Genomic DNA, 144,179 nt, shown 5'->3' with positions numbered 1-144,179 from the left:
GAAGTAACAGGTGGGAGTTTCTAGGAAAATAACTTTTTTGAAAAATTGCAGTGAAAAGGGAAATGGCTTTTTAACCACAATAAATACAGTGTCCACTTGAGAGCAGGACACAGGCAGAGAACACAAAGCCCTGGAAACCACAATAGGAAGGAAGGCAGGCATTTAGCTGCTGATTTATCCACTTTATAGAGAACAGACCAAGAGGAGCCCTTTCAGAGAACCACATGTCCTTACAGAGGAATTCTTATAAGACCCTCCTTGACATTGCAAGAAGTACTTTTTTTTTTTTTTTTTTTTGCCTCTTTTCTGTTTTCTAAGCCCCAATTTAAAAAAATAGATTAAAAAATAAATGTAGGAAAAAAAACTTGAAAGATTCATATATTGAATTATTCTATCCCTCCTCAAACCTGCTGGTGGTGCTTTTAATATCTCTTGGATATATTTTTATATAATCTAAAAAAATTCATATTAAATCTCATATTAAATCCCTTTCTTTGGGAGTAAAGTTAAAAAATACATTTTCTTGAAATATTGTAGACACTCTTGCAATATGTTCATCTTAATCTCCAGAAATTTTATTGATGGTAGGGTTTAATATGAATTTTTTATCTTCTTGAAAGATACTAGCTTGACAAATGTGAAAAATAATATCTATTTAGCTACTAAATAGGTCATATTTTAAACTTGTATGACCCCTGACTTATGATTGTCATGTTTTATTAAGGGTATGAAATCTTATTATTAACTGTTGCTCATATGCAGTCTGGAGTAGTGCTGTCCAGTAGAAATATAACACAAACCACAGATGTCATATACAATTTTCTAATAGCCACATTTTAAAAAACATAAACATGAAATTAATTTTAATAATGTAATCTATTTAAACCTAGTGTATCTAAAATATCATCCTTCTAACATGTAATCAATATAAAGAAATCATTGATGAGATAGTATATATTTTTTCATACTAAGTCTTCAAAACCTGTTGTTAATATGCAGCTCATATGTACAGGTATAGTACATCTCAACTCAGGTGAGATGAGTTACATCTCAAGCCACATTTCATGTGCTCCATAGCCACATGTGATTAGAACCTACTGTATTGAATAATTCAGCTCTGGATATTAGAAAACATTTTCTTATTTTTCCTGCCTAGTCATTTCAAGTCCAACTTACTCACTATCTGGGAGATTCTTCTTTTTGGTCTTCTTCCCTGTCAATTTCCCCCTCCCCTCTCCTCACTGTATACAGATTTTCCTTTTTACCTTTCTTCCTTCTTCCCTTGATCCTAATTTATGGTGAGCCAAGTTCAGTTAGTATGTCCCTCAGTGGAGCTGGAAAGGAGGGTTAAGACACTTTTGAAACAAACACACCCATAAAACAAACACATCTTTTGTCTTGCTAATATCCAGCCTGTCTTATACCACATCTGGGTGTGTTATTTGCTAATAGATTAAAAAAAGATCTCTCTTACCACTGCGCCCCTCTCCCAGTTTGTTTGTTCTAGGATGGGGTAGGGTGGAAAGGAAGGCGGAGAGAGGAGACAAATCCTATCTTGTCCCATTGATTGTAGGAGGAGTTTCTCAAGGGTAACACAGTATTTCTTTCCTGTGGTCTCATAAATGGTAGGAATAACATCACCCTTAAGAAACTGCCAGCAGCTGCTACTTTAGTGTGAGAAACTCAAGGAAATAGCCTTTCTTTGAGGTCTTTAATAGGACCATGTGATTTAGCTGCACTCCTTGTATGTGGCCATGTCAGCATTTAATCTAGAATGTCCAGACTAACTATGTGATTCTTTCTCATGTAGAGGATGGAAGGAACAGATGCTAATTTGTTGGGTTGATCTTACTAGGCCAGAGCTAAGGCTACCAGGAGCAAGATTTTTGGGCTTAGCAGCCAGCAGAAATAAAGAAGAAGCAACTGAGATGGAAACCCTCATCCCTGGGCCCAGTGTGTTTGATCCCACAAAGAAAATCTTAGGCCAGTATTAACACATATTTGCTCAGTGATAATACCAAAAAAGGAAAGCCCCTACAACCTGTCATGGGCACTTTGCCACGTGCCTACTTTAGGCACAAGTTCTTGCCATTATGGGACTATTTAATAGGCACGTGGCAGGGTAGAAAAGGCCCCAGAATGAGAGGCAGCAGTCTTTTCCTGGCTGTTTGACCTTGAGCATGTTTCTTCAGGCATGTAGGCCTGACACATTATGGCATGTTCAGGATCTGCCTGGATTTGGCATGCCGGTATCAGAGACTGTTGTAAGCAAGTAGCGGGAGATGAAGCTGCTGAAAAAAGGAGACCATGAAAGGCTAGGCTCTGTTCAGGATATGGAACTAATTTCAAGATTGGTGACGAAGAGAGAATTTTAAATAAGAAAATGGCACTCCTCATTGCTTTATAAATTTCTCAAGATCTTTGCCCAAACATAATCATGTTTATTCCCTTGCTTGAACTGTTCATGAATTTTTCTATTCTCACAAGATAAAGTGATAAAGTCCAAGCCCTTTGGTGAAGTTTACAAGGCTGGGTGCAAGCCGGCCCCTGCCAACCTCTCAGAAGTCATTTCCCTCCTCCTGTCCCTATACCTTCATTCTTACAGACCTGGGCCTGCCCTTCCTCTGAAGGGGCAGAGCTGTTCATGCCTCTGAATCTTAAATATAGCTACCCTTTTGTCCCTTACCTCCTCTCCTTGATAAAGGCTTACTCTATTCAAGTCCATTCAAACATTACCTCTCTGAGAAGTCTTTCTTATATCTCTATACAGAGCTTAGTGCTTCTTCCTCTGATTTATCTACCTACATTACAGCACGTGACTCATTCCAGACTGTTGGCTTATCTACTCCCACAGGCCATGAGCCCATCATTCATTCATTCTCCCATTCATATACCCCACAAATGTTCTGACCAATAAATATACTAGGCACTAGGCATACAGCAGTAAACAAAACTGTCACAAATTCTTCCCATTATGGGACTGTTTAATAGAAAAAGACAGATATTAAATAAATAAGTGACACTGTAGAATGGCTAAAGGTTTGACACCAAAGTTTCTCCAGACATCCTAGGCCCTTGCAGTTGGGAGGCGCCAGTGGACTGTGAGCAGAAGTGACATGTGGCACTTCAGTCCAGAGCATGTAAAGGCTGACCCATGACCCTCCAGCTCTCGTCCCCTGCTGCAGCCAGTGGAAGGCATGTGTCAAGCCACAAAATAGAAACATCCTAGATCCTTGGGTCACTGCTAGAAGAGAGAAGCCCAGAAAGCAACTAGTCCTGCAGTGGGCTCTGCCTGAGTTAGAAATTAATTTGAAGTGTTGACTACTGAGCTTTAAGGTTGTTTGTCACAGAATAATCTAGCCTTTGTGGACTGGTAAAGATGGTGATAGAAGCTGTGGTGAGAAATTAAGTAGGATAAGGGGATGGAGAGTTGGTGATAGGATACTGCAGGTGGAAGGGAGGTGGTCAGGGAAGGCCTTACTGAGAAGGTACAATCTGAGTAAAGACCTGAAGGAAATCCGGAAGCAGACCATGTGACTGACTGGGAGAAGAGTGCCAGGCAGAGGCGAGAGCAAATGGGAAGGCCCTGCGGCAGAACTGTGTCCAGCAGTGTTATAGGAACAGCAAGGAGCTTAGTGCAGCAAATGAGGTTAGAGAGATTGGAACACATTATACAGGGCCTTGTGGATCATTCTGAGGACTTTGAGTGAGAAGAAGAGCCCTTCGAGAGTTTTGAGAGTGATGTGATTTGACTTTTTTTTTTAACATCTTTGCTGCTGTATTGAGAATAGACTGAAGGGCTAAACAGAGACTAGCTACTACATTGATCAAACTAGAGACACCATCTGAGAAGACACAGGATGAGAAATGGTTAGGTTCTGTATGATTTCCAGGCTGTTGGGATGTAGAATACAAGAGAAGTCATTGTTGATTCCAAAGTTTTGGCCTGAATATCTGTAAGTTTGGAGTTGCCATCATCTATGATGTGGTTAGCACAAGTTTGTTGGGAAGATCAGGCTCTTGGTTAAGGGCATTGAAACTTTGCCATTCTTAATAGAAGTTCAGGTGGCAAAAAACAAATAGAGAGCTGCATATATATCTTTCACCTAGTAGGTATCTAATAAATGTTTGTTGAACAAAGGAAAGACTGTTCATAACAGAATAGTTGTGAGGTCACAAAAAGTCTATGTAAATGAAAGTGCTTTGCAGAGTCTATCATACTGTTCAAATTCAGAAAAAAATAGTTTTGATAAAGTATTATACTCTACAAGTGAGGCAGAGACTAGGAGATATTTTTTGTTTTCCTTTTAAAAGATTTAAAATATTGAGCCTAAAGACTGAGTCATTCACCCAACAAAGTTTGATGAGTTCTTAGACTGTATTAATATTATTAGTAGTAGTAGTACTGTTTATTATTTGAAATTAATGAAAAGATGATTTAGAAAAAGGCAAGTTAGTCAGAGAAGTGTTGTCTACATTTCCAAAAGGCCTAAACTTCTTGTTCACAAGTGATAGCAGAAACCAGTAGAGTGAAAAGAGTTAATGATGGCCCACCAATTTTCCTATAACTACTATACTCAAATAGTTATCTTGGCATCAGTACATTTGCAGACTTAAAAGCATATGAATTATCCCAAAGATCAGATTATACCTTAGCCAAACTGGTAATTATTGCCTTCCTTTTCTTGCCGGAAAGAAATTATTATCCTCCAAGAATAATATTGAAGGATCAACTTTCTACAACACAAAAAACATTAGAAGGAAGGTCTTCTACATAGCCATGGACAAAACTAAAATAAAAAGGAAATATTATAATGACTGAACCATAATTCTATGTAGGGTAATTTGGCCATCTGGTCTTCAGGTTCATCTTCTATGTACACAGGCATACATTTCAGACACAGGGAGGGAAAGGGAAAAATATGTATGTCTATCTAAAGGGCTCAAACAGTGAATTGGGTATGGGGAAAGTGGGGGGGAAAAAGACCATTTAAATAGCTGGTAGCATTAGAGTCAGTGTCTTGACTCTGTTATTGCTTTCCATCAGCTTTAGAACTTAATCCAGTTGCCATTTCTTTAACAGCTCAGAAAATTGTGCTGTACAAGGACATTGAGAAAGAAAGGTCTTTTCCAATGAAGTGGGTGAAGCATACCATATTAAGTTGTCCCTTTTTTTCCTCAGAGAATAATTCATTTTGCATAACAGGCTTTAGGAGCTAAATGCCAATAGAAGTCAACATGTAAATATAAGTGAACTGTTTAATTTTTATATGTTGCATGTAATTTTCTCAGCAGCATTTCTGTTTTCCACTGGTACCTATCATTTCACAAAAAACAACATGTTCACTTTTGGCACTCCTAGACAAAGGAAGCTCCTAATTATCAAAAAGTTTTTGCCTAAAAGAATAGTAAGAAAGTATACCAAAAGCAACCACCTACCAGAAAAATTTTTAACAATAAAACATCTTCTTGGTGGAATGCCATGAACCATAGCTATTATTTAGAAACGGTCCTAGTTTTACTTATTAGAATATTTCTGAGTTTCAGCTTGAATATTTAAAAATCTATAATTGAATGAACAACTCATTAAAGAGGAGTCTTTTCAGGGACTTTAAATATTTAACTACCTGGTGTACTTAAGTGAAAGTGAAGTCGCTCAGTCGTGTCTGACTGTTTGCGACCCCATGGACTGTAGCCTACCAGGCTTCTCAATCCATAGGATTTTCCAGGCAAGAGTACTGGAGTGGGGTGCCATTGCCTTCTCCAAGGATCTTCCTGACCCAGGGATTGAACCTCGGTCTACCACATTATAGGCAGATGCTTTACCCTCTGAGCCACCAGGGTTAGTGGTAATGTAAAGTGGTAAGGGAAAGAAGTACGTCAAGGCTGTATATTGTCACCCTGCTTATTTAACTTACATGCAGAGAACATCATGAGAAACACTGGACTGGAAGAAACACAAGCTGGAATCAAGATTGCCAGGAGAAATATCAATAACCTCAGATATGCAGATGACACCACCCTTATGGAAGAAAGTGAAGAGGAACTAAAAAGCCTCTTGATGAAAGTGAAAGAGGAGAGTGAAAAAGTTGGCTTAAAGCTCAACATTCAGAAAACGAAGATCATGGCATCTGGTCCCATCACTTCATGGGAAATAGATGGGAAAACAGTGGAAACAGTGTCAGACTTTATTTTGGGGGGCTCCAAAATCACTGCAGATGGTGACTGCAGCCATGAAATTAAAAGATGCTTGCTCCTTGGAAGAAAAGTTATGACCAACCCAGCTAGTATATTCAAAAGCAGAGACATTACTTTGCCGACTAAGGTCCGTCTAGTCAAGGCTATGGTTTTTCCTGTGGTCATGTATGGATGTGAGAGTTGGACTGTGAAGAAGGCTGAGCGCCAAAGAACTGATGCTTTTGAATTTTGGTGTAGGAGAAGACTTGAGAGTCCCTTGGACTGCAAGGAGATGCAACCAGTCCATTCTGAAGATCAGCCCTGGGATTTCTTTGGAGGGAATGATGCTAAAGCTAAAACTCCAGTACTTTGGCCACCTCATGCGAAGAGTTGACTCATTGGAAAAGACTCGGATGCTGGGAGGGATTGGGGGTAGGAGGAGAAGGGGACAACCGAGGATGAGATGGTTGGATGGCATCACTGACTCGAAGGACATGAGTCTGAGTGAACTCTGGGAGTTGGTGATGGACAGGGAGGCCTGGCATGCTGCAATTCATGGGGTTGCAAAGAGTCAGACACGACTGAGTGACTGAATTGAACTGAACTGAAAGTGGTACAACTGCTTGTGTAAAACAGTATGGTGGTTCCTCAAAAAATTAAAAATAGAACGATCTTATGTCTAGCGATTATATCATATGACCAGCTATCCTATGACCAAGGGCAAAGGGAAGCTGCAACAAGATGGTAGAAGGGGTGCAATCACATACCAGCCAGAAATGCTTGGAGGGCACAAACAAAACTTCGTGTACACCACGATCAAGGAAAGGGAGCAGTGACCCCCACAAGAGATGGAGCCACACCTGCCTTTGAGTGTTTGAGGGTCTCCTGTGGAGGCATGAGTCAGCAGTGGTCTGCCACGGAGACAGAGGCTCTAGCAACAGCAGTCCTGGGAGGCATGTCATGTGGCATAAGTCCTCTTAAAGGAAATCACTGTTAGCGCCACTGTAAAGCCACCAGGGAGGCGCCAGGGCTGGGGGTGGGGGGCAACTCACAAACTGGAGAACAGTTATACTAAAGAAGTTCTCTTGCTGGTGCAAAAGTTCTAAGCCACACAACAGACTTCCCAACGTGGGGATTTGGAAAAGGGACTGAGTATCCCCAGAGAATCTGACTCTGAAGGTCAGCAGGATTTGATTACAGAACTTCCAAGGACTGGAGAAACAGAAACTGTTGGAGGGCACAAACAAAATCTTGTGCATATATGACCCAGGAGAAAGGAGCAGTGACCCCACAAGAGACTGAGCCAGATTTGCCTGTGTATGCTTGGGAGTTTCTGGCAGAGATATTGTTCAACAGTAGCCTGGAATGTGGGGTCAAGGACACTGAGTGCAACAGTCCTGGGAGTCCCAGCATGCTGGAATAAGTCTTTTTGAAGGCGGTTGCCATTGCCATTGTCCCTACCATAGTCTGGCCTCAGGCCAAACTACAGGGAGGAAACACAGCTCCTCCCATCTGCAGAAAATTGGATTAAAGAGTTACTGAGCATGGCCTTGCTCACCAGCACAAGACCCCGTTTTCCCCCAGTCAGTCCTCCCCAGTCATGAAGCTTGCACAAGCCTCTTATCCTCATCCATCACAGGGAAGACAGAATGAAAACCGCAATCGCAGAAAACTAACCAAGCTGATCACATGGACCACAACCTTGCCTAACTCAATGAAACTATGAGCCATGCTGTGCAGGGTCACCCAAGATGGACAGGATATGTGGAGAGTTCTGACAAATGTCCACTGGAGAAGGGAATGGCAAACCACTCCAGCATTCTTGCCTTGAGAACCCCATGAACAGTATGAAAAGGCAAAAAGATATGACACTGAAAGATGAACCCCCAGGTCAGTAGGTGCCCAATATGCTACTGGAGAAGAGCAGAGAAATAGCTCCAGAAGGAATGAGGAGGCTGAGCCAAAGTGGAAACAGTGCCCAGTTGTGGATGTGTCTGGTGGTGAAAGTAAGTCTGATGCTATAAAGAACTGTATTGCATAGGAACCTGGAATGTTAGGTCCATGAATCAAGGTAAATTGGAAGTGATCAAACAGGAGATGGCAAGAGTAAACATTCACATTTTAGGAATCAGTGAACTTAAACAGACCAGAACAGGTGAATTTAATTCAAATGACTATTATGTCTACTACTGTGGGAATAATCCCTTAGGAGAAATGGAATAGCCCTCATAGTCAACAAAAGAGTTCAAAATGCAGTACTTGGATGCATTCTCAGAAACAACAAAATGATCTTGGTTTGTTTCAAAGGCAAACCATTCAATATCACAGTAATCCAAGTCTATGCACCAATTAATAATGCCAAAGAAGCTGAATTTGAATGGTTCTATGAAGATCTACAAGACCTCCTAGAACTAACACCAAAAAAGAGATGTTCTTTTCATCACAGGGGACTACAATGCAAAAGTAGGAAGTCAAGAGATACCTGGAGTGACAAGTAAATTTGGCCTTGGGGTACAAATTAAAGCAGGACAAAGACTAACAGAGCTTTACCCAGAGAAGGTGCTGGTCATAGCAAACACCCTCTTCCAAAACCACAAGAGACTACTCTACACATGGACATCACCAGATGGTCAATACCGAAATCGAACTGATTATATATTTTGTAGTGGGGGAGCCTGGTGGGCTGCCGTCTATGGGGTCACACAGAGTCGGACACGACTGAAGCGACTTAGCAGCAGCAGCCTAAGATAGAGAAGCTCTATACAGTCAGCAAAAACAAGACTGGGAGCTGACTGTGGCGCAAATCATGAACTCCTTATTGCAAAATTCAGACTTAAATTGAAGAACGAAGGCAATGGCAGCCCACTCCAGTACTCTTGCCTGGAAAATCCCATGGATGGAGGAGCCTGGAAGGCTGCAGTCCATGGGGGTCACTGAGGGTCGGGCAAGACTGAGAGACTTCACTTTCACTTTTTTCTTTCATGCATTGAAGAAGGAAATGGCAACCCACTCCAGTGTTCTTGCCTGGAGAATCCCAGGGACAGGGGAGCCTGGTGGGCTGCCGTCTGTGGGGTCACACAGAGTCGGACACGACTGAGGCAACTTAGCAGTAGTAGCAGCAGTGAAAACTACTAGGCCATTCAGATATGACCTAAATCAAATCCCTTATGATTATACAGTGGAAGTGATAAATAGATTCAAGGGATTAGATCTGATAAACAGAGTGCCTGAAGAATTATGGACAGAGGTTCATAACCTTGTACAGGAGGCAGTGATCGAAACCATCCCCAAGAAAAAGAAATGCAAAAAGGCAAAATGATTGTTTGAGGAGGCCTTACAAATAGCTGAGAAAAGAGAAGTGAAAGACAAAGGAGGAAAGGAAAGACATACCCATCTGAGTGCTGAGTTCCAGAGAATAGAAGGAGACATAAGAAAGTCTTTTTAAAATAACAATGCAAAGAAATAGAGGGAAACAATGGAATGGGAAGGACTAGAGATCTCTTCAAGAAAATTAGTGATAACAAGGGAATATTTCATCCAAGATAGGTGCTATAAAGGACAGAAACAGTATGGACCTAATAGAAGCAGAAGATCTTAAGGAGAGGTAGCAAGAATATGCAGAAAAGGTCTTAACGAACCACAATGGTGTGATCACTTACCTAGAGCCAGACATCCTGGAGTGTAAAGTCAAGTGGGCCTTAGGAAGCATCACTACAAACAAAGCTGAACTCCAGCTTTGTTTGATGGAATTCCAGCTGAACTATTTAAAATCTTAAAAGCAGATGCTGTGAAAGTGCTGCACTCACTATGCCGGCAAATTTGGAAAACTCAGCAGTGGCCACAGGACTGGAAAAGGTCAGTTTTCATTCTAATCCCAAAGAAGGGCAATGCCAAAGAATGTACAAACTACCATACACTTTCACTCATTTCACATGGTAGCAAAGTAATGTTCAAATACCATCAAGCTAGGCTTCAACAGTGTATGAACATAGAACTTCCAGATGTACAAGCTGGATTTAGAAAAGGCAGAGGAACCAGAGATCAAATTGCCAATATCTTGAATCATAGAAAAAGCAAGGGAATAAAAAAAACACACACACACATCTGCTTCACTGACTACACTAAAACCTTTGCCTGTGTGGATTACAACAAACTGTGGAAAATTCTGAAAGAGATGGGAATACCAGACCACCTTACCTGCCTCCTGAGAAACCTGTATGCAGGTCAAGAAGCAACAGTTAGAACCAGACATGGAGCAGCAGACTGGTTCCACATTGGGAAAGGAGTACATCAAGGCTGTATATTGTCACCCTGCTTATTTAACTTACATGTAGAGCACATCATGTGAAATACTGGGCTGGATAAGTCACAAGCTGGAATCAAGATTGCTGGGAGAAATATCAATAACCTCAGATATGCAGATGATACCATGCTTGTGGCAGAAAGCAAAGAGGAACTAAAGAGCCTCTTGATGAAGGTGAAAGAGGAAACTGAAAAAGCTGGCTTAAAATTCAACATTCCAGAAACTAAGATCATGGCCTCCAGTTCCATCACTTCATGGCAAATAGATGGGGAAACAATGAAAACAGTGACAGACTTTATTTTCCTGGGTTTCAAAATCACTGTGGAAGGTGACTGCTGCCACAAAATTAGAAGACACTTGCTTCTTAGAAGAAAAGTTATGACAAGGCTAGACAGTATATTAAAAAGCAGAGACATTACTTTGCCTACAAAGGTCCGTATAGTCAAAGCTATGGTTTTCCAGTAGCCATGTATGGATGTGAGAACTGGACAATAGAAAAGCCTGAGTGTGGAATAATCAACGTCTTCAAATTGTGGTGCTGGAGAAGACTCTTGAGAGTCCCTTGGATAGCAAGGAGATCAAGATAGTCCATCCTAAAGGAAATCAGTCCTGAATATTCATTGGAAGGACTGATGCTGAAGCTGAAGTCCCATACTTTGGCCACCTGATGTGAAGAACTGATTCACTGGAAAAGACCCTGATGCTGAGAAAGACTAAAGGCAGGAGGAGAAGGGGATGACAGAGGATAAGATGGTTGGATGGCATCACCAACTCAATGGACATGAGTTTCAGCAAACTCTGGGAGATGATAGTGAAGGACAGGGAAGCCTGGTTTGCTGCAGTCCATAAGGTCGCAAAGAGTTGAACACGACTAAAGCTGAAACTCCAGTACTTTGGCCACCTCATGCAAAGAGTTGACTCATTGGAAAAGACCCTGATGCTGGGAGGGATTGGGGCCAGGAGGAGAAGGGGACGACAGAGGATGAGATGGCTGGATGGCATCACGGACTCGATGGACATGAGTCTGAGTGAACTCCGGGAGTTGGTGATGGACAGGGAGGCCTGGCGTGCTGAGATTCATGGGGTCCCAAAGAGTCAGACATGACTGAGCGACTGAACTGAACTGAACTGAGCAACTGAACACCAGATGTCTGCCAATTCCACAAAGAAAGGATACGTAGTCTGTGCAGAGTACCTGTGACCAGAGAAGCATGGTACCCAGAGGAAATCAAAAGAATACATGAATGGCTGGGACACAGTAATCCAGGTGGGAAGTGGTACAAAACAAAAGTAACCCCAGGTTTCTCAACGTTGGCACTATTGACATTTTGGGCCTGATAATTCTTTATTGTGGGAGACTGTCTTGCGCACTGTGGAATATTTGGAAGCATCCCTGGCTTCTACCCTCTAGATGTCAGTAGCACCTCCCCCAAGTTATAATAACCAAAAAAGTCTCCAGACATGGCCAAATGTCCTCTGAGGGTAAAATCACATTTGGTTCAAAACTACTGGAAAGAGATAGGCAGGGAGCAGACCATGTAGATCTTTTTATGGAGTTTTTTTTTTTTGTACTATGAGCAATGGGAAGCCTTTAGAGGCTTTAGATGTTAAAGGGGAGAATGGATAACATAAGCTAAGCTCCATTTCTAAAAGATCCTCTGCTAGTAGTGAATAAAATGGAGGGGAGAATAAGCCCATGCCAGAAGGAAAGTGGAAAGACCATTTAACAGGCTAAACCAGTTTAGAAGCTGCTAGACTAGTTCTAGTGCCCGATAGTGACAGCTTGGACTAGGGTAGTGGGTGGTGGAGATGCAATTGGATGGATTTGAGACAGTGGAAGTAAAATCAACAGGACTTAGTGATAGATTGGACATATCGGGTGAGATAGAAAGAAACATCTGGAATGATTCGTGCTAGAGGAAGTAGATGGGTGGTGGTGCAATTTACTAAGTGGGGAAGCTGGAGGTGGCCTAGGTTCATGGGGGAGAGCACATGATTTGATCATGTTAAATTTAAGGGGCTTTTGAGATGCCCAGAAACAGATGCTAAATAGATAATTGGATATGTGGGTGTGGAATTCTAGGAGGTCTGGATTGGAGATACAAATAGGGGAGCAAATGGTCTAAAGATGGTTATCTCAGCTGTGAAAGTGTACTATCTCCAAGGGAAGGACTATTGGAAGAAAAGATGGAAGTCCTAGGAGCTTGAGTGTGGGCCACTATTTGATGACCTGATAAAGAAGAAATGGCTAAAAAATTGGTGATAGCAAGGAAAATGTGGAGTCCCAGAAAACCACCTCAGAAAGTGGGTCAATAAGCAGGGAATGCTAAACCATGTCAAATCTTCCTGAGAGATTACATAAAGATGACTATAGAAAGTCTGCTGGATGGTCATTGTTGGTCTTTGTAAAAGTGCTTCGGGTGGCTTGATGGAAACAGGACCTAGATGGGAATGGGTGAGGATTAGGAGGTGAGGAGAAGGAGACAGATGATGTTTTAGGAGGGATTGGACTGTGAGAAGGAGGGACATAAGATGGAACCTGGAGAAGGGTATGAGGGTATTTTGAAATAAGAGGGCCAGGAGCATGTATCAGTGTCAGTTGGGAAATTTCTGGTTGAGATGAATTAGATGTGCAAGGAGAAGAGATGCTTCAGAGCGGGAGGGAATGACTTTAGTGAAGGGGAGTATAATAGGCCCCTACAGTGCAGAGGGAGCAGTAGAGGGGGGGCAAGCGTGGTGAGTTTGTGTGTGAATGGAGAAGAGGAGGGGCATCGGCTGAGACTGAGGGAGGCTGGACATTGGGAGTGGGGAACAGGGTAGAGGAGTTTGAAATTATGAGAGTTATTATGAGAATAATGATTCCCAGGAAGCAATAGGCCCTTGGTCATCTAAAAATAAAATTATGATTGGACTACTCAAAACTTGTGTTAGTTTCCTAGGGTTGCCATAACAAAGTACTACAAAGTGAGTGGCTCACAACAGCTGGGAGAGAAATTTATTCTCTTATGATTCGGGAAACAGTCCAAAATCAAGGTGTCAGCAGGACCATGCTATCTCTGAAGGCCCCAGGGGAAAACCCTCATTACCTCTCTGGCTTCCGGTAGTTGTCAACAATCCTTGGTGTTCCTTGGCTTGTAGATGCATTACTCCAGTCTCTGCCTCTGTCTTCACGTGGCCTTCTCTCCTCTGTGTCTGTTTCCAAACTTCCTCTTTTTATAAGAACACCACTCATTGGATTGAGGCTCACCTTAATCTAGTATGACCCCATCTTAACTTGTGTACATCTGCAAAGACTATTTCCAAATAAGGCCACATTCACAAGTTTCAAGTGGACATGAATTTTGGGAGGACACAAAGTCATGAGATTGTGTTATTGCATTTTAGAAGTGTTTATAAGATTAAGAGAAATAGCTGATTATAGATCTCAAGGGCCTCACATACATGTGAGGCCATACCTACACATATAGTATCATAGGCAACAAACCTTGTAGTGTCTCCACTGTCGCCGTGTGATAGGTGAAGAAATGGAGTCTACAGTCTAAGTGACTTGCTTAAAGTGAGGTCCTGGCAGAGTGCATGCAAGCTCAGTCGCTTCAGTCCTGTCAGAATCTTTGTGACCCTAAATGCTGTAGCCCTCCGGGCTCCTCTGTCCATGGGATTCTCCAAACAAGAATACTGGACTGGCCATGGATGGGAATGGCTGCCCATTCAAGTATTCTTGCCTGGAGAATCCTCCCATGGACAGAGGAGCCTAGTGGGCTACATCCACGGGGTTGCTAAGAGTTGCACACGACTGAGCATGCATGTATACATGATGATGAAGGTGAATTTTCTATTCTTACTTAAAGCCCCGACCACCAAAGCCGTGCTTTTAATCTGGGTATCATGTGGTACCTTATGCCACGTGGTAAACCCTCAGAGAAGCAAGCAAATAATAAATCGTGTTTCTTGTCAAAAAAAAAGTTACTTTCAGTGAATTCACATTCTTCATTAAAATTTTTTTTAAATCATGTAGTTATTTTGTTGCCATTACTATTGGAGTCAGATGTAAAAAATATTGCCAACTATGATAATAAGGAGTTTACCATATATGTTTTTTTATTAGAATTTTATGCTTTCTAGTCTTACATTCAGGTCTTTAATCTATTTTGAGTAAATTTTTATATATAATGTAAAATAATGGTCTAATTTAATACTTTTACCTGTGGCTGTTCATTTTTCCCAATAAGGAAAAAAGAACTAAAGAGATTGTCCTTATCTCATTGTATATTAATGCCTCTTTTGTGGTAAATTAATTGGCCATATATGTGTTGGTTTATTTCTTGGCTCTATATTCTGTTTCATTTATCCAATTTTTTATGACTATGTCATAACTGTTTTGATTACTATAGCTTTCTAATATAGTTTGAAATCTGCAGGGACAGGGTGGTGGGGGGAATACTGGAGTGGATTGCCATGCCTCCTCCAGGGGATCTTCCCAACCCAGGAATCGAACCCATGTCTCTTACACCTCCTGCAATGGCAGGCGGGTTCTTTTACCACTAGAACCACCTGGGAAGCCCCAGGACCTAAACACAGGCACTCTGGCTTCAGAGACCACATTTATCCCTTGGCTCTATTGTCTGTCTTTTCCCAGATAACCCTGAATTAATTATAAAATTTAATCAACTGGTTGATCTATCCATCATAGGAACTACTCTTCCCTGGCATTCTTTGTTGTCATCTTTTTCCCTACACATAGCTAGCTCTTTGTGCGTTCCTCATGTCTACAGCTCCATGCTGATAGCCCGCTGTGTGGGAGCAGAAGCCTGCCATTTTGTCCATTTGAGCTGGCAAAATATTGCTCTCCCTGTTCGGGTAACTTCCAGGCTTGGCTTTCTTTCCCAGGTTCAGAGCATCCAATTCATGGAGTTCTCAGAAGTGGAGAACCAGGATGACTACTACAGTATGGATGCTGGTTACATCCACACCCAGGACCAGCAAGGGGTGTATGTCATGTATGATGAAGCCTTGAGTGATCTGAAGGACCTAGAGACAAAACTGCTGCTTGTGGCCAGCCATTACATTGAGAGAGAAAAAGGTCAGAAGTCAGATTTTTAAAAATCAACCAGACAAACATCAACCTATCCAAATGGACAAAAAACGCTAAGGGCTCTATTAACACCTCCCGCCTCAAAATATAAACACATATATAATAGTAACACACACCACTCTAGAAAAGGTAAAGTTTTGTTTCCAACTCAAGTCCCCCATTTGTTGGAAACTGTAGCTTGGTTATCAGTTCAGTTCAGTTCAGTCGCTCAGTCGTGTCCGACTCTTTGCGACCCCGTGAATCACAGCACGCCAGGCTTCCCTGTCCATCAACAACTCCCAGAGTTCACTCAGACTCACGTCCATCGAGTCAGTCATGCCATCCAGCCATCTCATCCTCTGTCGTCCCCTTCTCCTCGTGCCCCCAATCCCTCCCAGCATCAAAGTCTTTTCCAATGAGCCAACTCTTCACATGAGGTGGCCAAAGTACTGGAGTTTCAGCTTTAGCATCATTCCTTCCAAAGAAATCCCAGGGCCGATCTCCTTCAGAATGGACTGGTTGGATCTCCTTGCAGTCCAAGGGACTCTCAAGAGTCTTTTCCAACACCACAGTTCAAAAGCATCAATTCTTCGACGCTCAGCCTTCTTCACAGTCCAACTCTCACATCCATACACGACCACAGGAAAAACCATAGCCTTGAGTAGACGGACCTTAGTCGGCAAAGTAATGTCTCTACTTTTGAATATGCTATCTAAGTTGGTCATAACATTTCTTCCAAGGAGCAAGCGTCTTTTAACTTCATGGCTGCAATCACCATCTGCAGTGATTTTGGAGCCCCCAAACATAAAGTCTGACACTGTTGTTTAGACTCTACTTGTTGCCCAGTAGTATTTCTGCGTTACGTACTAGGTGCGGGGCCCTGAGGGAAGCAAAGTAAGCAAGTGAAATTAATGACTTTTTTCCCTAAGTGACAAAAAAAGAAATAATTGACCTTGGGGAAACTGCAGTTAGAAGCAGAGATATTTCTGAGTTCCTTACAAAAAACCACCAGATTGCAAGAAGACCTGGCTAGGAAAATGTCAGACAAGCCCCAGAGGGAGAAATCATTAGTCAGGGTAATCAAATAACCTATAATCTGTATTCTCTCTTTCTTTTGGCATCACTCAAATTTATCCAGTTTTAGAAATCGATGAGGTAAGAATATTCCTGTTGGAATAATATGATGGCATTAGTATTCCATTTGGAAAGAAATTAGAGTTTCTAGATGAATTGTAACACCTAGAGGGAAATTTACCAAGAGATTGTGCTATTTTGTAATATATGTAGACTTTAATTAAGGATAATTCATGTTCATATTTTTATAAAATGCTGCTCTAAGAATGTTTGACAGTTAACCTTTCAGATCCCAGAAAGAATTAATTTAGTATTAGTTTAAATTCTTTGTTCTCCCTTTGCCAAAGACCATCTGGGATCTGAATCATGGGATGCAGTGATGGCGTCCAACATTCCAGAGCAACTAATTTCAACTTTTAGCTTTTATCTTTACTGGTGATCCTACATACCAATGCATCATTTTTGCTGATGTTAATTTATAATAGAATGTGACTGTGTTTAGCTACTAAGAACTTACTTTGACTGAAATACTTAGTCACATGAGCATATCTCACTGAGCTAGTGAGTATATGGTCATTCATTGTGAAATGATTTCCCAACTGCTGCTGGAGAAATTCCTGACCAATGGCTTTCTGTTGTTCAGTACCCATCGTATTCTTGATAATCACTAAACCTGAAAATTCCTTACTTTTTAATATTTTATTCTGAAACAGACTACTTAAAATTTTAAGCAAAATAATGCTGACAATGAAAACTTACAGTACTATAGTGGGAAAATATTTTAGCTGAATAATGGCAATGGTTACCCTTACTGATTTAAGTTAGTAATTAGCACAACTAAGAAATACGTTAGAAATTTCCCTGAAAATTTTTGACTTGGTTGGCATCAATTGATACAGCAGTTTAAACTGGGTTTGTTGTTAAATCACCAGGAACCTGTTTTTACAGAGGAGAAATGTATGTTTTGCTTTTAAATTACAGGTTTGAGGAGATTTTAGTAAATCTTTCATGTTAACTGAATTTTGGTTTATATTTCTAAAATTAGTCTTTTAAAACGAAAAGTAAAAACAAAAACCTTTGTTGATCTAGAAGTCAGCAAGTATGAACTTAAGGCCTACCTAGTCTTGCCCATGTCTCTTTAGCCAATTCTTGGGAATCCCAGCTACCCATTTAGTGTTTTCATTCCTGGGAGGGAGCTGACAATCTGACGGGTCCATTTCTACTAGCAATACCTCTATAGTGAGGCCTGTCTCTAATCATTTTCATCCTTTTCTCTCCCAGGTCACAAACAGGGCAGCAAGTCACATATTGACCAGGACTGGGGATGGACCCATGCAGGTGTGGACAGATTTGCTGTGCTGTATGACATGTGGACTTGGGAAGCAACTCTTCTAGAAAGCAAGCGCCAGGTATTTTTGCCTAGAAAACAAAACACCTATTAAAAACATTCTTATAAAACCCAATATATTTTTTTAAACCCCATGGGTCTTTTAGGGCAACTCCCAATGAAGTGAATAAGTATTTTAAAAATCTTGGCTAGTTGTAAGTATATAATCAATTTTATGTTCTTTACTGTGGTTCTTTATTACAAAAAACAAAATGTGAAGGATATGGCTTCAGCTTAAGGGAAATTTGTTAGAGGGCTGTATAATTTAGGCCCTTTTATGACATGTATGCTTTCAGTGAGAATGTGTGTGATGATTCCATTCACGTTCATTGTGCTGTCAGGGACAGGCCTCACTTTGCTAAATGCAGACAAACCGACAGACCTTATTATGGTCTTTAGAAGGGTAGGCCACATGTGGGTGGGTGAGAGCAGTTGGGCAAGGATTTCCAGAAATGGAAATGACAGGATTTGAAGACTAGATGTTGGCATGAGAGAATGAGAGTGGAATTAAAATGACTTCCTCAAGCTCAGGGAGGAGGCTGTTGACTGAAACAGAATGAAAGAAGAGGGGCCTCTCTAGAGGGGAACATTTTTTTGAGTCTAGGACACAAGGCATGGAGGAGAGTTTGCTAAAACCCAGGTGTGAAGGTCTTCCCAGGTGGCGCTAGTGGTAAAGAATCTGCCTGCTAATGCAGGAGACCTAAGATACACGGGTTCGATCCCTGGATCAGGAAGATCCCCTGGAGGAGAGGGCATGGCAACCCACTCCAGTATTCTTGCCTAGAGAATCTCATGAACAGAGGAGCCTGGCAGGCTACAGCCCATAGGGATACAATTAAAGCAACTTAGCACGTAAGCATGAATGTTTTATAGGAGCTGTAGGTTTGAAGTTCAGGAGCAGTTATGAGCTGAGGTGTAAAGGTGGAAGTCATACCATAGTAATGTATCAAAATGAGTAGTAAAAGAGATGTCTGAAATGGGTCCCTGGGAACACTTACATTTAAGGGGAAGGTCATGGGACAAGAATCCATGAGAGGAACAAGGAGTAGCCAAAGAGACTGTAGCAAAAAGAAAAGGATAACATTAGGAAAGCCCACAGAAAGAAAACAGTCTTAATTGGGAGAGGATGATTACCTGTGTGGAGAACAGTCGAAACATAAAGAAACGTGAGTCCTAACAACCAGACGGGATTAGCCATCAGGCAGTCATCGTTAGCTTTGTAGGACTCTCTCAAAAAGCAGCAGAGGTGGAAACCAGGTTACAGGGCAGTGTGATGTGGTAAGAGGATGCGGACGGGGGAATGTTTTCTTTGAATTGTTTTTCTAGTAGAGGGTTTTACCATTTCATCTACCCTCTGGTCTGTTACTCATGGAGATGTAGATCATCCAATTTTGGAAAACAACTGGCTAGACTTCCAGGGTGCAAGCCATAGCTTTGAAAATTGTTCCTCTTTCCAAAGACAACTGGTCTCTAGAGTGTGCATCTGGACGCTTGATTTGTCAGTTAGAAGCTCACTGTGATCAACTGAGTAAATGGGAGATTTAGCCTCATAGTATAGAAACTGGAGAGGCTGCAGTAAGTGTAAGTAATACAAAATCCTCAAACGCGACATGTTTATTTATCCAGACGTGAGTTGTAGGCAGTACCCCTTTTCTTTGCTCTCCCCTCCTCTGTTTTCAGTTCTTCTAGGCCCCCGACGGAGGACTTGATAGTAGAGAAGAACAGAAAGGCAAAGAGTAATAAATAAGCAAACCAATTTCTCCTCACTTTGGCCTAGTGTTCATTCTGTGCTAAGTTACCAGGGCTGTCTACTAGTTTCTTCTATGGTATATGAAAATATTTTAACTTAAAACAATCATTGAAAATAATCTCCCTCCTTCCTACCCTGAGAATAAGTTCCCTATAGAAACTGACTTATTTTTGCAAAAACCCGGAAAATGTAGCCTTCCAAATCAATTTCTGAAATTCCAGAAATTGTCAAAAGAGCCTATTTTTAATTGATAAACCAGACTTTTATCTGGAATACAATTGATTTCCCCCAGTACTGATTCTACTGCTAAGTGTCTTCAGCTGTTTTTGATTGTTCAATATATTGGAATCACTAAAGTTAAAAATTGCTCCAACACATTAGGTTGCCTTAAATCCTTCAAGTAACCATATTATATAAACTGCTCATAAAAATAGAGCTGGTATGAGTTTAGGTGGATTAAGAGACTCAGAAGCCAGGCATCAGCTCTGCCAGTTCCTAAGTGACGTTTATACCAACTGCTAATTCTCTCCATAGCCACCAGAGGACACATTTTCAGGATAATTTGAATTAGTGTTTGGAGCACTAAGAAAAGGGAGGCGGGGGGAGCACAGAAAATTCTGTGACAAGATGTGTCTGACACTGATTTTCTCTTTTACACTTTCATTTGACCTAAAGTACTGTTTTTAAAAGTTTTTTTAAATCCAAGAAATAAAAAGAGGCTTAGGTTAAAAAAAATGTCTATAAATACAGTATGGTTTGAGATTATTCATTCTGGCTCTTTTCTATTTTCTCCAATATTTGATGCCTACCATCAGTGTGCACCGCACATTATTTTGCCTGCAAGTTGGCCCTTGACATACACAGGTGACATTTGACAGGCTAGGAAGACTTCTTAGACAAATGTCAGTCCAGAGTTCAAATGGAAATGAGCCAGTTAGCAAACAGATAATAAATAGAACCTATGAGGTGTAAAGATCACGGCCCTACCCCTGATGAAAGAATTCATAATAAAATTATGCAAAGGGCCATCTGAGAGCTTTTCAAGGTAGAGGACAAAGCTTGAAAAAAGTGTTGTCAATTTAAAAAGAGCCACCTTTTCCTTCTCAACAACTGGGGGTGCCAGGTAAAATATGACAATATTTGCGACATACTAAAAAAAGTATTGGTTGTTTATCAGCAATTCAAATTTAATTAGATGACCTGTATGTTTATTTGTTAAGCCTGGTAATTCTACCAACAACAAAGTGATGATGGCAATTTAGCACCTGCCTCTGCAACCTGGTATCACCAGATTGGAATCACTAGCAAGAACCCTCCCCACAATCTTCCCCTGCCAAATAACCAAACAGTAGGGCTCATTGTACAAAAGCAGGTCACAGCAATACAAATTCTATAAACCAGCTCCTGGGATTGCCCTGGTCCTGCCAAAAAGGTTTAAATTCATTGAGAATGATTTAGGGAAGTTACTGTTTCTTTCTTAATCTTCCCCTAGGCTATTGAGTGACAGCCTTCTTACCCCATCACTCCTTTGTTCCTGCTTTGTCTTCTGCTATTTTTTTTAAATTTTTATTTTATTTATTTATATTTTTGTCTTCTGCTATTTAATAACTGAATGCTACTCTAGAGTAGAGAGCTCTGTGGATGGATTAATGTCATTTAGATCACCCTGATGGCTTCATTTTCCCTGAGGCTCTCTTAAAGACAAGGGATCTGCACCTTTCTTCATTTCACACTCTAAGGTGTGTGAGTTTTTAACTTGTGGAGCACACTCTCTGTCCTAAGTGTAAGGTATAGTTTGGGCCAAGGCAGAAAGAGGAAAGACGACCTCAACAGAAGTAGGTTACCTTTATTCAGGCAAGGAGGGGCGACAGTCGGCCTAACGACCAGGCTGAGTGTGGAGAGAGATCAGGGAGGCTCCATATTTATAGGGTGGTTTGTGGAAGCGATAACGGAATCATTAATCAGGCGGGATGTTTTGGGTATTCTTTAGTTGAGATGGCATTTGTAGTTGGGCAGGGGGTGATGAGTCTTCTGGGCAGGTGTAGGGGGTGGAAGGTTTCTGAACAGGGGGTGATAAGTCCCAGATAGATGCAACCGGCCTGGAGCATCAGGGCAGGACCTAAAGTTCTGTTTTGTTTTCTCCGATGATGATTTCTAAATGATTCAGCAAGGGCCTTTGAAACTGTTGTTTTCTTTTCTAGGCCCAAAAGTCTCCTTCACTAAGCTTTTAGCTTCTTCTGGTGTTATCCTTTGTATACTAAGGTTGACCCAAGTTCCCATGGACAGTGTTTCCCAAAGTGCATCCTGCAAAACTGGATGCTAACTAAAGTGCAGTTCTGGGTTCCCTTACCCTACTGCTCTCCACCTGGGTGCCCTTTCCCAATAAAATCTCTTGCTTTGTCAGCACATGTGTCTCCTCAGACAATTCATTTCCGAGTGTTAGACAAGAGCCCAGTTTCGGGCCCTGGAAGGGGTCCCTCTTCCTGCAACAAATGGCGACTCTGGTGGGGACTCTTCTTCACTGAGACTGACATCCTGACCACTTGGGGTACTCAGGGGCCAGCTTGCCTGCCAATGGACCAGACCCAGCAGCCGCAACTGGGACCCTTTTGTCCCTGTCCTCCTCCTGATGTGGACAACTGGCCAGAGTGCCCTGACCAGTAAGGAACAAGAGACGTTATTGACCTCTCTCCCCTTCCCTCTCTCTTTCCTCTCCTTAACCCTTTCTATCCTTCCCTGTTTTTCCAGTCCTCCAGTCCTAGACGCAGGAATCTGGTCGAAGGGCCCTCAGCCTGAGCTGAGGATTGGAGACTGATCACCTCCTCTTGGCAGAGAACTTGAATTCTGGTTCTGGTCTGGTCTGATTTCTGGTAGGGCTGAGTTCCAGTCCTCCCTTCTCTGGACGCCCAGGGAAAAGTCCCATAACGCCTGGGTATCTGTAGGCGACAGGAGATGTCTGTAAGGCCACCCCTTTCGCCCTTCTTCTCCCGCCTCCTCCCCCTTCTTTCAACCTGGCTTCCTTTCCTCCCTTGAAATCTTTGATGTTAGTACTTGGATGAAGGAAATGGCAACCCACTCCAGTATTCTTGCCTGGAGAATCCCATGGATGGAGGAGCTTGGTGGGCCACAGTCCACAGGTTGCAAAGAGTCAGACACGACTGAGCGACTTCACTTTCACTTTAAATAAAGTGCCCCAGGCTCTCCCTCCTTGAGCCTTAGCATTGAATAGCCTTCAGACACTGGACATCTATTGCTAAGGCAATATTTGATTCCTAGGCTTCTATTGATTCTCAAGTGTTTGCCTTCTTGGGAGCCTCAGGAGTTATTATTGCAAGATGGAGACACTCCTGGTTTTTCTTGCCACTCAGGTTCCTTTACTTCCTCCTGAGCTGTTGCCACCTATATTCAAGCAGTGCTGACACCCTCTCAGTTCTTTCTGGTCTTTCATTCCTAGCTATGGACTCTACACAATGAAAGGTGCTCTTTATCTCCTTTTAGGAAATTCCTTAGTTTGTTAAGAAGTGGGCTGGCTCCCAGGCCTCAAACCATCAGGAAGATCACTACCCAAGGAAACAAAAAATGCTCTAATGCATCTCAAAGTGTGCTTGGCTATCAGGCTGGCAAAAATTGCAGACTCAACAATCCACTCCTTGCTGCCAACTAAATGAACTCACTGGGCACACCTGTATCTTTGATGCTACAGCTGCCCTAGGAGCTGAGGCCTTTCAGAAGCATGAAGCCTGCATTAGAGGAGTGGGTAAGAGAAGACTGAGGAGGGGCATGTTGAGCTGGGACTCTAGGGATGATGCTGGATCATATAGGCAGAGGAAAGGAATCCATTGCATTGTGAGGCTGGTGGGAGCAGAAGTTCAGAAGCTTTCAGCCAGAGTTGATTTTGTCCATCAGGTGACATAGACTCAGTGTTTAGAATCTAAAGGCTTTTCAGGGACGATTGGATATATGTGCTATCTGAGAGAAAACATGCATTACATGGAAATATGAAAAGAAAATACAAAATAGATACCAATAAATGCTTAAATGACATGTCCATAAAATGTGAAAACTTTGAGTACTTGGAAACATCTCATTACATGTGAAAATAATTTATAGATCAGATTTTCTCACTTCATAAAAATCCTCAAATACATACTACCCAGAAATCAGTCATCATTAATGAAATGTATTGCTCATAGCCAAACAATTTGAAAAGCAAAATTATAAATATCATTTAACATTTTTACCAAAAGAATTGATTGGGATATGAGTTTTAATATATTTGATATAGTATGGGATAGGGTCTCCAAAACTAAGTGTGTGTAAGGCCTGTGAAAGTTTTAAAACAACCCAAAAAGAGTAACTACATTGTTCAGAACTACTTGCATATCAGCTCTTAGGTATCTGTTTGGGATTCCAGTCCAGTGAACTCTGAAGAGCTTTTTCTGATTAACACCATGACTAATTAAACACAAATAAAATTTACACGCAAAACAGAAATTCCCTAAGTTCACAAACAAATGTAAAAACAAAATAAAGAGCATATCTTTCTGAGTTTCTTCAACACTTAGTGTGGGGAAGCCTTTTTCAGTTTTTAGAAAAGACTTGTGAACTTCAGTAAAACAGAAGCTTCCCGGATGCTCTTGAGAGTTTTGTACATAGGCCCTTCCGAGTGGAGTCTGATCTGGAATAAATACCTTTATATTTAGAGGGGACTTGCATCCTCCACTTGCCATTCTAACCCCTCCCCCACCATTTCTACATATGTCACACTTAAATAGGCAAGCTATTAAAGAGAAGGTGTCATAAATGGGGCTGATGATATAGAAGAGGGGTGGAGGCTACTTGCCTGCCTTTGGTAATAGAATAAAACGGGGGGAGGAGAGTGGGTCTGTGGGAAAAGGTGTTGAAGATAAAAGAATTTGATGAAGTGACACCAAATTCACTGTCTCATTGGAACTTACAATTGTTAGATGTTGTATTATTCATGATATTACTCCCCTTTTATGTGTAGAGAGCAGAGGAAGAGGGGACAGAGGTGCAATGAGTGCTTTTTCCCTCGCCCTCCCTAACTTGGTCTGTGCTGCTCTGATGCTGCGGCTGCCCACCCAGGGCCAATACCCAGAGCTGTCTCTCTCCTATTGATGGTGAGAGGCTTCCTAAAACATGGAAATGGTTGGGAGTTCACTTCTCTTCCTTTGCTGGGCCCTGTCCCCTGACTATAAACCTTATTTTCAGCTTCTGGACAGTTACTTTGAAGCCTACCAGCATGCTTTGGACCCAGAGGAGAGATTTGCCTTAGCACAAGTGATCACAGACATTATGCACAGGTGCCCGAGGTTTGACTTCAGTCATCCTTACTTCATTAAGGCCTACCGAGAGGAATGCACCTGTCTGAGGCTTCACCTGCAGCTGGTGAGGGGCATCCTCAACCAGCAGGTGAGTATGTTTGGGTTTTTTTAGCCATGAAATTAAAAGACGCTTACTCCTTGGAAGAAAAGTTATGACCAACCTAGATAGCATATTCAAAAGCAGAGACGTTACTTTGCTGACTAAGGTCCGTCTAGTCAAGGCTATGGTTTTTCCAGTAGTCACGTATGGATGTGAGAGTTGGACTGTGAAGAAGGCTGAGCGCCGAAGAATTGATGCTTTTGAACTGTGGTGTTGGAGAAGACTTGAGAGTCCCTTGCAGTCCAACCAGTCCATTCTGAAGGAGATCAGCCCTGGGATTTCTTTGGAAGGAATGATGCTAAAGCTGAAACTCCAGTACTTTGGCCACCTCATGCGAAGAGTTGACTCATTGGAAAAGATCCTGATGCTGGGAGGGATTGGGGGCAGGAGGAGAAGGGGACGACAGAGGATGAGATGGCTGGATGGCATCACTGACTCGATGAACGTGAATCTGAGTGAACTTCGGGAGTTGGTGATGGACAGGGAGGCCTGGCGTGCTGCGATTCATAGGGTCGCAAAGAGTCGGACACGACTGAGTGACTGAACTGAACTGAAGATTCCATGTGGGAAGGGGATGGAAAACACAGGTCAAAACTGAAAACTGTATTTTCCTTTCAATACCAATTCAGAATCTGGGTTTCCTAGGACAGCATATACATAATGTTTATTTGTAAGCTTATTTGCATTGTTGAATTCTAAGCATAACTACAGTCTTAAAGGGAGGTTTCCAATCCTGATTACATTTAATAATCCACAAAGAATTGACAACCTATTTTCATTCAATCACAGTTCATCTATAGTGAAAGGACTAAGCCTACCCCTTTGTAAGACATTAAATGTGTAAAATTATATATATTTTTTAATGTTGCTACTATTTCTAGAACACTACAGGAAATGGTCACAGTCTATGACTTCCAGGGAAAAGCTAATATAGTTCCTTAGGCCTGCTTATAATTTTTTCCTTGTAGTCAATTATTTTACAGAAAGAAGTTTTCTTGTGCCTCTTAAGATTGCCTAAAGCTGGTTGCCTTTGCTTTTTCTGACTGATCCTTGCCTCAGACTAAAAAACAACCATGTCCCTATGTGAGGGAATCCCTAAAACTCATGTCTGTGTGAAGATTAGTCAAATAATGAAGATACGCAAAGGGCTGATGTTCTGTTCTTCTCATGCCAAGGCTCATAACTCACATCCATGGGAAAGTTTAACTTTTCTAATTTTAACTTTTATGTGACATTTCTAGATAGAGTGTCAGCGTGAGTATGTCCAGAGGCTTTGGCAAAAAGGCCATCCAGATGCTAGCAATACATTTGGACTTCCCCTTAACATAATTTGCAAACAACTCATTTCCATCAACAATAGCTGGTAAGTTGGTGTTGTCTTTAGACATTTTACATTTAATTTCTGGATAATTTAAGGGTATGCTGTTAAGTATACTACTGTTCTACAAAACACCACTCAAATATTTGGTGATGCTGCTGCTGTTGCTGCTAAGTCACTTCAGTCGTGTCCAACTCTGTGTGACCCCATAGACGGCAGCCTACCAGGCTCCGCCGTCCCTGGGATTTTCCAGGCAAGAATGGGTTGCCATTTCCTTCTCCAATGCTTGAAAGTGAAAGTGAAGTCGCTCAGTCGTGTCCGACCCTCAGCGACCCCATGGACTGCAGCCTTCCAGGCTCCTCCATCCATGGGATTTTCCAGGCAAGAGTACTGGAGTGGGATGCCATTGCCTTCTCCGATTTGGTGATGAGAGAAGTAAATATAAAAGGCATAGAAGAGGGATTCCTTTGTGAACTCGATATTGATTCACTTTGCAAATAAGGAATAAGAGGCCAGAATTTACACTCATGCACTTTTCACTTTCATGCCTTGGAGAAGGAAATGGCAACCCACTCCAGTGTTCTTGCCTGGAGAATCCCAGGGATGGGGGAGCCTCATGGGCTGCCGTCTATGGGGTTGCACACAATCGGACACGACTGAAGTGACTTAGCAGCAGCAGCCGCCACAGCAGCAGCAGCAGCAGCCCCTGGGTGCAGAATCTTCATTCCCATGAGAAGTCCTAAAAAACCCAGTTGCTATTAGAATGCTGTCAAAGGATTTATTAGAGGTGCCATATAAGTCGACATATAAGAAACATGGATGTGCTTAAAATTTTTCAAAAAGGAATTTCTTTTTTCTAGCAAGTGTCAGCAGAAAGGTTTTTGCAGACTCATCTTGTGACCCCCACCCCACCCCTTTTGTTGTAGATGGAATTTCCTGAGATTACCTGGAGAGAGTTCATAAGGTCACCTCCTTGATATGTGGTGTGACTCACCCTCACTGCACCTTTCCAGGCTTTGAGGGTACAGAGGAACCAAGAAGCTGGTGACAAGCTCCAAGCTGGGCTGGAGCTTTAGTTCTATGTAGGTATAGAAAGGGAGAAGGCAATGGCAATCCACTCCAGTACTCTTGCCTGGCAAATCCCATGGACAGAGGAGCCTGGTAGGCTGTAGTCCATGGGGTCCCTAGGAGTCAGACACGACTGAGTGACTTCACTTTCACTTTTCACTTTCATGCATTGGAGAAGGAAATGGCAACCCACTCCAGTGTTCTTACCTGGAGAATCCCAGGGATGGAGGAGCCTGGTGGGCTGCCGTCTATGGGGTCGCACAGAGTCAGACATGACTGAAGCAACTTAGCAGGTATAGAAAAGCCCTTGACTTGACTGATACTATATCTTTTATTTCCAAAAGAATAACCCACAGACAAGTGTTTTATTGTTCCTGGCCTCATTCATTTATAAAATATAACATTTTTATGGCAAACATGAATGATTCCAATAGTTGTATACAGAACTTACGGAGAAGGCAATGGCACCCCACTCCAGTACTCTTGCCTGGAAAATCCCATGGGCGGAGGAGCCTGGTAGGCTGCAGTCCATGGGGTCGCTAAGAGTCGGATATGACTGAGCAATTTGACTTTCACTTTTTACTTTCATGCATTGGAGAAGGAAATGGCAACCCACTCCAGTGTTCTTGCCTGGAGAATCCCAGGGACCGGGGAGCCTGGTAGGCTGCGGTCTATGGGATCGCACAGAGTCAGACATGACTGAAGCAACTTAGTAGCAGCAGCATACAGAACTTAAAAACCATCTTCATTATCATTTTGGGAAGAAAAAGGGATAAAGAATCAGGTGAAAAATAGAAATAGTCCTGGAAGGTATTTGTTTAATATTTAGACACTTTGAAGTTATCTCGTTCTCAAATATTTGGCTAATGAAATGTTGACAGGTTTTCCATATACAATTTTAGATTTTTTTTTTCTATTTTGTTGAGATACAATTGACATACAGCACTGTATAAATTTGAGCTTGCCAGGTGGCACTTGCAGTAAAAAACCTACTTGCCAACGCAGGAGACATAAGAGATGCATGTTCAGTCCCTGAGTCGGGAAGATCCCCTGGAGAAAGGCATGGCAACTCAGTCCAGTATTCTTGCCTGGAGAATCCCACGGTGGGCTACAGTCCATAGGGTCACTAAGAGTCGGACACAACTGAAGCAGCTTAGCAGCTTAAGTGTACAGCATAATGATGCGACATACAATGAATGAATCTCATTCTTACTGGCTTTTAGAGTAAACTATGTCTTAAAAAAAGTTCACATTAAAGCAAAAAGCATGTTGTGTAACCTGATGGGCTCCCTAGACAGCCTCTAAGGCCCTGTTGAGCTGCCAGTTTTTTATAATGCCCTGGATTGTAAGAGTGTTTTATTGGTCTTGAGAAATATAAGATCTGGAAACAGAATAAGTTCTTCATCGTGTAAAATTTGTCATTAATTGTTTCTTTTCATTAAGCTCGGCTTTGAAAAACATTTATCTGCTGGAGTTCCACCCTTCCCTGGGCCTGGCTTCCTGTATCCCCAGCGCCCTCGAGCACCTCCTCAGGGAGGCCCGCCACACTTGCAGGCCCACATCAGCCAGTGCCCTCACCTTGCTGGAGAGACGTGTGCTGCAGCTGGCCCTGGATGTGTGGCTCACCCCAGCCAAGCCCGAGTCCTGGTACAGTGCACAGCTTCAGAAAGACGTAGGTTCTCTGAAGGGGTTAGGTGGGTCCTTGGCAAAGAGGATGTTTCCTCCCAGATGTTACTACTTAGCTTTGTTTTTGTTTGGCTCTATTCCCCTCCTGTTTGGCCAGAGATCGATCATAGTCCTAGGGCTTGCCAACATTTTTATGGGTTTTTTTGTTCATTTTGGTCAATGTTTCCAGTTTATTGGGGTGCTGCTACAGTTATCATTTAAAGGGAAATGTACACAGGTAGGGGGAAAGTATTTTCTGGTTTGTTATAGTTTAACAATATATATTTTTTAATTAAATTTTTTTCTTTCTAAGACTCTTCCTAAAATGTACTGTTTTGTCCTGAGCTAAAATCTGGTAGAGGAGAGATAGCACTGAGTAAGGGAGGAGTCAGTGATCGGGACTAAGTTCAGCCCTGCCATTAACTTGGGTTTCCCTGATAGCTCAGTTGGTAGAGAATCCACCTGCAATGCAGGAGACCTGGGTTTCTAATTTGATCTTACTCTCTGTAGGTACTTGCTATAAGATAAAGGAAATGTCCAGGCTTCAGCTGTCAAAAATATCTGTTCCACAGGTCTATCTCAGCCTCCTATCTTCTCCAGTTCAAACAAAAGTTTATTTTCTTTTAAATTAATTTTAAGTTGATAAAAAAATAGAATTCAGAGTTTTAGCAAAAGAGGAAGGGAAAACAGAAAATTACCCTAAATATAACCACTCAAATGCATTTGTAGTCATTATTTTTCTGAATTCAAGTATTCTTTATATATATATTTTACATAGTTCTTTCTAATCATATCTTCATATACTATCTCCTGTTTTTCTGAGTTGCATCATATTATATATTCTTCCCTGTTGCTAATAGTCTTTATACTTAACCTTTATGACCACAAAATTCCTTTAAGTGGTGAGTGATAATTTATCCAACCATTTCTCTATCGATAGACATTCAAGTAATTTCCAAAGTTTTATTATTATTAAAAATTCCATAAGATACATCTCTATGCTCACAGATTTTACCATATTTTGAATCAATTCCTTTGGATAGGTTCTTAGAATTGGATTTACTGAAAGAAAATTTAAGTCTTTGGATACATGTTGGCAGATCACTTTCCAGAAAAGTCATGCCAAACTATAATACCACCAATAGTGTCTCAGGGTACCAGTTCTGCAATATTCTACAGTGTTAGGTGTAAGCATATAATGTCTGTACTAATATATGCATATAATATATAAAGGTGGCATTACACTGTTAATTTTCTTTCCTTGCTATTTGTTGAGATTAAATATTCTTCCAAATGTCATGATACTAGCTGTATTTTTAATGAATTTTCTGTTCTTCCCCTTAGATTGTTGTTCTCTTGGAATCCTAATATCATTCCTATCCACTTACACAAGCGCTTCTTAAAAAAAACTTTAACCATTTGTCCATAATGTTTTCTGCAACTATTTTCCCCAATTTGTCTTTTAAATTTTTAACAGAAACATATTTTCATATAGTCAAATCTGTTTATCGTTTCCTTTGTGATTTCTTCTATCCTAAATCCAGAAAGCCAAACTTCCTCCAGATGTTTCATATTTGTCTTCCTTTATTCTAACTTCTAACGGTTTTTATTTTATTTCAAAAATATTTAACTCCTTTTAGTATTCCACCTGGAGTGTGTGTGTATGTGCGTATGAGTGAGTATGTGGTGTAAGATATGACTCAAAACAGAATTTTTCCCCACATTATTACCTGTGTAGCCTACTACCATTTATTGAGGATTATTTTCACACTGTATTATGGTACCAGGGTTTCCCTCGTGGCTCAATAGTAAAGAATGTGCCTGCCAATTCAGGAGACCCAGGTTTGATCCCTGGATCAGGAAGATCCCCTGAGAAGGAAATGGTGACCCATTTTGGTATTCTTGCCTGGGAAATCCCATGGAGAGGGGAGCCTTGGGCACTATAGTCCATGGGATTGCAAAGAGTCAGACACGATTTAATAACTAAAACAGCAGCAATTATGATACCAGATTTTTAAAATGTATTTTTAGTTCTCTTAAAAATTGTACTGAATATCTGGGCTGATGCCACACAGTTTTATTTTTTATTGATTGATGGATTATCACTCTGCATGGCTTTCAGAATCTTAGTTCCCCAACCAGGGATTGAACCCAGGCCCTCAGTAGTGAAAGTACCGAGTCCTAACCACTGGACCACCAGAGAATTTCCCATACAGTTTAAATTATTATTTTTCAAAATATGTTCAAATTGAGACCTAGAAATGATAAATGTTCAGATTAATCTTTTGTACTGGGACAGAAAATGGGGCAGGTATTGTGCTCAAAAGACAAGCAGGAAATTAATAAATCTCTTGATCACTTTGGAAGACTTCAATTGTCTAGAAATTGCATCCTTGAGTAGGCAAGGCCTTTGGTAGATAAGTCTATCTACTCTTGGGATGCCAAACCAGGAAAGACAGACTAGAGGTGGTCCCCAGACTTGGTCCTTGCTGGAAGTGGTATATTAGAGGCTAGCAAAAATGTCAGAGCAGAGGAGGTGACCAAGGCAGGAGGATGTTAAAGAACAATGTAGTGACTTCACGAATCACCCAAGGCTTGGATGACTTGAGCAGAGGAGCACTGAAGAGGCAGCTTGGTGTACTCTAGAACTGCGGCTTGAAGCTAGGAAACCTAAATTCATTCTTGGTGCTGTTGTCTGACCTTAGAAAATGTCAGTGTTGCTTCAGATCCCTAACTGATAAAATGGACATAATAGAATCTGTGATTTAAATCACGAGGATCTTGTGAAAATAAAAATGAGTTAATATACATGAAAATACTTGAAAATTTTGAAACTTCAATTAGAGTTTATAAGAAATTATCATTATTATCATTGGTCACTAAAATACTTGAAATATATCAGAGACTTCTATTTAGGTCATCTTTGTCATTTCTCTCTTTATTTTGGCTTAAAACATTTATAATAATGATAATAGCAAATGCTATGTACCAAGTACTTTTGCATATATTTAACTCAACCCTCTCAATAACCCTATGATACAGTAGTGATTTATTAGTTCCTGTTAAGGCTATGGTTTTTCCAGTAGTCATTTATGGATGTGACAGTTGGACTGTGAAGAAAGCTGAGCGCTGAAGAATTGATGTTTTTGAACTGTGGTGTTGGAGAAGATTCTTGAGAGTCCCTTGGACTGCAAGGCAGTCCAACCAGTCCATCCTAAAGGAGATCAGTCCTGAGTGTTCATTGGAAGGACTGATGCTAAAGCTGAAACTCCAATACTTTGGCCACCTCATGGGAAGAGTTGACTCATTGGAAAAGACCCTGATCCTGGGAGAGATTAGGGGCAGAAAGAAAGAGGACTACAGAGGATGAGATGGCTGGATGGCATCACTGACTTGATGGACATGAGTTTGAGTAAACTCTGGGAGTTGGTGATGGACAGGGAGGCCTGGTGTGCTGCGATTCATTGGGTTGCAAAAAGTCGGACATGACTGAGCAACTGAACTGAACTGAGGTGCTGTTATTATCCTTACTGCCACTTTACAGATGATGAAACTGAGAGATAGTTAAATTGAGTGAATTGCCCTAAATCTCACAGCTTGTAAGTGCCAGAGCTAGAACTCAAGCCTAGGAACTCTGGATCCAGAGTCTGTACTGCTGACATATTTTTCTTAATATGTTCAAATTTCTTTCTTTATTTTGTATTTTTAAAAGTATTCTGTTTTCTTTCAGCTATTTTCAGCTAAAGTGATGGGTGATCCATTTCTTGTGGGGGAGACAGGCCTGCATGCGCTCAAATCTGCAGCAGACCAAGGACAGAACCAAAGCCAAGATTCCCAAATGCTGCTCCTGGAGATGTTTTCCAAACTTTTGGAACTCTTGACCCTCCGGCATAGGCTGATAGAGATGAGTCTGGAGAGTGTACACTTGGCACGGTCAGTAGCGGGACTCACAATCCACATGGAGGGTAATAGACTGTGGATCTTCCTACGGCAAGCCTTGCCCCATCTGTGCCCCCAGAGTAACCAGAGTGAGCTTTCTAAATGACTGAAATGATGACCTCCTTTCCACCTCCCTCCCTCCCTGTTTCTCTTCTCAGGTCTCCCACATGCCTCTCTGACTACTCAGCTAGTCTGGGTTCTCCTCTAAGCACCTGGGCTTTTTCTCCTTTCAGACATTGCCTTTTAATTAGGTGCTTAATGTTGGTTTATTAGTTTTCCTGCTAATGTAAGCTCCCTAAATGTAAAAGCTCTGTCTGTGTTGTTTTCCATAGTATCCTATTGGGTATAAAGACTGACCCTCATCAAGCACCTAATGATACTGAGTGCTCAAATATAATGAAGTTGAATAGCAGAGAAGAACCAGTGGAGGGCCTTCAGAAAGGAAAGAATGAGTCAGTGATAGCATCCAGGTCTGGTGGACGTATGAAATGTTCAACAGGTAGGGGGAGAGAATGCTTGGTGAGTTCTGTTTTGGCTTTGAGCATGAGAGGATGGTAAGACATTTAAGTGAACATGTTCCCTAAATGGGAAAAATATGGAACTTGAGGATTTGTTGCAAACATATATGAGTTTTGTGTTCTGTCCCATGAGAGTCCCTGAAGACACAGAGAGTCCAATTATCCACCGTAAACCATGATCTAGGGCCTACTGTGTCAGGGTCTGTACTGGGAACTTTCCATGTATTAGTTCATTTAATTCTCAAAATATTCTTATGTTATAATAGATTAATGATGTCCTTTTGATATGATATTATGATATGATAGCTTGCAAACATTTTACCACCAAGAAAGTAGAGGCTCAGAAGAGTAATTTTCCTAAGATCACATAACCAGAAAGTAGTAGAAGCAGAAATCAAACTATGGGCCAAGATAATATTAACCACTATGCGTCTACCGCCTCATAATTTCCTTGTTCTCAGGGAGTTCACAATGTAAAAGTTACCCCTGATAAAGTTTAATATGATATTCTAGTCATATGAACAAAATACTACGGGAGCACAGGGAATGGAGTGTTTCATTCTTTCTAAGGGAATCAGAGAGAGCTCCGCAGAAGAAGGCCTAGGGATGATTGTGTACCTCCACAATTCAAGTGTTCAAGCCCTAAGCCCTGGTACCTCAGAATGTGACCTTATTTGGAGATAGAGTCTTTTACAGAGAAAATGAAGTTATTAGGGTGGGCTCTAATATAGAGAGCCCTGTAGTATATCTGGTGTCCTTCTAAGAAGAGCTGGTTTGGACACAGATGTATCCAGAAGGAAAACAGTGTGAAGCCATAAGAATGTGGTGCACATCTGTAAGACGAGGAGAGAACCTAGAACAGATCCTACACTCAGAACCCTCAGAAGGAACCAGCCCTGCAACACTTTGATCTTGGACTTCTGTCCTCCAGAACTGAGACAGATTTCTGTTGTTTAAGCACCACCACCCCCAGTTCTTGGTACTGTTCCACAGCAGCCTAGCAAACTAATGTAGGTGTCATTTGAACTCAGCCTTAAAGTACCAACTTCTCAAGATGAAGAAATGTGTTTAAATGGGGATAAGAGAAGAAAGGAAGGAAATCTAAACACAGAAGGCTGAAATGCCACAGCGACATCTGAATGGAGCCTGGCGGCAGGTCATGGGGGAATAGAGCTCATAGTTGAAGGAGGACAGAGATGGGGTCACAGATTCTTACACAAAAGGGAGATGATAATGGCCCAGAGTTGAATGACAGACTTCCCAAGGAGGACAGGGGGAAGGTGAGAAGAGGACTGGGTTTGGAACCCCAGGAAACACCAGGAATTTGAAAACGAAGAGGAGAAGCCAGAAAACAGTGGCAGCAGCAGTGGCAGGATGTGGGCAGTGGTGCTTGGCCCCCACTCCCCCACAGCCAGGGCCCTGGCATGGCATGGGTGCAGCTCTTTGAGGTCCATCAGAGCAATGAGCAACTGTGTCATCAACAGCCTGAGGGAGCGGCTGGTGGGGTCCCCTCCCAAGCAATCTGGGTAACCTGCACAGGGTCCTGAAGGGTCTCCAACAAGGCCAATGGCATGGCATGGGTGGTGGGGGAAAGAAAGTGAAGTCACTCAGTCATGCCCGATCTTTGCGACCCTGTGGACTGTAGCCCGCCAGGCTCCTCTGTCCATGGGATTCTCCAGGCAAGAATACTGGAGTGGGTTGCCATTGGGTGGTGGGGGAAGGCTGCTTCAAAAAAAAAAAGGGAAAAAAGGAGAAGCCAGTGAAGACAGAGTGGTTATGAGGCAGAAGCATGGAGATCCTGAATTCAGGAGAACAAAATGGTTCAAGGAGCAGACAGCCAGCCCCGAGGATCTCTGAGAAAAAATGGTCAACTTTATACTGAGAGCAATACTGGTGACCTCAGGAGCGCTCGGAAGAAAGAAGCCAGCTTGCAGGAAATGAGAGTTGGGGAAGTGCCCAAGCATATCTCCTCCTACCTTAACTACTATCTTTAACCATCATAGCTGAGGGCAAACTCAAAACCTTTGTGACTCATTTATTTCACATCAGACTTGGCTTACTTTTGTTTTGACTTTTGCTTTTATGCTTATTCAGATGGCTTGGTTTTCTTACCACTTGCTTTCCTTTTAGGGAAATTAACAGCAAATGTTCTTGGCTTTTTTTTTTTTCTTGTTTAGTCTCTATAAGGATTTGGCGTGTGAGATGGGTTTTGAGGAGTTCCATTTGTATCTGAGGCCTGTTCACTTTGAATCTGCATCACACAAGGACAAGGTGGTCCATCCACCTCCTGTCTTTATAACCTCTCTGCTGGAGGACAGTGATTGCATAGACAGGTGAGCCTTGAGAGAGTCAAAGTAAAAATAATGAAACAGTAGAATGGCAATGAAAAATAATTTCTATCAGCATCACAAATGCAATTGCATTCTAAACTCTCTCCCTTATAATCTATCTGCCTTGATGTCAATATTTTGTTTTCCTTTTAATAGGATGGGAAAAAATAAGATCTCAATCAAGGGGGATAATTTGATTAAAAACATCGAATAACTGAAAAATGGAAGAATCAGATTAGAGAGCTCAAATGGATGGAATCTTAGGCTCAGCAACTGCCCAGGGCAACCATGTTGCTTCCAGATAGAAAGGGATGTGAGGGTTGGTTTGATGGGGCAAGAATCATGGATCCCTGCCCAGGTCCCTGCTCTTACTTTCCCTGGGACCAGGAAAAAGTCAGTCAAGGTTTTTAGCAACTGTTTGCTCAAAACTCTAATGCAATGTGTATCTAACATGTATGGCAATATGTCAGGCTCTTTTGTTTGCCAGTGTAAGATGCCAACTCAAACCAGTGAAACCTCTTTTTCATGCCCCATAGGTTTAGCCCATTGCCTAAAAGAAAACACTCTTACTAGTAACAGACCAGAATCTACTCAGTGGGGGAAGGGAATCTTTTCCCCCCATACAAAGTCAGGGTTAAACTCATCTCCCTCTTCTTTCCTTGTCTATCTTCCCATGAGGGGTCTTAGCTTTGTCCTGGAGATTCCTGGTATGAGTCCCACCGCAAGGAAGGCAGAGCTGACTCTAAAGGAGGGAAGGTCACCTTTGCTTTGCTATTGTGTATCACTGCTCAAAGTATAGCAGTATGCTAAAGGAGAGAGCATAGGCTGGAATGAAGGGGTTAGGACCACAGAGTGAATTTCTCAACCTCAGAAATTTGAAATTTGAGGTTGGAAAACTTTCTTGGAGAGGGCTGTTCTTAATATCAGAGGTAGTTTAATAAAATCCCCAATCTCTACTTACCAGATGTGAGCAGTATGCTTTCCCTCATTTGTGATGATCAAAAATGTCTCCAGCCATTGCCACTTGTCCCCTGAAAGCAAAATCCCCCATGCTGTATCCTGTCATATAACCTAAACCAAAAAGGTGATTTATTGTAAAGATACAAAGATATCTCACAGAAGCTGAAGGCAGGAAGTGTGACTGGGCCTCAAACGAGGCTAGGTCCCCAACCTGGAGCCAAGCTGTTCTCTGGATCATCAAGGGCCTCCTGCCAGAGCTGTTATTTTACACTGCTGTGAAAATAGGCCATATTTTTGTTCAGCCAGAATCAACCCATCAACACAAACTGTCTGAATGTTCTGTGGCCTGGCCAAGTGGTGACTGGTCCTCCCAATGATGACCCAGAGATCCTTCAAGATCTGAAGCACTTTCTGAATTACCAGGGGAAGGTTTTTACATCCAAGGAACTTGTATCTTGAATTTGCATGTGTTTTATGTGTTAATTCCTTCAAGTTATCACTTTGGAGTGCCATTACAACAACATATACCAAACATGAGCATTATTGTTGTTGTTCAGTCGCTAAATCAGATCCAACTCTTTGTGACCTCATGGACTGCAGCACGCCAGGCTTCCCTGTCCTTCACTGTCTCTCAGAGCTTGTTTAAACTCATGTCCATTGAGTCAGTGATGCCATCCAACCATGAGCATAGTGACTTAACATTTTGAGAAGCACATTCATGCGTATTATCTCCATTAAGATAGGTGGTATTTCCATTTACAGATGAAGAAACCAAGATTCCTAGATATTCAATTACTTGACAAAGTCTTATAGTTATGAATGAAGGACCATGTCCCAAGGCAGAAACATGGCTGCAAAGACCATTTAGACAATTGTTGGAACCATGGGAGAGAGTGAGGAAGTGAATAAACGGGGCCAAGTCAGTGAGGGGCCTGTGCAAATGAGGTCAAGAAGGTAAGAAGAAATATGGAAGAGAGCAAAGGAATAGTGATCATGAGAAAAGAATTTCAAAAAGTCTGAGATAGATGGTTACCACAACCAAACTGCAAGAAGATTGAGGCCAGTAAGGACTGCAAAGACACTGGAGCCCTTCAGCTTTTGGATGGAAATACTAAGTCTTGTGTAAAATCTGTCCTTGCTGTTACTACTGGTATTTCAGAGCTGATCTCGTCACTCTGTCCCTCCAGAACAGGCATCTCCTGGCTAACTGTATGGCGCATCAAAATAACCTCATGTTTCTTCTTGCAGATATTCTCCTGCTACTCTGGTCTTAGCTATCTCTGAAGTGGATGATAGCCAAATTGGCAAATTTAGTTTTTATACAAAGGAAGCCATTCTTGAGGTAAATTATTTTTTTTTCTAAAAAGGAAACTAAAGTAAAATTAAGCGACTTGTTTGCATATTCCTTAAAAAGTATAATGTTTAATGCATATTAGTTTGATCCCATATACAAGAAAAGGTTCCACCTTCATAAATAATGATGATGGCTTTCCTTGTCTGACATGTAATACCTCTTGAGATAACCTCTGCTTGGTATTAAAAAGAAACCCATGTTGGGACTTCCCTGGCAATCCAGCGATATTTTCAAACCTGGTGTTATCTTTCCCTGCCACTCAGATGGACTTCTTTGCTTCTGTATGTGTATGTGCAGGTTTGTATGTGTATGTGTATGTTTTAAACATTAATCTAATGTTGGCAGTTTTACAAGAGCCTGCCTTTGAGCGTATGTTTGCTAGTTCATCAGAGCCTATGCATCCTGCATCTGACAACTGGGGAAACCTGATGGTGTCCAGATACAGAGCAATTCGGCCTAGAGCCTGGCTTCACAGGATGAAATACTGCTTAGGGAGAAACCAGCTTTAGGCTTGTCGCTGAGGAGCAAGGGTCTCGGCAAATCCAACAGCTTGATCCATATATTTACCTGTTGAGTGAGTGGTGATCCCCACCCTCAACTTAATCTCTTTCTGTATAAGAGAAATTCCTAATTACTTTTACATTTTCTTCCTTTAGCTCTTGTGCCATTCAGGAGTGGAAAATATGCAAGTGACCCTAGCATGCCAGGCTACTCAGAAGAATGCTTTAATGGTGGCTGTCCAGCAGGCATCCTTCTATCACACCCCTCGTGGGAGCTGTCCTGCTGATGTCAAGGTCAGCTGTAAGAGAAGCCTGAGGCATGCTACTGCTACTGTCAGGCTGCCCCATTCTCCCTCCATCCCCCTTCCCCTCCCTCAATTTGACACTCCTCCCTACTTGCTTTTTCCCCATCCTTCCATTTCCTTCCTTCCCTTTCTCCCTTTTTGACCATTTCCCCCTATATTTTTATTTTCTTTCCTGTCCTCTTCCCCTCCCTTTCTCCTTTCCTAATACATAGTAACACATGATCAGATTCTTACTGGGCCTCTTAATTTACAGAAGTTTGCTAATAATTTTAATTTTTCCATTGTGTGTAATGCTGTAATATTGACCAGCTAGAATCAACCAGCAGAAAATAGCCTATTCCTCCACTCCTACCCTTTGTAGACAGATGATTCCATTGTTTTCTGTTTTATCATTCCTGTATTTCTTTTTGCAAGAGTAAGCATACATTTGCCCTTCTTTTTGTCACAAAAGGTAACACAAAAGATATTCTCTTGAACTTTTTAGTTGTTATTGAGATATAATTCACATAACATAAAATTCACCCATTTAACATATAATTTGCAGGATCATATCATCATCACTACCATCTAATTCCAGAATATTTCCTCATTCTCAAAAAGAAATCCTGTATCCACTAGCAGTCAATCCCCATCCTCCACTTTCCTCATCTCCTAGCCACCAGTAATCCACTTTCTGTCTCTGTAGACTTCCCTATTCTAGACATTTCATATAAATTGAATCATACAACATAAGGCCTTTTATGTCAGAATTTTTTCACTTAGGCACAGTGTTTTCAAGTTTCATTCGTGTCGTAGCAAGTACCAGTACTTCATTTTCTTTTTGTTTTGTTTTTTTACTGATGAATAGTATTCTAGTATATGTATATACCACATTTTATGTATCCATTTATCAACTGACAGACTTTGGGTTGTTTTTACTTTTGACTATTATAAATAATACTGCCATGAACATTTAAGTATAAGTTTTTCTAAGGACATATGTATGTTTTGAGTTTGCTAACACTTATTATTATCTTTTTAATTTTGGCCACCCTAATAGGGTAAAAAGATATCTCTTTGTGGCTTTGATTTGTATTTTTCTAATTACTTATGACATGACATTGAACATATTTCCATGTGCTTTTTAGTATTTGTATATATATATTAGAGAAATGTCTATTCAAATCCTTTGCCCTTTTATAAAGTTGAATTTTTTTGTTACTGAGTTGTAAGAGTTATTTGCATATTCTGAATGTAAGTTCCTTATCAAGTATATGATAGTTTCTTTTATTATGAAGATCATCTTCTTACTTTCTTGATGATGTTCTTTGAAACAGAAGTTTTTCGTTTTGATGTGCCCAATTTACCTATTTTTATTTTTTCACTTGTTCTTTTGGTGTTATATTAATATTTAAGAAACCATTGTTTAATCCAAAGTCACAAAAATTTACTCCTCTGTTTTCTTCTAAAAGTTTTGTAGTTATAGCTCTTACTTTCAGGTCTATGATTCATTTATAGTTAATTTTTACATGTAGTATGAGATAGGGCATCCAGTCTCATTCTTTTGAGTGTAGTTATCCAGCTGTTCCAGTACCATTTGTTGAAAAGACTCATCTTTCCCCATTGAATTGTCCTGGCACCCTTAACAGAAATCAATAGACCATAAATGTAACAGTGTATTTCTGGACTCTTAATTCTATTCCACTGGTCTATATGTTTGTTTTCATGCCAGTACCACTGTGTTTTGATAACTGTAGAGTTGTGATAAGTTTTGAAATTAAGTATAAGTCTTCCAACTTTGTTCTTTTTCAAGATTGCTTTAGCTGTTTCAGGTCCTTTGCATTTTCACATGAATTTTAGGATCAGCTTGTCAATTTCTGAAAAAATAAAGCCATTTGGGACTTTGACAGGGATTGCATTGAACCTGTAAATCAGTTTGAATACTATTACCATCTTAACAATATTTAATCTTCTGATCCATGAACATGGGAAGTCTTCTCATTTATGTACTCTAATTTCTTTCAACAATATTTTATAGTTTTCAGTGTACAGGTTCTATACTTCTCTTGTTAAATTAATTACAAAATATTTTATTATTTTTATATTATTGTAAATGGAATTGTTAGTTTCATTTTCAGTGTTCATTATTAATTTATAGAAACACAATTGATCTTTTATCTTGCAACCTTGCTGAGCTTATAAATTCCTTAGGATCTTCTATGTAAAAGATTATGTCTTCTGCAAATAGAGATAAATTTAACATTCTGTTTTCATTCTAGATGGCTTTTATTACTTTTTCTTGTCCAATTTCCCTAGCTAGACCCTGCAGTACAAGGTTGAATAGAAACAGTGAGAATGGATATTATTGTCTTATTCCTTATCTTAGGAGGAAAGCTTTCAATCTTTAACCATTACATATGATGTTAGCTATGAGTTTTTCTTAGATAATATTTTTTACCAAGTTGAGGACACTCCCTTTTATTCATAGCTTTTTGATGATTTTATCATGAAGGGGTTTTCGATTATATCTGTATATAATACTCTAAGGCATTTTTTCCCACTTACCAGTATATCCTAGAAATCACTCTGAATTAATTCACAGAGATTTCCCCCCATTTCCAAAAACAACATTATATAGTTCTCTCTTATGTGTATATACTTTTGAATGTAATTTAGGTGCAAAATTAAATATAACTTTAGGAAGTCAACTTTCCAGATGGTCTTAAACATTCTCTAAGCCTTATGAATTGTAAATTGTTGTTGTTCAGTCCCTTAGTCATATCCGACTCTTTGCGACCCCATGGACTGCAGCACTTGAGGCTTCCCTGTTCTTCACTATCTCCCAGAGTTTGCTCAAGCACATGTCCATAGAGTCAGTGATGCCATCCAACCATTTCGTCTTCTCTCCTGCTTCACCTCCTGCCCTCAGTCTTTCCCAGCATCTATATTCTTGATATACGAATTCTATACAGCTTACCACATTTTACCCCTTAGCACATTTCTGTATTTTCACTCTTTACATTAATAAAAGAGTATACATTCATAAGTATGGCAAGAATATTCAATCTTCACTTCTACTGCCAAATACTAATTCCCATAGAAATCAAATACTTAAGTAGAAAATAGGGATAGAGTAAGTTATATTGATTTCTAAAAATTCAACCCCTCAAGTCTTAATTCAGTACATACTTTAAGTTAGGCTCATCAGAACGCTGAAGTCTGATTCATGAAGTGAAAATGAAAGTGTTTGTCACTTAGTCATGTCCACCTCTTTGTGACCCCATGGACTGTAGCCTGCCAGGCTTCTCTGTCCATGGAATTCTCCAGGCAAGAATACTAGAGAAATTATATCCGGTGTTTAAAATGGGGACAGGCTCATAAGTGGTTTAAATACAAGGAATAATAGAGGTTCAACAAGCTATAGAAGGAATTTTTAAAAAAGAGAGCTCACATCTGGGGAAGCAGAAAGGGCAGCACAGAGTGGGGACATTTGGAAAAACTTGAAGGATGAGTGTTTTGACTGGCAGAGATGACTATGTGATCATTTTGAGTAGAGAGAAGACCTTCTGATGCTCAAGCATAGTATGAAAAGACAAATGAGTACTAGGAAAAAATGGATGCCCAGCTTGGCCCCACCTGTGGTCTTCATGCATAGTTGACATATGGAATCTTTTCTTCAATTAATCTTATGAAGAATACCAATATGTAAAACAGATGTAAATGGGGTTTTCCAGGTTGAGAGGCTTTTAAGTCACTTCCTGAGATTCCTCCAGGAAGTAAGTGGTGAAAGTCACCAAACAGGAAGATAGAACAGGGGTGGGACGGCATTTAGAGTAATAGCCTGAAGAGACATAGCACAAGGAGGGTAGAGAGGCACTGCTGCTGCTGCTGCTGAGTCACTTCAGTATATGAATGCATGGATGTATGTAGTGATACATGTGAGTTTTATATGTGTGTGTGTGTGTGTGTATTTATATACTCTTCTACAGATGTGGGACAGGAAGTCTGATATAGTAAGGAAGAATAAATGATGGAGACTTTGAGAGGGAACAAGCAAAAGGAAGGGAAAAGGAGGAAGGAAGGAAGGAAAGAAACAGAGAATAAAATTGTTACTAAAATTGTTACTGTGTAATAAAATAAAATTGTAATAAAATTGATACAGTAATAAAATTGTTACTGTGTCCAAGCCAAAGGTGGAGAGTGTTTCAAGAAGAAATGAGTCACCAAGGAAGATGAGCAGGTGACAGATAAAGACATAAGTAATGTTCAACAACATTAATTAGTAGAGAAATGCAATTTAAACTCCAGTGAGCAACCCCTGCATACGCACTAGAATGGCTAAAATTTAAACTAACTATTCTGAGTCTTGGCATGACATGGAGGATCTGAAGCTCATACACTGCTGATGGGAATGCAAAATGGTTACCTTGCAAAACAGCTTGGCAGTTTCTTAGAAAATTAAACATATACTTACCATATGATTCAGCCATTTCACTCCTAGGTATTTACTTAAGAGAAATGAAAGCACATGTCTGTCCAAAGACATATGTAAATGTTTATAGCAGCTTTATTTAAAACAGCTAAGAGCTGGAAAAAATCCAGATGTCCACCACCAGGTGAATAGATAAATAAATTGTGGTATATTTTACAGTGGAATATTGCTCAGCAATACAAAGGAATAAGTTGTTGACATACACAACAATATCGATGAAGCCAAACCAAAAAAAGAATATATAACTGCATGATTCCATTTATATAAGATTCTAAGAAGTGCATTCTAATCTATAGTTGGAGAAGGCAGAGCACTAGTTGCTTGAGGAAGCGGGCTGGGTAGGAGGGATGGCTATGGTCTTTATTTTTATTGCAGTAATGGTTTCACAGTTGTATACTTTCATGTCCAAACTTATCTAATTTACTTTATACTTTAATTTACTGTATACTTTGTGTGTTGTTTACTGAATGTCAATTATACCTAAATAAAGCTATTATATTTTAGGAGGAGGAGAAGGAAGAAGTTGTATTAAATGTAGAGGGAAGAACAAGAAGAGCAGGAATTGAAATTAGGCTATTTTACATTCTCAGAAGTTCATTGCTGACTCTGAGAGAGCTATTCTAATGGGGATGGAGTGAAAGCCAGACTACCAGAGTAGAGAAGTAAGAGAATGATAGAAATGTAGAAGCAGAGAATATTTACAGCTTCTGCATTAGTCTGCTAGGGAAGCCATACCAAGGTAGTACTGACTGGTAGCTTAAACAACAGAAATTTATTTTTTCACAGTTCTGGAGGCTAGAAGTCCAAGATCAAGTAGCCAGCATGTCAGTTTCTAGTAATAGTTCTCTTTGCAGATGGCCATATTCTCACTGTCCTCAAGTCAGAAAGAAAGTCCTGGTGTCTCTTCTTCTTATACCAGCTTTACCAGCCCTATCAGATTAGGGTCCTGCCCTTTGACATCATCTAACCCTAATTGCCTCCCAAAGGCCCCATTTCTAAATGCCATCGCATGGGGGTTGGGGCTTCAACCTAAGAATTTATGAGGAGACACAAACATTTAGTCCATCATAACTCTTTAAGAAGCTGGGTCAGAATTTTAAAAGAAGCTTGAGGAGTAGGATAATTCAGAATAAAATAGATGTAATCATATTTGTAGGAAGGGACTGGAAAAGAAATTGAGGATAGAAACAAAAGATCATCATAGCTGGGATTTTCGATGCACTTGAGGGAGTCAAGAAATTAAGGTTCAATTTAGCAGTTTCTATTGTCCGGGCATGGTGGTGAGCTAAGTGATGGATGAGCCTGGACTCATGGAATGCTCTGAATAACCTTCGGAGATGGAGGCTGATAGGTTAAGGGACAGAGCCAAGACTACCTGCTGAGTGTCAGCACTGGGCTCTGATTACAGAGCTTGTTTCCTTTCCTCTTAGTTCACTCATATCCTTTCTAAGGCCCCTTGTGTCTTCTGAACTAGTATATTCTACTATTTTTAGGAGACTGGGCTAGCCCAAGAGTCTTCAGAAAAAATCAAGATGGAAACTTAAGACTTTTTAACTCAAGATTTTTTTCTTTTGCCTCATTTTCCTTTCCTTCAGTAATTCAGCTGTGGAAAACCTTCTTTCTTTGAAAAAGAATGGGCTTTCCTTTGAAGGCTCAATGTTTTTCTTTTAGTTAGTATTTTAGAAAAATGTAAAAGAATCCCATCTCTCTTTCCTTGTATTTATCCTCCCTAAATAATAGGAATATTGGAAGATGCAGATTTCCCTTTTTTCTTCCCATTCTTCCCCACCATCCCGCCACCTCTCCCTCCTTCATTATTACATTGTACAGGACAGCATATACAGCCCACCTCCATCTTCTTAGGTTGTACCAGAATGGCACCCTGAGATGATTTTTCAGATCTTGTACCCTGAAGCTCATCAGCTGTATTTGTTGAGAGGCCCCTATACAAAGCACTCCAACTAGCCACCTTGTAAGATGGAGAAATTTTTTCTGAGAGCACTTTAGACAACTCTCTTCTGGAAATAGTCACACTTAATGCCTCACCCTTTCACTGTTCAAAGTGGTATCTCTTCCATGTGCTCCCTTACTTTTTCTCTTCTCTTCTCTCCCTTCTACTCTCTCTCACCCCTAGGGTACCCAGCCATTTACATATATTTGGCATCAGTTACAGCTGTTAGATAATTTTACTGTCAGCACCACAAGACCTACAAATTCAGCAAATTTAATTCACTTTGGTTTGAAATATTGTAGGAAATAAGTTCTGGTCTGAGAAATCATAGTGGAGTGGGTCCAACCAGAAGAAATTCCAGAATTGTGAATGGCATAGAAGACATGCTGTTGGCCCCAATTCCAAAAGTCTCAGATGCCCTTACTCATCCTTCAGAAAGATTCCAGGCTACCAAAAGGTACTGCACGGGGGTAGCAGTGGGGGGTTGTTTATAATAACAAAAGTATCCTCTTTTAAGTCATTAAATACAAGTATTATGGGATTGAAGGATGCCTAAACTCCCAGAGTGACCACCATGTATTAAAATTTTTAAGACCTTGTCTGAAAACATTGTATGAACAAGAAGGCTTAGCTTCTTCTAATATGCTCCAGTCTATGAAGGAGAGTCAACAGTTCCCAATTTCAACCTCTTTTCTCTTCTCTCTCTTTTCCTTTATCTTTCTCTTCCTGTCATCCCCTTCTTCCCTCTCTATTTTTCAAACTCCAAAGAAGGCAGAACATAAGGAAGAAAAGTATGAGCATGTCCAAGTTTTCCACTTCTATTTTAAACCGAAAAGGACAGAACTACCCTCACTATCCTACCACGGGTTTTTCCATTGCTGAGAATGGAACAGTAACTGTCAGAGAGGCAGGGCCTCTACAGACATGTATCTATAAACTAGGGACATCCTGTTATATCCTGATCTCATCTAACTGTGACAAAGAGAGAGATTTGTATTCTGTAATAATTACGAATACTCTGAATAACTGAGGCATACCAATGACACTCTAGTCTAATCCTGGCATATTTAGAATGAAAAAGAAAATGACAAGCAAAGCTTCTCTACTCCTCAAGATGCCATTAATCTGACACATGGCCAGAATTCAAGTGTCCTAAATCCACACTTCCAGTGTGTGGATGGGAGATTTAAGACCAATGTGTCTAGTCAGGAGGACCCTTAAGGCCACATCAGTCCAGGGACCCCTACAGTTCAGAACAGGAAGGTACAAAGGGACACTGGGAGTACAAACACTGGGCCAGGCTATGGAGTTTGGGAGTGGGGAGGGACTGCTGGTGCATGCTCTAGGCACGCCGTGGTCCCCAACAAGGATGGTGACACAGCAGCATGCCCAGTGAATATAAGAGAAACACTTGAAGCAGGTGAGGACCACAGAAGCAGAGTTACCTGTTCTCCTGCTGCAGTGCCCAGTTTGCAGCCCAGGTGCTCCTGTCAGTCAGAGAGTTCTCAAGTCCTCTGGTTGTATGGGCACTCATCTCCTGCCTTGGGCTCACATGCCTCTGTTCACTTGTCAGGGCTCCAGAAGCTTTCGTGTCTATTCAACTAGAAAAGGTGGGGCTGCGGGACATGATGCTGAACGCCTTCCTCCTCAGGAAACAAGCCATGGCTGACAGAATGAAAAACCTTGTGAGTATAGTAAGAAGGGCTCCCTAAAGATCTCATCATCTTTTACATTTGAGCAAGTAAGAATCCTTAACTTGGAACCTGTTGCTTTTAGCCTATTTGGGTAAAACCATTGAAAATATAAAGAACTGAAAAAGAAAGTTCAATAAGAAATAGAAAGGAAGGAAGTCAAGCAAATTGCAATCTACTTTTTAAAATATGTACATTTTCACAAGGGCACATTACGCTTTGTCACTTTCTAAACAGAAAGAGTTTCAGCACCTACTTGGAAACATTTGATGGTTCCTGAGTGACCCACAGGTGCTTAGGAGGTTTAGACAAGGTGAGCAAGGGCATTTGCCATCTATAATTCACCTGTTAGGTTGATGACATCACCACTATGTTTTTCAGACACTACCACCATGTTTGCATTTAAGGGTTTTATACTAACCTAACCTTTGGAAAATCCATGGACGGAGGAGCCTGGTAGGCTGTAGTCCATGGGGTCGCTAAGAGTCGGACATGACTGAGCGACTTCACTTTCATTTTTCACTTTCATGCGTTGGTGAAGGAAATGGCAACCCACTCCAGTGTTCTTGCCTGGAGAATCCCAGGGACGGGGGAGCCTGGTGGGCTGCCATCTATGGGGTCGCACAGAGTCAGACATGACTGAAGCGACTTAGCAGCAGCAGCAGCAACCTTTGGGGTGCCATTTCCTTCTCCATAAAATTTAAACCTTTAGTCCATTAAAAGTGTTGCTTAATTTTATGAATATTATTTCATTACTCATTACTTTTTTGATGAGGAAGTCCTTAGGCTAATATATAGTTATTTGGAAATGAAATGATGAGGTTTATAATCTCTAGGCTTTGTTCTTTAATGACTGAAAAGGAAGGACTTCAATTTACCTAATTCAGTTCTACAAATTGGATATGATGGAAGCTAGGGCTTCTAGATTACTGCTCAGCAATGATGTGGGCAAATGACTCCTTCTGATAAGTACTTAAGTAAATTACTTTGATACATAAATTACTCTTTATAATATTAAAAAAATACTGACCAAGTGAAAATATATTAGCTCATTAACTGCCCTTCAGGAATATCCAATGCCTATCAGATTAGAAAGGATTCAGGCAAGATACTTGTCGGTTTTGTCAAGGTCTGGGATTTTAGCCTACTTATAAGCTAAGAAGGTAGCCTGTTACTGCTCTGAAGATGCTGACAGAGAACACTAGACTCTTAGGTCAGAGAAAAAGAACTTTGTTACTCACAGCAGAGCCAGCATCATGAGCCTCACGTTTGTGTCATCTCGCTTTGCCTCCCAAGTCCCACAGGGGCAACATGGAGGAGCTGAGGTTGTACAGTTTTGTGTCACAGTTGAAGAATCTTGAGTTTAGGAATCTACCTCTATTGTAGCAAACTTGCTCTGTTTCATGGAGACATCACCTCATCCCTCCAGACTGCTCTCTGCGAACATAACCCTGAGAAATGGTTCAGGTAAAAAGTCGTCAGGGCATTGAATTCTTGGTGTAGTCACAAGATGTGCAGGAGTAGAAAAGACCCACAGGGAGAGTACCTCCCAATAGGTTGACCTTCAGAAAGAACATCTCAACGGTGTGACCTACTCCCGCTTTAAGTTGGCTATAAGTTTGTGCACATATATTAGCTTGGGGAATTCCTATACCCAGTTGTCTAATAGGAAAACTATCATTCTCTTTTATCACAGGATGAAATTGGGAAAGTCAAGAGAGATGTTATAGTTGAATATTGCCAGAAGTGAGTATAATATATGTAAACTATACATTCTGATTTCTGACTCAGAACTCAATAAACAGCAGTATTATGTAGAAATCTGGACAATTAGTTAGCTGGTTTGTGTTTAAATAAGCCTATTTAACAGTCCTATTGTTGTTGTTCAGACGCTAAGTCATGTCCAACTCTTTGCAACCCTATGCAGCACAGTCCTTCACCAAGCTTCCCTGTCCTTCACCATTTCCCAGAGTTTACTTAAACTCATGTCCATTGAGTCGGTGATGCCATCCAACCATCTCATCCTCTGTCGTCTCCGTCTACTCCTGCCCTCAATCTTTCCCAGCATCAGGGTCTTTTCAAATGAGTCAGCTTTTTGCATCAGGTGGCCGAAGTATTGGAGTTTCAGTTTCAGCATCAGTCCTTCCAATGAATATTCAGAGTTGATTTCCTTTAGGATTGACTGGTTTGATCTCTATACTGTCCAAGGAACTCTCAAGAGTCTTCTCCAGTATCACAGTTCAAAAGCATTGATTCTTCAGTGCTCATCCCCCTTTATGTCCAACTCTTACATCCATATATGACTACTGGAAAAACCACAGTTTTGACTAGATGGACCTTTGTCAGCAAAGTGATGTCTCTGCTTTTTAATACGCTGTCTAAGTTGGTCATAGCTTTTCCTTCAAGGAGCAAGCATCTTTTAATTTCATGGCTGCAGTCACCATCTGCAGTGATTTTGGAGCCCAACAAAATAGTCTGTCACTGTTTCCACTGTTTACCCATCTATTTTCCATGAAGTGATGGGACCAGATGCCATGATCTTAGTTTTTTGAATATTGAGCTTTAAGCCAGCTTTTTCACTCTCCTCTTTCACTTTCATCAAGAGGCTTTTTAGTTCCTCTTTGCTTTCTGCCATTAAGGTGGTATCATCTACATATCTGAGGTTATTGATATTTCTCCCAGCAATCTTGATTATAGCTTGAGCTTCATTCAACCTGGCATTTTGCATGATGTACTCTGCACATGAGTTAAATAAGCAGGGTGACAATATACAGCCTTGAAATACTCCTTTCCCAGTTTTGAGACAGTTTGTTGTTCCATTTCTAGTTCTAACTGTTGCTTCTTGACCTGCATACAGGTTTCTCAGGAGGCAGGTAAGGTAGTTTGGTATTCCCATCTCTTTAAGAATTTTCCACAGTTTGTTGTGATCCACACAGTCAAAGGCTTTAGTGTAGTCAATGAAGCTGAAGTAGCTGTCTTTCTGGAATCCCTTTGCTTTTTCTATGATCCAGTGAATGTTGACAAGTTGATCTCTGGTTCCTCTGCATTTTCTAAATTCAGCTTGTACATCTGGAAGTTCATGGTTCACATACTGTTGAAGCCTAGCTTGAAGGATTTTGAGCATTATTTTGCTAGCGTGTGAAATGAGTGTAATTGTACGGTAGTCTGAACATTCTTTGGCGTTGCCCTTCTTTGGGATTGGAATGAAAACTGACCTTTTCCAGTCCTGTGGCCACTGCTGAGTTTTCCAAATTTGCTGTCATGTTGAGTGCAGCATTTTAACAGCATCATCTTTTAGAATTTGAAATAGCTCAGCTGGAATTCTATCACCTCCACTATCTTTTTCATAGTAGTGTTTCTGGAATGAAAGCAAATTGAACTGTCCTCTGACACACACAGGAAGCAGCACCAGAAATGACAGATAAGAGGCACTTGGAAGAGGTTCATGCCTTTGTGTTCAGGCAATAGCAATCTGACCAAGTCAGAAGTTTCTTCTTGACAGAAGTCCTCTATTCTCTTTGAAAAGTCTTCAGGGACTTAGATCCTCGAACTTCTGTGAGAGACTGAACAACTTGAATTCACCTCTGCACATTATATCTTCTGACTTTTCAGGTTCAACCGCCATATGTCTCACTATGCTCTCCGGGGGCAGATCATAGCATACTGTAACAGCCTGAGAGCCCTACTGGACGATTTCCCTACCATCAGAGATACTTTTTTCATGGTGGGACAACGGCAAGAAAAGAAGGGGTTGAGGAACTCCAATGAAGGCCTCAAGAATGACCCCAGGTGTGGAATTTTTCTTTCAAGCTGGTTATTCCCCCATCCCCTCCCCACTCCTCCCAGGGGAGAGATTTATTAAGTTTGGTATTTAACCTTGATCTTCTGTCCAGAAGGGCAAAAGAAAGAGTTTATACTCTAAGAATAAGAGTATCTTTGTATTTGAATACAGAAGGAGTTCTTTGTTTATGGGCTGTATGACTGCTTTTTCAATCTATGAAGCTTTGTTTTGCCCTGGAGTACCCAGAAATTTTCATCACTCACACCCTTTTATATAAGCCATAATCTAAAATAAGTGAACAAATAAGTAGACATCATATAGAACTGTTGTGGCTTTAATATTTTACTCAGTGGAGTAGAAGAAATATTCAGGAAAAAAACTATACTTCAGTGCTTTAGGTAAATCAGTGTCCTTCTGTACTTCTCTGATAGAGAAACAATATATATATATTTATATATGTATAGAATGCTATTAAGAGATAAGAGTGAAGCTGCTTCTATACTTCCTTAGCATGCCTTATCCAGTTTTCCAAATGTTCTTAATTCAGCCTGTCTAGAGTTCACTCACTTGGATGGAGGAGTTGGCATACGTTTGTTGTAAGTGACCACATTTCCTTTAAGGAAAAGAAGAGGGTATCACATAGTTGCATAGCCTCTAAGAGCTAGCAGAAACACCCTATAGGGTAAAGTTGCCTCCCTCCTTACTCTTTCCCTTATGGCATGGCACAGAATTTAGTGCTGAGTAAGGGAGAAATATCAATCACCTCAGATGACACCACCCTTATGGCAGAAAGTGAAGAACTAAAAAGCCTCTTGATGAAAGTGAAAGAGGAGAGTGAAAAAGTTGGCTTAAAGCTCAATGTTCAGAAAATGAAGATCATGGCATCCGGTCCCATCACTTCATGGGAAATAGATGGGGAAACAGTGGAAACAGTGTCAGACTTCATTTTTTGGGGCTCCAAAATCACTGCAGATGGTGACTGCAGCCATGAAATTAAAAGGTGCTTATTGCTTAGAAGGAAAGTTATGACCAACCTAGATAGCATATTCAAAAGCAGAGACATTACTTTGCCGACAAAGGTCCGTCTAGTCAAGGCTATGGTCATGTATGGATGTGAGAGTTGGACTGTGAAGAAGGCTGAGGACCGAAGAATTGATGCTTTTGAACTGTGGTGTTGGAGAAGACTCTTGAGAGTCCCTTGGACTGCAAGGAGATCCAACCAGTCCATTCTAAAGGAGATCAGCCCTGGGATTTCTTTGGAAGGAATGATGCTGAAGCTGAAGCTCCAGTACTTTGGCCACCTCATGCGAAGAGTTGACTCATTGGAAAAGACTCTGATGCTGGGAGGGATTAGGGGCAGGAGGAAAAGGGGTCGACAGAGGATGAGATGGCTGGATGGCATGACTGACTCGATGGACGTGAGTCTGAGTGAACTCCAGGAGATGGTGATGAACAGGGAGGCCTGGCATGCTGCGATTCATGGGGTTGCAAAGAGTCAGACACGACTGAGCGACTGAACTGAACTGAACTGAACTGAAGGGTGATACTTAATAAATATGACCGCAGAACAGAAAGATAGAAGGGAATTGAAAGACCACTTGTATCAGATAACTCTTTTGCTCCCTTATCATTCATGGATTATTCAACCATTGTTTGTTCAGTGCTTACTTAGTATCAAGCACTTTACTATGTATACTGGAGTTGCAAAGGTAAATATGTCATTGACTCTGGTCAAGATTAGCTAAAGATGAAGGGACAGAGTTGAGGAATGAGGGTCATGGATAGAGGTCCTTGCCTTATTCCTAAAATAAGGAGTTGGGTTATATTAAGAATAAGAAATATTTTATTTTAAATGTAGATTCCAACAATGTATTAGTGTCCTGCTAAGGATTCTAAGACACCCCAAGCTTATGAGATTGTTGTGATTGATTGCCAATGACCATGGTCAAGGAAAGGGAGAAAGGAGGCCTCCCTGCTTGTGTTTGCCATCTCCTTGACTAGAAGAGTCCCATATATTCCATAGGTTTAAAATTCTAAGATGCTACTTAATCCTTAAAGGGCTGAAACATACTGTTTAGTTTTAGCAGAAACACCCTGCCCCTGAACCAGAACCTAAATAGAAGAGGGGCCTGGGGAAGCTCTCCTGCAAAGAAGGATGCCCCTTGAGGGCTCTGTGCCCTTCATGGCTCTAGAGGAGACTGGAGTCTCGACTAGGCTGACGCGTGGCTATACTCCTAGGAGCAAGGCGTAGTGGTGTTGGCTGGTGGATGATTGAAGAAGGGACAAAGAGAGAGGACACTAATACTCAAGCCCTTACTGTGTGACAGGCAGATCCACCACTCTCGCACATGGCTGCTTTATGAATAAGAAAGTGCTGTTTCCTTTGGGCAGGGGTAGTCCCATGCCAGGGTGCACAGTTTGGCAAGTCAAGTATAGGCTGGATTTTAGCTACTGCTGGTTGCCTCAGGACACAAAGTGAACAATGGTACACGGTAGCCTTGGTGCCAAGAACTATATAGCAATGAATTAAACATGGTTCTTGCCCTTCAGGCAAGGGGAAACAGACAATGACCAAACGTTGTGATAAAGAATAAAATTGAAGTATAATGAAAGAACCCACCAGGCAATATTCAGTATTATCTCAAGGATCAGGGAGGTGGGGATGAAGAACTAGGTGGGCTTCAGGGAAGGGGGTACACTAAACCTGGGACTTGAAAAGACTAGTGTTTCAGGTGGACAAGGAAAGAATTTCAGTTCAAGCCCGGAGACCCACATAGATATGAGACAGCCATGTGGACCTCCCAGTGGCTCCTGTTCCAGGGTATATGAGAATGAGTTGGGGAAGCAGAATGGAAAGTGCAATGGGCAAGATCCAGAAGTCTGCTCTTTGTCCTTCAACAAACAGGCTTCCTTGGTAGCTCAGACAGTAAAGCATCTGCCTGCAATGCAGGAGACCTAGGTTCAATCCCTGGGTCAGGAAGATCCCCTGGAGATGGAAATGGCAACCCACTGCAGTATTCTTGCTTGGAGAATTCTGTGGACAGTGGAGCCTGGTGGGCTACAGCCCATGGGCTCGCAAAGAATCGAAAATGACTGAGTAACTAACACTTTCACTTTCAAACAGGGAGAAGGGGGTCAAGATGATTGTTGGTGACCATTTAGGAACGTACTGAAACTGCGCAGACAGGAGATGTTTAGGAAAGTTAAATCAGCTAGGTGCTGGATTTAATGCAGAACTGAGTGAGGAGAAGGAAGAGGAATCTAGGATGTTACCCAGAGTCTCTGGCTTGTGAATAAAAAATTGGTAGTCTTGCTGTTGTTTATTGGGTACAGAATTTCAGTTTTGGAAGATGGAAAAAATTTTTTTTCTGTAGATAAATGGTAGCAGGTTGCCCAACAGTGTAAATGTACTTAATGCCACTGAAATGTGCACTTAAAAACAGTTAAAATAGTAAATTTAATGAATGTTTTATCACATTTTTTTAATGGGGGGGGCGGGAAGAATGGTCATGCCATTAAGAGGAGAGATGTGGAGGGGGAGATAATGAATCACAGCTCAAAGGTACCAGCTATGAATTTCTTCCCTTGGTCTCCCAACGAGTCTCAGACTCTTCTTATTCTAGATGTTCTCCACTTTCACATACTTCCATTCCTCCACATCCATCACAGCATCATGCTTCAAGTCTAGCTGCCTCTGGAATGTAAGATCCTTGAGGGCAGAGCCTATCTTCACTTCATACCCTGGGTGTGTACTTCTGCCTTGGCCCTTGGTTTGAAAGAGAGGATGGGGAGGGGGAAATGAGCCCTCAGGAAGTGGAGGCAGGTCCAGCCCCTTTGATTCAATTATGAAATAATAGACCATGTCATCATCTGCTGCTAGGAATCTGGTATGAGGCTTAAGGAAGATTTGGAGTTACTGAAAAACGGAAATGGACATGAAAGCTGATCAAAGGAAAGAAAACCAGTTTTTCCTGGCGTGACACAGCTCAGACTGGAAACCATTTATTTGTTGTATCAATAAAATTAGCAGTGTGATTTCCTCCAGCTGTGCTCAGCAACATGTGACTAGAAGCAGAAAGCAGGCTAGCTAGAGGGATCCAGAGTTGGGGGTTTGCTAGATAGATGGGCTGTAAGTACGAAGAAGTAAAGAACTGAAGGTGCTGGTGGGAGTGTAGTTCACATGATCGGCTGTGCTCATTGTTGATTGTAGTGTTTCTTTAGAGCACCTTTGAACAAATAACAGAGATAGGACAAGATTAAGCTGGTTTTGATCTGCTCCAGGAACGGATAGTCTGACTCTTTGGTGGCTGAAATAAGAGAAGTTCTCCAGGCTAACACGACCATGCTTTGTTTCTGAACTTCAAATTACCTGATTAAAATCCTGAGGCTTGAGACTAACCCAAGTAGAGTTTTAAAATTTTTAAGTTTCATATTCAGAATGTTTGATATGGAAAACATTAGACCTCAGTTAAAATGAATTACATTTTATTTTAGGAAATGAAATGGGTCATCTGAATCTCTCCTAAGGACCCAGAAATAATGACAGTCAAAAACTGCCCCAGTGATTTCCAAAATGCTCTCGAGAAGGTGAAACCCTCCAATTGAGAGTCCTTGCTATAGCCAATGGAGTGTGAGTGGAGACTGCACACAAGAGAGCTGTGGGGTCAGTAGGACCTGAGGGGTAAAGAAGGAGGCATCTAAAAACCCTGGGCTCTGGTTTTGAGGACTTGGAGGTTATGGTTCTCTTAACACAGGACGAAGCCCAGGATCGGGGTGGGGGCGGGGGTGAGGAGGTCGGTTCTTGCCTGTTTTGACTGAGGTGGTCTGAGGCACTGCCAGCCAAGGTGGAGCAAGTTGGGACTAAGGAACTGTGAAGGGGCTTCCAAGGAACTGGCCGTGTTCTATACCCCAGGCCAGGTAGTAGGTAACTGGGCTGTGTGAATCCTTAAACCAGACATAAATGAATTATGTTTATAACAAAAAACCTGCTATACGGGTGCCTAAGAAATGATACAGTATTGAGTTGGCCAAAAACTTCATTTAAGTTTTTGTAACATCTTATGGGGAAACCTGAACCAACTTGTTGGCCAACCCAATATTTGAAGAGGGGCTTCCCAGGTGGCAGCTAGTGGTAAAGAACCCTCTTACCAATGCAGGAGACAAGAGATGTGGGTTTGACCCCTGGGTCGGGAAGATCGCCTGGAAGAGGGCATGGCAACCCACTCCAGCATTCTTGCCTGGAGAATCCCATGGACACTGGAGCCTGGCAGGCTACAGTCCATGGGGTCTCAAAGAGTCTGACACAACTAAAGTGACTTAGCACAATATAGGAAGGAGGAGGGAAAAGAGGGCCGGAGTCTGGAGAACTTGACAGGAATCTGGTGGGGAAGGAAGGAAAACAGAAGCTGGTTCCCGGAGCCTGAATTCTGGAACTGGACAAATCTGTGCTTAAATCTCAACTTCTTCTCTTACAAGTTGGTTAGGCAAGATCTTTGTAACCTGGTCAGTCAGTCAGTACAGTCGCTCAGTCGTGTCCAACTTTTTGCGACCCCATGGACTACAGCATGCCAGGCCTCCCTGTCCGTCACCAACTCCAGGAGTTTACTCAAACTCATGTCCCTTGAGTCGGTGATGCCATCCAACCATCTGGTAGGGCCTCTGTTTTCTCCTCTGTGAACCACGAACAGCATAGGAACGTCCCAAGGTTGTCATAAGAATTAAGTGAGAAAATTGTCACCCCCAGTATGGTGTCAGTGTTGTAGCCACATGTTCTGGGAAACAAATTTACTCAGAAGGACAGTGCAGATAGTGGAGTGCAGTTTATTACACCGGCGGGACCAAGGCAGAGTCTCCTCTTAGCCAAGGACCCTGACCAGTTTTTCTGAAAACCTTATATACCCTAGGAGTACGTGCCCAAACCCACGTCCCTAAATTCCCTGAAACTAGTCTGAATGAAGGAAAAGAAAGATACAGTCAAAGATAACCAGTGATTCATATGCCTTAGGCCTAGGTAGTTAACAGTGGACAATTATCAATAGGCCTGTACTCATACCTCAATAAGCATAATAGAATTTATGATTCTATTCGGTTACACAGATAATTAGCGTATTCTTTTAGGTGACGGAGAGTCTAGGTATGAGCCCTGGGGGTCTTCCATCCGGGGGTCTGGTTTTCCAGTTGGTATGTCATTTCCATAGATACTGGGCATATAGATCAAAGTGCAGAGTCCAGCCCAAGATGGAGTCCTGCTTTCAAAACGGGCCTGTTCTGTCTGTTTCCTCCTTCATCAGCACGTAATTCACGCCCTCTCTGCTTCCTTTCTTATCACACCTTTCCCTGCGTCTGTGCCCACGCTTTCCTCCCAACACAGCTGTGGCTAAAACCAGCCCAACTGCTCTTCTCCTGGTGAGTTATTTATAACCGTGTCCCCTTGCGAGCTGCCTGAAAAGGAGTCCTGCTGCCCTCCGGCTTAGACACTCGGTGTGTGTACAGCAAGGCGGTCTCTGGTTTTGCGGCTGAAGGCGGAGGTATAAATAGTTCACACCGGGAGCCCCTTTTAGAGAGACAAACGCTGTACTACCGGATCTCTCTTCTCATACCGCAGGAGTTTTCAGCCCCGGCCACGGCGTTTGCTGTCTGCTGATGGGAAAGTCTTCCTCAACTTATGGTTCATACCCCATCCTTCTGAAGTGCTGGTTATGTTCAAAACTCTGCCAGAAAAGGTTTGTATTTTTTTATGTGTGCCAGAATGGAAACTGGCTCTTTTTATGTCCCACAGTTAAACATGTCAGTTTCAGAGAGTATCTCTTGTTGGGTTTTTTCCCCAGGAACATTTAATAACTGAAATCTCTCAGCTTCTCATATTTTGCTTGCTTTATTATAATTTCCCTTGTGCCTTGTTATTTCATAGTTCTGCTTCTCCGTGGTTATTACTGAACACTAATGGAGCTTCTGAGACTCCTTATTAATCCTTAATTTTCTCCCCAGCTCCAAGAAAACCCCACCCTGATGTGCTGAAGCTGAAGAGAGGTTGAGATCACACTTAATCACAGTAATTAGCTGGTTTCTGTTTTTTGAGGAGTTCCTCTAAGTACCTCATTTACTGATAAAGGTTAACCATTAAAAAGAATAGATACAGAAATGCATAATGCATTCAACTATTAACTAAATAAAATGCAGTGTTGAAAACGGCAATTTGGGAACATTCTGATTTTTCTTTGGAAGTGAAAACCTGTTTAGTAATCGGTTTCTCACCCTTTCCACCCCCTCCCACCCCCCCAACCCCCCTCCTCTGGCCCGCCCCGCCCCGCCCTGCTCAACTTTTTTGACTTGTGGGGCTTCCCTGGTGGCTCAGATGGTAAAGAATCTGCCTGAAATGCAGGAGATCCTGGTTCAGTTCCTGGGTCGGGAAGATCCTCTGGAGAAGGGAATGGCAAGCCACTCTAGTATTCTTGCCTGGAATATTCCATGGACAGAGGAGCCTGGCGGGCTACAAACAGTCCATGGGGTTGCAGAGTCAGACATGACTGAGCAACAAATACTTGCTGCTGCTGCTGCTAAGTTGCTTCAGTCGTGTCCGACTCTGTGCGACCCTATGGACAGCAGCCCATCAGGCTCCTCTGTCCACGGGATTCTCTAGGCAAGAATACTCGAGTGGGTTGCCATTTCCTTCTCCCAACTAATACTTATTGAGGTGTAATTAACAAATAAAATTGTATATATTTAAATTGTACAGCATGATTAATCATTATAAAATGATTACCACAGTTAATACATTCATCACTTCATAGTTACATTTTTTGTTTTTTGGAGGTGAGGACGCTTATCCAACTCTAACAAAATTTCAAGTATACAATACAGTGTTGTTAACTATAGTCACCATGCTGTATATTAGATCCTTAGAACTTATTTATCTTATAAATAAAGTTTGTACCTCTTGACCACATCACACCATTTTCCCCACCATTTCCACTTTTCTGTAAGTTTGACCTTCATTTTTAGATGCCACGTATGAGTGAGATCATACAGTGTGTCTTTCTCTGTGGTTTATTTCACTTAGCGTAATGTCATTCAAGTTTACCCATGTTGTTGTAAATGGCAGTTCTTTTTCACGTCTGAATAATATTCCTGTGTGTGTGTGTGTGCTTGTGTGTGTGACATTTTCTTTATCCATTTATCCATACACTGGACACTTAGGTTGTTTCCATATCTTGGCTACTGTGAGTAATTCTACTTGGAAGTGCAGATAATCTCCTTAATATATTGATTTATTTCTTTTGATATATCCCCAGAAGTGGGTTTGCTGGATCATATATGATAATCTTACATGCAACAGAAAGAAACTGGATCCCTGTCTTACACCAGTCACAAAAATTAACTTCAGGTGGATTAAAGACAACTGTTAAGACTGGAAACTATAAAATCTTAGAGGAAAACCGGGAAAAAAACTCTTTGACACCAGTCTTGGCAATGATTTTTTTTGATACAACAACAAAAGCATAGGTAACAAGAGCAAATATAAACAAGTGAGATAATATCAAACTAAAAAACCTCTGCTGGCAAAGGAACAAATCAATGGAAGGAGAAGACAACCTACATAATGAGAGAAAATATTTGCAAACTATATATACCTAAAATATGTAAGGAACTCATATAACTCAACAGCAAAAGCAAGAACAAAACAAAACAAAAATTTTTTAAACCTATAATCTGATTTTTAAATGGTCAAAGGACCTGAGTAGACATTTTTCCAAAGGAGACATACCAATGACCAACACATAAATGAAAAGGTGTTCAACATCACTAACCATCAGGGAAATGCAAATCAAAACTGTGATGAGGTATCACCTTACACCTGTTGGGATGGCTGTTATTAAAAAAGACAAGAGAACAACTGTTGGTGAAGTTGTGGTGAAAAGGAGACATTTGTGCAGTTAGTAGAAATGATGATTGGTGCATCCATGATGGAAAACAGTGTGGAGATTCCTCAAGAAATTAGAAATAGAACTACCCTTTACTTCATTTATTCACCATGAGCATTTTTTAGGGCTTTTAAAAAATATAAAACTGCTACTTTCTGCAGTTAAGTCATAATTTTTCTCTTTTCCTTTGCTGAATGTTGATATTTAAGATCCATTGTTTGTTTTTTAGTCTTGTGTTTAAACTATGTTGATAAGTAGTTATGTTTTCCTTATAGGTAGGAAGAAATAACAGCCCTCAGGGCAATGTTGTCTGAATACGAGTCCCTGCTAGGAATTTATTTGTGAACTTTGTAATTTGTTGATCATTGGTAATACAATCATATTTTGATGTGTTTTTGGCCACCAATGGCTTTAAAGAAAGAGAAACACATTGTTTTAATTCCCCAGCAGGAGTTACCTTGTCAAAAGACTTGTATTACCCGAGTTCATGAAAAGCTTGTTGTTCATTTTTTCACATACTGTCTTGTAGCTATTATCATGTATTATTATGTGAAAATGTTTATCTAAAAATTCTTAAATATATTGTCCCTAATCAATGCTCATATATTTTTGTGTCCCCTTAGAAATTTCTTGAAACTTATTTCTTTGTATTGATTTTACTCACAGGTAGCTTTTAGAGCCTTAAAGCTAACTCTGCAGCTGATAGCCCCTCTCCATGACATTGTGGCCTACCTTTTCAGTTTTGCTAAACTTGGAAATTGTCCAGCATGGTTTGAATTTCCTCTGAGTCCTAACCCTCTGAGAGGTGACTGGGGAGGAACTGAGGGTATTGGTAAGTGACTAAAGGTGATTAAAATTGCCTTCAATATTCAGTTGAAGTTCCATGACATGCTTTTTTTTTTTTTTAAGCTTTATTGAGGCATAGTTGAAGAATAAAATTTGAGTGAACAATGTAATATGTGATATACATATACAGTATACACTGTGGAAGGATTTCCCCCATCTAATTAATTACTGTGAAGCCCTTAATGCTCAGAGAGAGAGAAGTCACTCAGTCGCATCCGACTCTTTGTGATGCCATGGACTGTAGCCCTACTAGGCTCCTCCATCCATGGGATTTTCCAGGCAAGAGTACTGGAGTGTGTTGCCATTTCCTTCTCCAGGGGATCTTCCTGACCCAGGGATTGAACCCAGGTCTCCCCTATTGCAGGTAGACACATTACCATCTGAGCCACCAGGAATGCTCAGAAAGACAGGACTAAAATATTTCCTCATAAATGACAAAATGGCAAAGGGAAAGTCCCGTCATATACTGTCTCCAAACTGATTGATTCCACATTTGTTGGCTAAACCACAAAGTATGCCAAGTGAGAACTGGGGGGCCTGGGGTTTTGCCCTGCCTCTGTCACTTGGATTACTGGAAGCTGGGCTCTTTATTCTCTGGGTCTCTGTTGTCATCTGTAGAATAAGAGTGATGATAACTATCTTAGAAGGTTGTTCTGTGGATTAGAATCTGTAAAAAGTTTAGAAGGATGTACAAATACCCTTTAAATACTAGTTTGCTTTCATTCCCTTTCCCCTCCTGGCCTTCTTGAAAGGTCAAAGCCTTGCGGACAGCCCTTAGGCAGCTAACAAGACCCACTTGGTAGTCCTGTCAGTAAGAACAGTTGAGGCTTTAGTTTTATCTGCCCATTGCTAATCCAACTCAGCACAATTTCTCGGATAAATACATGAGATAAAGACACTGAGATGCTTAGTAAACTGGGTTTATCAAAAGCAGTGAAACTAATCTTACTATTTTAATAATTTGACTCCCATCCAAATTATGTCATTGGTCATGTAAATATTAATTAATTGATATCAATATATTATAACATAGTAGCCAAGGATTTTAAAGTGTGAGAAGAGCCAAAACAATGAGGTAACATGCCTATTTAAACCTAAGTGATCTTACAACAAATGTGATATAATTTGAATCTATTCCTCTTGGCCAGTGCATCAAGGAAGTGTTTGTGGGAGATTCTGACTTGTTCCAGGAGGGAGATTGATGCCTATATCTGAGGAGAGCCAGCATGAAGGAATGGGGTTGGTGCTGCCCCAGCAGAGAAAGCTCAGAATTACTGCAGGCCTACTAGCAAGTCTTCAATAAGCATCAAGAAATTACAGAAGTTCCAAAGCACTCTTAGCTCCTTTCCTTTTGCTAATCTTGGGACTGTTGTAAAAGGGGTTTACTCAGAAAATAAACTAAAATGCTCTCAGTAGAGCTGGATGTTGGGGGGTATGGAGCTGGACGTTAGTTGAGGAAAAGAAGAAAGGAGGGTAGGCCAGGAAAAATGCCACCCCCACCTCAAGAAGGGCAGACAGGTGTTATATGGAGATGAGGAAGAGCCAGAGCTGTGTTTCCAGAAGTCCCTGCGTAGGAAGTTCTATAGCAGCTGGGAGAGGAGAAGCCCACCCGGAAGATGATCTGGGGGGGACCTACCCCCACTTGAATCAATGGAGAAAAATAGAAGGGCTTGTCCTGCAGGAGGATGAAAAGAGGATGCTGGCAAAGGAAACAGGCTACACGTGGCCAGTCCAGGAGGATGAACACCTCTGTGCGACACTGAGGGATAGTAGAAAATAAGGCCCAATTGTTGAGGACCTAGAACTGAGCAGGAAGGCAGTTGGTTTCTTACTATTTATATGCTTATGAACTGGAAACCATTGAAATATCTGGAGGTCCAGGCTTTCTGAGGTGTGCAATTAGAGACCTACATGTTGTCATGTTGCCAGTAAAAATATTTGTGCTCCAGGGAGAATGTACAAAGTTTTACATACTTTGCTTTGCTGAAAATAGATAAAGAGCAAACTGAACTAAAAAAAATTCCACTGTAAGATAATCATCTTTTTTAAAGGCTAGGCTGCTTAGTTCCTGGCCTGCTTCCCAGAGGAGGCAAGGAGAACTAAGGTGAAAAGATGAGATGGATCTGTTCATATACCCACCCAACTCCCTTTAGCCGTTTCAGAATTATTTGGATTAGATAAAAGGACATACGTAGACTTATGTACTTAAAAAAAATTTTTTTTTAAGAAACACTTCAGATTTCAGCTGTGGTCCTCCCACTTGACAGAGGAAGCAGCTCTTAGACACTGTGTGACCCTGCCAAATTCTCTCCTTCCCTGAAGGCCAGCAACTCCCTTTGGAGTCAGTGTGAAGCAGAAGATGTAATCAGAATGTGGGAGTTTACATTGTGATTTCCTTGTAAAGGATTAGGAGACCAAAGAAACCCAGACACTACACACTGAACTTAGGGTTTCAGGAACAAAGGGTACTGGCTTTGAGTATTCACATGGAGGCTGGGCCACTGTGATTCTTCTCTTTCTGATTTCCCACACAAAACCCTCCTGTGGAAAGGCACAAGAAAAGGCTCATTTGTTTCCTAGTGGACAGTCTCCTCCTTCCCCCACCATCGCCCCCCTCCATGACCACATGCAACCACCTGCCCCATCCTCACAGACAGGCTGCCTTCCCTGCCCGTGCCCATCATCCCTGCTCCCCCTGAGCACATGGCAACCATCTACCCCATCCTCACAGACAGGCTGCCTTCCTTGCCCATGCCCACCATCCCTGCTCCCTCTGAGCAGTGCGACCCCACAGAAAAAGTCCCAAATGAGCAGTATTATCAGTGTGTAACTAAGAAAAGGTAGGCCCTCCTCCGTACCTATATTTTAATGATAATGCCATCTGCCAGCACATAGTTTTGCTGGGAAGTGACTGTGTAAAAGTGCACACACAGAATTTTATAAACAATAATGGAAATAATGAGAAAAATCACGCATAATCCAACTATTCTAACAAGTGAAATAATTTTACTTTACTTCCTTCTAACCCTTGCTCAAATACATTTTACAGAGCTTTAATCACAGGGTATGTGCAACTTTATATTCTTTTTTTTTTTTATTGTCATTGCAGGGGATTACAAACTTTTTCTCGTGGTTACTGCATAGCCTGACAGAGTGTATTGCTTGTAGACCAAGCACACTAGACCTTGAACAAATAAGGCTCACTGACTACCCCTCCTTCCATCCACCACAGAATTCTTTGAGTTCTTGTACCATTTGCTGTGGAAGTTTCTTTTCAGCCTGATATGACCATCAGATTTATAAAGGATTCATAAAAAGTCTAATGATTGACCCCAATTCTTTTGTGGTTGAAAAAACATGCCCAAAATATTCTTCTGTTATGTGTAAAATGTCCAATGGGTATGAAATCTGGACTGCTCATCCTTTTCTAAGGATGAGCTTCCCTGGTGGCTCAGAGGTTAAAATGTCTGCCTGCAATGCGGGAGACCTGGATTTGATCCCTGGGTGGGAAAATCCCCTGGAGAAGGAAATGGCAACCCACTCTAGTATTCTTGCCTGGAGAATCCCATGGAGGGAGGAGCCTGGTAGGCTACAGTCCACGGGGTTGCAAAGAGTCGGACACAACTGAGCTACTTCACATCCTTTTCTAAAGCCAAGATCCCGTATTGCAAGCACATGTTGGCAACCATTCTCAGACCTGGTTCTTCCCTGATCAGGCTCTTGTGGACAGCCTCCCTGTTCTCAATCCCCTGCCTTCCATCCCAGAAACATAGACAGAGTTCCAGTACCAGGCCAGTTAGGGTACAAGGCTGCTCAAGTCTGGGTGAGCTGTTTATACAGCGTAACTTTGGAAATGCTTCATAGGTCTCCCATCTCACTTCTGCCTTGGGCTACAATCAGGGATGGTGATCAGTTTCCACATTGCTACTCTTTGCATAGCAGGGATGTCCTCTCAAGTAGAAAACTATTACTGTCTCCACAGGGAGCTGATGAGCATTTCACATCAGCTGACATTCTGTAGACCTGGAAACAGGTCCCACCCGCCCACCCCACCAGTGCTCCCTAAGGACCATGACTTTTTTTTTCTGTGCTTCCCCATTCTGAGTGCCTCATTTCCTGAGCCAATAATAGAGATGCTAGTACAGCCATCTAGACCCAGGCCAGGTTCCTCAAACCAGTATTGAGTACCGTAAAAGGCCCGTAGCTTAAATTTCCATCCAAAACACATATAAATCCTTTAGGATAAGGGTCCAAGAAATAAGCCTATTTAGGATCTCTCACATCTACTCCTGAAATGATGTGAATCTCCTAGAAGGATGTATGTTTGTGTATACATATATGTATACGTATTTTTGCCTCCTTGGATGGTCTTGAGTCTTGTTTAATCCATGAGCCATTGACAGGATGAGTCTATGCCAGTGTTGATTTGAATGGTAGGGCTGTAAGAAATGGCCACTGGTTTATAATAATTTCAGGCCCCAAAATTCTCCAAGCCAGGCTTCAGCAATATGTGAACTGTGAACTCCCTGATGTTCAAGCTGGTTTTAGAAAAGGCAGAGGAACCAGAGATCAAATTGCCAACATCCGCTGGATCATCAAAAAAGCAGGAGATTTCCAGAAAAACATCTATTTCTGTTCTACTGACTATGCCAAAGCCTTTGAGTGTGTGGATCACAATAAACTGTGGAAAATTCTGAAAGAGATGGGAATACCAGACCACCTGACCTGCCTCTTGAGAAATCTGTATGCAGGTCAGGAAGCAACAGTTAGAACTGGACATGGAACAACAGACTGGTTCCAAATAGGAAAAGGAGTACGTCAAGGCTGTATATTGTCACTCTGCTTATTTAACTTCTATGCAGAGTACATCATGAGAAACACTGGACTGGAAGAAACACAAGCTGGAATCAAGATTGCTGGGAGAAATGTCAATAACCTCAGATAGGCAGATGACACCACCCTTATGGCAGAAAGTGAAGAGGAGCTAAAAAGCCTCTTGATGAAAGTGAAAGAGGAGAGCGAAAAAGTTGGCTTAAAGCTCAACATTCAGAAAACGAAGATCATGGCATCCGGTCCCATCGCTTCATGGGAAATAGATGGGGAAACAGTGGAAACAGTGTCAAACTTTATTTTGGGGGGCTCCAAAATCACTACAGATGGTGACTGCAGCCATGAAATTAAAAGACGCTTACTCCTTGGAAGAAAAGTTATGACCAACCTAGATAGTATATTCAAAAGCAGAGACATTACTTTGCCGACTAAGGTCTATCTAGTCAAGGCTATGGTTTTTCCTGTGGTCATGTATGGATATGAGAGTTGGACTGTGAAGAAGGCTGAGTGCCGAAGAATGGATGCTTTTGAACTGTGGTGTTGGAGAAGACTCTTGAGAGTCCCTTGGACTGCAAGGAGATCCAACCAAAACCAGTCCATTCTGAAGGTCAACCCTGGGATTTCTTTGGGAGGAATGATGCTAAAGCTGAAGCTCCAGTACTTTGGCCACCTCACGCAAAGAGTTGACTCGTTGGAAAAGACTCTGATGCTGGGAGGGATTGGAGGCAGGAGGAGAAGGGGACGACCGAGGATGAGATGGCTGGATTGCGTCACGGACTCGATGGACATGAGTCTGAGTGAACTCCGGGAGATGGTGATGGACATGGAGGCCTGGCGTGCTGCAATTCATGGGGTCGCAAAGAGCTGGACGCGACTGAGCGACTGAACTGAACTGAATAGATTTACTGAGACCTATACCTTTCCCATTCCTTGTAATTTCTTTTTTCAATCTATTTAGAGTCTATAGCCTTGCATACTTTGAAACTTACTTTCAGCAGTCTGTTCTTATTCTGCTGAAAAGCAATGGAAGTTACTATATTCCAGAGGGAGGGAAGAAGGAAGGAAGGAAGGAAGGAAGAAAAGATAAATCAGGCCTTGGGTTCTGGAACATAAGACTTTGTTGATCTTGTAAAATATTTAATTAGTATACTCACAAACAAACAAACAGAAGTCGATTTAGGTAAAAAGTTAGCTTTGGAGGTGAAATGATGGTTCACAGGGTAGCTGGGGTAGCCTGTATTTCAGTCTGTTTGACTTAAAATGTCATCTGTCTTCTAGGATCTGAACTTCAAGAGCTGCAGAAAATGATTGACAGCCTCCAGAGCCCCCAAGACCCAACTCTGGTGTCCCAAGTCCTTCTCCTCCAAAGGGAGGTTATGTTTCTGCAGTTTGACGCTGCAGTGAGGTACCTCATCCGGTAAGGGCTGGAGGGCTATTCCTGTCTAGTAAATTCTGTGGGGCAGGTGTTTCTGAGTGCTCATGGAGGGAGGCCACTCTTGGCATGATTGGATAATGAGCTTAAAATAGTCAAGGGCACAACCTGATCCCAAGCACTGCGGCTACCAAATGTGTTCTGCTGCAAAGGCTGTCCAGGTGGACTGTGTTCTTGTTAGATAATAATATTCTTGATTTTGTTAAATGTGATTCCAATGTAGTTAATTTGCATAACAGACTGTTTTATGGGGAATTATATTTTTTTATACTGCTGAAGATTATTCTTCCTACCAAGTTTTACTTTTTTCAGCCCTTAATTACCTTTCAGAAGAACAGAATTTTCACTGCACATCTGAAACCAACAAAATTGACTACCTGAGTTAAATTTATAAATCACTAAATTTACCTCCAGCCTTGTAGGTGTCAAATACTCTGCATCAAAAAAGAATGTTTGGTTAATGAGTCATGATTGATCAAAAAACTAGTTTGAATTAAGAATCACAATGTTTCCTGTATAAATAATAAATTGTACATAGGAAGGAAAGAGGTTAGACCTGAGAGTCCCTGCTTATTCTTGAATTGTCAAAATTAACTTCACTTAATAAATTCCCAGTGTGAGTATTTAGGGGAACTGAGGGGGACCTTGGAGGGCAGTACTCTTATCTGTAGATTATAATCATTTCCCACTGTTTGGCATGAGTGTCCACAGAGAACAGAAATTTGGAGTTTATACTTAACCTAATGTTTTCTCTCTCTGCTTTTTCTTTACTCTGAGCATCAGAGGACTCTGGATTTAGAATGCAAATTCAGCAGGACAGAAATAATCAGGCTATTTGTTTTTTTGTTTGTTTGGTTTTTTTATTGACAGGTTGCTTTGGGAGCTATAGCTTTGTCAAGTAGGTAGGATATAAATGATCTGACTAATTGTCAGGGTGGCCATTCATTAGCCCTGTGGGCTCTGAAAATCTCAAGTCAGAATTTGCAGGGAATTTACATAGACTGAAGAAATAGGACTATACCGCAGAAATTCTGGAATTCCAGCTCCATGGAGTTCCTCTTGCTCCTGTTCTCCCAGGGAAACCGCTCTGCTTCCCCTGCTGCTGCTGCTGCTGCTGCTGCTGCTAAGTCGCTTCAGTTGTGTCCGACTCTGTGCAACACCATAGACGGCAGCCCACCAGGCTCCACCGTCCCAGGGATTCTCCAGGCAAGAACACTGGAGTGGGTTGCCATTTCCTTCTCCAGTGCATAAAAGTGAAAAGTGAAAGCAAAGTCGCTCAGTCGTGTCAGACTCTTCATGACCCCATGGACCACAGCCTACCAGGCTCCTCCATCCATGGGATTCTCCAGGCAAGAGTACTGGAGTGGGGTGCCATTGCCTTCTCCTCTGCTTCCCCTAGGAATTGCTTTTGGGGGCTTTCTCTGCCCTGGCATACTCAGTCTGCAAGAATGGAGGGTCACGTGTCCTATGTCTGGTTTCAGTATTCTATAGTCAGTATATTTTTCAGAGGACCTCAGAAGGAACCAAGAGTCCTTCATTTACAGCATTTCCTCCAGCCCTTTATTTCTTCAGAGCCCTTTAGATTATGTGTGAGTTTGGAGTCACACAGCTAGTAAGCAGCAGACCAGGATTAGAACCTAGGTGCATTTGACTCCAAAGCCTGAGACCTAGGATGGATGCCAGACAGCAGCAGGATGGATGGAAAGGGAAACTCTGAAGAAAAGACAGGAGGCAGGAGAAAAAGAGAAGTGAAAGATCAGTGTCATTCTACTTGAGGATTTTATTAACACTTTGTGCTGAACCTGCGAGCAATAAGTCCTTAGATAACCAAAAGAGACAGAAAGCTTGAGGAAGTTCCCTGGCCCTTCCCAGAGCTCGCCAACTCTGGGTAAATAGGACTTTTATTCCAGGAAACCTTTTTCTTTCGTAAACCAAAGCCTTCTTCAGAGTTTGAAAAGAAGAAACTCTCATCTGAAATGAAAGCAGCATACTTCCATAGACCAGGGGAGGAGAGGCAGGATATAGCTCAGGACAGTGGCCCCGTGGAGTCCTCGTTACCTGGCACCTGCTTCACTGTGGCACAAACCAGCTTAGGGTGCCAGAAAGATACATGTTTCTAAGCACAAGTTTCTCTCTGCCTCTGTTGCCAAACTCAGGCAAGAACCTGATGCAAATTGGTGTGTCCTCCAATGGTGTCAGAATCACATTGCCTAAGGCCTGCGATTCACCTCTGGGCATGTCCACCACCTATAAAAGTTATTTATTAGCCAATGCAAGAAATGCCTGAGAATTGAGTTTATGTTTAATTTCCAGTGAATTAATCGTTTGTGCCAAAGATAAATGCTTGTGTGGTACAGTGATTTAATCAAATTCATCTGTTTAAGTTAGAAATCATAGGCCCCTGCTTGATTTTGTAAGGCCTGCGGGCTAAGGCTGGTGTTTAAGTGGTTGAGGTGGGGGGAATTCAAGAGTAGTATTTTGGGACACGTAAAAATTCTGAGGAATTCAAGTTTCAGTGTCCAGAAATGGAGGGGTTTTTTTTTGGGAACACAGCCCTGCCTATTCATTTATGGATAACCTCTGGCTGCTCTCACCTTATAACCACAGAGTTGAATAGTTGCAGTGGAGACCATATGCTTCATGAAGCTGAAAATATTTACTATCCAACCCTTTAAGAAAGAGTTTGCCACTCCCTGATTTAAAGGATTGAATTCCTTTGAAATTCAAGAATGGAGAGAAAGAAGAAAAAAAAGAAAGTTCCTCGGAGGAACTCTATAGGAATAAAACATATGCCTTGAAAAGTGCCACTAATCTGAATGTGTTGTTGATGTTCAGAGTGATTACTGTAAAAAGGAGGAGTTTGAGGAAATAAATCAAAGGTGCCTTAACTTCCTGCCATAAGCCTTATTTAGGAGTACATCAAGGGATCTCTGAAGAAGCAACACCAGTTTTTTCAGTCCTTGAATTTGTGTTGATTTTCTCTTCATTTTTCAATTTATTTTTATGCTCATCTAGTTTAAGTGTCTCTGAACACACAGATATTAAAGTGTGTGCTAAAGAGTTATCTGGGGATTTCTGGGAAATACAGAGAAGCCCTCATGACATCCTGGTCTCCAGCATCTGAGAAGTGAAGAGCCATGACTTTTTCCTGGCCTCCTCAGGACTACTTTGCAGCTGTTTTTTGGGTTTTGTTTTCTTATATATATCCTTGCATCCAGGAAAAAACCTAGCACATGCTCCATGAATTCCCTGCTCCCTGTGGCTGGAGCCAGTTTACCTGGGATCACACTATGGGTAACTCACACACAAGATGACTGGCATTCTAGGAAACCCTTGACTCTTGTTGACAGTAAGGCAGCTGGAGTGTGGCAAAACCGTTCGGAGGATGTGAGGCATCTATAGTTGTATTTTAGTGGGCTGCTGGGAAGACCTGACTTTATTAGGAGCTGGCGGTTGGCAGGTGTACCACTGGCACAAGCAACAAATTGACCTTTCATTCCTATGGGTTCCCCTCTAACTTGAGTGCTGCTGGCAAGCTGCACTGATTAGAGCTAACCCAGCAGAAGGTGCAGGCCAGGGTTTACCAACTGAGGGTCTGAGAGAGCTATCACAATAAGCTGTTTTCAGTATTTCTAAAGGCATGATGAAAAAGACATATTTGTCCAAAAGTTTTGCAGTAAAGAAAATGTCACATTTCTTTCTTTTTTAAACTGGAATCATAAGAATGAGTAAGATAAGGAGGAGAGGAAACTTGCTTTGATTGAACTCCTACCATGTGCCAGCTCCGTGAGAAAGCAGTTACATTACCATCTTTACAGATGAGGGGATAGGGAGAAGTTGCATGACTGCCCCAGGGTCACATGCTTGTTGTAACAGACCTTACATTAACACAGTTTGTCAGACTCCAAAGCCCTGTTCTTTGCTTTATATCATATTTCTTTATCTCTTCCTGCAGCTCAGAGCTTAGGCTAGGTGCTTATGTGGCTTTGAGTTAAAAGCAGGAGAATGCTTAATTTGGTTAAAAAAAAAAAAGAAAGCTTTCAAAATATGGGATCCATGGAGAGGAAGGAAAAAAAAGAGGATATAGTGCTAAAAATGTTAGATACCATCTTGAAACTTATTTCTTTACATGGCATTATTTTGTTCAGCTTCCTAATAAACAGTTCTATTGATAAAGGGGATGTGGGACCTCCCAAGGACAGTGATCTTAACTGAAGAATTAAGAAAGTGGGACTAGGATAACCAGTGATTTGATCAGTGGTGATGCCTAGAATCTAACTGACTCTGGTCTCTCCAGACAGTATATCATATGCTATGATTCTGTCACTTAGAGTAGCAGTCATATTTATATCTGAATTGTGTTATTTTTTAATAGTCGCCAAGTATGTATAAATTAATAGACCTAGTATGTGTTCGGGGCTCTAAAACTCTCCCAATAATAGTGGTTGTTTGTGGCCCTTAGTTAAAAACTGCACAAACTTAGCAAGATAAAAGAACAAGTCATTGTTCTGTGTTCTTTTATGTGATAATCAATCTAGTGCAATCACAGGAGGAGATACAGGAGAGACTCAGGGAAATAAAATTATATTCAGTTCCTAGACACATCCATCATGCCACGTCGCACAGGGCCGTGGGTCAGGAGCAAAGAGAGTGCTTAGGCCATGGCCTGGAAAGGCAAGGCAGAGCAGGGGAACATTTTAAGGTCTGCTAGTTTGAATAATTCCAGCAGGCTTTGGGCTGTAGGGTTGGTCTCTGTTCTATTCTTAATCACTCATTCATGTCCAGCTCTTTGCAACCCCATGGACTATAGCCTGCCAGGCTCCTCTGTCCTTGGAATTCTCCAGGCAAGAATACTGGAGTGGGTTGCCATGCCCTCCTCCAGGGGAATCTCCCTAACCCAGGGATCAAACCCAGGTCTCCCATATTGCAGCAGTTTATTTACTATCTGAGCCACCAGGAAAGCCCATATTGGTCTCTAGTTGCCTGTTAATTAGCCCTAGGATGATTAAATGAGAGGAATATTGCCTCCTGGGTTACAGAGATCAGAGGAGGTATGGCTCAGACTGGTTTGTTTGGGTATCAAAAGCATGCTAGGCCTTCAGTTGTCTTTAAGAATTGGCTACAGAGGAAGGAACAGTCTCTCCCCAGCCAGCAGGGTTTTTTTGTTGTTGTTTAAAGATGTTAAAACATCATAGTAAACAAAAATGGAATTTTAAAATATGAGCAATACAGTCAAGGATTAAACAATAAGATGTGAACAAAGCTGGGCCCAGAGGCTGAGAGAGAGAGAACTGTGTGGATTGGTAGGAGAGAAGTACAGGAGTGACATTGAAGGAGTCAACCAAGGAGAGATTTATTGGGATATTGGGCTTCTGTGCTCTGATTTTGGACCGAAAAGAAATGTTTCCATTAGAATACCCTGCTTTTTAGTGCCACTGACTAAAGGAAAAGGCACAGCTTAGAATTTATAAATATTTTATTCTGGAACCTTACTGAAGACTATAGCCTGGGAGACAATTTGTCAGATAGCTAAGTATCTAATCTGAAGAAGTAAGGGAAGAGCTGGGATATGGAGGAATTTGGGCTGAACAATAGCAATAACAAAAACTCATGTGATCAAACATCAAAGAATTACTGCTTAATCACAAAAGACAGACATCACAAGTTAATGAATTTAGTGCTTTTCTGTGTGTGGGAAGAGGTAAGAATCTGGACTCATTAAAATTATTTCTTAGCTATGCATCTTATCTAGACCCAGTATCCTGTTTTTTTTCTATCCTGAATTCCCCTCAGAGTGCACCATTGGAAGGCAGCTGCATTTGCTGATGGCTTGGTGGCAGGCAACATTCTTTGTTAACTGGTACGGCAGGCAACATTTTTTGTCTGCACTAAGGAAATGGCAACCCACTCCAGTACTCTTGCCTGGAGAATCCCATGGACAGAGGAGCCTGGTAGGCTGCAGTCCATGGGGTCGCGAAGAGTTGGACATAACTGAGCAACTTCACTTTCACTTTCCTACATTGGAGAAGGCAATGGCAACCCACTCCAGTGTTCTTGCCTGGAGAATCCCAGGGACGGGGGAGCCTGGTGGGCTGCCGTCTATTGGGTCGCACAGAGTCGGACACGAATGTGGCAGCAGCAGCAGCATCTTTGTATCTCAGTTCCTGACACAGTATCCTGTACATAGTAGATGCTTGAAACATCACTGTGTTGAGTGAATCACAGGTCCCTTGGCAGGGCCCACTGAGAATCATGAGAAAGCATGTGAACAATATGAGAAACAGGAGAAAATGGTCATATCCACTGAGCATGAGCAACTCCAGGTTCCATCCTTGAACTATCAGGATAAATCAGTGTTTTTATTCAGTGTCTCAGAATATAACTGTATGCAACTATCTTTTGTTAATTCTCACAAGCATGTGAGAAGGGTAACATGATTTTTGCACTAGTATAATGGTTTGATATGCAAATATAGAGCTCCCTTTATCTGTCTTTGAACTTAAGTTCATAAGCCCCTACTTCTTTTTTCAATTCTATGTCATTCAGCCATATTTAGAATTTAAAGTGGTAAATTTGAGATATAAAATCAGTTACTTCAAAATCATCCCCCTTTACCTTTGTTTTAAATGCCTCCTTTTCACCTTGTTGGTGAGGGAAGGATTCTGCTCCAAGGTTATTGAGATGACCAAACATATAACTTTAAATACTGGACAAATGAGATCAACAGCAGTTTACTAGTTACATATACTCATGGCCAAGGGGAACAGAACATTGCATGCCACGTAAGGCCACAGAAGATTTGTACTTGTGAACAGAGTGAACAGCTAGGGGCTTGAGAGGCAGGCTTTGAGTATCAAGAGCATGTGGTGCCTATTGAAGGCACATAGGAGGATGTGCTTGGTTCATTGGAATAATTTTGTGGTCTGGCAGGGAACTGGAAACCACTGCTTGTGGATGGATAAGCAGGAATTATACTTGGTCCCTATGATAAGGAAAGTAAATAAACACAGGTCCCTATGTTTGACTAGGGGACCTTCCCTCCATAGGGAGGGAAACTTGTAGTTAGGTCATTCAAGGCCCTCTCAGTTTTACCAGATGTCAAGGCAGCACTAATAATGGATCTTAACTTAGGCCTTATATCACACCTTCTCCTCCTTTATGCTTCTCAGAGGTGATCTAAGTTCTGGGGTGCTTATAGGTCATCCTAGCAGTTGAAGAGGAGTGGTACCTCACCCATCTCTATTCAACCCCAGATCTCTTCTGGTTGGCCTGCTGCTCAGCACCCCACTTGGACACTGCCTTGTGGGGTCCTAGGCACTCCGCAGGTCTTTCCTCAACGCTTGATTATCTGCTAATCTCTGAGAGACTGCCTCACTCCCATCAGGGATAACATCTCCCTCAATCATTGCTAATCTCTTTTTTGATGTCTGTTTATGCATGCCTTGATCCAAATCTGTGGAAGATTTAGGCAAAAGATCCCTTTTGTCCTGGGGACCTTTTGGATCCCCTCAACTTACCCTGTTAGACAGCACTGGTCTACAGGATAACTGTCTTTCCCTTGAGAGCTATGAATTGTGAGAGTGAAGGGCAGTGGTAAAGAAAAATGAATGAGGGATGATGTTGCCGAAGAAGAAACCTGTTGACATCTCAAAATATTACCTTGCTACAAATAGCCTTGAAGAGAGTTTTGAGCTTTAGAAACTTGAGTAACTGCTTTTAATGAGATTGCTTTCCTGTTTTGGTAGACGAACATTTTTGGCAGCTGGAAATGCTTCTGCCTACCGGTCTGTCACAGACGGCATGTACCATGGGTTGCCATCACTGAGCAACTCTCCAGTGAAGAGCATTTTTGCTTCCCAGCTCAGCCTACCACAACCGCTGGATCCACAGAGCCTCCAGGTGTGTTGAGAGCTATTTTTGTTCTAAGATGTGTTAAGAGCACATTTTGTGATAAAATGTGCATTGTGCATAGGAGGCTCTTCATGCCGAAATACCCATTGGCCTTGGTAAGCTCCCCTTCACTCATACAGTAGAGAGGGCCCCTGTGGCTTGCTGTTATTTCTAGTCAGGAGCTCTGTCTCCAAACCGCTTAACAGGCTAATTGGGATAACAGCTTATCTGCTCACAGCTGGTAGCAAAACCAATACCTGATCTCTTTCATGTAATAAATAATAATGATAGCAATTATGATACATAAATTAGGTCAGCAGCTGAGTTTTGAACAGCCCAATAACAATATGTGTTATCAAATGTAATCCTGGCAACTATTATTGCTCCTAGGCACCAACTCTATTACCCACCTGCTACAACTAAAGAGTTTGAGGTCAGGAAGGCCAGAGATCAGACTGCTTTGCAGTCCTGGCAACACTAGGTCACAAACTGTATTAGCTTTTTATGGCTTCAGAGCAAATTACCCCCCAATACAGCATATTAACACAATAGACATTCATTATCTCATACAGTTTCTGAGGTTCATGAGTCTGGGTGCAGTTTAGCTGGGTAGTTCCAGCTCACAATCTCTCATGAGGCTGTGGTCAAGGTCAAGGTGCTCCAACTCTTAGTGGAAACAGAATCAAAAAATTTGTGGACACTTTTTTTTTTTTTGCCATGTTACATGGCGTTCAGGATCTTAGTCCTCTAACCAGGGATCAAACCCACGCCCCCTTCAGTAGAAACTCAGAGTCTTAGCCACTGGACCTCCAGGGAAATCCCTGTGGACATATCTTTAAAATCACCTCATAAGCCCATATCTTTTGACTCCAAAACCTCCAACTTAATGTTTTTATGTTACAAAGCTAAGGCAGGTAATGCCAGCATCAACCCCATGTAAGTCTCACACTTTTACTTTCCCTGGCTATAAGACAATGACCCTTGGCCCAAGCCTTGACCCTCATGAAGACCTGAAGACAGGATTGGATTGTGACTGCTGGGCCTGCTCCTGCTGCCTTTGGGCATTGCTTGGCATTAAGTAGTTACAGGTGTCCTGGCTGCCTGCCACCTGCATCAACTCCAGCTTTGAGAATTGTCTGAAGCCAGTACCAGGTCTGAAACTGTAGAATGGAATCAGATGGACAGGCCACTCTATCCTGGGCTGCAGGTCATGCCCCATGGAGTAGGAATGCCTTGGCTGTTGGACAGTGATGTGGAAAAGATGGAGACCCATGTGTAATGTCATAGCATTCGTTTTGAGTTGTTGCCTAGGATTGGAGCACAGTGGTGATAAAGGACAAATATTTAAGGTTTGTAATACGGAAAAAAATTGAGTAAGTTTACTTTTGTTGATTATAAATATGTATCATTGGTTTTATACTATTCTGGGACTTCCAAACACTAGTGCTGACTATTTACACTGAAACTTTAAGTACCCTTAAATGTTTAGTTACTTTCTGAAAAATCAGTTTAAAAAACAAAATTATTACTCTCTCCTCTGCATCATCAGAGACTATTCATCAAGAACTATTTCTATATAATAGAGAAGTAATCCCATATTGTTTTAGTGTACAGATGAAGACATCTTGTTCATATACAAATGCCTATTACTTGTGGACATTATTATGTACCATTATTATATTTATTATTTGATTCTTTTAGGCATTTGTGCTGTTCCCTTGGAGAGCATTTCTGGAAGATGGAGGACTATTTCCAGTTACAAGTAGCAGCCCAGATACCCTAGAATATCACATGCAGGTAAGATAGTTCTTCCTGCTTGTCACTGAGAGAACTGAATACAGACTGCAAAGCAGATGTCACTGCATCCGTAGGTCCAGTCCTTCATACTCTAGCCAGTGGTGAATAATTTATTAATATGAGATAAGCAAGGTGTTTGATTATGAAGCTATAAATCCAGTGCTGCAGGGTAAATCATGTGTTCTTACGACAGAAGAAAATCATGTTTGCAGCTGGAATCACACTTGAATCAGCTGAAATTCCCCTGGCTAATAATGATCTCGGGGAGTAGTCATCCATTTCTGGTCACTCTCTGGGCCTCTTAGAGTAACTCCCAGACTGGTAGTTCAGAGATGTGTGACTCGTGACCCACCTACAGTGGTAGGAAGAGAACTCCTTAAGGAGAACTCAGAAGGAGAATTTCTTTCAAATGTATGTTTCCCTCTGATTGTTCAAGCAAGTCTTATTGTATTAAAATAGAAAATACTTTTAAAAGTATAATCAACAACATGAAAATCAATGATACATTTGCTTCAAAATAATGAGGAGGTGGGGAGTGATGAGGATGGGGTAGAACTGGACAGAGGTTGGTGGTTTTGGGGACTGAGTGATGAGGACTGTTCTGTTTGCATATATTTACATATGCAAACTGTTCCTTTGCATATGCTCAGAATTTTCCAAAAGTAAAGTTTTTTTTTTAAGCAAAATAGTAAAAATAGTTTAAAAATATTAATCAGAGTCCCCCACTTTGGGGTATGGTTACAGATCATATTGGTTTTTCTCCTGTGTTTTCCCTGTGCATACGTGTATCACACTATTCATACAACCATATACAGACACCACCATAACATTTGGGGAACTTGGACTTCCATACAGAGCCAAATGTCTAATATGTTCAAGGCAGATTTTGAGCTAAAAATGTTACTCTGATTTTTATGGATTTTTTAAATAGTTGAGAGCATGGGGCTTGTAAACACAGCTACTCCTAGTTTTCTCCCCCCAGGACCACATGTAAAGGATACATAGAAGTGTTCAAATTGGGTGTTTTGGTTTGGTTTTGTTCCTTTTTGTTTTTAGCTATGCCTCTGTGGGCTGAGTGGCCCTGACCTCAAGGTGGCTCATGGAGAGCTGGCAGGCATGCAGCTGCTAAAGGAAGATGTTCTTCTGAGTAACTATCCTGTGATCACGGAGGGTCTCCCAGAACAGCAGGCCACACCAGACAAAAATACACAGGTATTCTTGGTGAACAGTCTACATACCTTGACCAGTGGTGTGTTGTACTGAAGGACCTTTCTATTTGGGAGATGGACTAGAGAGCTTCATCTGTCCCATAGCCTCTCCCAGTGTCCCAGGACTGCTAGTGCCACACGGGAGCAGCAGTGAAGCAGCAGTAGCCAGTCAGACCCTCTCCAAAGTGCTTTCTTTCACAGTAAATCCTATGATCAATGGTATATCAGTTTCTTTTAATTTTAGAAGTACAACAGACATTGAGGTCGGGGGTGGTCCGTTGAAACCAGTTTGAACAAATACTCCAACTGGCTGTTTTCCCTTGTGAGTCACACATTTAGGACTGGAGTTGGAAGGGTATATTAGAGGCTCCAGGTGAACAGCTCCAGCCTGGCTCCTGTTTTCATCACTCAGCTAGCTCATGGACTCCTAGGCAAGCACTCCCTTCTCCAGACTTGTCCCTCTGAAGCTATAAGGTACTAGGAGCCTATAGTCCCCCTAGTATTATAGCTTGAAACAATTCTGCATATATCTGGAACCAGACAGATAACTTATGTGGACACAGGGTAAACTAGCCACCGCCCCATTTAAAGAGCCCCCTTTTCAGAGCCAAACTCTGCACCAGCCATTTCCATGTCCTTACCTTCCATTCACTCCTTAAAAACTGCCCTCTGCCTTCTTTCTCATCTCATCACTGAGACTGCTCTCATCAAGAGCACCATGGACCTTGCCACTGAATCCCATAGATACGTTTCAGTCCCCTTCCAACCTGACGCCTTAGCAGCATTTGAAATAGTGTGTTCTTCTTGAAGCCTGTCTGCCCTTAGCTTCTAAAGCACAGCTCTCTCCAGTCTTCCTTTGATGTCATGGGCCAGGCCTTCTCAGACTTCTCTGTCAACTCCCCTACCTCTGCTAATCCTGAAAATGTTATTTATTGGGTTCTGGCCCACTTCTACCACTGCCAGGGCTGCATTTTGATTTCCATGACTCTACCACTTTTGCCTTTGAGGGCTCATTTCTCCATTAAAAAACATGAAGAGTTATAGCTTATAATTGTGTTAATATAAAGAAAAATGTATTAGTATCATAAATTGCAGCATTTTGTTCAACCTAAGCATTCTTTTTTCTGATTTTCAGTTCAGTTCAGTTCAGTCACTCAGTCGGGCCCGACTCTTTGCGACCCCATGAATCGCAGCGCACCAGGCCTCCCTGTCCATCACCAACTACCGGAGTTCACCCAAACTCATGTGCATCGAGTCGGTGATGCCATTCAGCCATCTCATCTGTCTTCCCCTTCTCCTCCTGCCCCCAGTCCCTCCCAGCATCAGGGTCTTTTCCAGTGAGTCAGCTCTTCGCATGAGGTGGCCAAAGTATTGGAGTTTCAGCCTCAGCATCAGTCCTTCCAGTGAACACCCAGAACTGATCTCCTTTAGGATGGACTGGTTGGATCTCCTTGCAGTCCAGGGGACTCTCAAGAGTCTTCTCCAACACCACAGTTCAAAAGCATCAATTTGGTGCTCAGCTTTCTTTACAGTCCCAACTCTCACATCCATACATGACCACTGGAAAAACCATAGCCTAGACTAGACAGACCTTTGTTGGCAAAGTAATGTCTCGCTTTTGAATATGCTATCTAGGTTGGTCATAATTTTCCTTCCAAGGAGTAAGCATCTTTTAATTTCATGGCTGCAGTCACCATCTGCAGTGATTTTGGATTTGATTTTGTTTCCACTGTCAAGTCTAGAAGGAGCCAGTTCACATTGGTGGAGGCACCTGGGCCATCCTGGGTGTTAGCAGAATGTCTCCCTCATCCTCAGGTGAAGATAGGAGTGAAAAAGCTTTCCCCTTAAGGGGCTTTGTCTTTTTGTCAAGGAGGAAAATCTTTTCCAGACAACTTCCAATAGAATTTTCTTGTCTCTCACTGGCTAAAACTGAGTCACAAGTACATATCAGGCCAATTAGTGGAAAAGGAAGTGTGTTTAGATGTGCCATCTGAATCCATATCAGGAGTCAGTGCTTCTCCTAGAAGGAACATTTACAAAGCTGGATATAGACCAAGTAATACCAAGGCCAAGAAGCGTGCTAGGCTCTTTGGTCCTTCTATTTTCCCTCTTTTGGCCCTGTTTCTGATGGGTTATCATCTTTCTCTGACCTCCTAGCCGCCTCTGCCTTGTTCTTTATCCTGTCTCCTGTCCCTCACCCATTCTGCAAAGTTTAGGAAGAGGTGACTTTTCTTAATAGGTACGTTTGCTTTAAAATTATTGTTTATTTTAATTAGTTTTATTTTATGATTGGTTCTATTTAATAGCATTTCCACGTTCATAGACAATGGGCAGCACTGAAATTTATGCTGCCTATGACCCTAGGACTCTAGGTTTCCTGTCCCAGCTGTGTCACCAGTTCTGTGACCTTTTAGACTTCCATCTCTAAGAGTCCCAAGTAAAGCGGATGGATTAGCTCAGGGCCTTTATTTTATTTTTTTAAATATTTACTTATTTGGCTGTGTTGGTTCATGTGATCTTTGCTGTGTCATGTGGGATCTTTCATTGCAGCGCACAGACTCTAGTTGTGGCATGCAGGCTTTGCTGCTCCACAGCACATGGTATCTTAGTTCCCTGACCAGGGATAGAACCAGCATTCCCCGTACTGCAAGCCAGTTTCTTAACCCTGGACCACCAAGGAAGTTCCAGCTCAGGGCTTTTAAAATAGTGGCAGGAGCTTGGGGCTTTTTGAGTGGAAGGGTCCAACTATGTGGCCTGTAGGCTGCCCCCTCCTTGTCACAGTGCTTGGGCTTGGTCTGTTGGAGATCTTAGGTCACTGAGTGAGATTTCATTTGCATAAGTTTCTGAGGATGAAATAAATCCAGAAGTGCATGCATTAGCTGATTGTTGAGGAGGTAGACTATTAGGTGGAGGGCTTGCCAGATGTTGGCAGGAGTTCACTCTCCTCTGGGACATGCCTGTTAGTTCTTCTTCTGACCAACTCTTTCTGGCAGCCTCACCACCACCCCACCCCATATGTTAATAGCACCGATCCAGGGTCCAGTTACACCCCGGTGGTGGTTCTTCCTGTTCATGGCCAGGAAGCTTGAGTCTCCAAGGTGCTGTTACCTGAATGTCCTCTGATCTGAGTCTGCAAAGGAAAGCTCCTTTCCCTATAACTGAGATATTGTCTTCAGGCCATGGGTGAGATACAGGTCCCTATTCTGTCTGTCATTCTCTGGGTAGCCCTGGCCTTCGTATCGCTGATGTAAAGGAGATCAGAGGCCTAAAAACCTTGTTCCCTCCTCATCCTCCAAGGCTTACAGCAGCCCCTCAACCAACACTCGTTTAAGGAAATACCAATAAATGAATGAACAAATCATGATTTTAAAGTAAAATTGCCTATTGAAAGATAAATTCAAATCAAGTGACATATTCTCTGCCTAAATTTTAGAGGACAGAAGGAGGAATAGGAGATAAGATAAACCCAAGTTTCCATTTCCTTACCCATAAAATGGATAAAATCTTCAATTTAAGGTTATAATATAGCTCTACCATGACGGGCTGTTAAATCTTGAGTGTGTTGGAGAGTGCTTTTCAAAACGCAGAGGCTAAACATGAAAGATGACTCATTGGAAAAGACTCTGATGCTGGGAGGGATTGGGGGCAGGAGAAGGGGACAACCAAGGATGAGATGGCTGGATGGCATCATGGACTCGATGGACGTGAGTCTGAGTGAACTCTGGGAGATGGTGATGGACAGGGAGGCCTGGCGTGCTGCGATTCATGGGGTCGCACAGAGTCAGACACGACTGAGCGACTGAACTGAACTGAAACATGAAAGGCTCAATTTTTCAAAGGCAGATAAAAATGTTAGCACCCAAGTAAAAGAGTTTTAAAAGTCAGTGGTTCATGACTCAAGCAGAAATTTAAAATGGAGACATGTCTCTCCTTTCTGAACACTACCTGTGTTCAGGAAGGATGCTTATCCTCCCTAAGTTCTACATGTGCTATTGGCCTGTAAGCCATTCCTCCTGGGGTGAAGGGTCATTCTCCCAAGACTTCACTGTGCATGAGCTGCATGTAGAAGGTTATCCTGTAGCAGTCTATGATGAATGAGGAAGAATCTCTGTAATGCTTTCAGCCAGATTTGTCCAGAGTGCCAGGACTCAGAAGTCAGTTCCAAAGCAGCCCAAAGGCCTCCAAGCTGCTAGGGGGCCCATGTGATGCAGTGATGTCCCTTGCTTTGCTGAGATCATTTCTGGTGCTGTGGAAGCAACTGGAAGTGCTAAAGGAGCACTGGGGCCGACTCAAGCTCCAAGTCCAGGACATCAACTCTCCCTCTCTCCACAAACAGTTCTCGGAGCTCTATGGGTGAGTGTTGCTCAGGGGGAAATTCATGTGGAGGAGTAGAACCTGGGGTCTAGCAGATTACTGCCCTTGCTCTGAGGGTGACATTTGGTCCTTGAATCTGGTACACCTAGCCCACTGATTGCCAAGGAAACTGGGCAGTGTGTCTGTCCATCAGCAGTGCTTTCCAGGAAAGGCTGAGTTCTGTAGACTGCAGGCATAGCACTGGATTCCACTGAGTAACACTTTACATCATTTACCCAGAGTTCTGGCCCTGGAAACGTGCTTCTGAAGTGTCCCTTCAATACTGACTCTAAGCGTTTTAGCTCGTAGGATCCCAGAGAGTATTGAGTAGGGAGTGCCGCTGCTGTGACCTCCTCCCCACTCTCTGCCACGTTGGACTTATGTCTAATGACTCTGAGAGCTTCAGCATCACAGCCGGGGTACAGTATGGTGCAGTTCGGTCTGTGGCCCATGTTGTTTTTTCAGCTTCAAGAGCTGGCTGGGATGCCTTAGCTGGCAGGAAAGGCAGGTGGCCTCTGCCATGTGTCTGTTACCAAACAAGCATTCACTAAGCACCCACCCGGCACGCTGGACTGCACTAAGGACCCTAACCCCCACTTTGGTGGCCTAATCCAAATTGTCTACCTTATGAGTTATGATAGTCAGCTTTCCTGGTAAATAGAGAATGAGAAGACATGTCAATATTTTAAAGAACAAAGAAATTAAATGTGCCAATGAGAAAAGGCCTTGGGATTTAATACTGACTAAGGGACTGGCAACTATGGTGAATTTAGATGTTGATGTGAGTATCTATGACAAGTTGGGAGGTTTATGCATGATGACAGGAAACAGAACATGAGTGAAAAGAATTGTCAGAAAATCTAAAAGAGAAAAAAAATGTTTGTTTGCTAATTTCTGTTGCTCTTCTTTAATAGAACTGATATTCTCTACCCCAGCATGAAAGCTATAGCTAGGCGGATGGGGAAGGAAGATGAATTTGAAGAAATTTTAATAACTAGTCAGTCTATTCTTCCCCCAAAAGGAGCTTCAGAAATCGAAATAAAAACTCAACAGGTATGTAGAAGCTATTTTGAACTTGGCTTGAAAATCTGCTTTATGGCATTAGCATGTAAACCTACGGCTATACCCAAGTGGTGTTTTTCTTCTAGAAGTTAAGTGTAAATTGAGGGTTTGTAAATTGTTGAACAGACTCTAAGGAAACTTAAGTGTTTAAAGGTATGTGGGGCCTTGATTAAGCAAATAGCTAACCTTAGTGTCTCAGTTCTGTAATTCTAGGTTTTCATATTCTTATTTTCCTCAAATTAAAGTGCACCACCACAAAAAAGACAACAGAAAACATAACCACTAGCATCTTAAACATAAACTTCAGCACACAAGTATCCTCTCACCCCAACACACGCTCACAGAAATAGAATATTTAAAATAGCTTCTGCGATTGTTTTTCTGAGAATAAGACAACACAATTTATGTACTAGTCTGTTTGGTGTGTGTTGATGGTGTGTGGAGGGGTTGTTTTTCCAAGGGTTTGTTCCCTTTGGTCCTGGGACACAGGCTGTCCCTGGCTGTGCTTATTGTAACAGGGAACAAAGACTCTAGCTGCGTGGGTGTAAGTACAGAGATACATGTCCATTAAGCATCCAGGAGAACTCAGCACTGTCCCTTCTCCACACACACCCCAGTCTCATGACCATTGCTTACCTTTTTGAACTCTGCTTCCTCTCTAGCACCAGGGGTTCTCTGACAGGGAGAAACATGGGCTTTGCAAGCATAAAGGGTAGAGTAAGGGCTCATGGGTATTGGAACAGAGTTTTCTCTTGGTCGTGTATGGATTAATATCTTCTAGTGAAATCCTCCTTGGTATCTATCTAAATTGAGTTTCAGACCGTCACGCTTTTTATAAAACAGGTCATGAAATTCCTGGCCGTATTTAGAGACTCCAAAACATAAGAAGTCACTTCAGACACTGAGCACTTTGCAATTTACCAGAACCTGGTAAAAAAGAGTTGTATTTTATCAATTGAGATATGAGCCAGGAAGAAGAGACATTTGTCTCCAAAAAGATGCCTCTACCCTACTTGGGAACCTCAAAAAAAGAAACCTTTCTTCTTCCTCAGTAGAGAGTAGCTAAAGGACAGGACCCAGCCCAAGGCCCTTATATAAGAATTTAGGAGCCTGAAGTATAAACTAATAGTGAAGAGTGACTCTCAAACTGCTTATTCTAGCTTCAGAAACTTCTGGAAAATCTTGAAATTCATATGATCCAGGAGGTATTAAGGAAAGTTAACAGAGAGATAACACTGGTTGTATCAGAAAAGTCCAAGGAGCAGCATACTCTCCCTACAGGTAAAGTATGTTTATTACTTTAGAAAATAACATTTTAATTATTTTTCCTAATTATAAAAGCAATCCATGTATCTATCCATATTCATGGAAAAACAAAAACACTGCAATGCCCAGAAAATAGTATCTAAAAGTTATTTATTTACATTATTTTTGGCTTCCCTGGGTTTTCATTGCTGCAGGAATTCTAGTGGTCTCGGCTTGTAGGCTCCAGAGTGAGAGCTCAGTGGTTGTGGCTCACAGGCTCAGTGGCTCCACAGTGTGTGGGATCTTCTTGGATGAGGCATCAAACCCTTGTCTCCTGCATTGGCAGGCAGATTCTTTACCCCTGAGCCACCAGGGGAGTTCAAATAAGTACTTTTAAAAAATTTTTATTGAAGTATAGTTGATTTGCAATGTTGTGTCTGTATCTGGTGATTCAGTTACGTATATTCTTTATCAGATTGTTTTCCACTATAGTTTGTTACTAAATATTGAATATAGTTACCTGTGCTCAGAAAGGAGTACTTTTCATGTTTTAAAGAATATCACTTAGCAAGCTTTTAAATAGAGAATATCTGTAAACTTCAGTCTCTTCTGATTAACTCCTAACTGAAATAAAGAATAAAGTTGAAATGGAGGAAATACATGAAGCTTTTTCTTATATATATATATATCTGTCTTAGAAATACACATACTTGGGGTGGGAAGGCAATCAAAATTGTTTCCTTTCATCTGAGGTCCAAAGTCAGGAGGACTTCTTGGGCAAGTGACCCGTGCACTCTCATAGGACTCCCACAGGGGCACTTGGGGTTTAACGTTCTATTGGTGCCATCTTGACATGCTTTATTTCAACCTAGAATTTGTATTCTGTCAGTGGTGTCCAGTGAACCAATGGAATAGGCACCAAAGGCTTGGTGCCTGGGCTCACAGTCCCACCTCCTGCTGCCTCCCCACCTTGCCAGGAGGAGTTCTCTGGCCAATCCTCTGCTCTCTGCCACCCAAGGCATCACTAACCTCCCCCTCACCATCCCCATCCAGCAGTTGCTGCCACTCCCCACACCAGTGGGGGCCTGAGCATGTGAGCGCATGTGTGGGGCATGTGTGCCTGGCAGCATCTCAGGGACTCCATACTGACAGCACTGTGGTGTGTTTGATGAGCGACTTAGTGAAAGTGAGCTTGCCTGCCCATCCCTGTGTACCTAGAATATCCCAGGGCAGAGGATGCAGTACCCTTGGGGTTGCCCATCCAGGGTGGATAGGAGCAATGGGCCGGTGGGAAGAAGAGATACCTGGCTTAACTTCTTTGCCCCTGGCTAGGGCATGAAGCCTCAGTCCAGTAGCTGGTAGACCATGTGTATTCATGCCCCGATCACGGGGCAGGGGCCCTGATGGCTATGAAGGTTGCGCTTGCCCTGCCAGCATCCCCAAGCCCGAGAGTTCAACACTAAAACAAAAACACCATGACAGGTCAAGAGAGAGACCGCAGAAGAAAGAAAAATACTTTATACTTTAGTACCTTAATGGTGCTAAACACCTTTTTCCTGTGTTTGGAACAAGCCTGAATTTTTATTTTTCATGGGGCACCATAGATTGTGTGACTGGTCCTCTCTGAACTACAGTGCCTGTTCCTAACTCCTACTAATTCTGTAGGAAAATCCCTGGTCTTTGAGCTAAGGAGAACTGTCTGACGGACAAAACTAATTACGGTTTCCTTTTGAGACAAGGTCCACAGACATTGTAATGTTAATTAATAACCTCTGTCCTCACTAAGACACTGTGGTTTCATCAGTGCTTCAAGTAACTGGATTCTGCAAGCAGGACTTTGAGGAACTGTGCAGCAAGAGGGGAAGCCCCACTGAGTATCTCTGAGAGCAGAGAGCCCAGTGTGATTGAGCTCCAGTTACAGAGTGTTTAACAAGACACGAAGCCTCTGTTGTTTATGCTGTGTTTGCTGCATCTAGGCAGCTTCCTTCTGAGTTCTTAGAGAAAATCCACAAGCATGCAGCAGGTGCAGCCATCTGCATGATTTAGGGCCGTGGTTCTTATGAGGTGGCCAGGTGGGGGCCTGGGGGAGGAAGTGTCTTTGCTTTGCGGCTGTGCTGTGTGTTGCCTTGTGCAGGGCGCTCATCAGCTGTGCTTCGAAAGGGCCTTCAGTAAGGAGCTGGGGGGAGTCAGGCAAAAGGGAGGGGTAGAGTTATCTTTAATGGTGGTAAGGTTGATATTACCAAACTCTGGCTAGAATATACTGGCCAATTCTAAAGTTTTGTTCAGATTCTGTACTCATAAGATTTTAAAAATAAACAGCAGTAGTGAGAGTGTTTTGTTATTGCTGGTTTGGGGTTTGTTCAGCTTGCTTTGGTGTGAAGGCCTGGGTCTCCTCCTCTGCTGAGTGTCCCCCAGTACAAGTGAGGGAGTCCCCACTGGGTACCAGGGGTGCTTTTATATTCTTCGACTTCGTCTTCCTGAGACCTCTGTGGGCTGGGTCTCACAGAAGAGGAGGATGGTAAAACCTTGGAAATCTCACTCACCTATTGCTCATCTCAGCAGTAGGAAGCAGCCATAGTGAGCTGGGGCTTCCAACAGGGCCTGCTTCTTCATGCAGTGATCACGCTTTGCGGTCAAGGTTAGCTTGGGGCTAGGGGTTTCTCCAGAGGGAGCTGGAAATGGAGAGTATTGAGAACAGGGGACATCACAGGCTTGAATATTTCTCCTATTTACTTCCCTCCTCCACATCTTGTCATGGAACTTAATCTTTTTATAAGCTTCTGAATGAGTTTTCAGTTTGTCTGAGAGCATCTGAAAATGTCACAGCCATACCTAGTTCTTGGTAGTCTGTGTTTCCCCTGAGAGCAATCAGAAGCAGCCCCAGGCATCCTCGCTCAGCCTCAGGGCTTGCTTAACAGAGAGATAGGCTCCACTGATTCAAAGAGGCTCTGCATCCCCCATCTTTGACGTTTTGGCATTGAAGTAACTTTTAATTGACTTTCTCAATTTCTCGGAGCAGTTATAAGACCAGCAGTTTCCAGAGTAGAGACATATAGCCCAGGGATGGGGAAAGAAAATGCTAGAATTTCTAAATAGATTAAGTCCGTACATAAGAAATCCATGTTACACTCTATAGTAAGGTGTCCTAACGTGACCATGGGGAGGCAGTCCTCAAGAGAATAATAAGAAATAATAGAGTTGACAGTTTTAATCCTAGTACATGCTTCTCTTCAATCACATTATGAAGTTTTAAAAGATAAACTAATCACATCAAAGAAGTCAGACAAAATTTTTTGTGAAGTCAAAGAAACTATTGGGAGTGTGGATTGAGATTCACTCTCACTGTTGGTGCATCTCACCCTATGTACAGCATGTTCTGCAATATTAGTCAGTGATAGTACTGGATATAATTACGAATACATAAACAGACATATGTTAAAGGTGAGTCAACAAAAAAGCTTTCCTTGAAAGAAGCACAATCAAAACATCTGGGAGAACATGGGCCGAGTCAGCATTTCCCCAGCAGTGTGCCCTAGAGTACTAACTCCTCAACATGTTAATGCAGTAGTTCCCCCAACCGCAGACTCAGGGATTACCCGAATCTCTCTTGGTAATGCAAGCCAGCAAGGTGCTCACTAATTACAGCCTTTGGGTTGCATATGTTTACCTAGCATCACTGATCATTGTTTGCTCCAAACCTATTTGTGCCAGTTTTACTTGTCGTTGTGTTTGAGTAATTTAATTATTATGTAAAGTAATGAAATAGTACAAAAAGAAAGATCTGTTCTATAAAAACTCAATTGAAATAAATTGTGGTACATCTAGTCAATGGAGTATTACTAAACAGTAAAAAGAAATGAGTTATCAAATCATGAAAAGACATGAAGAAAACTTAAATGCACATTATTAAGTGAAGGACGTCAACTTGAAAAGACTACATATTGTGGGATTCCAACCATGAGACATTCAAGAAGAGACAAAATTATGGAGCCAGTACAAAGTCAGTGGTCGATGGCAGTTGAGAGAGGAGAGAAGAAGGAATAAACAGAGCACAGAGGATTCTTAGGGCCATGAAACTATTCTGTATGACACTACAGTAGTGGCTGCCTGCTATTATACATCTGTCAAATCCATCGTTTCACAAGAGTGAATCATAATGTACACTGTGGACTTTGGATGACAATGATGTATCAATGTAGATTCATCAGTTGCAGCAAGTGTACCCATTGGTATGGGATGTTGATAGTTAGGGAGGCTGTGTGTTTTGTGAGAAGATGCAGGGGATTTGTGGGAACTCTGAACTGTCCAGTTATTCTGTGAACCTAAAACTTCTTTAAAAAAAACAAAGCATCAGGCATTTGGGTTGTTTCATGGTCTTAAAATTTATCTCCATAAAAAGAAAGCAAAACACACACACACACACACAATTGTAGACCACACGCTTGTATTATGATTTATGGTACAGAATTCCAGTGAGTGGGTGCATACAAAGAAAAAGCCTAGAGTCTGTGTTAGAAGACTGACAAATGTTTGTATATTTTTGAATTTTTAATTTAAAATTTTTTAGATAGTGCATGTCATTTTTAAAGCATTCTCTAGTTTAACAGATTTTTTATGATTGACCAGCCAACTCTTACTCTTGATTGCCTTGGACAGGAGGATTTCTACTTGCAGGGGTTAGGGAAGAAGATAAGGGTTTTATTAGCTTTTTAAAAGTGTTTGGGAAGCTGAGAATAAATAATGTTAGAAAGGTCCCCTTACTCTAGACCTTCTCAGAGCCTTTACTGTCCTACTGTGTATTGTGAATCTTCAGAGAGAGCGTGAAATGTTCTTTGAATTTATATGACCACAGAACCTTGGGAATATCTTTCGTCAACTCAAAGAACTAGTGTTCTGGGCAGCAGTTTGAGACGCAGAGGAGTACAGAATTCACACATATGCTTGAAGCAATAAGGCTTTCAACCTACCCGCTCCCCACCACCACCACCCTGCTGGTCAAGAAGACAACCGTCATTGTTGGCACTTGTGTGCCTTCAGTTCTGCGTTGGCTTAGGAGCCAGGGGCTGCTCAGGCACAGTGAGTCTGTGGTGGTGTTAGAGAAGTGCTGTGCTGTGTGCTTAGTCATGCCTGACTCTTCGCGACCCCTTAGACTGTAGCCCATCAGGCTTCTCTGTGCAAGGGATTCTCCAGGCAAGAATACTGGAGTGGGTTGCCATTTCCTTCTCCAGGGATTAGAGAAGCGAAGTGCTGCCAAATCAAGGTGCCCTTCCTAGAGGAAGGGGGCCGTATGGGGGTGGGGCAGGTGGGGTGCTCAGAGAAGAGAGGGGAAGTGGTTTTGCCACCAGGAAGTCAAAGTTTCCTTCAGTCAGATGACCTGAGAACAGAGTGAAAGGGAAGAAAAAGCCCTAACTGAACCCCCAGTATGCTATCTCCCTCCCACGTCCACCTTTCTTCTTAGAGAAGCCATACCACACACACACCAAAAATAAAACACATTTGGAGACCACGGACACCACCTGGCCAGGAAGTGCTTCTCTGGGATGAATTCTACTCACCCTGACTTCCCCTGACTCCTGCACACAGATGCAGATGCATGCCGGAACCTGAACTCAGGAGGAAGAAGCGTGCTGGAAAGATTTCTCAAACCTTTAATAAATAGAATGTTTCAACCTCAGCTATACAGTTCAGTTCAGTCGCTCAGTCATGTCGAACTCTTTGAGACCCCATGAATCGCAGCACGCCAGGCCTCCCTGTTCATCACCAACTCCCAGAGTTTGCCCAAACTCATGTCCATTGAGGCAGTGATGCCATCCAACCATCTCATCCTCTGTTGTCCCCTTCTCCTCCCGCCCCCAACCCCTCCCAACATCAGAGTCTTTTCCAATGAGTCAACTCTTCACATGAGGTGGCCAAAGTACTGGAGTTTCAGCTTCAGGATCAGTCCTTCCAATGAACACCCAGGACTGATTTCCTTTAGAATGAACTGGTTGGATCTCCTTGCAGTCCAAGGGACTCTCAAGAGTCCTCTCGAACACCACAGTTCAAAAGCATCAATTCTTCAGCGCTCAGCTTTCTTCACAGTACAACTCTCACATCCATACATGACTACAGGAAAAACCATAGCCTTGACTAGACGGACCTTAGTCAGCAAAGTAATGTCTCTGCTTTTGAATATGCTATCTAGGTTAGTCATACTTTCCTTCCAAGGAGTGAGCGTCTTTTAATTTCATGACTGCAATCGCCATCTGCAGTGATTTTGGAGCCCCAAAAAATAAAGTCTGACACTTTTCCACTGTTTCCCCATCTATTTCCCAGGAAGCGATGGGACCAGATGCCATGATCTTCGTTTTCTGAATGTTGAGCTTTAACCCAACTTTTTCACTCCTCTTTCACTTTCATGAAGAGGCTTTTTAGTTCCTCCTCACTTTCTGCCATAAGAGTGGTGTCGTCTGCATATCTGAGGTTATTGATATTTCTCCCGGCAATCTTGATTCCAGCTTGTGCTTCTTCCAGCCCAGCGTTTCTCATGATGTACTCTGCACAGAAGTTAAATAAGCAGGGTGACAACATACAGCCTTGACATACTCCTTTTCCTATTTGGAACCAGTCTGTTGTTCCAGGTCCAGTTCTAACTGTTGCTTCCTGACCTGCATATAGGTTTCTCAAGAGGCAGGTCAGGTGGTCTGGTATTCCCATCTCTTTCAGAATTTTCCACAGTTTATTGTGATCCACACACTCAAAGGCTTTGGCATAGTCAGTGGAACAGAAATAGATGTTTTTCTGGAAATCTCCTGCTTTTTTGATGATCCAGCGGATGTTGGCAATTTGATCTCTGGTTCCTCTGCCTTTTCTAAAACCAGCTTGAACATCTGGAAGCTCATGGTTCACGTATTGCTGAAGCCTGGCTTGGAGAATTTTGAGCATTACTTTTCTAGCGTGTGAGATGAGTGCAATTTTGTGGTAGTTTGAGCATTCTTTGGCATTGCCTTTCTTTGGGATTGGAATGAAAACTGACCTTTTCCAGTCCTGTGGCCACTGCTGAGTTTTCTAAACTTGCTGGCATATTGAGTGCAACAGCACTTTCACAGCATCCTCTTTCGGGATTGAAATAGCTCAACTGGAATTCCAATAGCTCCACTAGCTTTGTTCATAGTGATGCTTCCTAAGGCCCACTTGACTTTCCATTCCAGGATGTCTGGCTCTAGGTGAGTGATCACACCATTGTGATTATCTGGGTCATGAAGATCGTTTTTGTACAGTTCTTCTGTGTATTCTTGCCACCTCTTCTTAATATCTTCTGCTTCTGTTAGGTCCATACCATTTATGGCCTTTATCAAGCCCATTTTGCATGAAATGTTCCCTTGGTATCTCTAATTTTCTTGAAGAGATCTATAGTCTTTCCCATTCTGGTGTCTTCCTCTATCTCTTTGCACTGATTGCTGAGGAAGGCTTTCTTATCTCTCCTTGCTATTCTTTGGAACTCTGCATTTAAATGGGAATATCTTTCCTTTTCTCCTTTGTTTTTCACTTCTCTTCTTTTCACAGCTATTTGTAAGACCTCCCCAGACAGCCATTTTGCTTTTTTGCATTTCTTTTCCATGGGGATGGTCTTGATCCCTGTCTCCTGTACAATGTTGCGAACCTCCGCCCATAGTTCATCAGCCACTCTGTCTATCAGATCTAGTCCCTTAAATCTATTTCTCACTTCCACTGTATAATCATAAGGGATTTGATTTAGGTCATACCTGAATGGTCTAGTGGTTTTCCCTACTTTCTTCAATTTAAGTCTGAATTTGGCAATAAGGAATTCATGATCTGAGCCACAGTCAGCTCCCGGTCTTGTTTTTGCTGACCGTATAGAGCTTCTCCATCTTCAGCTGCAAAGAATGTGATCAATCTGATTTCAGTGTTGACCTTCTGGTGATGTCCATGTGTAGAGCCTTGTCTTGTGTTGTTGGAAGAGGGTGTTTGCTATGACCAGTGCATTTTCTTGGCAAAACTCTATTAGCTTTTGTCCTGCTTCATTTTGTACTCCTAGGCCAAATTTGCCTGTTACTCCAGGTGTTTCCTGACTTCCTACTTTTGCATTCCAGTCCCCTATAATGAAAAGGACATCTTTTTTGGGTGTTAGTTCTAAAAGGTCTTGTAGGTCTTCATAGAACCGTTCAACTTCAGCTTCTTTAGCATTACTGGTTGGGGCATAGGCTTGGATTACCGTGATATTGAATGGTTTGCCTTGGAAATGAACAGAGGTCATTCTGTCCTTTTTGAGATTGCATCCAAGTACTGCATTTCGGACTCTTGTTTACCATGATGGCTACTCCATTTCTTCTAAGGGATTCCTGCCCACAGTAGTAGATACGATGGTCATCTGAGTTAAATTCACCCATTCCACTCCATTTTAGTTCACTGATTCCTAGAATGTTGACATTCACTCTTGCCATATCCTGTTTGACCACTTCCAATTTGCCTTGATTCATGGACCTAACATTCCAGGTTCCTAAAGCCTTTGACTGTGTGGATCACAATAAACTGTGGAAAATTCTGAAAGAGATGGGAATCCCAGACCACCTAACCTGCCTCCTGAGAAATCTGTATGCAGGTCAGGAAGTAACAGTAAGAACTGGACATGGAACAACAGACTGGTTCCAAATAGGAAAAGGAGTACATCAAGGATGTATATTGTCACCCTGCTTATTTAACTTCTATGCAGAGTACATCATGAGAAACCCTGGACTGGAAGAAACACAAGCTGGAATCAAGATTGCCAGGAGAAATATCAATAACCTCAGATAGGCAGATGACACCACCCTTATGGCAGAAAGTGAAGAGGAGCTAAAAAGCCTCTTGATGAAAGTGAAAGAGGAGAGCAAAAAAGTTGGGTTAAAGCTCAACATTCAGAAAACGAAGATCATGGCATCTGGTCCCATCACTTCATGGGAAATAGATGGGGAAACAGTGGAAACAGTGTCAGACTGTATTTTGGGGGGCTCCAAAATCACTGCAGATGGTGATTGCAGCCATGAGATTAAAAGACGCTTACTCCTTAGAAGAAAAGTTATGACCAACCTAGATAGTATATTCAAAAGCAGAGACATTACTTTGCCAACTAAGGTCTGTCTAGTCAAGGCTATGGTTTTTCCAGTGGTCATGTATGGATGTGAGATTTGGACTGGGAAGAAGGCTGAGCGCCAAAGAATTGATGCTTTTGAACTGTGGTGTTGGAGAAGACTCTTGAGAGTCCCTTGGACTGCAAGGAGATCCAACCAGTCCATTCTGAAGGAGATCAACCCTGGGATTTCTTTGAAGGAATGATGCTAAAGCTGAAACTCCAGTACTTTGGCCACCTCATGCAAAGAGTTGACTCACTGGAAAAGACTTTGATGCTGGGAGGGATTGGGGGCAGGAGGAGAAGGGGATGACCGAGGATGAGATGGCTGGATGGCATCACGGACTCGATCGATGTGAGTCTGAGTGAACTCCAGGAGCTGGTGATGGACAGGGAGGCCTGGCGTGCTGCGATTCATGGGGTCGCAAAGAGTCAGACACGACTGAGCGACTGAACTGAAATGAACTGAACTGAGCTGATGCAATATTGCTCTTTACAGCATCAGATCTTGCTTCCATCACCAGTCACATCCACAACTGGGTATTGTTTTTGCTTAGGCTCCATCCCTTCATTCTTTCTGGTGTTATTTCTCCACTTATCTCCAGTAGCATATTGGGCACTTACCGACCTGGGGAGTTCCTCTTTCAGTATCCTATCATTTTGCCTTTTCATACTGTTCATGGGGTTCTCAAGGCAAGAATACTGAAGCGGTTTGCCATTTCCTTCTCCAGTGGACCAGATTCTGTCAGACCTCTCCACCATGACCCATCCATTTTGGGTGGCCCCACAGGGCATGGCTTAGTTTCATTGAGTTAGACAAGGCTGTGGTCTGTTTGATCAGATTAGCTAGTTTTCTGTGATTATGTTTTCAGTGTGTCTGCCCTCTGATGCTCTCTCACAACACCTTCCATCTTACTTGGGTTTCTCTTACCTTGGACGTGGGGTATCTCTTCACAGCTGTTCCAGCAAAGCGCAGCCACTGCTCCTTATCTTGGACAAGTCGCCCCTCCTGACCTTGAACGTGCAGTAGCTCCTCTCGTCCCTCCTGCGCCTGCACAGCTGCCAGTCCTTGGACATGGGGTTGCTCCCTCAGCTAAGCCCATAGCTAAACCCCAAACCAGCTTTGTAGGAATTTGGCAGGGGAAGGTCTCCAAACTAGAAGTGTGTAGCCACTCACCAGGCTTATCTGTGAGCCAGTGACCTGCCAGGAGAGTACCCTGGAAGAAAAACCCTATACACGCTTCCTTATCTGAGAATTTCTGAAGCATACATGAGCTCTGCCCTATCAAAGTTTAGATTTGTGAAAGTCTTAAACTTCTTAGAAGCATGAACTTCTAGTCACAACATTAATTCTTTTGGATTTCCTACTTCAACTATATTAGGAGAGTGGCAATATGTCTATTTACTTTCATTATCCTAAAGAAAACAAAATCAAATTTATTTGTTTATGATGGAAAGTAGCCAATTGTAGAAGAAATGTGGAATCCCATTTTGAAAACCAGGACCCCCAATAAATAGCAGTAAATGTAAGGTCCAGAGGCTCCTGCTCTGTCATATCACATTTCTGGGAGGATTTTGCTGGATGCTTTCTCTTGTGTGTACTGAGTCTCCTGTCAGAAAAATGGAAGTATGAGTAGGAAATCCCATCTAAAATTAGAAATAGCCGGAGGCAGGGAGAGGCCCTGTGGGTGCACTTGCTGAGGGCCAGTCCCACCCCCAACAGAAAAGGGAGCGGAGGAACGGGGCTTGGCTGCTACCTCTGACGCCATAGGTCTCTCTTAGTTTCAAGACTCCCCTGGAGTGAGAAGAGGAGAGAATAGGTGAGGGAAGTTAAGAGGTACAAGCTTCCAGTTGCAAAAATAAATGAGTCACAGGGATGAAATATACAGCATAGGGAATATAGTTCATAATATTGTAATAAGTGTGTATGGTGACAGACATAACTAGACTTATGGTGGTGATCATTTTATGATCTACAGAAATATTGAATCCCTATTTGAACCTGGAACTAACACAATGTTGTAGGTTAATTATACCCTAATTTTTTTAAAAAATGACTCTCCTGGCACCATGCACAAGGAAATAGGCCCCATCCAGCATAATTACTGTGCACAGGTACCTTTGCTCTCCCACATGGAAGTTAGAGTGTTGACATACTTCACTGTTGCAGCACTGTCATATATTTAACTTGATTTTATTTTTTTTAACAGATAATGCATTCACTTGGTTCAAAACTCAAAATGACACAAAACATATATTTAGAAGGTTCATTGCCACCGCTACGTAATCATCTTTTTCAGTTTTTAATGTATCCTTTCAGTGCTTTTTATACATATACTAATTCATCCTTTTATTCAATATCGATTTCCTGCTACTGCTACTGCTAAGTCACTTCAGTCGTGTCTGACTCTGTGCAACCCCACAGACGGCAGCCCACCAGGCTCCCTGGTCCCTGGGATTCTCCAGGCAAGAACACTGGAGTGGGTTGCCATTTCCTTCTCCAACCTATTTCCTAAGCACCTGCTATTTTCTAGGCTATATATTTTAAGCACTGTTTTGGGCATATAGTAATCCCCCCTTTTCTGTGGAGAACATGTTCGAACACCTCTAGAGGATGCCTGAAACTGGGAATGGTACCGAACCCTAGACACACACATGTATGTTGCTTCAGTCATGCCCGACTCTCTGTGACCTCATGGCTCCACCTCATGACCCCACCAGGCTCCTCTGTCCATAGCATTCTCCAGGCAAGAATACAGGAGTGAGTTGCCATTGCCTGCTCCAATACATTGTATACTATAGTAAACATAGTATACTATAGTAAACATAGTGTATATTTTTTATATACATACATACCTATGATAAAGTTCAATTTATAAGTTAAGCACAGTAAGAAATTAACAATAAAGTGACGTGAAAGTTAGTCATATCCAACTCTTCGCGACCGCATGGACTGTAGCCTGCCAGGTTCCTCTATCCATGAAATTCTCCAGGCCAGAATACTGGAGGGGGTTGCCATTCCCTCCTCCAGGGGATCTTCCCAACCCAGGGATTGAACCCAGGTCTCCCACATTGCAGGCGGATTCTTTACCATCTGAGCCCATGGTTGCCATTGCCTGCTCCAATATATATACATATTTGTACTACAGTAAATATAGGGTCTTTACTATATATATGTATATATATAGTATGCTATGTTTTTTTTCTATACATACATACCTGTGATAAAGTTTAATTTGTAAGTTTAGCACAATAAGAAATTAAGGTCTCCTGCATTGTAGGCAGACACTTTGCCGTCTGAGCCACCAGGGAAGTCGTAATAATAAAATTGAAAAATTACAATATATTGTAATAAAGTTATATGAAGGTAGTCACTCCCAAAATAGTGTACCGTTCTCACCCTTCTTTGTGTAATGATATGAAATGGTGAAATGCCTATGTGGCGAGAGAAAGTGACGTCGGCACTGTGATTTAGCACTCTTCAGGCTTCCACTGAGCTTCGATGATAGGTCAGAAGGGGCATCATCTGCTTTGGGTGATCCTGGATCATACAGCCGTTGTGATGTCCATGCTTTGATGCCAGGAGAAAACTATGTTAGTGGTTGGGGATCCCAGGTGGGGCAGAACATAGCTGAATGGCACAAGATTTCACTGTGATACTCAAAACAGTGCTCAATTTAAAATGTATGAGTTGTTTATTTCTGCAGTTTTCCATCTAGTATTTGCAGACTGCAGTTGACCACAGGCAACTAAAACTGCAGAAAGCAAAACCATGAATAAGGGAGGACTGTTGTACATCCTAACTAAATAAAGTTCATGGAGCAAAAATCCTTATTCTCATGGAATTTATCGTCTTGTAGGGGATAGACAGACAATAATCAAGGCACATAAGAAATAAGAAAATAGTGGAGTGAGGAGGATGGTAGTGTGGTGGTTTGAAGGGACGCATTGTCATTTTAAATAGGGAGGTCAGGATAGACTTTACTGAGAATGTGACATTTTGAGCCAAATTGAAGAAGGTGAAGGAGTTAGCTGTGCAGGTATCTGGAGGAAGAGCATTTTAGACAGAAAGACAACCCATACAAAGCCCTGAAGCAGAGCATACCTGTCATGTTTATGGAACAGCAAAGACCCAAGTGTAGCTGCAGTGGAGAGAGTGAAGGAGAGCAGTAGGGGATGTCAGAGAGGAAAGATGAAAGGGCAATATCATGTAGGCCCTCGTGAGGACTTCAGTGTTTACTCGGAATGTGATGGGGAGCCTGTCCCAGAATTTGAGTGGCATGATCTGACTTATTTTTGAATAGAATTTCTCTGGCTGCTGTGTTGGAAAGAAAAGGCTGAAGAAGGGAGAGGTTGGTTTTGAGGCTATTGCATTATGAATCCAAGCAAGAGAAGATGGTGAATCAAACAAAGTTAGGAGCAGTGGAAGTATTAAGTGGTAAGATTCTGGGCATATTTTTAAAGTCATTGATGGATTGGGTATAGGGTTTGGAGAAAAGGGAAGAGTCCATGATGACTCCAAGATTCTTGACCTGAGCATTTGGGAAAACTGAATTGCCATCTGCTGAGATGGCAAATTAGGGAGGGAAGATCAGAAGCTTAATTATGCACAAGTGAACTTTGAAATGCCTTTCAGCCATGCAAGAAGAGATGCCAAGTGGGCATTTCATCTAAATTTGAGAGTTGTCAGCATATAGATAGCCATGATACTAGATGAAATAGTCAAGGCGATGAGTATAGATAGAAAAAAAAAATAGAGGCAAACCAAGGGCCGAGTCCTAGGACACTAATGTTAAGAGCTGCGTGGGGCTGGTGGGTAGAAGGAGAACCAGAAAAAGGAGCCTACAAGAAACAGTGAGGTAGAGGAAAACGAGGACAGAGTGGTCCCCCAGCGTTTGGTGGTGGAAGTTTCTCAAGCAAGAGGAAGTGGAAAATTGTGTGAAATGTTACTGGAAGTCAAGTAAAAACACTGGTTTTAGCCATGTTGAGGTCACTGGTATTTATGACAGAATCACTTTCAGTGGAATGGTAAAGGTAACAGCTGGGTGAGCGGGTCTAAGAAGGATTTTGAAAGAAGTCACAGACAATCAGTGTAGACATCTCTTTTTGAGAGTTTTGCTGAAAAAGGAGCAAAGGAATGAAGCAAAGGCTGATATGGGAAATGGGGTCAAGTGGAAGATTTTTATGAGGTTGAAGAAATAATGGGTGCTGTTGTGAAGGATCCAGGGAAACAGGAGAAATGATGATATCAGAGAAAGCCAAATTTTTGGAGCAATGACCTTGAATAGGCTTGAGGGGATGGCCTCTCCCTTTGTTGTATTTACTGTATCTTTCTTATAAAAGATAGTATTTTATATCCACTGTTCTACACCTTGCGTTTTCCACTTAACAATCTATGAATATTCTTTTCACATTAGTACATGGAGAAATTCTTCTCTGTTTTTACAGTTGCATACTATCCCATTGGAAGGATATACCATGGTTTGTGTGTAGTTTCTAAGTTTTTGATGTCCTAAACAATGCTACTCAATAATTATGTATATGCCTTATCACATCCTTCCTTCATGGCTCAGCTGGTAAAGAATCCACCTGCAATGCAGAAGACCTGGGTTTGATTCCTGGGTTGGAAAGATTCCCCTGGAGAAGGGAAAGGCTACCCACTCCAGTATTCTGGCCTGGAGAATTTCATGGACTATATAGTCCATGGGGTTGCAAAGAGTCAGACACAACTGAGCGACTTTCACTTTTTCACTTATCACATGTGTGTCAGCCTTGCTGCTTCAGTGTAGGAGCTAAAGTTCATATTCTGCAGCTCTCTACATTTCTAATCTGTGACTCTTTCTTCTTTCTTTTGAATTTCCTGACCTTTTAAAATTAACTCTGTATTCAACTTATTTGAATTTGTAACACTTAAATAGATAAATATAATAGTTCTTCATTTATTTCTGATAGTTGTGTTAGATCAAAATAATTGTTCAGTTACATGTAGGGAATTTATGAAAACAGATGTCATATAAGGTCAACAATTATGGTAACAAAATATTGTCCACTGGGCTTCAGAGGTGTTTTCCAAATCTTAGGAATCTTGTTAGAGATCATCCTTATTCCCATGTTCTGGAGGATCCTGTATCCTCAGCCACCACCTCCCCTCCCTCACCTGTTAGTTTTTGTGTATTTGGAAATGACACCTTGTGTTGTGTCTTGGACAGTCGCCAACTTGTAACTATTAATAGTTGCTCAATGTTTCCTGATACTATTATTGGTTGTTTCTTTCCCTAGACCTTTGGAAACACCAAGTCATGGAAGAAAACTTTTCAATTATCAGACCACAAATAGTTGAAAATTTTGTACAGAGATTATTGGAGAATTACCAGGATGATGGATTAGAGGTATGAGGTGAAAATTAGTCATTATAGAGTGTCGTTTGCTTTTTTTTTCTAAACAAACCCAAATGAGAAAGACTTTCTTTTCAATATATCTCCTAATGCTTCCCTTACTCCCCTAAAGTGAAGATATGAGAACTGAGCCTGAACTCAAAGTAGAAATCACATGTTACCATTTTAATTTTGGAAAAAGACTGATTTTTAACTAAGATGGGAGAGTAATTATAATATGCATGTTGGCTAATTTCCGATTTGGCCAATTTTTAACATAACCTTGGAGCTTATTTATGGATGAGTTATTTTTAGCAACATTTCCTGTTGTTGATTTTTTTTAGTATAAAAATTTTAAGAAAAAAACAAAATAGCCTATGAAAACACTACCTAGAAAACATGTTTAAATGAACAGTATGAAAAAAACAACAGCTCCAAAAGGTAACATTTTCATGCGTCCTCCACTCCATCATCTCCAGTTTCCTCTCCCAAAGGAAGCCAGTATCAATAATTTGTATGTATTTATTGGTATTTGAATTCATAACAACTCTGTATAATATATATATAACAATAACATACAGTTAATACATAGAACAGTCATACATATAGTCCTTGGAGTTTTGAACTGTTTACTATTGACAGAAAGTACCTTTCTAATCTAAATCAAAAGAATCTATTGAAAGGGCAGGATAGGAGTATATATGTAGATATTTGGCCATAACAGTTTTTAGGATCTTTAACAAATTACACCAAAGTGCAGTAAGTAGCTATGAATCTAGTTTCCTTTGAAATTCAATCATTTTTAAACCCTGCCTTAGCAAAATGTGCTTAGTTTTTTGAAACATTTTCTCCACATTTATGACCATTATATCTACTACTGTGGGCAGGAATCCCTTAGAAGAAATGGAGTAGCCATCATGGTAAACAAAGGAGTCCAAAATGCAGTACTTGGATGCAATCTCAAAAATGACAGAATGATCTCTGTTCATTTCCAAGGCAAACCATTCAATATCACGGTAATCCAAGCCTATGCCCCAACCAGTAATGCTAAAGAAGCTGAAGTTAAACGGTTCTATGAAGACCTACAAGACCTTTTAGAACTAACACCCAAAAAAGATGTCCTTTTCATTATAGGGGACTAGAATGCAAAAGTAGGAAGTCAGGAAACACCTGGAGTAACAGGCAAATTTGACCTTGGAGTACGGAATAACGCAGGGCAAAGGCTAATAGAGTTTTCCCAAGAGAACACACTGGTCATAGCAAACATCCTCTTCCAACAACACAAGACAAGGCTCTACACATGGACATCACCAGAAGGTCAATACCGAAATCAGATTGATCACATTCTTTGCAGCCAAAAATGGAGAAGCTGTATGCAGTCAGCAAAAACAAGACCAGGAGCTGACTGTGGCTCAGATCATGAACTCCTTATTGCCAAATTCAGACTTAAATTGAAGAAAGTAGGGAAAACCACTAGACCATTCAGGTATGACCTAAATCAAATCCCTTATGATTATACAGTGGAAGTGAGAAATAGATTTAAGGGACTAGATCTGATACACAGAGTGGCTGATGAACTATGGACGGAGGTTCGTGACATTGTACAGGAGACAGGGATCAAGATCATCCCCATGGAAAAGAAATGCAAAAAAGCAAAATGGCTGTCTGGGGAGGTCTTACAAATAGCTGTGAAAAGAAGAGAAGTGAAAAACAAAGGAGAAAAGGAAAGATATTCCCATTTAAATGCAGAGTTCCAAAGAATAACAAGGAGAGATAAGAAAGCCTTCCTCAGCAATCAATGCAAAGAAATAGAGGAAAACACCAGAATGGGAAAGACTATAGATCTCTTCAAGAAAATTAGAGATACCAAGGGAACATTTCATGCAAAATGGGCTCGATAAAGGCCATAAATGGTATGGACCTAACAGAAGCAGAAGATATTAAGAAGAGGTGGCAAGAATACACAGAAGAACTGTACAAAAACGATCTTCATGACCCAGATAATCACAATGGTGTGATCACTCACCTAGTGCCAGACATCCTGGAATGGAAAGTCAAGTGGGCCTTAGGAAGCATCACTATGAACAAAGCTAGTGGAGCTATTGGAATTCCAGTTGAGCTATTTCAATCCCGAAAGAGGATGCTGTGAAAGTGCTGCTGCACTCAATATGCCAGCAAGTTTAGAAAACTCAGCAGTGGCCACAGGACTGGAAAAGGTCAGTTTTCATTCCAATCCCAAAGAAAGGCAATGCCAAAGAATGCTCAAACTACCACAAAATTGCACTCATCTCACACGCTAGAAAAGTAATGCTCAAAATTCTCCAAGCCAGGCTTCAGCAATACGTGAACCGTGAACATCCAGATGTTCAAGCTGATTTTAGGAAAGGCAGAGGAACCAGAGATCAAATTGCCAACATCCGCTGGATCATCGAAAAAGCAGGAGATTTCCAGAAAAACATCTATTTCTGTTCTACTGACTATGCCAAAGCCTTTGAGTGTGTGGATCACAATAAACTGTGGAAAATTCTGAAAGAGATGGGAATACCAGACCACCTGACCTGCCTCTTGAGAAACCTATATGCAGGTCAGGAAGCAACAGTTAGAACTGGACCTGGAACAACAGACTGGTTCCAAATAGGAAAAGGAGTATGTCAAGGCTGTATGTTGTCACCCTGCTTATTTAACTTATATGCAGAGTACATCATGAGAAACACTGGGCTGGAAGAAGCACAAGCTGGAATCAAGATTGCCGGGAGAAATATCAATAACCTCAAATATGCAGATGACACCACCCTTATGGCAGAAAGTGAAGAGGAGCTAAAGAGCCTCTTGATGAAAGTGAAAGAGGAGAGTGAAAATGTTGGCTTAAAGCTCAACATTCAGAAAATGAAGATCATGGCATCTGGTCCCATCACTTCATGGGAATTAGATGGGGAAACAGTGGATACAGTGTCAGACTTTATTTTTGGGGGCTCCAAAATCACTGCAGATGGTGATTGCAGCCATGAAATTAAAAGACACTTACTCCTTGGAAGGAAAGTTATGACCAACCTAGATAGCATGTTGAAAAGCAGAGATATTACTTTGCCAAGAAAGGTCCGTTTCCAGGGGTCATATATGGATGTGAGAGTTGTACTGTGAAGAAAGCTGAGCGCTGAAGAATTGATGCTTTTGAACTGTGGTATTGGAGAAGACTCTTGAGAGTCCCTTGGACTGCAAGGAGATCCAACCAGTCCATTCTAAAGGAGATCAGTCCTGGGTGTTCATTGGAAGGATTGATCCTGAAGCTGAAACTTTGATACTTTGGCCACCTCATGTGAAGAGTTGACTCATGGGAAAAGACTTTGATGCTGGGAGGGATTGGGGGCAGGAGGAGAAGGGGATGACAGAGGATGAGATGGCTGGATGGCATCACCGACTCGATGGGCATGAGTTTTGGTGAACTCTGGGAGCTGGTGATGAACAGAGAGGCCTGGTGTGCTGCGATTCATGGAGTCGCAAAGAGTTGGAGACAGCTGAGCAACTGAACTGAACTGAAGCTCTTCAGATATTCTCCATAATTTTATAATAAGCATTTTAGTTCTTACTTGTAAGGTAGAGAATTCACAAGGTTGGTTAGAGGCACATGCTTCCTCAGAATTCACGTGTGATTTAAATGTATTTGTTTTAAGCTTTCCATTATACCCAGTGTAATACTATGTATTCTGATGAGGGGGTAAAGTGTGTTTCCTCCTGGGTCTCTCCAGATCAGTGGTTCTCAATGAGAGATACAGAGGTGATTAAAGTGGGGTATGTGCAGAAAAATGTTTGAATCAAAAAAATTTATGACTTTCCTTAAAAGGAAAGGAAATTCTTACGCATGCTTCATCATGGAAAACATTCTATTAAGTGAAATAAGTCAATCACAGAAACGTAAATGCTGTGTGATTCCATTTATGCGAGATATCTAATGTAGTCAGATTCAAAGAGACAGAAAGTAGAATGGTATTTGTCAATGTATAGGGTTTCAGTTTTGCAACATGAAAAGAGTTCTAGAGATTGATCACACAACGGTGTGAATGTATTTAATGCCACTGAACTGTACACTAAAAAATGGCTAAAACGGCAAATCTCATGTATATTTTACCATGACGAAAGCAAAAAAAAAGTTTGTGGCTTAAGATCTGCTTGTCCTTTATCTATATACTTCACCCCAACATTGAAGACAGGATCTTCTAGGAAGAAATATGGGTGTTAATAAACAGGGCAAGCCCACATCAGGCATAGCTGAAACCCAGGGTGCACTGATGAGCCTGGTACCAGCTGACGGTTGTCCAGGATGTTAGGTCTCTCCAAAAGCTGTGCCTGGTGGGCCTCAAGACTCTTCTGGATCATCTGTAGTGTCAGGGAGTCCACTCTCTTTCAGTGTCACCCCCCCACCGCCCATTCCTGGTAGCTCCTGTTTCTGGCAGCTCTTACTGAGCTGAATTTGGCCTCCCCACCATCTCCACCATGGATCCTAGTTCTTGTCCTTGGGACACCACAAATCATGGTTCTAACCCATCACAACAAGCCTTTAAATATCTGAGGGCAAGTCAGTCAGAGAAGCTCAGTTGGTGCCGTTGCTAGCACGTGTGAATCTTCTGTAAAATTACAAGTGGGATGGGCTCCAGGAGGACACACCCAAACAGGTGTTTCTCTGGGTGGCGGGTAACAAATTGTTACCCCTTCCTCTGGGCAGTGCAGCCTATATCAGGGACACAGACATGGAAATGAAGGAGGCATCATGGTCACCTGGCCTGGGTGCCCCTGTGCAGAGCAGACCACACTAGTGTGCAAGGAAAATCCAAGGCCCACCTTCCTTCCTTCCTTCAGACTGCACCAGCCTCCTTTCCTACAATCTGTCTATAGGAGTGCCCCACCCTCCTGGTCAGGCTCCTCTAATTTCATGGCTGTCTGACCAGCCTAGAATGTCCTTGTCCTGGGTGCTGTGCTTTGATTAGCGCCCATGAGTGTGCTGGATTTTGTCATAGGTGACTCATTAGGCTAATAGCCACCTGAAGCCCATACAAGGCCTTCAGGCATCCTGATGCTGCCACATTACTAGTCTTGTTCTTTTTCAGCCTGGTTCACTCTTTGAACCTCTTGAAATCTTTAAAAATCTGAATTTATCATCTAGCATACTCTGTCACCCTCCCGGGTTCACAGCAGCTTACCCTCAGTATCCTCATTGAAGTTTCTAATAACAAGGTATGACAGATGGGTCCCAAGGCAGTGCTACCCACTCTGGGTCCCCTCCACACTGAACAGTTGCTTTGGGCACAGTCTTGCACTGACCAGAAGCTCATTTGATTGTCCTGTCACTCAGTTCATGTTCTCCATTTGTCCAAAAGGACATCATGAGAAACCTTCTCAGATGTCCTGCCGAAACATTGCATCTGCTGTATTTCCTCAGGGAAAAGATTAATCTGATCTGACTATTTTTGAACCCATGTTAGTATCTCGTGATTTTTGCTTCCTTCTCCAAATTCTAGAACACCAGACTTTCACAATCAGTTCTAATATATTGGCCAAACTTTATGCCAAACACACTGGCCTGAAGTTAGAGACTGAGCTTTTTTTTGGAAATCAGAACTGAAATAGTCTATTTTGTGGATTTCAGAACCATTTTCATTCATATACTGAAAGTCATTCCCTCATTCAGCAAGTGTTTATGGATCTCCTTTTTTCTCAAGCAGTTTATTATAGATACAAATGTAAAGAGCACAGTCCTTGCCCTGAAAGAACTCATAGAAAAAGTTAGGTGAACCAGTGATATCCAGAAAAGGTACTTCACATTAGGCACTTTGATAAAGGCACAAATAGGGTGCTGTGTTAGCTTAGAGAAAGGGAAACACAACCTAGCTAGCGGGAGGAGGGATGGGAAGTAGTCCAGGAGGAATTCCTGGAGGAGATATTGTTTGAGCCAAGTTATAAAGCATAAATCAGGATTGACCAGATGAAAAAGGGCAGGGGAGGGAAGGCAACAGTCTAGGAAGGGGGTTCTAGCAGAGTTCAGAGGAGGACGTTGTAAAAGTAAGCAGGGCCAGATGCTGAATGGCCTTGTGTGTAAGCCTTATGAGTTTGGATTTCATCCCACAGTCAGTGGGAAGTCATTGAAGCATTTTGTCAGCAGAGGTAGGTTTTAGAAATATCATCAAAACACTGTGTGTGTGCCTGATGTTAGATGGATTGCTATGAGAAGCACAGTTACAGAAGCAGTTTGTTCCAGTAGGGACTTTGGCCATAACAAGGCCTGGCACCTGCCATCCTTCACCCGGGCTGGGTCTGCAGAAGAATCCATGGGACACTGTGATGCTTTTCCAGCCGATGCCATCCGATGCAGTTCAGGTTTAAGTGTTGGTGACACCTGGAGGGCACCAGGCCAACGGTCATCACTCTGGCTCTTATGGAACCCAGGGGCCTGCCTTGGAGGGGAAGTTGGCAGCTGAGGGCCCTTGGTGCTGCGCTTTGACACTGAGCTCTTAGTGACCAAGGAAGGCAGGATGAGCTGCAGAGCAACTTTTGAGAAGCAATTTGCTCCGAGACCTCATGGAAGGACTGTGCCGAGAGAAGCACGTAGGCTCCAGCCCCATGATAGATGTTTCTCTGGTGGCTCTGCTGATGCTCTGGGAGGCCGGGCACCATCTGCAGAAGCACAGATCATGTGCAGAGAGGGACTGCTGGGAACTGGGGGTCTCCCTGCACCTCTCTGTCACCTGTCAGCCATGGCTGCCTATCTGCCCCGCTCAGATATGGTCCACATTCCAAGTGCCCACTGAAGATGCCCTGGCTGGGCCCTTACCTCTCTGCCTGCCTGCACACTCACCCTCTGTGTGCCATCCCTTTGAGCTGATCTTTCAGCCCAGGCTCCTAAGGCCTCAGTTGAGCCATTGCAGGGAAGGAAGCAACACAATTTTTCTGGCCTCTGGAGATGCTCCAGGGAGTCCTGGCTGTTCTCACTTTTTTTGTATAACACGGACTCACCCTAGGCTTCCTTAACCTGGGCTGGTTCAAATAGCATGCTGGCTAAGAGAAGATGGCAGAGGGCCATGGTGGTTTGAGCCTGCGTTTCTGTTTGTTTGGGATCCTTTATCTGCAGTGGTTATGGAGAGTTAGTTTGAGAAGTGTGCCCTGCTGAAGAGCTGTGGAGGGCCTGTTGGCACACTGGCACTGCCGCCCAGGGCAGAGAGGTGTGAGTCAGTTGCGGCTGACTCCGAGCACTGGGCCCCACCCACCTGGCTGAGGTCACTGGCCACACCCTGCTGGCCTCCAGTGCAGTCTCATGACTTCTCAAAGCTTCAGGCTTTCATTGTACTCAGTCCGAGAAGTGTTTCCTTTGTGGATGCTAATCCATGTAGCCTTGGCCCTGTCACCGTAAAGAAGACAAGGTCCAGGGGATGGAATCTTGGTGTCCTTTGCCTTGGAGGCAGCAGCTGACTCTGGCTGTCCTACTGTTCACTTGTCAGGGGCAGAATGAATTGCTCTCACCCCCTTCAGCTGAGGGACCCCCTTGAGGAGGCCCTGGAGAGTGAGGGAGGGAGGCTGAGCACCACCCCTGACTGCCTGGCTCCAGCTCATAAAATCCTCCAAGACATTCCATTCCGTGTGTCTTGAGTGCATTCCTGCCAAGTTGCTGCAGTTGATAACTTTTACCAAAGCTTTGCTATTTTTTAATTAGTATATGTTTTATTAATACGTATATTTTATATCTAATTATTTTAATTATATATACATTTTGTGAGTATATTAGAAAATAGAAATATGTATTAGAAAATACACTCATTAGCTTACCCTCATTAATAACCACTATTGTTATTTTGGTGCCTTTCCTTCCAAGCTTTATTTGTAACTTTTTAAGGCAATGGCAACCCACTCCAGTACTCTTGCCTGGAAAATCTCATGGGCGGAGGAGCCTGGTAGGCTGCAGTCCATGGGGTCGCGAAGAGTCGGACACGACTGAGTGACTTCACTTTCACTTTTCACTTTCATGCATTGGAGAAGTAAATGGCAACCCACTCCAGTGTTCTTGCCTGGAAAATCCCAGGGATGGGGGAGCCTGGTGGGGTGCCGTCTATGGGGTCGCACAGAGTCGGACACGACTGAAGCGACTTAGCAGTAAACGAAATAAGATTATTCTATATGCCTTTCTGTTATGATGTACTTGACTATATGTTACAAATATGTTTCCTTGTCAATAAACATACATCCACAGCACAGTTATTGGTGGCTGTTTAGTATTTCCCTGTATAGATAAATGAGCACATTCAACCTGTTTTCCATTATTAAGCACTTTAGGTTGTTTCCAATTTTCTTTTCTGTTGGAAGGACTACTATACAGAACATCTGTTAACATATATTTTTGTATATAACTTTTATCATTCTCTAAAGATAAATTCCTAGAAGAGGCATTGATAGGTCAAAGAGCATGAATATTTTTAAATCTTTTCATAGACACTGCTAGTCCACCCTCCAGAATACCTTGCTGATTTCCCCTCCCATCAGCAGTGATGAGGAAACCATTTTCCTCATTCCATCAATACTGGGTTTTATCACTATGTGCCACCTCTGTTAATTTGCCTCAACAACTCAGCTGGCAAAGCCTGTCTCTGCTCTCTCTGGAGGCCAATGGCATGGAGGTTGCACTGATGGGACGGTGTCACCAGGATAATCAAATCAGAGCCAGGGGAACCACCCCAGGCTGGAAGGGAACCTAGTTTCTACAGCAGACTTCCAGGGAGCCTAGAGCTGGCCTGATACTGGAGGTGTCACAGGTAGTCATTGCATAAACTGAGCAGGCTGAATGTTGGAGTGGGCCCCACACACACGAACACACTTACTAATACGTGTAGAGGGACACATACAGACACATAGAGACCTATATGGATACTCACAGGTGGAAACACACACAGAGAGGAACAGACACACACAGACGTGCACTTGTGAATACAGACACACAGACAAACGGACACAGACACACTGGCTGATACAGACGTGCAGAGACACGAGCACTCCCGTGGACAGGCAGGTGCTGGTAAGGTGGGTCTGCCCTATTGCCCACATATTGGCTCCCATTTCTCTTGGAACCTAAGACTAAGTCTGCCTGGGAGGGGTAGACTTTTCCTCTGTTCCTTAATGGCCATTTCTTCAAAAAGGTGTTGAAAGGGAGGAAACGAGACAGCCGAGAGAGTGAGCACTATGGCCCTTTGACCAAGGCAAGAGGAGGTCAGATGCCCCACTTCAGAGGCCCCTCTGGCTCTGCTCCAGCCCCACTGTTCCCCACAGGAAATCCTCACAGCCGAGGGGATGCACCCAGTCAGATCCCTGGCTTCCCTTTTGGACCATGCTGCAGACACCTGGGGCCCTGGGATGCCCTGAATCCAGGGCCTGGTCCCCAGATCATCCTTCCCAGAGAGAGAGTGGACCTCACCACCTGTATGCACAGGCCTGTGGCGTAGACGAGGACAGCTGTGCAAGGGCAGGGACAGCTGGGGTGTCTGCTTACACATATACAACCCTCCCACCAACCAGTCCCACAGTGTGATGTGAGGGCAAAGGTAGGGAGCGACGAGGGCCAAACTGTAAACTATGATTGGGGCCTATTTCTCCCCCAAGTAACCATATCTCAGCACTGAACTCAGGGTTGTCCAAGAATGATAAAAATCAAACCTGGTCTCCCAAGTCATTTGAAGGTCTGTTTTTCAAAGTGAAAGAATTAAACATTTTCAGTTTAATAGTTAGTTTGACTTATAACCGTTAAATATCTAAGACACTTAGACATCCAGAATGTGAGCCTCCATTTGTACTTTTTTAAAAAATTGAAGAATAATTGCTTTGCAGTACTGTGTTGGTTTCTACCAAACATCAACAGAAATCAGCCATAGGTTTACCTATGTCCCCTCCCACTTGAACATCCCTCCCACCCCCCTCCCCATCCCAACCCTCTAGGGTGTTACTGAGCCCTGGTTTGTGTTTCCTGAGTCATACAGCAAATTCCCATTGGTGTTTGCACTTGGTGTAACACGGAAGCATACATGTGTTACTCTCCATACATCCCACCCTCTCCTTCCCTCCCCCCACCCAGCTGTGTCCATAAGTCTGTTCTTTATGTCTCATTTTTACTCTTATCCTTGACCCTGCGGATGTTAGGACCAGACCTGAAAGAGAAGCTTGCAAGGCTGACGCCAGTGTTTTTCTATGGAGGATGAATGGAAGTGGGTCTGTGAGCCAAAGCAACGTGTGCCGTGAGCAATCGTGTGGTGGCGCTGCCCTGGAGGAGCTGTTGTGAGTGATGCCCCTTTCCTTTCAGGTCACTTTCAGGAAAGACCACCTCGAGGCCTGCCTCCTTTCCCTGGGTTGTGATGTGATGGCCAGAGAACGCAGCAACTTCGAGAGCTACTCCATGTGTTACGAGCATATATTGGAGCACGTTAGACAGAAGCTCTGCCAGAAAGAGAAAGTATGTTCCCAGACAGATGAGAAATACATTGGGGAAGGTGTGGGTAGGGAGGCCCAGGAGTGACTCCACAATGTGAGAGGTGTTCTTAATGTAAGAATTGAGGGTAAATGGTACTCTCTGAATTTCTTTTCTTGTTAGCTTATTTTCTTGGGCTCTGGTCTTCTCAGCTGGGATGGTGATGGCCCCAGCAACACTGGTTGTATGCTTTGGAGGCTTCTAGTGGGGAATATAAGAGGTGAACAACAAGGCAGCTGGCCCTTTGGAGAAGATTCTCAGCTGACCTTCCCACTTAGCAAATACAGGGAACTTTGTGCTGTTCCTGGTCCAGCAAGAAGCCAGGATCCCTGAGTAAGCTGTCTTCAGGATGCACGTCGTGGGTCTCACTGATGAGACCGTCTTAAAATGAGATCTTATCCCCAAGTGCAGTAGGGCAACACCTACAGTCCTGGCTCCAGTTGGAGCTTGAGGATCTCAAAACGAAGCACCAGTAACACAAATAAGAGAAGTCTGGAGCATGTTGTACTGAATAAATGTTTGAGTTCGACGGTGCCCTGTTTTTTCCTCTTTAGGAACTGGACATTATACGAAGAGGTCAAAGTCCACCTGAAGACAAGGCTGGTCAGGTAGGCCAGTTGTTACTCTAAAAGCTTTCTTCATTTTTCAAATCTACAGTCTCTGCAGTGGCGAGACATGGGACATGCTGCTATCATCTTCTTGTGCCTCGTCCTGTAGAAATCCCGTCAATGACTGGTCCCCTGCAGAGACATCCCAAGAGTGTGTTTGTACTTTATAAGCAATGAGACTTTTTTCCCTTAGTTTTTTTTGGTGACTCTTGTTATTTTTTATTTCTTTGTTTTTTGTTGTTGTTGTTATTGGTTGTGGTGGTGGTAGCGGTGGGGGGAGGGGTGCTGGGGGGAGGGGTTTGTTTTCTTCTCAGGTCAGGATGCTATCTGAGGAAAACGTAATTAGGCTAAAGTGTCAAGGGAAGGCCAGTTTGGAAATGGAAGCCAAGACAGTTGAAGTATTTTCTCCATATGAAAAGTGCTGAAGTAGCATTTCTTCTGGATGCATTCATTTGTCAACCGTTTATTGAGCACCTACTATGTGTCTGAAACTGTTCTGGGACCCTTAAACCTTCCTTAGCTTCTTCTGTCTGTACTTGCACAAGACATTCACCTTCTTCATTGGACCCAAAGCAGAATGCCAATTCAACATTGCTATATAAAGAACTCTTTCTGCAGTGGCTATTTGGAATTCCTGAATTAGTTCCCATTAAGAAAAAAATATTTCTGCCTCTAGGTTGCAGAACTCAGTCACAATATGATCATGGAAATCACTGCCCTGAGAGCCCGACTCACGGATTTGGAGGAGGAGAATCTAAATCTCAAAAAGCAAATTAGAAAAGAAGTTCAAGAAGAATATGAAGCATTAGTCCGAGCTTTGTTTGTGACATGTTTGCACATCAAAGTAAGTGACCTGTGTGGGATGTCTGGACAGTCCCGTGGAGACCCGGGTGTACCTGACTCCCACGGTGGCTGTACAGAGGGATCGATAACAGAGTGGGCTTTGTGACAAGAGATTGTTGGGTCCAAGAATGCTCCAGCTCTAGGGTTTCGCTGAAGAGAGTAAGTCAGCGATGGGTGGTCATTATTCTACCAAAAGAGACACTGAATTTTAAATAATTTAGGTATATGCCATTTTCCTCACTCTACTGCATTGTTACTATCTGATTGCTGTTGAGGCAAGCGGGAGTTCTTCTCCTCCCAAACCCCAACAGTTTTATGTTACTCTTTTGTCTACTGAATGACCATCCAAAACAGGAGAGGGCAGTACCCTGGGCCAAGCCAAGCCCCAGTGTAGGTAGCAACAGCTACCTCCTAGAAGCTCACTGGGCAGATTCAGAATTTGAAACAGCTTTTGAAAATTTTACAACCCTCAAAACTCCCACTAGCTGGGCATATACAGTGTCAGGGAACTGCTGCTGCTGCTGCTGCTGCTGCTGCTGCTGCTAAGTCACTTCAGTCATGTCTGACTCTGTGCGACCCCATCGACGTCAGCCCACCAGGCTCCCCCATCCCTGGGATTCTCCAGGCAAGAACACTGGAGTGGGTTGCCATTTCTTTCTCCAGTGCATGAAAGTGAAAAGTGAAAGTGAAGTCGCTCAGTCTTGTCCGACTCTTAGTGACCCCACAGACTGCAGCCCACCTCAGTAAAGGTCCCCTCAGAAGAGGAGTGATGGGTGCACATGTGCCCACAGCACTGTGGAAGCCTGTCACTGTCTTATGACTTCTGAGCAGCTGTAAGATGGAGACCCATGCCTAAAACAGGGAGCCTGGTCAAGCTGCCCCACAAGTGAGAATTTCAGTACACCATACCTCCTCCAAGTCCCCCAAATCTGCCCCTTTCCCTGATAGCAGATGCTCCCCAGAGCCAGCCCCATGTGGGTCCTTCCATCACTTCCTCCTCCCAGGGGATTCCAGGGTGGTTCCTGGACTTGTTCCATTGAGAAGAGTTTCCACTGAGCCTCTCTGCCTTTATCTGGTTATTGCAGAGAGGACTGAACATTGCTTCTTACTGAAGTGTCCATAAAGTACAAGTGCTTACAAATACTAAGGGATCCAAACCAGCTTGCACTGGGCGTGGCACTGCAGCGAAGTGTAAGCAGACAGTGAAGCCTAGAATTTACTATGCCATCTTTCAGGTGTGAAATTGTTTAAAGTTTTCTTAGGTTCCTTTTAGCTTCTGTCAGATTCCAAGACAAGAAATTCTCTATTTCTCTCAGGCTCAACTAGTTGCACAAGCCCCTGGAGGTAGGGAACCCCTGTTTTATCCCAGGGTCCCAAGAAGGTGGTGAAGCTTATGCTGTGTGGTCACTAGCCAAGCTTTCTGCTGTGTCTCCTTGGCACTAACCTCCTGTTTCCTCTCCAGGGAAGTGGTTCAGAGGTGACAGGACACCCCACAGTCACTCCTTACACAAGATGCTGGGTCTTCAAGTTGTACTAAGCAGTGAGCAAGCTGTTTCACCATAAGCTGTTAGCCACAGCCACTCAGAATTAACGGGCTGTTTGATAATGAGATTTCCGCTGGAGCCTAGAAAGGAAGGCAGCCAGCCTGATTCCTTCTTCTAATGTGTCTATTTTAACAGAGTTCTTTGTTAGTGGCTCATGGATAGTGTCTTATCCGCTCAGATTCTGCTGAGTAAATCTCATAGCAAAAATCCCTAGGTTCAGATTCCCAAGTAACCCTTTGTGTGTGTTTCTGGTGCTGAGGGGGTTGAGGGGGAATGGGACGGTGATTTGCTTTTCCAGCTGTGACATCCCATTCTTCTGCCTCCTTGGTGTCTGACAACCACAGGCTCTAAGATGTGCAGAATGAAGCCCTGCAGATTGAGGACAACACTAAAGGACTAAAGGGGCCACAGGTGACACTTTCAGACAATACCCGATAGAGTAATTGTTTGGTTGATGATGTTTTAGTGTGAAATCATTCCTGAAAGTTGGGTTTTAGAAGGCAAAGTGACTCTTCCTCAGCTGTCCTTCCTAAACCTGAGTCTGCACTTGGCAGGAGAAGTTGGATGAGAATCAGCTTAATTTGATCCAGAAAGTGTGTGAGCTCATCGGCGAAGTAAGAACAGAAGGGATTGACAACATGAAAAGCCTAAAGAAGAAGTGGGGCTCTGCCAGGCCTGATGAAGAAATGAAAGAAAATCCAGCCAAAGTATGTGATTTCACTTAGAGTGGGGCATCAGCACTTCATCCTAGCGTCTGACCCTGCCGCTTGCTTGGGTTGCGTTCCTGTTCTGTTTCCCAGAGAAAGCCTGTGTCAGGCATTTTAAAAGGGCACTGGGGCTCACTGCACAATTGTCTCATCTTCTGGAAGGCATGTTTCTGACATTAGGATTTACGTCCTTCCGGAGAAAGGTGCTGGGGGCAACCTTTTCTGAAAGTGAGCCTTCTAAGCAGGAGCAGCTGCAGGCCTTGGAGCAGGACAACTGCAGCCTGGCCGCGCTGGTGCGCAAACTGAGGAGCCTGGGCCATTGGAGGCTGGTGGTGCAGCAGGCGCACTTCCGGGGCCAGCTGAGCAGGGCTGAGAAGGTGAGCACTGGGGGAGAGAGGCCCCGCGCAGCCAGGGGGAAGGGTGGCACTGGCCTCCCTGTATGCAGCTGCTGCACTGGTGTCAGGTAGCAAGACGGATGGACCATCTTAAAGAATCTGACAGTTGCAGATTTCCTGGGAACTGGTAATATCAGAGCCTGGGGAGGAATAGGAAAGAGCCAGAAGCAAATGGCAAAGAAGCAAATGAGAGGACGGATCAGAGAGTTTAGCACAAGGAAAGGGAAAAGATGGAGTTGGCAAACTTCGTCAAAGCACTGCAGATCTTTGGGTTTCAAACATGATTATCGGTGGGAAATGCGCTAACAGTAAGTTGAAAGTCTGTTTTAAGGAAAATCGAAACCAAAGCACATATCAATAGTGGTTTGGAAACTTTGACTGTTTCCGAAAGATTTTATTTATGCTGATCTGTCACACTGTTCTTAACTGAAATTAAGGAGGCAGTGGCCAGCGGGAGCTCTATGCTTCCAGAAATTTCAAAGAATGATGGATGATGGTTCAGAGACTGCTTATGAAACTGAAAATGTGGAAAAGAAACTCATATCCTACCTTACCGTGTTTGGGATGTTCACAGGAAGCTGTGCAAACGAAAAAAGAGGGTTTGAACATCAAGCTAATGGCAGAACGAGAAGTGGTTTTATTTCGTCAACAGCTATTGGCTCTAAGGCAGGCCCTGGCTAGGGCTCATGCGGACAATGTGAAGATGTGCAGGCGGCAGGAGAATCAGGTATCTGAGCTCAGAAGCCCTCCTCCTCCCTCTCTGTGAACACGTTCTGGCCAGGAGACACGGCACTGAGCTGCCTGTGGCAGTCACCAGAGCGCCGCAGTGTGAAGCTGAGCAGACGGCACTGCTGGAGAAAGACGGCCTGGACCCCAGCTTCCCTTCTCCCTCCTTTGCAGCCCAGAGACCAGGGGCAGTGGCCAAAAGGCTTTTGTTGTTATTCATATTTGGCTAAAAATGGTGAAATACTGCTCATATCTAAGATTGATCTCTCTCTCTGTGTTTCTCTGAGTATTTTTTTTACCCAGAGAGCATCTAGGGGTCTGAGTCTCTGCCTCTAACACCTTCCTTTCATGCTCCAAGCATGTTTTCTATGAGTGTGGTCCAGCCATCAGCATTATGCCCCAAGCAGAGAGTCTTGGTTCCTTTCCTGGTGACCCACACTAAATCTTAATTTCAGAAGTTACTGTTGCTCTAAAGAACTGGCACCAAAATAAAGGCTTTTAAAAATCTATGCTCTTAATAACTGTGCCAACCCTCTGAGCATAAATGAAACAGAGACCTTAGATTTAGAGAGACAAGAGCTGAGTTTAAATAACAGCCTAGGAAACAGCTTGGGCATATTTTAAGACATAAAATATAATCTGTTCCTTTTGGACCCTAGTTCCTTCATTATGGTGTGCCAGTGTGTTATGATATATAATTATGTGAGGTCACCCTACAAAATATTAATCTTCATTATTAATATAATATTGTAAGTAAGGATCAACCTTCTGGTAACTGTTGATTAGAAAAATTTCAGAACAGAACCAAATTATTACTGCTCTTTTTAAACCATCTGCATCCTGGCTTTTCCCAGGTTTTTTTAGAAGTCAAAACAGAGGCAAGATTAGTGCCTCCCTTGCCCACTCTCTGTACGTATTGCATCACCACGTTCTCCCCAGTCCAGCCCTTCCATTGCTACCACGTGATAAAGGTGTAGTGACATGCAGATGCAGTCTGTAGTAGGAATGACTGCTAGGTCTTGCTGCTGGTTGGCACAAGACAGGACAGAATGGCTGGGAGGTGGTACCTGAACCCAGGAACACTTCACACAATTCTGCCCCTGGGTTTTAATTGAGGGGACAGTTGTGTTGGCCAATGTTTCTGCTGAGAAAGACTGTGTGCCTTTCTCATTTCCTTTGGCTGTTTCCTCCACAGGCACAATTGCTGCAGGAGCTAGAACACCGAGTGACCCAGGAAGCTCTCCACAGGCAGCAGCTGGGTCTAATGAAAGCCTCCAGCATGGAGAAGCTCTTAAAGGATGTGGAGCAAAAGGAACAGCACCTGCAGCTCCTTACTGAAGATGCCAAGAGGGCTTCTAAACTGGGCCAGCTGCAGCAGAAGAAAATTCAGAGAGAACTCCGACAGGTAACCCCAGTGAGAGGTAGCAAGTCAGGGCGCACCAGCCAGAGTGGTTTCCTTCTTGTCACGCTCTCCACACCTCTCTTGCCTCCACAGCGGTGTTCCTTACCTTGGTCACTCCCAGGAACAGCAGGGAAATGGAAATGTCTATACCTGGGTGATTGTTCAGGCTGCTTGTGAGCAAAGATGATGACTTGAGTGCCATGAGGCCCAGAATCTTGGCATCTTTGTCATCCACTTGGAAAGCATATTTCCACATGGCTCTAATCTTTGAGCTAGGAGGGATCTTTTAGAAAATCCTGACAAGTAATCTGGAAAAACAGCAAGTATTATTGTAAAGGAATTTTATTCATGGTGTTTCTGGAATTGTAGACATAAAAAGGAAAGGCTGAAGTGGTTTCCAGACCCAGTATGTTCTTCTTCGATATACCCCACAGCAAAAAAAAGAAAAAAAAAGAAATAATGTACATGTGGGCTAGTGTAAGTTCCAACAAAGGAGACCACAGAATGAAATTCAACACAAAAGGAAAAATAAAAAAACCAAAACAGCACTTTCTGGGGCAGGTGTTTCACACATATTCATTGAATAAATAAGTCAATTAATTCCCCAGATATATTAGCAAACAGAAATCAGAAGGTTAAATGATTGATTGTTTTAAGTGCTCAAGGAAGTCAGGGGAATTTTACAAAATACATGACCAAAACCTGTATCCTCTCAGAGTTCAGGAGGCCAGAGTCTGAAAGCAAAGTGTGGGCCCCTCCGGGAGGCTTGGGCAGAACCTGCTCCCTGGCACCCCGGCTGCTGGCGCTGACCGCAGTTCCTGGTGTCCCTCCACACGCAGCTGCAGCTTTCCGTCCAGCCTTCTTCCCTGAATCTCTCTGTGCGTGCGTCTGTGCTTGCTCCACTGTTTATAAGGTCATCAGCATTCAATCTACGGCCCTCCCTTTAATCCAGTATGACTTCATCTTAACTTAATCACGTCTACAAAAACTATTTTTCAAATAAGGTAGCATTTTGAGGTTCCAGGTGTCCATGACTTTGTGGAGACACTATTCAACCTGTTACACTATTACTATTTCATAATTAAAAACAATTAGGAGATGATAAAAAATAAATTTAAAAAGAAAAAAATGCCTGTGATCTATGTAGACGAGTCACTTTAGACATAGAGACTCTCTGGCCAGGGGACTCTGGGTCAGGGTTGCAAGGGGAGAGCAAACATGAAGTTGTCTTCTGGATGTGGGCCTTGTGTTAGGCCTGGAGATGGTGCTCAGTGCATTCCCTGCAGATGATTAGTTGAACTTAGAGGTCTGGGAGAGAGATCAAGTCTTTTCTTGAAGCCATCAGGGGTCCCACAGGCACTGGGGCTTGGCCTACAAAGTCCTCTGTAAACTGGTTCCTCTCCCCTCCCCACTTCTCCTCTGACAAAACATAACTTTTGTGAGTAAACTTCTATTATAAGAGGATAAAGTGTTCCAAGGGCTGCCTCTGTTCCTCGCTGATTAAGTTCTTGACCTTACTGGTGCTCCTGATTTTCATAAGGCTCAGTTCAGCCTGACCAGGAATTTTTTGAAAACTTATATTCCTGGGATAGCTTTGGACCCACACTCTCCCTGGCAATCCCCCTACCCCACCCTTCATCAGTGAACTGATGGAACAGTTCTGCTTCCCAAAAGCATTTCTGCTTCCCAAGCACTTTTCCACTCAGGTGAGAAGCCGGCTTGCCCGTGAGCGTAGCGTGAAGCTGGATGCTTTCCAGTGGGTAGAAGAGCTACAAAGTCAGCTTATTGATGCTGAGCAATCCTCCACCCAAAGAAACTCACCTGGCGGTAAGGATACCCTCTCTCTGGGTAGAATAAGCTCCTAGGGTCTTGGGTGGGGATTGAAGGAGGGTACTGGGGACTAATGATAACATTCCAGTGGCTATGAAGGGAGTGCTTCATATTTGTTGAATGAATGAATGAACCTTTATTCTCATTTGCAGTTAGAACTTTCTATTTTAGTTCACCTTGGAGTATTGATATATTAAAAGGTTTCAATCATAAAAACTAGTTCAAGTTGAAATATGTCACCAAAAGAAGACTGAGTACATCACTAGATTCTGAAGCAAGCTAACACCTTAGGAGAATAGAGGAGCAGAATTTGCCATCCTAATGTGTCTCTTTGGCTAAAGTTTTAAGCTGATTATTTTTAAGAAAAAGCAGACATGGGAAGGGAGTTACCCATTTGTAAGAAATGTTTACAGTTTTAAGAGCATCTCTTTCTTCAGTACAAGGAAGAGATGGATGACCAAATCTCTAGAAATTTATCTGTGGAAAAGACAAATCTGTGTAGCGGTGTGACCCTCATTTACTGTGCTTTTCCTGGTAACCTCTCATAACTGACTTTCCCCCATCCTTAACATCTTCTTCTGTCTTTAGCTGAGGATGGCATTTAAGTTGAGCGCTTCAGGAATGCTGCCAGTTACTCAGTTTTCCTAGGTCTCGCCCATGTGTTTGTTGTTGTTCAGTCACTAAGTCATGCCTGACTCTCTGTGATCCCGTGGACGGTAGCCTGGCGGGCTCCTCTGTCCTCCACTGTCTCCTGGAGTTTGCTCAAATTCATGTCCGTTGAGTTGGTGATGCTATCTAACCATCTTATCCTCTGCTGTCCCCTTCTCATTTTGCCTTCAATCTTTCAGAGTATTTTCCAGTGAGTCAGCTCTTCACATCAGATGGCCAATATATTGAAGCTTCTGCTTCAGCAATAGTCCATTCAGTGAATATTCAGGGTTCATTTCCTTTAGGACCGACTGGTTAGCTCTCCTGCAGTCTAAGGGACTCTCAAGAGTCGTCCAGCACCACAAAAGGAAAGCATCAGTTCTTCAGCCTCAGCCTCCTTTATGGTCCAACTCTCAAATCCATATATGACTACTGGAAAAACCATAGCTTTCACTAGACAAGACCTTTGTTGGCAAAGTAACATCTCTGCTTTTTAATATGCTGTCTAGGTTTGTCATAACTTTTCTTCCAAGGAGAAAATGTCGTTTAATTTCATGGCCACAGTCAACCATCTGCAGTGATTTTTCAGTCCAAGAAAATAAAACCTGTCACTGCTTCCACTTTTCCCCCTTCTATTTGCCATGAAGTGATGGGTCTGGTTGCCATGATTTTAGTTTTCTGAATGTTGAGTTTTAAGCCACCTTTTCCACTCTCCTCTTTAACCCTCATCAAGAAGCTCTTCAGATCCTCTTCACTTTCTGCCATTAGAGTGGTATCACCTGCATATCTGAGGTTGATATATCTCCCAGCAATCTTGATTCCAGCTTGTGCTTCTTCCAGCCCAGCATTTCTCATGATGTACTCTGCATATAAGTTAATTAAGCAGGGTGACAAAATACAGCCTTGTAGTTGTTGCTAAGTCACTTAAGTCGTGTCCGACTCTGTGTGACCCTATAGATGGCAGCCCACCAGGCTCCCCCGTCCCTGGGATCCTCCAGGCAAGAACACTGGAGTGGGTTGCCATCGCCTTCTCTGACAACCATGTAGTACTCCTTCCTAATTTTGAACCAGTCTGCTGTTCCATGACCAGTCCTAACTGTTGCTTCTTGACCTGCATGGAGGTTTCTCAGGAGACAGGCAAGGTCTCTAAGAATTTTTCCACTGTTTGTTGTAATCCACACAGTCAAAGTCTTTAGTGTAGTCAGCGAAGCAGAAATAGATGTTTTCTGGAACTTCCTTGCTTTCTCCATAATCCAACAAATGTTGGCAAATTAAGCTGTTGTGTGATTTTCTCTTGTTAATCTCATATCAATTGAATTCTTAGACCAGCCAAAAGAAGAACCTAGAAGGGTAAAGAAAAATTTCTTCCTTCCTGACAGGATACTAGCGACCACATTTCTCAGATGTTATTCATAAAGCACATTATGATTCTTGGGTCCCAGGGGCTTGAGGAGTCCTATGGAAATGACAATCAAAACAGCACTCTGGACAACACAGTCAGTGAGCAGCAATGGAACAGAGGCCAGAACCTGGGATGTCTCTAAACTAGCTTCCTCTCATGTAAGATGAGGACTAAGTAAATTCCGAGTTCTCTTTTAGGTCTATCAAAGATATCAATAGCCACAATCAGCCTATTGTTAATGTCAGCTAGGCCTTTCCTTTCTGTTCCATAGCACAGCCTGGTGGTTGACAGTATGGACTTTGAAATAAGACAGCCAAAGTTCAAATCCTGTCTCTGTCACTGCTAGCTGTGTGACCCTGGACAGGTTAATTTACCTCTCTATAAAATACCTACCCCAAAGATGAATCCTGAGGACTCTATGAAACAGTGTGTGTCTGCCACAGAGTGTAGTAACACTAGGTCATTGTGCAAATGTTTGTTATTATACTTTCATACATGTGTGTCCTCCTTTAGCTGTGTTTTCTTTTGGCCACTTAACAGTGGTGTGAATGATGTGAGGAAACACAGTCAGAAGCAGAAAGATCATTTTTAAAGGTCAAGATAGTTTAGGTTTTCTAGGGAAAAGGCTCGACTTGTGACTTCCGTGGTGGCTCAGACGGTAAAGCGTCTGCCTACAATGAGGGAGGCCTGGGTTCAATCCCTGGGTCAGGAAGATCTTCTGGAGAAGGAAATGGCAACCCACTCCAGTACTCTTGCCTGGAAAATCCCATCGATGGAGGAGCCTGGTGGGCTACAGTCCATGGGGTCACAAAGAGTTGGACACGACTGAGCGACTTCACTCACTCACCCCCTCCCTGCCCATTCTTGTGGCCTGGGCCATAACAGTGGGACTGGCGTCCCCCACCCAAGCCCAGATGCAAAGAGTGTCAAGAGCACCTAAGGGCCCTATTTTGACCAATCACCCTGAGTGATTCTGTACCTCCCACTATCCTCTACAGACTCCCTGGGGTTTTCTGTTTCTCCCTTTCCCCTCTGCCTCCAGCCTAGCCAAACATCTTTTAAATCCTTCTCTGAGTTAACATGTCCAATCAAACTGCCATCTGTGTCCTCTAAGACCTGCGCATTTACAAAGGAGGGCAAGAGTCAGGCAGGAGGCACATGGGGAGAACCCTAATTACCAGGATAGGAGTGCTGCAGGAATGAAAGAGAAGCCTCTTTTTCAGGAAGCAAAAGTAGAAGTTACTCCCAGGTCTCAGCCCCCATCTGCCCCCTTCTGCAGTGATGGGAGGGGGTTTGCATGGGAGGGGGTTTGCTCAGGAATTTCTACATGTTGTCTGTTGAATAAGAAATGCACAACCTAAAAGTTGTGATTAAGTTTTATTTGAAGAGCTTACTAGAGTTTTTGCTGAAAAAAAATCATGTAGTTGAACATCAAAAGATTACTGCTAATCACAAAAAAACAAGTTAATGACTTTAGTGTTTCTCTATGTGCAGGAAGATGCAAGAATCTTATGAATAACTGAGTGGTCTTTCATTGTATGTATACACATATATGCCACGTTATCCACTCATCTGTTGAGCACTTAGATTGCCTTCATGTCTTGGCTGTTGTAAATACTGCTGCTATGCTATCTTTTCAAATTATAGTTTTCTCTGTGTATATGCCCAGGAGTGGAATTGCTGGATCATATGGCAACTATTTTTAGCTTTTCAAGGATCCTCCATACTGTTTCCCATAGTGTCTGTACCAATTTACATTCCCATCAATAGTGTAGGAGGGTTCCCTTTTCTCCATACCCTCTCCAGCATTTATTATTTGTAGACTTTTTGATGGTGGCTATTCTGACTAGTATAATACCTCAGTGTAATTTTGGTTTATATTTCTCTAATAATTAGCAGTGTTGAGTATCTTTTCATGTATTTGTTGGTCATCTGTGTGTCTTCTTTGGAGAAATGTCTGTTTAGGTCTTCTGCCCATTTTTTTATTGGTTTGGTTTTTTGTCATTGAGTGTATGAGCTGTTTATATATTTTGGAAATTAAGCCCTTCCTTGTCAATCATATCATCTGCAAATATTTTCTCTCAGTTTGTAGGCTGTCTGTTTTATGGTTTATTTTGCTATGCAAAAACTTAAAGTTTGATTAGGTTCTATTCGTTTATTTTTATTTCTATTGCCTGGGAAGACTGACCTAAGAAAACATTGCTACAATTTCAGAGAGTGTTTGACTATGTTCTCTTCTGGGAATTTTATGGTGTCATGCCTTATGTTTAAGTCTTTAAGCCATTTTATTTTTGTGTATGGTGTGAGGGAATGTTCTAACAACTTCGTTGATTTACATGTAGTTGTCCAGCTCTCCCACCACCACTTGCTGAAAAGACTCTCTTTTCTCCAATGTATATATATTCTTGCCTCCTTTGTCAAAGATTAACTGATCATGGATGCGTGAGTCTATTTCTGGGCTCTCTATTCTGTTCCACTGATTCATGCAGGCTTGATCAAGGTTTGTTTCTTGAAGACTGATTTCTCTCTGCATCTCTGAGCCCTGAGCATGCTGGGAGCAGACAGGAAGTAGAGCCCCTTGGGAAGCAAGATGTCTGTCATCTCTGTAGCTTCCATCCTCTGTCCAAGCTTACATGGCAGGAGTGGGGAATGGAGAGGGGACTGGGCTGACTCAGGTCATGTGACCAATTTTGAACAAATCACTGAAGCCAGAGACTGAGATGCCTGGTGGGCTTAGGCCCAGCTCACATGGAGCTGAGGGGAAGGTCAGCTCACTCTCTCCTCTTCACAGCAACTAGTTTATCTTATTTATTCTTAATTGAAGTATTATTGATTTACAGTATCATATTAGCTTCAGATATACAACATAATGATTCAGTATTTTTATAGATTATACTTTTTAAAAAGTTGTTATAATACAGCAACTATTTTAAATCTTCATGGTCTCTGCAGACACTGTCCTCCTCCCCTATCAGATGGGAACACCCTCTACTTCTTGTCCTCAGCCTACCTAAACCTAAACTCAGCTGCTTCTCCTTCCTTCCTGTTAAAATGGAAAAGGTGTTCCTTTTCCTCCCTGGGACAATCACTGTGATCAGCGTCCCATGGGCTTCTGTCTCAGGGGCCTTGAGCTAATCTTTGTCTACTTCCTGTCTATACATTCATATTTCCCCCCCATCTATCCTGATCTTGCAATGAACAATGACTTGTTGAGCATGTATGTGCCATCAGCATAAAATCCACCATAAAATCTGATCAGTTGTTTGAGCCAGAAATCTGAAAGCTATTCTTCCTTACCCTGCATACCCAACTAATTACCAAGTCCTATTAATGTGAATATCTCAGTCTGTCTACTTCTATCCACAGGTCCAAGTAACCCATCATCTCTTTCACTTGGTCATAGACACTCAGGCAAAAGACACTATCCATGTTTTGACATCTTCACTCAAAACTGATGAAGCTGAATCAGATACCCATTTTAAGCTCTAAAATTTTATGAATTCAACCTAGACCTGTACATTGCAACCAGAGATATAATTTAACATTTTTCACATTACAGGCCTTATATCCCAAGCTCACTACTCCCTAAGTTCTGCTTCCACATCATCCAGACACACCCAGCAACACCTTTTAAAGACCCAACTCATGGGCAGCAAAATAACAAGGATTCAAAGGCCAAAGACTGTAAGTGATGATAAATTTGATTATATGAAACAAAAATGTAAATATGAAATCATGGATTTAGGGTCACTTCAAACTTACATTAAAAAATTGTGTATCAAGATCTTATCTCAATGGTTGGATCTTAGAAAATAATATTCTGGGTTTCTCACTAAGGGAATTTGTCCATGAATTATTGCTGAATCAACATGTTACTGCAGGAAGGAGGGTCTAGGGTTTCCTATTCTGCCATCTTGATGGCATCACTCCTCAATAATAAAATTCTAATGTTGAAACAAGCCCCAAAGCACTTACTCAATTACAATTCAGTAAATGGGTGTAAGTCAGTACAACACCTGGACATGTTCTCTCAATTTTTTTTTTTTTCAATCATCTACAGTAATTAACTAGCAGTGCCACAGCCTTTGTGTTCCCTGGCAGAGCAGAAATAATTTCAGAAGTCAGCCTTAAAACATGTGAGAAATGCTTGGAATACAGATTAGGTTGAAGTATAGCACATATTTGAAGAATTTAACTGTTTTACCTCTTAGTTTATTGTAGTTTATTGTAAGACACCATTTGAATCCCCTTTCACCACCTTCTCTATGCTATTTTAATAAGTATTACACTCTTTGCTCCACTGTTTTTCAGAATCCCCTCCAGAGAGGTATATATATCTAATCAACACTTAAGAGTGCCTCTCCTCTTACCTTGAGAAAAGTTAAGACGAAAAAATACAATCATTCTGTCAGAAAATACGCCATCCTAAGGCCTCTCTTGAAGCCAATGGTCTAGTTATTGGACCAAAAGTTTGTTGCAGTTAAAGGGAGACACACACAGAGGGAAGAAGCAGGTCAGGAACATACCCAACTGAGAACCTTGACCAAGTAGGGCTACATTATCAATGCCTACCTTTTGCTTGACCCACCAATCTCTGTGCAATCATCTTTCACCAAAACGTGACATTCTACTATGTCTATTTGCTTCTGCAAAAGCCCTTTCCAAAAGGAAGCGATGTTCTGTTGACCTGTATGGGACCACAACGGCTTTTAAGCTTTACTCTATCCCCACTTCACTCCCCAAAGCAAACGTTCCTTATGGGGCAGGTTGCTGATCACAACACTTATGGCTGAGAAAGCTGCTAAGGAGCTAAGTACATTAGCGGAGATGCACTAGGTTTCAGATTTAGAAGGGTTATGGTCTGAGACCAATTGTTGGCTACATTATCAAATAAATAAACTGTAATAAATAAGGAAGTGTCTTATGGGCCCATTGGCTTGTGTAGAGTGGAGACCACAGGCAAAAAGCCTGAGGTCCAGAAAAGTCACGGAATCATCTGGCACCTCTTCAAATCTAAGGTCTGACTTCTTAAACAAGGTCTATGAGACAAGTCAGATAAACACAGACTGGGAGGAATTTATAGAGGGCTGAAATATAAGACCACCACTGATTTTCTTTCAAAAGTATCACTGCACTAACATAAATGATAAAACATTAAGGAATTTACTGATTTCTCCAAATATGAGATATCTTTCCTTCCTTAGCTGGACATGGCTTTCCATTAATGGATTCATCCCTGACTAGTTCCCTTTATAAACAAGAGGCAAAATATGTATGACAAGGCACACTAAATGGTCTAACCCAGACTGAACCAATGATCTTGGTCTCATTAGTAACAGTGACTTGTAATGATGCTATAATTATTCATCATCTTTTAAAAAGGCTCTAATACCTACTTAATAATTATTTTGCAGGTACCTATTAAACACAAAAGAACGGACCATATCTTCCTACCCAATGTGGCAGATACTGTTCAACTTCCAGCTTTTCAAGTTCAAACAGCTCCATCCAGAACCCCATTTAGACCTGATTGGTAATCATATAGCCTTTTCCCAAGTTTTATTTCTATGAGCATTTGAATGAATAAAAATGATTCTAAATTCCATTAAGCCTTTTATCTAAATTTTAGCATATGTGAAGATGGTATGGAAGGACTGAGATGATGATATGTTGAATGTCCCAAGTGAAGTAGGATTTGACCCTAAATTTTAACAGCTGATTTGCATTTCTACATCCTAAGCCTTGCCTAGGTCAACCAAGCAGCCTCTTAATATGGGTTCTAGTTACTGATTAGGTGGGAGGACCAAGAGAGAGGGCATTGCTGGCCAGACATATTTATTAACAAGTGAAAAACCAGGTCAGAGACAAATCTAAGTAAATTTCAAAGCACTTATTTCTATTTGTTTCACTTAAGAGCACCATTCTCTCAAGTCTTTTTATTCTTCCTACAAACAGCAAAACCCTCTTCAGATTTTTATAAAGTCCTAATCCTAGTCTTTTTGTTGAGACAGGAAAATTTATCTCGGGTAAAGGAATAAACATCAATAAATAGATAAATGGAACAGAAGAGACCAGAGAAACATATTAACTATCTAAATGCACACGCAAATTTATTTCTGAAACAAAAAACACAAGGAAGGTTGATGACTGAGATCAAAACTAAAAAATCAGCCATGACCAGGTAAGATACCACTGAAGTTTCTCAGGTCCAAATTCACTCTTCATTGTCTTCTATCAAGTAATGAATCTGGACCCTGCAAACATGTCTTCTTTACCACCAGGCAGGATGTTAAGCTCTGTCAGTAGAGGGTGCTGGAGGAAGAAGGGTTTCTCTTGGGTTCTGGGCTCACCTAGGCAGGCACCTGCCGCTTTTGCAGTGCTGACCTCCAGTGGCGCATGCAGTTTCCTGGTGGAGTGCTGTTGGCATAGCACCTCCTGTGAAGCGCTCCCCTGGCCCCCTGCCCCACCCTTCACAGCTTCAGTGAACTCCTCTGCCATTCAGCCTTGGCCACACCTTCTCCAATCAAGTGTGGATATAAGCTCAGGAGGGGAGTGATGCACAAGGGTAATGATGAAATAACAAGTGGTAATAGTAAGTGGAAGGACAAAGAAAACACTCTGGTATCTGCTGGTAGGAAATGGAAGGCAATCTCAGAGTTAAAATTTTCAAAGTGGAACCCTGGGCGCAGGTGTGCACTTCTGTTTGCTCTAGAGAAACATTCACACATATAAGCAAAGTGGCAGGTACCAAGGTATTCTTTTAGAAAACAAAAAAATCTGCAAATTACAAACAGCCTAATTGTTCTTCAGTGGGTAGATACTTACTATAGTCGTAACTACATGTACCAACAGAGAATGTAAGAATTTGGCATAGCTAATAAGTGAAAAAAAAGTTGCAGGAGAATAATAAAAATCCATATCATGTATTAAGGGTATATTTAGTTGTGTGTATATAAATGCTGAGGGGGAGAGTTTACCACCAAACCAGTTCTAGTAATTATCTCTGGAAAGTGGAGAAAGACAAAGACGGGGAAGGGGCTGGGATTATCAAAGCACTTTACCTGTTAGTTTAAGAAGAAAAAAAAAAAAATTTGTTACTTAATTAAAAATGAAGACTTTAAAAGTCCTATCTTGAACTTTTACTTCTGGCCAAGATGAAATGAGAGACTGGATATACCCTGAAACAAATGAAGAACTAGGCAAAACACATTAAACAGTGGTTTTCAACACACTGGACTTCAGCCAGAGAACAGTGACCCTTGGAAAAAAAAGGAAACCGCCAACCCAGCTTACTGCCTTGAATTTCTAAGGCAACACCTAGGCAGAAGTCGGTGGGCTTCCCTGAGTTGAGGAGATGGAGCTGAGAGTTAAGGGAGATGAAACCAGATAGAGCTCCCAGGGCAGAGGACCAGGGAGGGGAGAACTACACAAAGGAGACCTCCAGGGACCTGCAGAAGGTAACCCTCAGGTATTCAACAATGTATTGGTCAGGACACGTACACGAGGAAACCATCCAAGGCTGAGGAAAGGTTTAGAGGAAACAGTACTTGGAATGCACACAAGGCTAGGCATAGAGGCTGTTTCCACTAACCCAGACCAGAAAGCCTCTTGATCCAGGGAGCACTGGGTAGATAATTAGCCCGTGCAGAACTGGGGAACAATTAATCCTAGAACAAATGTTCTGCTCTCTTAACAAAGCTTAAAAAGCAAGATCTGAAAGGAGCCAACTGCTATCATGGAATTTAACTATGTCCCAGAACAAAAATAACCAGCACCCAACAAGTTAAAATTTACATCTGGTATGCAATAAGAAAGTACCAAGCATACAAAGAAACAGTAAAGTTACGACTTATAGTGAGAAAAAAATCAGTAGAAACTGACCCAGATGTTAAAAACTGTTACATGTTCACAATGTAAAGCTGGAATATGTGGAAATATGAAAAACACCCAAACTGAACTTTAAAAATGAAGACATCTGAAGTGAAAAGACTCCAGGTAAGATTAACAATAGATTAAACATAGTAGAAGAACGTATTCGTGAATTTAAAGATAGTGATAATCTGACACGAAGTAGAAAAAGATTTTTTTAAAAACTAAAACAGTGCACGGGTAAATTTCAGGTCACCTTCTAGCAGCCTCTGTGGAACAAAAGTCCCCAACACAGAGAATGGGAAGGACAGAGAAAGATATCTGAAAAAATAATAGCTGAAAGTTTTCCAAATCTGATGAAAAACCACAAATCCAAGACGCTCAACAAACCTCAACCACAAGAAACAAAACAGCATCAGTTCAGTTCAGCTCAGTCATGTCCGACTCATTGCAGCCCCGTGGACTGCAGCATGCCAGGCTTCCCTGTTCATCACCAACTCCTGGCGCTTGCTCAAACTCATCCATGGGGTAGGTGATGTCATCCAACCATCTCATCTTCTGTCAGCCCCTTCTCCTCCTGATTTCAACCTTTCCCAGCATCAGGGTCTTTTCCAGTGAGTCAGTTCTTCCCATCAGGTGGCCAGAGTATTGGAGTTTCAGCTTCAGCATCAGTCCTCCCAATGAATATTCAGGACTGATTTCCTTCAGGATGGACTGGTTTGATCTTGCAGTCCAAAGGACTCTCAAGAGTCTTCTCCAACACCACAGTTCGAAAGTATCAATTCTTCAGCCCTCAGCTTTATGGTCCAACTCTCACATCCATACATGACTACTAGAAAAACCATAGCTTTGACCAGACAGACTACAGCATAGCACATTACAATCAAAATGCTCGAAACAAGTGATAAGGAGAAAAATCTTATAAAAGCAAGAAGGAAAAAAAGACATGTACTGAGGAACAAAAGATAAAGATGAGATTTCTCATAGGACACAATGCATGTGAGATGCTGGATCAACATCATTAAAGGGCTAAAAGTAAAAATGTCAACCTAGAACTCTATCCAATGAAATCATTCAAAAATGAAAGCACACAAGAACTGTAAGAAGTCATAACCAGTATCTGTACCAACAAAAGTAGAAATGCTGAAGGTTAAAAGACATCCTTTAGGCAGAAGGTGAATACCAGCAGCAACATGTTACCTACACAAATTAAGGAAGAGCACAGGCATAGTAACTACATGGGTAAATACACAGGACTTTAATCATTAAAACATTAACAAAAAACAAAACACCCCACCTACTGTGAACACCATGCCCATCAAAATAACAGTTTGTCTTTAGCAATGTTCTAGGAGTCTTCAATCCACTCTTCTGGGCTTTAAGGCTGGTAGAAGAGTATTTATTCCCTCTTCTTTAGTCCAAGTTCTGCAATTTCATATAGAACGTAATTTTGCCCAAAACACTGGCCTACAGAATCAGATTTCACATACCAGCATGTGGCTTGGTACTAAATATTTATACCAAAGACTCTGAACAGAAACCCCATTTTACTTTACATGCAATCTGAATAAGGCAGAAAGTCACAAACAAGCTTTCAGATATCTAACAGCAGATGGTATTCTCATAAATACTTGGTAAACTAGCACATAAGTAGATGATTTCTATTTGAGGAAGATCAACTTCTTCTGTCAATAGCAAGGCAAACCAAGTCCTCCCTCCAACTATCCTTTCTAAGGCTCTGTTCACCACTGATAAAGACATCCCTTAGCTACTATCTGCTGGTCTTGAGGAGCAATGAAACACTGAGTAGACAAGCCATTCTCAACAAGACTAAGGTGAATTCACTAGCATTAAATCTCAGTCAAAATATAAACACACACTCCAGTTAATTAAAAAAACAGAGCAGATTAACCCAATAAACATGTAGATTTATTTTAGATTGGTTTGGTACATGATACAGATTGGTTTTGCAATTTTTAATGAACTGAAACAGAAATTTCTAAATACAGCAGTGTCTGCCTGTGCAACAATTATCTGTTAAGGTAAGATACGGGATTTTAATAGAACTACAATCTGCATGAACAAATCAGGTGAAAAATCTGAAAATGTTTCTATGTACCTTCTGGATTAAAAAAAAAAACAAACCCCAAATCATTAATGGCTCAAGATACTAAACTGCTCAAGAGGGGAAAAGGCTGTGAGTTCGCTGTAAGGGCTCTTCTTGTAAAATCTGATTCTACATTATGACTCTGTTAGAGCAGTATTCAAACCTACAGAGGATGAGAGGCTTCATCAGCTACATGTTCACAGAGATAGCTATAGCGTTAACATTAATGTGTGGCAAGGTATTCATATCTAAGTAAATGACAATTACACCACTGTAGCTAATTTTTACCCCTTTGGGAGAATGGAAATTCTGTGTATTTTCAACTGAATTTTATATCTTAAAGCAATCACTAAAAGCTAACAGCCATGGCACCATAATAAAAATTTTTGTGAGGTACCTAGAATATTACTACTGAGGGAAACACAAAAATGTGAGGTAAGCCTACCTTTTCCCAAAAACCTTTGAAGCCAGAGATTTTAAACAATTAAGGCACTTGAAAACATTAGGTATATGTACAAATGTGCAAGTAAAACAAACTTTAGCTGTACCAGCAAGTAACAAAGAAACAGTAAATCTTCATTTTAAGAACCTTTAATTATCTAAATATAAGGAATTCTGGCTTATGAAATGGACCAAAGCAACTTGTCTTGTACTATAAAATATTGAAAACCAGTACTAAAATCAGCCCCTATTGGCTAAAGAAACTAAAACAAAACATCTTAATGACCTAGAAAAGCAAAAGTTCATTTTAAACTGATTTAAGCCCCTGAAACTAATCCAACGTGTCAAAGGCAGGGAAGAAATATCCCTCAACCTGAAAAAAACTAGTGCTTCATGAGGAAACTAAAACATGAAAGTATGCATGCTTTTCCTACAACAGGAATCGAAACTAAGAAGAAAGGCTGGGAGAGGAGAAACAAAAAGTTCAATCTGTTTATCCAGGGAAATTATCAATAAAAATTTAGTCATCTGATCAACTAAATTTTTTCTGAAATTATACTGCTCACATTTGCTATTTCAAAACTTAAAATCACTGTCTCATTTAAAGAGTTAGTAACTGATTCTAAAATAATTTATTTCTTCCTTGCCTTATAGAAGTTACTTTTCAAAAAGCTCGGTGGAAATCTTTTTAAGGTACAACAGTGTTAGGATACTTTTTTGAAGTACAAAGGAAAACATAATTAAATCAACTTTATACTTTTTAACAGCCGTAAGAAAAATGGTGGTAGGTCCAACAGATGAAGGCTTTTGACTCTGCAGAACATCATTTAAGTTATTCAGGCTTGAAATAAAGTAGGTAAGTTTTCAATTAAATACTAACAGTATGGTATCTAAAAGCAGGTTTACTACTGCTCACATCAACAGTTACATCCTCAGACCAACTTTTCCCTTCATTAACATAAAAGAACAAATCACCAACATTTTTTTAAGTTACAGTCTACCTTTCAGTCTGTCTTTTAAGGCACTGTTCTTTATTTTCTCAATGATATAAGGTGCTTTACAAGTATGAACAATAACCTGCTATACTTTTCATGTTTTGTATCCTCTCATTTCTTTAAATCTGGAATGTAATTCCCTGTGTGGCATCTTTTTTCTAATGTAGAAAAAAACAACTGGTATCAAGCACAAAATTTTACTCTAAGGGTACTAAATTTATAAATTTATTCCACTTTTGAAACGATAGCCAAAAATCCACCTGATTGATGCTCATTTGGCACATTCTTCTCAATTCTGGTCACTAAACTACATCCTGAGTTAGGATGAAAATAATGCAGCTTTTAGGCTTAAAACAACTACATTTAAATTGCCAAAAGAGTCATGAGGTTGTCTGCGCAGGACAATGTTTTCCATCACTTACAGTTACATTTGGCATGTCAAGCAGAGAGAACACAATCCCACAGCAGCAGCCATGTAAAATGAAAGACAGCCACAAGGACTCATGCAGCGTACTTTAAATAGCCCCGTTGCGCAAAGTGACTGAACTGATTCTTCTTCAAGGGTGGTGCTCCTATATGTATCCTTTGAAAAATTAAAGATCCTAGAATAGCAATCTTCCATGTGGGACATCTTGAAAGATAATATTTTGGTTTCAGTGAGTTACACGCCAGTCCTTGTTAATTTAGTGGGTCTCTTTACAGAGTGTGGTAGTTTCGTTCTTTAGATTTGCAGAATTTATAGAGAAAGAAAATTACAGCCTGCACACCCAAGACAAGGACAATTCCTCCGATGAAACTGGCTGCATCAAAGGTAGACTTCCGCATAGGTTGTATAGTTGGAGTTAAAGTGGTATTAGCTGTACCTAGTTAAATGAGATAAAAGAAATAACAATACTTAGTAAGATACTCAGTAAGTCTCATGATCCTCTATGATAATTTCAAGACTCATCTGAGCCTTTCTGTCAGGTGTTTCTATAAAGTATTTCCTCTTATGTCAACAGCTTCCTAACTGAAGAAGACAACCATTTATCAATCCCACTCTTCATTCTATCTAACAACATCAAGTGGTCAACGGTGCTAATGTAATTTCAAATATGAAAAGGAAAATTTATTCTCTTGGTACATTATGCCCTGTGAACATATTAAGCACTGTTAAAATCTGCAGTTTCTTCAGACTACATATCTTAGTTAATTGCTACAGTAAATATTAGTATTTGTGTTTAAAATTCATACTTTGCATTTTTCTAAATTTATAAAAGGTAAATGAAAATTTGATTACAGGTTTTCAAATTACAAAAATAATCTTAATAAAGCCAAAAAAATTCACAGAATCAAAATTTTCAGTATTACCTAGAAGTAAAAAGGATGGCTATATTATCTTCAAATTGACATAGTCTAATACAGCACACAACCAATCTCCAACAGTAACCAGTATTTAATGTTTAAGTTATAAGAAATTAGATTTTACCTACAGATTGTACTAAAAGGGTTTTGGAAAACCATTACTATTTAATTCTAACATGTCACACCAAATGTGATTACAATTTTAAAATGTTATTAGAGGGCTCTCAGCAAACCTATCCTTATTGCTTTAACAGCCTACTACCTTGGTCTTCCAAGAGATGATTTCAGTTCCTAACTATTTAAGAATAAAACTGGAAAGTGATAACAAATAGTAAAAGCTAACACTGCACACACGTCCTATCTCACTGTTAGTTTCAAAAACCACAATTACCTGACGTAGTAGCTGTGGTGGAAGTTGTAGTAGTGGAAGGCAGAGTTGTGGTTTTAGCTGGAATGCAAATGAAATGTATTAAAACCTTGAATTTCTCAATTATCTAGCATCTATCTTTTAAAAACGTAACTACCACTTCAACATGCTTCCAGTTGTTTTTTTTAACAGAATAAAGGCCAAATCTCAGTTAATGGTTTACTAACATATCTGCACATTCAGAACATTAGTTTTGAAGTGTATTCTAAAACATTAAGCAATCATAAAGCTGTATCTATGTTAGCATCTATGTACACAGTTAAATATAAAAATTTATATATACACCTGGATACAGTTTGCAAAAAGACACACAGGTGGGCAAGAATTTAGGTGAGGGAACTCTTGGTTCTTTCTCAATAATCTTGCTTCTAAGACAAAACCCATTAACTTAGTAAGTCATGGTAAGAAACAAATACAATTCAGTATTTCTTAAAGTAGCTATCAAGGTCTGGCTTCTCCATTTCAGGGGTTTGGCAAACTTAACAAGGCAGACAGTAAACATTTTAGGCTTTGTGCACCGTGTAATACACAAGCAGCCAAAGACAACAAGCAGATGAATCCACATGGCTGTGTTCCAGAAAACTTTATTTATAGCCACAGGTCCCCTAAGGCCCTAATTTCCCTCGTCTAAATGATGTTAAGAGCCCAAGGGTAAGCTCTCCTCTACTGTAGCACATGAGTTCAAATAATTATCTGCTGGTGTCTCTAAAGAAATGCACACTCATGGGAAGAATAAGTTTGAATGTAAATACATTTTAGGAACTACAGCACTATGTTAAAAGAGACTTCAGACAGTATCAATACTACCAATAAACATTAGTAAACACTATGATATGTTCACACACTTATTTGTACTCCTTTCTCTGTCATTGTAAGCACTGTGGTCCCACTCTTGGCTGGATAGTTAGGTCATCTTTCATTCCTCCAAGCTATGAACATCTCACAGGGAAATATGTGATCTCCTCTCTGATAGGACGGATTCTTATACAGATTTCCTAGATTAGAGGGTATGGTTATTTTAAGACTCATAATCCGTTCAAAGTTTTCCTTGCTTGTACCTTCTGTGAAACCACAAAAAAAATACTTTATAAATTAAACATGTATCAAATCCTTTATAATACTAAAATACTATTACTAATTTTGTCTGACAACACTGGGAGAAAAAATTCGCAAACCTGAACATGGCAAAAAATTATTTTTTAATTTGCACTGGTTTCAATCTCTGAAGCACTAGAAGCCAACTACATAATGAAGACAGAGCTATGAGGTTTAATTTTTAGATACTTGTAGAAGTTACACTCATTTTTTAAAATAGTTCTCTAGAATTACCACAACAGAATACCCCATCTGTGTTCAATCTTGCCACTTTCCATATTATAATGCAAATCTCATCACGATCTACACGCTTCAAACATACCAGCAAGGCACACAACGGCACTTCTCAGTCTGGCTCTTGACCTGCTGATTGTCGTGCTTAACTTGTTCTCATCTTGTTACTGGATACTCCAAATGCAATTGCCTGACTTTATTACACTCTTTCACCTCTCCTTCGCATGTGCTGTCTGCCCTGCTCCACTTGGAAAGTTCCCCTCTTATTTTACCAGGTAACTTCAAGACTCGGTTACCTGAAGTCTACTCAACATCTCCAGGAAGTTGTCACCACATAGTACTTAACACACACACCTTCGTACAAATCCCACAACGCACTGGGCTTCCTGACCTTTCATAGTTCCTACAAGAGACAAAATACTATCTTACTTCTGTTCCTATATCCCTATCTTCTAGCCTAGTACTCGTCCTGGAGTAGATGTTTTTATTCACTCTATTAAACTGGTAAAAATTTATACAAGGAGATAATATTTAATGCTGCTGAAGTGAAATGAGTCACTCAGTTGTGCTCAACTCCTTTGCAACCCCATGGACTGCACAGAACACTGCACAGTATTCCGGCCAGAATCCTGGAGTGGGTGGCCGTTCCCTTCTCCAGGGATCTTCTCAAGCCAGGGCTTGAACCCAGGTCGCCCGCATTGCAGGCAGATTCTTTACCAGCTGAGCCACCAGGGAATGCTGTTGAAGGTGTGGTTTAAAACCTTTTCGGTTTCTGGAAAGCAATCAGTATTAAGAGCCTTAAGATTATCATATCCTTTGACCCAGAGTGCCGTTTGAATCAATCCTACCAGAGATGACAGCAAGTATTTTCCTGTAAGATATTCACTGCACAGAGAATGAAAGATGACCTATCCAACTAAGAGTAGATGGGTAAAGTGCCCACAACTACATGTGCAGTAAGAAAGCAATTCAAATGTGCATGGGCATATCAACCAATTTCCTAATAAGTGTATTTATTAGGAATCTATATATATAAATATATTTAGTTAGTTCTGAGAGAACTGAAGACATTTTGGTGTACCTATGGATGACAAGAATTAATTTCCTTTAGGCTTCTGTATTTCCTTAGTTCCACAAAATCCACAAAACACAGTTTCAGACTCAATGTACAAAACTACAACCAATCTGTTCAGATTCAATGAACGTGAAACACTATAGTTATGTGTCTCTGTCACAAACAGTACATATTAATGTAATTACTGCAGTCCAAGACTAAATATGTCTACTCATCTTTAAAATTAAACTAATGATTTTTAGGTATTAATTACTAAAGTTACTCATCAACAAAAGTTTAAAAAACCCTCAAAGGAGGAGGAAGAGTCAATTATCTTGTATTACCTGTAGAATTGGTTGGCGTTGGTGTGGTAGTGGGCACTATTTAAAAAACAAACATGTAAGTCAAAGCTGTCTAAAATATCATAATCAAAGCTGCTAAAATATAATAATCTATAACACCGTTTCCCAACCTGCAGTCATTTGAGTACTTTTACAATTTTTTCATTTTAGTACCACCTATGGAGGAGACAAGACAGTTGCTCTGTCCCAATACCGGTCCTCCATTTTTTAGAAATAGCACCAATTTTTAGTGACACCCTCCCCTGCAAAAACATTTCTTAGTCTCCCCTGCAGCTAGGTAGCCATGTATAACTGCTAGAAAGCATCTGTAAGGTAGATACAGGTCTCTCACCTTCCCTTCCTCTTCCTATTGGCAGAAAAACTATTCTGATGGCTGGAACATGACCATTCACCTCGGACAATAAGGGCAAAGCCATTTCCGAGGAATGACACAGTAAAAGCACAGAAAGAGCCTGGGTCTCTAATGACTGCAGATGCTACTCTAGCCCGCTAGCTGCACTCAAGCCCAGATTTCCTTTACATGAGAGCCAAATTAATCTTATCAATTAAACCACTTTAATTTGGAGTTTTGTGTCCTTGATGACCAAATGAATAGAATTACTTATTCAATTTTTCCTTAACATATTTTAAAATTTTATACTCATTTCTAAGCAATATTATCATAAAATTACATTAAATACTAAAACTGTTCTTTCATTTACCACCTAAACCATATTATGGACTCTATGTAAGGTATCACTGATCTCATACTAAGGAAAGTTTCAGTTAGAAAGTTCAAGTCGGGGTGAGGGAAGGGAAGGGGAAATGACTACTGAAACTAGTTACAGGTAGACTTGAATGGTTATTTACTCTAGAAAAATCTTTTATTCTATTTTATTATTAATGTACCAAATTAGGAATTTGACTTTCCCATTAATTTATAATCTTTTCAGAAAAACCAGCTTTCATGCAGGAATTTTAACTATTTCCTGGGCAAAGACGAAAGGTTAAACCATCAAGTTTCTCAAACTAAAATACAGAAAACAGATGAATAAAGCAGGGATTCATTTAATCACAGCACAAACTAAGTTGACTGTGATAATCACCAGTACCATAATAAAGTGACAGAACAATGTTGTTCAAGCCTGTAAAATGCAGCAAGTAGAGAGGGTCTAAAATTCAGTGAGTATCTGGAGGAGGTTAAAGAAAAACAGAGGAAGAAATATCTGTGCTTACAGCATTCCACATTAGGCACTGCCAAACGACTAAACCAAGCTTCAATGCAGTGAGTATGACTATGCTATTCAGATCCAAATTTCTTACAAGATAGAATTATGGAAATGCTTCAAACCAAATATTGAAATAAGGTTTCCTGAGGCAATGATCTTCCTCATCTCCTCAGATACCAAAGTGAACACTTACCAGAACAGAATCCTGTGGTATTCACCACCTTGCAATCACTAACTGTTGAATTATCTGAACAGTAGCTTTTACCTGTTATGGGGAGTGAGGCGGGTGTGGGATGGAGGGGAAAAAAAGAATTATCAATTACTCACTTATGTTATCTCTGACTTTGTTACTATGCTCCAGAGTTCCTCCCCAAAATAGAACTCAAGTACAAACTCTCTGGAAGTCCACAAATACTCCATTATTGTCTTTTCCCCATCGTTTTAAGTACTACACAGGATCTCTCCAAACACTTTCTAAAATCCACATGAATATACTGAACAGGTAAGTCCAAAACACACAGACCTCAGAACTGTGGTACAACGAAGGTTGCTAGTATTCACTAGAGGGCTGAGTCAGTAGGGAGAAGTGCTTAGAAACTAGTAAAGGCTTAGTAAACATGGGAGGTGCCCCAGAGCAGCAGCTCTGTTCCAGACCTCTGCTTTAGTCTTCTACACTTTCTAAAACTGCTTTCCTGGATGGGAAGATGTATAGCAAGAGTAAGAGAAAGTTTTCCCCAACATGTTCAGAGGGGAGGGGCGCACTCTTAAATTCCATTTTATGACCTAAAGAAAAGTGACCCTATATAACAAAAAAGTTAATTCAATTCAAACTTAGGCTAATTCCTTATTTTTAAAAGAGGTTTTTAAACTTTCTTACATACTGATATAATTTCCAGAACTCTTAAATTTTTCAATGAAGAATAACAAAGTTTAATACCATGTAGCTTTGGGTTTTTCTTTACATAAAAAGAAAACCTGAGAGATTATTTTACCAATAAGAAAAAAATTCAACCATCTTACATTTGCAGAAGATAAACATGGTTCAAACATTTTTCAGGGCCAACAGTTTTCAGGGGAAAATCCCGTAATTTCCTTTCATGGCTAATTTCAGTGTACATTTAACCTAACCACAAGGTCCAAAATTTCTCTTCCTTTTAAAGCTATTGAGCCTTGATTATCAAGTCTAAGAAATTAAAGGGGGGAGCATGGGAGACAATAAAAGATTTTAGGGGGAGTATTAAGCAACTGATATTTTAAAGGAAAACTATTTGATTTGCAAAACAAATAGTGCCCACCATCCTAAATGTTTTACATTTCCAAGTGTTCAAGAATACCTTGCAGCAAGTTTTTAAAATGTTAGAACAAAATAATATAGCATTCTCAAATTTAAAGCAAACTCAAAGATTCTTACCTTTACATTCTATCCAAAAGCAGGTAGCATTACCATCAACACAGGAAATACAACTGTTTCGGCTTCCACAGATATCTAGGGGTGGGAGTTAAAATATATAAAATCGATCAATCGGTATCTCATTTTGAGTCTGTACTACTTATCTTTGTTAAACAACAGCAAGCACTGCATACATATCAGACTTACTTATTCAGAGAAATGGCAAACCTTTATAACTCATTCACAGATGAATGGATAAAAATGTGCTACACAATAGAGTATTATTCAGCCATTATAAAAAGAAAGAAATCCTGTTATACACTAAAACGTGGATGAACCTTGAGGACATCATGATGAATACAATTATCTGGTCACAGAAGAACAAACACTGCATGACTCTACTTACATGAAGTATCTAAAATAGTCAAAGTCTGAAGCAGAAAGTAAAATGGTGGTTGTCAGGGGCTGGGAGAGGGGAATATGTTCGCTGTTCAATGAGTGCAAAGTTTCAAACAAGATGAAAACTTCTGGAGATCTGTGCTTATAGTTTCTTATGGTACAGTACACTTAAAAATCTATTAAGAGGGCGTCCCTGTTGGTCCAGTGGTTTGGAATCCGCTTTGCAATGCTGGGGTTACTGGTTCCATCCCTGATCAGGGAAGATACCACATGCCTCAGGGCAACTAAGCCCCTGCATCAGAATGGCACACCTAGAGTCTCTGAAACAAGAGAAGGCACCCCACCAAGAGAGGTCACCCCCGCGGGAGGAAACTAGAAAAAGCTGGCACCTAGCAGCGAAGACAACCCAGCATAATCAAAAATAAAGAATAAAAATATATTATTTAAAAAACCTATTAAGAGGGTAGATCTTATGTGTTTTTAAACCAGACACATAAAAACCCAAAGTATAGTTTACTAAAAAATTCTTTCCAATCATTATAAAAGACTTATGAAACCAAAAGGCAACTCAAGAGAAAGGGGGAACAAAGCACAAGCTAGTGTTAACACTCAACACTTCATGGTACCTATCTAAACAACCCCTTTGTGCACAGCAAACATTTCAGATGCTCAGTTTCTTGAGGCATTTTTAAAAAAGAAAAATATTGGAAAAAAGGCTGTTAGAAGGCCAACACTACACACCGGGAAATCACTGCCCCCAAACATCAGATGTGAAATGGAATTAATAGTAATAAAGATTTATTATAGGTTGAACCCAAGCTCCGATGATGTCTATTCTGAAAAACCTGAGATCATAAAACTCACAAATGATCCACGCTTTCCGGGTTTTCCATGAGAGGATAAGAGACAACTCACCTGGAGGGGACTACATTCACAAAATTTAACAAGTTAGCATGGTCTTTGTCAATAATTTAAGCCAAACAGCTCTGAGACAGAATACTGAAGGCGGCTACATACAACTCAGTGTCTGGGCTCTACACATTTTCCTAGAAGCTAGGTGCCTCCAAAAATATTCTCATTTGCTTTCCCCCTGCCTAAAAAAGAGTTCTGCAAAGAGGAACTGCATTTCAATATTTATCAGAAATTGGAACAAATACAGTACTTTTTTGGGGGTAGGAGGAGAGTCACAAAGTAGAAATAAGTTCAGAGGTTTGTATACACCTGAAAAACGCTAGTTGTTTAAAATCTTTTGTGCTTGTCATGAATGGTTGGTTAGCATAGTGTGTGTTACTTACAATGAACTAAACTGCTGCCTTTCAGACTACAGTTTATCCAACCACCACTTAACAGATGAGACTAATCATCTCCTTTAAACTCATTTCAAAATACACAAATGCAATTAAGGTATCTCCAAACCTCTCTTCAAACACACACACCCTACCAAAAAAAAAAAAAAATTCTAGGAGGAAACCACCAAAAGAGCACAAAACATATTCTGCTCTATCATCTTGGAAATAGTGAGGTTAGAATCTCCAGTATTATACTGCAATTTACTTTCCTCATTAAAAGATGTTTACAATCTTTCATTATATATTTTATTTAAACCCCTATAAAACACAAAAACTAGAGAAGATATTTTCAAACAGATCGGCCTGGAAAAATTCTTACACTGCAGCAATTCTTAGGTCAATATGTTACTCCTTACCCAGTATTAACATGGATAACCAATCAAACTGGACTCAAGTTTTAAATATCTAGGGAGGGTCTTCACTTTATTAACTCAAATTTATCTCCCCCTCTGTTGAGCGTGTTGTCATGACATTGCCTTTTCCGCCCTAAGACTCAGCTTACGTTTCAACCAGTCCCCAAATGGAGTCAGAGCTTAACAAAAAGGTCCCGACCGGGTTCTGAAAAATCGATAGACCTGGGTTCCAATGTCAGCTTCACAATCTCTAAACACAGGGTTCTAGTGGAATTATTTTATCTCCATCCAACTCCTAGGTTTCACCACTTATCTTCCAGTTTAGCCTAGAATACTAAGAGATATATGCGAAACACCGGGTACACAAATAGGCACTTTTTCTCCTTTGCACACATCACCGAATATAGTTTTAATTAATTAAATGCTCAAACTTCAGATATATCCTGCAAAATCTATGTAATTAAGTCCCAAGCGACTAGTTTTTTCAGACCCAGCACTGAGACACCAGCGAGTATTTCTGTCTCCCAGCGTCTCTTTCCTTCTTTCGCCAACTTCGGGAAAAACCTCCCTTCGAAAAGACGACCTGGGTTGCCCGGGTGGACACAAACGACTAACCTCGGGGAGAGGGAGTTGGGTCTCATCGCCAACTTTGGAGGAGGTCGCCTCGCCCCACAATCAACCTCACTGCCGCCACCGCAGAAGGAAGCCACGTCCCCTCTTCAGAGCCTGAAGCGAGGCTGGGGATTACGAGGCGCTTTTAAACAACACCTCGGAGCGGAACACTGTGGGGTCCGCAAACAACCCTACGCCCCCGAGGCTCCACCAACCCTTCCAACCAGGGCACTCCGCAACCGCGGCCACCTCGGCCCGGCCCCAGCCGGACTCGGACGGGCCGCCATGTTGCCGGACCGCGGCCCGCCCCGGCCCCGCGCACCACACGCAGGGAGGGCGGCTCGGCCCGACTGGCGGGCGGGCGAGCGCAGAAAGCCCGTTGGGCCGGCGCCCACCTGGTGCTGGAGTGGTGACCGGCGGCGGCGTGAGAGTCGTCGGTGACACCGGGACTGTCGCGGTGGTGGGCGGTGGAGACGAGGGTGTAGTCACGTTCGGGGCCACGGTGGTGTTCCTGGCCGCTGTGATCACGCAGAGCGCGGCCAGGCAGCCGACGGCCAAAAGCAGCGGGCGAGAGAGCCCAGACATCGCGGCCTCCGCGCTGGCGCTAGAGCGAAAGCTGGGACACCCTGCGCCGCGTCCGTCGCTCCGTCCACTGCAGCGCCGCCTCCGAGACTCCGCTCCCCCAGCGGGATCGCGCCGGCGTCACATGAGGGCGGCGTGCGAAGGCGGGGCGCCGGCGATACCAAGTGGAATCCTCTGGGAGGAGGGGGATGGAGGAACCGAGAGGAAACCGAGGAAAGGTTTTCTCTCAGGCGACTGTACTGGCCAATCGAAGCAACTGGCCAGATGCAGGAAACTCTTTTCTTTGCCCTCAGGTTGCCACACAGGGCGCGGCCGGGCTTTTCTCGTTCCTGCAATAGAGAAGGATCCCACCTCGACTCAGATGGAACAACCTACATGACGTGGCGACGACGTCCCCGAGAAAGACTTGCTAGGCCCCATGTGACCTCTGGGGCGGCGCCTTCCCGGACGGATTCGCGCTGGGCGGAAGTTGTTTTCGAGCATTTCGCTTAGAACCCCCGGCAAGAGTTAAGTTTTCACAGTCGTCCGGCGTTCCCAGCATGCTTGCATAGGTATCCTTCGAAGCACCCGCGCGTTACCCCTTGAAAGTCGATTTCGCTGAAAGTAACCTTGTGTTTGGACACCCCAGGGAGATGGAGACCCCACGCGTTGAAGGAGTTTGTGCTCCGCCGCCCACCTAGTGAGAGCGGCTGAAACACCGAAAGCAGTCTGCAGGTGCCGCACACCGTCTACTTCTGTCGCGCTTTCCCACCCTGACTTCTCTTGGGGATTTCAGCCAGCGGTAGAAACAGCTAGTCAGTGACCCCTTTGTAGTCGAAGAATCAAAGACAGTATGGGCTGGAGATTCGTCCGGTCTGTTCCCAATCCCACTTTACAGGTGAAAACACCGAGACTCAAGAGACTTGCCCGAAAGGCGCAGTTGCTTAGCCTCAGGGCTGTATTTCAAAATCCCTATCACGGCTCAGCCTTTTAGTGAGATGAGCGCCATCTGATGTCCAGTCTCACAAAAATATTTACAAGTACAGCCGTGCTTACATCAAGTGGTTAAAGTTCGGTCATAAAAGCTGTATTTAACTCTTATTTTCAACTATTTGTATTTATCATATAATTTTAATTACAAACATTAACCCTTTAAAATAATAGGACATCAGTTGCTTTTTTGAGATCTGCTTTGCTATGCAAACCCCGAAAAAGACTGCATGTGCACTTTAAAAAAATCTAAACTTGAAGTCTTTCCTAACCCAACCCTAAAATCCAATCAGTACCCTCCTGACTATGAACATTTGTTCCATCAACTATGCTAGTTGGAGATTTGCTTGGATTTAAACAAAAAACTCGTTTTTTGACTGATCCAACCAATGGCAAGAAGCGTCAAAATACAGCCAAGTAAGTGAGGTCTCATCCGTCTTCGGGAGAAGGCAATGGCAACCCACTCCAGTGTTCTTGCCTGGAGAATCCCAGGGACGGGGGAGCCTGTTGGGCTGCCGTCTGTGGGGTCGCACAGAGTCGGACACGACTCACGCGACTTAGCAGCAGCAGCAGCATCCATCCTCAAACAAAAAAAGATATCTCTTCTCTCAGGATATCCCTCACACGGAATTTATTTAGCGCATAACCTGACTCAAGAGCAAATGAA

General features: G+C 42.0%; 2 protein-coding genes across 10 annotated transcripts; one reads left to right on the top strand and one right to left on the bottom strand.

The window, feature by feature from the left end:
* On the top strand, positions 50,896 to 126,327 carry LOC102179006 (coiled-coil domain-containing protein 162). Of its 8 annotated transcripts, none has more exons than XM_018053086.1 (21): positions 50,896 to 51,066; positions 57,663 to 57,780; positions 60,646 to 60,811; positions 66,934 to 67,072; positions 74,833 to 74,986; positions 76,679 to 76,774; positions 77,831 to 77,986; positions 82,106 to 82,335; positions 83,250 to 83,388; positions 84,558 to 84,678; positions 100,031 to 100,140; positions 110,453 to 110,602; positions 111,172 to 111,225; positions 111,902 to 112,069; positions 114,167 to 114,319; positions 114,565 to 114,696; positions 115,289 to 115,441; positions 116,636 to 116,845; positions 118,549 to 118,669; positions 124,282 to 124,406; positions 126,137 to 126,327. In XM_018053086.1, exons 1-21 carry the CDS (start codon positions 50,903 to 50,905, stop codon positions 126,257 to 126,259), a joined length of 2,982 nt encoding a protein of 993 aa, XP_017908575.1. In that variant the 5' UTR covers positions 50,896 to 50,902; the 3' UTR covers positions 126,260 to 126,327. The 8 variants fall into 8 exon arrangements, with proteins under 8 accessions (XP_017908575.1, XP_017908574.1, XP_017908576.1 ...); XM_018053085.1 differs by having other exon boundaries at positions 114,562 to 114,696; XM_018053089.1 differs by lacking the exon at positions 50,896 to 51,066 and adding an exon at positions 57,500 to 57,585 and having other exon boundaries at positions 114,562 to 114,696.
* On the bottom strand, positions 130,499 to 142,669 carry CD164 (CD164 molecule). 2 transcript variants are annotated; one of them, XM_018053083.1, is made up of 6 exons: positions 142,357 to 142,669; positions 139,270 to 139,344; positions 138,052 to 138,123; positions 136,633 to 136,668; positions 133,870 to 133,926; positions 130,499 to 132,997 (listed from the first exon to the last, which is right to left on the bottom strand). In XM_018053083.1, the coding sequence occupies exons 1-6, from the start codon at positions 142,544 to 142,546 to the stop codon at positions 132,831 to 132,833; spliced, it is 597 nt and encodes a 198-aa protein (XP_017908572.1). In that variant the 5' UTR covers positions 142,547 to 142,669; the 3' UTR covers positions 130,499 to 132,830. The 2 variants fall into 2 exon arrangements, with proteins under 2 accessions (XP_017908572.1, XP_017908573.1); XM_018053084.1 differs by lacking the exon at positions 136,633 to 136,668.

This window comes from Capra hircus, chromosome 9 (assembly GCF_001704415.2).
Source record: "Capra hircus breed San Clemente chromosome 9, ASM170441v1, whole genome shotgun sequence".
In the NCBI taxonomy this organism is placed as follows: Eukaryota; Metazoa; Chordata; class Mammalia; order Artiodactyla; family Bovidae; genus Capra; species Capra hircus.
Note: the sequence above shows the minus strand (reverse complement) of the source record. Positions and strands in the feature narration are given on the sequence as shown.

Bases quoted from the DNA above. Each gene is read 5' to 3' on its own strand.
- CD164 (XM_018053083.1), bottom strand. From the start codon at position 142,546: ATGTCTGGGCTCTCTCGCCCGCTGCTTTTGGCCGTCGGCTGCCTGGCC. The intron at 139,345-142,356 runs GTGGGCGCCGGC...TCCCACCCCTAG, and splicing joins GGTCACCACTCCAGCACCAG to ATATCTGTGGAAGCCGAAAC. The intron at 133,927-136,632 runs GTAATACAAGAT...TTTGCATTCCAG, and splicing joins AACGCCAACCAATTCTACAG to CTAAAACCACAACTCTGCCT.
- LOC102179006 (XM_018053085.1), top strand. From the start codon at position 50,903: ATGTCTCACTATGCTCTCCGGGGGCAGATCATAGCATACTGTAACAGC. The intron at 51,067-57,662 runs GTGTGGAATTTT...CTCATACCGCAG, and splicing joins GGCCTCAAGAATGACCCCAG to GAGTTTTCAGCCCCGGCCAC. The intron at 57,781-60,645 runs GTTTGTATTTTT...TTTTACTCACAG, and splicing joins TCAAAACTCTGCCAGAAAAG to GTAGCTTTTAGAGCCTTAAA.